The sequence below is a fragment of the Plectropomus leopardus genome, chromosome 1 (assembly GCF_026936395.1).
Source record: "Plectropomus leopardus strain MGB_pleo_1.0 chromosome 1, ASM2693639v1, whole genome shotgun sequence".
In the NCBI taxonomy this organism is placed as follows: Eukaryota; Metazoa; Chordata; class Actinopteri; order Perciformes; family Serranidae; genus Plectropomus; species Plectropomus leopardus.
Genome location: NC_142176.1, coordinates 29,963,077 through 30,076,960, shown reverse-complemented (window position 1 = coordinate 30,076,960; position 113,884 = coordinate 29,963,077). Strand labels below are relative to the sequence as shown.

General features: G+C 39.8%; 2 protein-coding genes across 3 annotated transcripts; one reads left to right on the top strand and one right to left on the bottom strand.

Annotated features, from left to right (window-relative positions):
- Window positions 1–18,913: 18,913 nt before the first annotated feature.
- serf2b (small EDRK-rich factor 2b) lies at window positions 18,914–20,878 on the top strand. The gene is made up of 3 exons (XM_088079740.1): window positions 18,914–19,071; window positions 19,912–20,020; window positions 20,448–20,878. Exons 1-3 carry the CDS (start codon window positions 19,065–19,067, stop codon window positions 20,515–20,517), a joined length of 186 nt encoding a protein of 61 aa, XP_087935866.1. The 5' UTR covers window positions 18,914–19,064; the 3' UTR covers window positions 20,518–20,878.
- Window positions 20,879–32,918: 12,040 nt separating this feature from the next.
- Window positions 32,919–102,686, bottom strand: sema4bb (sema domain, immunoglobulin domain (Ig), transmembrane domain (TM) and short cytoplasmic domain, (semaphorin) 4Bb). Of its 2 annotated transcripts, none has more exons than XM_088079732.1 (15): window positions 102,468–102,686; window positions 74,245–74,687; window positions 57,982–58,142; window positions 56,773–56,835; window positions 56,009–56,107; window positions 52,730–52,841; window positions 52,168–52,284; window positions 51,658–51,815; window positions 45,002–45,183; window positions 44,402–44,552; window positions 42,881–43,091; window positions 42,584–42,699; window positions 41,544–41,701; window positions 41,057–41,148; window positions 32,919–40,014 (listed from the first exon to the last, which is right to left on the bottom strand). In XM_088079732.1, exons 2-15 carry the CDS (start codon window positions 74,363–74,365, stop codon window positions 39,242–39,244), a joined length of 2,514 nt encoding a protein of 837 aa, XP_087935858.1. In that variant the 5' UTR covers window positions 74,366–74,687; window positions 102,468–102,686; the 3' UTR covers window positions 32,919–39,241. The 2 variants fall into 2 exon arrangements, with proteins under 2 accessions (XP_087935858.1, XP_042368180.1); XM_042512246.2 differs by lacking the exon at window positions 102,468–102,686 and adding an exon at window positions 91,628–91,834.
- Window positions 102,687–113,884: the final 11,198 nt, after the last annotated feature.

Here is a 113,884-nt window from a genome sequence, read left to right as displayed (position 1 = left end):
TTAAAGTGCTAACCACTAATTACAAACCATGCAGTTTTACTACACTGTGGATTTACAAACAGTGGTTTAATTGGTTAGATTTACTTTTTACCACTCAATGTTAAATAGAACATTAAGTAGTAAAAATCAATTCTGCAATTATAATTAAGACAGTGTGGCCAAATATGTGGGCTATGCCAACACATCCATCCAATTTATAAAAGTAGAATTTAGCTTATTTTCAGACACCACAGAGTAAAAAGTTCTTATATTTCTATGACCATTTTCACGTAACCTTTCTCTCAAAGCAGAGACATCTATCGGCCATAACTTTATTCGGATGTTGGCGAGGTTTGTTTGTAGCTTTAAAGGTGTCGAGTTCATTACCTTTAGTTGTCATGCACGTGCTTTACAACAATGTGCATCAATCACAAAGTGAAAGACATTTACTGCCATAGGCCACACTGCCTGTAAACCTTATCAAATACTGGATCCCAGGGAAAAAAAGAGACATTATTTAAACCTAGTATGATGAGTGTTAGAAGTCTTACTGAGTTAACAGTGATCACCAAATGTAAAAGGTGAACTGATTTTACAGAGGAGCTTATGGGAGCAGCCATGAAATAATAATATTAAATAATATTTTTAAGAGATGCATTATTGCAGCAAATATACATTGTGAAAAAAAATAAAATTAAAAGGAGAGAAAAGCAAACCAAGTGTCAATCACAATGTGGGTCAGTTTGCAAATAATCCTTGACAGGAAAGAAGCTTATCCTGATGAGTTAATGGGCTTAGTTATCGTCATTTTTGGCAGTGTCCAACTTTCATTTCTCTTGTTGGCTTAAAGCCCAACAGTGAACCAACAGAAACAGTAAAACTGAAACTGAATCAAATGCAGGGCTGGACCTGTTATCTGTTAAGAAAATCCACATGTTGAATTTATGTGTCTAACAGCTCAGCCAGCATGACTGAGCTGAATGGCGGCAAATCTAAGCAACTTAAGTGTTTGCATAACTGTGAAAGAGCGCACAAGTGATGGTGGAGGTTGGCAAAGCAGATGAGTCTGACATGTAAGCCTATTTAGTTAAATTGCTTAGCCTCTCCCTGAATGAAAGTACATAACAGGAGGGGGAGGGTTACTGGAGGTCAACAGACAACAGGTGGTGCTGAATCAGAGATTTGGAAAATCTCTGTATTTTCTGAACACATAGTTCTATACAATCCAATAAACCCTTTGTAATAACTATTATGAAACTAAATATGAAAATCTGGCTCCATAAGTCACTGCATACCTAAAACAACAGTCCTGTCCCCCACCCATGCCTGTAGGTTTGAAGTCGCTTCTTCAGCAGCCAAGCAGTGCGAGATTAACCCCTGTCAGCCCCTCCCTCTTCTTTACCTGCCTCATCTGTCTCATCCACTCATTGTCTGTGACTTGCCATCTGCTGCATGTGAGACCGCTAATGCACAGCGATCCCCTGGGAGTGACGTTTCACACCTGAGGTCAGTGACTCCCAGGACACCTGCACCTGTAGGATGCAGCTTGTTGATATTGTGCTATTGTCCCTCATGTTTCCTCTCTTTTAGTTCAGAGCTGCGTGGGTCAAACTGCAACCGTTCCATAACATCAGGGTGAAATACATAAAGGTTACATCACAGTCTCAGGAGGAGAATATAATGGTCTATGAAACATGATATGTACGTACACGTCTACATGTAGCTCTGTTTTGAGTGGGAGAGAGAACAGATGTAAAATAAAACATTGAGATCTACCAAGACATTTTGTATGCATTAGGCTTTGTATGGGAAAGATAAAACACCTTTGTGAAGAAAATGTGAGGTCCATTATTAGTTTTATGACATGCAGAGTCAGCGTAAATGCAATTAGTGTGCATACAGAACTCCTTATTTATTACTCAATATGTTACATCCATTAATTTTGGGTTTAGTTTGGAACAGAGAACGTGCGGTATTTTATAGTGTATCTCTGAATCACAGACACAATGGAGTTTATTCAAGGGAGTTCCAAGTGAGGTTCATCTACTCAGGTGTTCTTAATAAACAAAAACTGGATAAAACAAGCGGCAGTTTTTTGTAACTGTAAAGCCCTTATGTGTAGGATGAGTAGATTAATTTTTGTCAGTAGTAAAATAAAACAATTCCAGTGAAAGCTGCTGTAGTCTATGTTATAGTTTCAGCCCATCACCATGTCCAGGTCACATCTGGAGATGGTTGTTAGCAGCATGCTTTGCTTTGCAAATTGGCTTGATTTCTTTCAAAGACGGGAAGAGGAGGTTAAGCAACTTAACAAGCAATGGCAAAAAAATTGCAAGAAATTAGTGAGAAAAAAAGAAAAGAAAGAAAGACAAGTAAAAAAAACCAAAGGAAAATAGCCTCAAGAAAGTACGAAAAATATATTTATTTATGCAACATCATTTTAAATATATAATTAATTCTGTAATTTTTTTTCCTAGTTTTTTGATAACTAATAACCTCCCAGCTAATTTTCAGACCTTTTCCTTCTCACCTTTTACTATTTTTGCAAGGCATTTGCAGGATATTTCTTGTCAAGTTGCTTGTTTTGTTTTTTTCCTGTGTTTTTGAAAGAAGTCAAACCAATTTTCTCATGTTTTAGAGGTCTGCATGCTAGTAAGGGTGTCTGAGTGCAGCACAAGAAAACTGATTTTAATCCAGGCCTTAAAAGATTAAGACACTGAACATCACCAAGTTTTTGCACAATTAATATGTTGTATTAAAAGTTGTCCAAAGTTTAACAGACGGCTGTAACACATCGGCAGCTTTATCTAAGGTACACATATTCCGTGATGACTGGTACAGATTGAACTGAAGCAAAAGCACAGAGTAAAAAAGTATGTAAAGTGTGTGCAAATGTATCATTTCATGAAGTGATAAATTAAAAGGCATTGTCTGCCAGATAGGTTTGACCTGAAAAACCTGATCAGCAATCCTTATTAGCTGACAGTGTGGAGCGCAAAGTAAATGTGCGGTCCCCATCGCTCACCTCCAAATGCACAGAGGTGTACTGTATTCACTAGAAATGTCACAGATTTCAGCTCAAGAACTTTATATCTGAAGTGTACATTTATATTATAAAATAGGCTGAATTCACACACATACTAATGTAAAAACAGATGACGTGTTTTTCTGAATTAAATGATACACATAAAAAACACACATGCACACACAGGATGCTTGAAATATGCAGCACTGCAAATTTTACTGTGAAAACAGTTCGATTTTCACAAAGTTGGTGCAAATGACTCAAAGGCTGAGGCTTTGAGTGGATGTGTCATGTGCACATTTATATTCCAGTGTGTGTGTACACACACACACACACACACACACACACACACACACACACACACACACACACACACACACACACACACACACACACACACACACACACACACACACACACACTGTTATTTCAGCTGGAGATGGTGTATCTGGCAGAGTGAGGAAGTGCTTATGAATTTGGGAAAGGTATCGGGTTAGACACACTAACGCCTTTTGTGTGAGACTAACGCTAACACTTTCACAGGCTGAAAATTTAGATTTTGGGGTGGGGTGGGGGTGGTGAGAATTAACCATTGTTTTGAGTTGTGCATCATGAGGGCCAACATAAAAAAGTCCAGGAAACATGCATAAAGTCAATATATTGTTCAATTTATAAAATCCTATAGAGCAATCATTTATTTTTATGACTTCTTGAATATTGATGTATAGAGGCAGCAGAGTTAGCATGTTCTTTCAGTGAATTAGATTTCAGTTCAGACACTTTCTGAAATGTTGACGTGCTTTTGCTTCTCCCTGCTTAAAACACAAACACTATGGGAGATGTAGGTGCTGACTGAGCTGTAATAGAAAGGTCATTGTGTACTCTGAAACTTGACATTTGAGACATTTAAATGTGTCCTGCGGACACACTCGATTTCTTTTCACTATCTGAATATAAACATGAAGCACTAAGATGCGGGCAAAAAAGCTGACAAACATTATCAAATGTGTCAAGACATGTGACACACCCATTTGTGTACTGTGTATTTAACACCACATTTTAGTCAGAATTTTGTAATGGGGGACAGGGTAATAAGCCATTGCCTCTGATGCGTTTAAAACTACTACTATCCTTTGAGTTTACTGATTTGCTGATTACTACTTTTTCCAGAATGTATGTGCACTAAATTTTATATAAAAAAATACATTTTCAACATTAGAAAAGAAAAAATATATCACAGGTCTCATCCAATGTTTTAGGGTGAGTTGCAATTCCACAATAAGAAAAATATGTTAAAATATCAGCAAAAAACAAAAATAAAATATATATTTAATTTTCACTGAGCAAGTAAAAAAAGGTGACTGGTAACTGTGCTATATGTAACATTGTAACACTTGTCCATACAGTGGAAAATTCTTACAGTGATCAAGGATACAGTGATAAACTGCTTATAAGGATCAAAAAGTTTGGGACAGAATCTTTTCGATAGAAATGCTATTTAAATAATTTGTTTATCTTGATCAAGTAGTCCACTAACATATTTACTTTGGCTCTTCTCATATATGACAACACACAGCAATTCTTTGTTTTTTTAACCTTTGAAACAATACTTTGCCTTTTGGTAGCCTGTCTGCTTCCAGGTGGCTGAGCTGCATTAAAATCATGACGAGAGAAAAAAAAAAAATTTTCTCTCAATGAAAAAATTAAGTATTTGACAAACTGCCAAAAATTGACCAACAAAATGTAGTGGCAAAACTAAATGTTCCTCAGGCTATCTTGTGGTCTAGTGATGGAGACAGAAAACAAATGTCACGTATGTAACAAATGGCACCTGTGGTGACACTGCCCCTTTCAAGTAGGCTGACTGTAGGAAAAAAAAAATTAGTTATAATAAACTGCATAGTGATCGATTTGACCTGAACAGGCTGTGTTAGCAAAGCCCGAGAGTAAATAAAAAGAGTTAGGAATCCTAACATTGTTGCATAAAGCCAAACTGAAGGCGTCTGTGTGTCAGAGGTGGAGGAATTTCAAGACTGTGTGTTACTTGCAAGGCATGTTGGCAACAGACTCACCCTGGACGTCTTCATGTCTCACTGAGGCAGCTGTTAGTAGTCAGGGTGCCTTCCTATGCAATCTGTAAACAGAACAAAATGAAAAAAAAAACTTAATCAATAGTCAATCTGTTGTCTTAAAAAATAGTTTTGCATTCTGGAATGTACTTGAAAGTACTTTTTCAAAGAGCTTTATGGAAAAACTGATTGGATTTGTAAAGTAAATATGAAGCTGGAGCTAGCAGCCGGTTAGCTTAGCTTAGAAAAAAGACAAGAAACAGGGAAAAGCAGCTAGACTTGCTTTAAAACCTATCACTCATTTTTTCAATTACTTTTTGTTTGTTTAGTGTTCACATGAACCAAAGTGTAAAAATATTTCTACCAGGGGCTATTTGCTATCTTTTTCTCTGTTTCCCACCTTTTTATGCTAAGCTAAGCTAACTAGCTTCTTTCTCTGGCTTTATATTTAAGGTGCATTTGTAAATCCAATCAGACAACCTGCACAAAAATTAGAGCACTGTTGCTGAAAGAAACAGAGCATACTATTTCTACATGAATTAATAAGCTTTTAAGTTAATTAAACATTAATCCGCTTGGTGCTCAGCTGAGAGGGTGGTGTTCTCATTAATGGAACGGTATATTCCAACAGCGCTACGAATTTATGAACAGTCAAGTTTGTGCCAAAATGCGCTCTGACGCTCTGAGTATTTCAGAACCAAATATCTCTCTCAGGCTACCGTTTAGTCATAAAAATCCTATGTTTTCTCACAAAATCTCGCAAAGCAAATATAAAATTAAGTACCTCCCAGAATTTTCCAACTATTCTTTTTTTGCTTCATATTTACCATACAGAAAGTGGTATTGATCCTCTAATCTATCTAAGACAGAGAATAAGCCTTCTTCCCAAAATTTCAAACTACTTTTTAAAGGAATGTGATGAGACTTTATCTTTTGCTTGGTTAAGCATAACAAAATTGTGTTTTCATGCTTTCTTCAACTTGGGTCCAAGGACAAAGACCGAGGTTTGTTCAGCAAAGTCTGTGGATTATGTTCACATCTGAGATTTGCATATTTGTTTTCACTGTCTTCAAAGTGAAGGTGGGCGCAAACTTTCCCACAAAGAAACACAGTCACAAAGACTGGATCCAGCTTTTCATTCCCTCTGAATGGAGTGTGTGTGTGTGTGTGTGTGTGTGTGTGTGTGTGTGTGTGTGTGTGTGTGTGTGTGTGTGTGTGTGTGTGTGCGTGCATGCGTGTGTGTGTGTGCCATCACTAACACACATGCATGTACACACTCGTTGCTAAGCAGACCCAGGTGTTTGGTGTTTTTATTGAGATCACAGGACCTTTACAGCCACCACTTTTACTGTGACTGTACAGGTGTGACTGATCAATCCACGCACGAACAGACAGCAGTCAAACAAGAGCTGCTCTGTGGTGGAAAACATCCCTACAACATCAACGTTCTGAAGAGCTCTTTGTGTCTCTGTGTAGTCAGTGCTTTTAAGTATTCACAGAGTTGTTGGCATAAAGCTGTTAATTGTTTGGGTTTGAACAACTGCCACGAAACAGACGTCTACCTGTCGATTGCCTTCCTTCAACTTCTCATCCATATCCCTTGTTTTTCTTTGCTTCCCTGTCTTCAAATAGTTTTGTGCAAATGCTCCAGCAGGAAATACCATCCACACTTTGCTTACAGCAAAATCTCAGAAGTGGCGGGACGTTTGATGTCTATGTCTTTACAGCATAATTGGCATAATTGGACAATTTCTGATAAAAATATCAGTCTGGTCTGGCATAACCAGCTCTGCTACTACACAAGAGACAACAATGAATGGCGTCTACCACTGCAACAGGATTGGGTAATTGGGAGTAGGAGCCAATTTCCCATGACCACAGGGGCACAGTGACAGAGCAATCCAATAAAAATCAGACTACACCAGACTACTGAGGCATTTATATCAAGGGACCAGGAAGGGGCTTTGTCTTTGAAACCATGTTTTGACAGAGCAAGGTAATAAAGTGACCCGACTATACACTCTGATGAATCTAATGCCTTAAAAATCCAACAGGATCTAGGTCGTAACCTGAAAATACATCTGCAATATCATTATTGGGATTTTATTGTCTCAAATGCAGGGTTTTTCCACTCTTTTCTGGAGATCCTTTTACAGGACATTTTCAGTAATGATCTAGCTGGTATGACAGACAGAGATCCTGCCATACACTAATATGGTCCTCTCATGGATGGATTATTGAATGGGCCTACTGGGCACAAGCCCAGGGACCCAAAGTTTCATGGGCCCACCTGGCCCTTTCCTGCACAGTGTCACTCAATTTAACATGAATTAACCAGTAAGAGGCTCAAAACAACTACAAAGAAATGCAAAGGAATTGCAAAGAGACACAAAATCACTACAAAAACAGGAAAAAATTACAACATGACAACAATATACCACCACAAAGTCTGTCTTGCTCCTATGGAGAGGTGGTGGAGCCTTTTACGTATCTGTGCCCAGGGGCCCATGGCTCCTCTCTGTAAGAAAATTAAAATTGCTATTGCTATATCTTCCCTATCATTTCTTACGTGTTTAAAAATTGTGACCAATTGAGACATAACGGGGAGCAGCCTTTAAGGAGCTCTGATCGATAGCCTTGTAGTTTTCTCTCATCTGAAGGAAAATGTTGAAATAATAATGATGTAATTGATGTTGAAATAACTGTCCGGAACAACAAAAGATTTTCCAGTGAATTTTATTTTTTCTCTCAGTTTTCATGTTTTCCATGAATGGAAAATTGGTCCTGTTTTTCAGGACACATTGGAACCCAGAAATAAGTTATCAACTGGTTGAATCTTTACGCAAGCTCTGAGCTAAAATTCAGTCTTATTTGCCTTGTGTGAGGCGTGTACACAGCTCTGCTCTGCTGGCAATCGGAAAATAGCCTATAGCCTGTCTTTAGCAGGTGTATTAATGTTTTAAAAACCTGCATACATTCACTAATTTTGGTGGAAAAGGAGTATAAGCAGTTAACCATGACAAAGCTCAAATGTGGATTCTTAGTAGGTAATTTGTTCAATGGTCCTCATCTTAGGTAACTGTGTTAGCATGCTGCCAATATGTTAAACTTCTTAGCAAAGCCTTCTGGCAGACTCACACATTTCTGTTTTTAAGAACAAGAAGAAAGAGATCAGCGTGATCTTGTGCGTGTCTGTGTATGTATGTGCGTGTGTGTGTGTGTGTGTGTGTGTGTGTGAGACGCTGTTCCCTCTGAGGCTTGATTAAAGTCGTCGCCTTGTCAAAAGCTGTAATATGTATTTCGACCAGGTAATCATTCTTGAAAGAGAAAGGACTAGAAACATACAAAAGAGTTGCACAGTGTCTTATCTCTGAATTTAATACGACTCATCCTGTGACTCTTTTTCCAGTGGATGATCTCAGCTGCCTCATCCTGAGCTTTTGGGGGGGGGGGTACATTCACTCAGGCCACAGACATCATCTTATTTGTATTGCCACAGCCGCACAACACTATCATAAAGGAGTGAGAGAGAGGAAAGTGATGAAGGATAGATTGCATGTGCGAAAAAGGGACATTTCATCCTTACATTATGAGCCTTATGTACTTAGCAGCCGGGCCACTACTGAGCAGAGGTGCTCATGCCGGTGTGGCTAATCTACTCTGTCAAAAAGGGTGCAGAAATAAAAAAAACAGAAACAATAGGTTCCGCAATGCACACTCAATGCTCACACAGGCAGTGTGGCTCAGACGTCAAAGTGCGCAAAAACTCATACTTTGCTCATGGATCAGAACTACAGTGCTCACGTGTAACAAAATGGTCGACAGCATGACCCAGCCCTCACAGTATATTTCACCTTGGTGTATGAAATGTGGGATTAACATGTAACAACCACAGACTTAAAAAAAGCTTCTTGGCGCCATAACCTAAACCCTACATAATAACCCTACAGGAAGTCAGCCATTTTGAAGTCACTGGGCAACTTTTTAGCTTTCCAGGCGGTGTATTTTAACGGCGCCCTCCTGGAAATTCAGCCAGGTTGACTTCAAATTTTGGCAATACAATTTAAAGACCTTGACGATACAAAAATATGAGGCTTTTGAGTTTTCGTCTGTCAGCATGGCCATGGCAAGATGTTGCATTTCTATTTCACCATATATTTTGCCAATAATGAGTTGCGGCCAAGTGAGTGATGGTTTTGAGTTCACCATATTAATGTAAAGCATACTTGCTAACCTTTAGACCTCAAAATAAAGGAAGATTCTTAACAACATGCAGAAAAAATATAACAAGATACTTCCATTTTATATATATATATATATATATATATATATATATATATATATATATATATATATATATATATATATATATATATAGAGAGAGAGAGAGAGAGAGAGAGAGAGAGCGAGAGAGAACAGCATAAATGCCAACAGCCCACCACCATTCCCAGTTAGAGAATGGGTGAAATCAAAGCAAGGCAGTTGGGCTGGGGCACCAGGCCCCCAAATCACTAAATGTAGTTAAATGTGGAGTAGGACATTCTGTCAGGGGGAGTAAAGGTCAGTGTTGTTTTCTCAGGTTATTTATAGTTCAGTTAAAGATACATGCAGTTTTTAAGTTATTCAACATTTTCATCAAAATGTACTTTGTGAAATGTACTCAGTTTACTATTAGCTTTGTCATGTTTAACATCTGCATTGTAGAATTCAAATGAGATGGTTAAAAAGGCATACATTAATCCAAACTCCCATATAATACAGACTGTGTTAAGTGTTCATCATTATCGCCATTACACACTCTTTTATAGCTGAGGAGCCCTGGGAGCCAGAGCAGGACTAAAGGAGCTATCTGCATCTAATACCACCCTTCATAATATTTGTCTCCATGTGTCCTCTAAGGGAAAAGGCACTGTGGATATTTGTTACCCCTCAGACCAACAATAATGGGCTTTACTGTACAGAACCAGTCTGCTGCACTCATTTCCCTCTGCTCTGGTCTCGGGAGCCCTTTCTCGAGATGGGTAAGGGGTTCCCATGTGTCCTGCGACTCAGCTAATTGAGGCCTAGTAAAGGCAAGTTGCCATGGAGGAGACTCCCACGTGTAGGATGCTACTTTTAGTCCTGCTCTTTTGGGAACACTGATAAGTTCATTTTTATTTATATTATGTGCATAAAGGAACAGTATAAACTTTAGATTTGTTGTCTGAATGATTTCTTTTACTTCTTCTTCTTCTTCAATATTTACAGACATGCTTTTAAGTTAGGAAAAATATGGACTTAAGTAGCCAACAATCATTTGTTTAAAGACAGGATAGAGCTCTTTTTTTATTCTTTATACAATTACTGTGACTTTTCTTATTAAATATGAAAAAAACAGCACTTCCAGGATAGAGAGGTCTGAATATATGCTTTATCCACAATCAAAGCATGCCACCTTTAAAGTTTTCCTTAAAAAAATGTCTAATCATACAAGAGTCAAGTCAAGTCAAGTCAGTTTTATTTATATAGCCCATTATCACAAAACATGGTTTGCCTCAGAGGGCTTTACAGTGTACGACATCCCTCTGCCCTTAGACCCTCACATCACCCAAGGAAAAACTCCCCAAAAAGAACCCCTGTAACGGGGGGAAAAAAAAGAGGAAGAAACCTCAGGAAGAGCGGTAGAGGATAGTGAGGGATCCCTCTTCCAGGACGGACAGACGAGCAATAGATGAAAGAGTAACCCCTTTCAACTTTCACTTATGAACCACTTGAAGTGCAGGCAGTGTATTTAGGCAGCGTCATTGGACTTTCCCAATATGCATCTGATTGGCTAGTACTTGTTCCCTGTTAGTTGATTTGTTTGGGTTTAGGCATGAGGAGTGAGAGTAGTCAGTGTTAGGGTATGAATATCAGCGTAAACCAATCAGAGGCAGAGCAAGAGGGTTCATGTCTTCGAAGCAATGCACGTTTGTTTTTAGGATACCGGGCTGATGGAGCACTTCTTGGACTATCGAGGCTTTGGAATTTAGAGCAGTTGAAACAATAGCATGGAACCACAATAGTGATTTCTCTAATGGTTTTCTTTGTCTTAAATTAAGCTGCCTAGCACAGCCATTTCCACTGTGCACAGGCTGTTGTGTACTGCTTTGATAGCAACATGTGTCGCACTGCACATTAAACACATTTTGTTCTCTTTTATAAGTGACATATTGCCACATCAGGTCATCCTAGTCTGTGTTGAACAGTATGTACTGAACACTGTGTCGGCCATAAAAACTTGTTGTGAGAGACGCACTGATGAGCTCAGTGGAATCAACAGCATCTCATGCATACAGAGTATTTTCAGTGAGTTGTCACGGCTCCTCCTCTATATTTCACAGAGATGGGTAATTCTCTGCACTTTACATGCAGAGTGGGGAGCCGTCAGTCAGATCGTCTGTCGCTGGAACCAACCAAGATGAGTCAGTCAGGAGACAGTGGTGAGCTCAGGCACAGCAGGAGAATGAAGAGATGGATATGACAACAGAGACATCTTAAGCAAAAAATGCAAGCAAATATGGTTGTACAAATTAAAGCGGACGTGATCCATATTTGGACAGTTGAGGATGTCTGCGTGTGTATACATTTTTGTTTTGGTGCAGTTATCCCATTTCCCAAATCAATCTGATATTGGACCAAGCAACCTTGTCAGAGGCACTTGGTATGATCCAGCACACCAGCCATGGTTATCAAGTCATCCCTACATTCTGGCATTAGCACAGAAATGGCTGTTACCTTGGCAACAATTTGAAAACACATCATCTGGACAATGTCATGATTTGATTTTATTATTGTAATGAGACCAATTTTGACATTACATGGGCAATGAAAATCCAAAAAACAGCATTATGAAATCGGCTTTTTTCTTTTTGGTCAAATGCTTTAAATGTTGTACAGAATCAATGTACATTTTAACAACAGTCTGATGTCTTTACAGTTGATTTTGCCCACTCATTCATTTGCTGCTATTAAAGGGAGGTTTCAAGTCTCTTACACCAGGATACAAACACACAAGACATGATGTTTGTCAAGTCATCATTTTCTCTCCAGATGACTGCTATTGTTCCACGTCAAGTGAAGGAACGTTCAATTCGTCTGTATCAGAGGACAGGTTGTCTCGTTTAGCTGCACACTGCAACATAGCTGTGTAAAATCTGATGTTTGCATGAGAAAAAAAATGGTGTTTTTACCTCACAATGTTCACTTGGGGTCACAGCTCATTTCATTGGCACTATGTTTGTGATTCACAGATAGCAGTAATAAAGTAAGGTGCCGTCTCATTGGGACACCCCAAAAATCTGAATCTTCACTCAAAATATTGATGATTCTTCTGTTGCAGCTTGGTCAGACACTACCAAGCTGACAGATAGTCTTGTGTAAGACTCTTTTACTTTTTGCCGCAGGTTTTGTTTTTCTGCATATTTCCTTTGGTCTCGTTCACCTGACTGAAATTTTCTGTGTGCTTTCAGAAGGTTACATCCATAGTCCTGCCAGTGAAATTCAACCCAATCTCCACCCCTGTTGGCTTGTGCTTAGTGTTTCCACAGCAAAGGGTCAACGAGTGCAACATCTGCACTCCAGGAGAAATTACCTTGACACTCACGTGTCTTTCTTTTGTCCCCAAATAACTTTTGATCATCTTGACTAGCTCCCCCAAGGCAAAGCTGTTAGACCTCAGATAAAAGGTGAAACAAGGGGTATTCTGAAATTGCCACCAAATAAGGTGAGAGAGGGAGCGAAAAGACAAAAGAAAAATGGGAGGTCATTTTGTCTGGCTCCATCACAAGAAACAGGTGGACTCTAAAGTGTCTTTGTGGTTCTGACTCACAAAACTTCAGATGAATATTGCTTAGTTATTGATACAGTGCTTTTTCCATTATGTCTATGCCATAAAAAAATGGAAAGGCCATAGTACTAGCTTAAGTGCAAGTACATCACATTATAAACTTAAACTTAAGTATAAGAAGGGTAAAGACTTTATTCTATAAAAGCAATAATTCCTTTCGATCCAGGCCATGCACACGTATACCTAAGTACATTTGCCTCATTTTAGCAGAGAAGCCAACAACACACATGCAATCATGCTCTATTTCCCCCAACAATGTAACACATTAACCCCCTTCAGTGTTCTTTTCCATTATGTATACTTTGTTTACATCCTTGAAAGCTTTATCTTCGGTGCAAAGAGGACAATAGCACAGGTGAAATGAATCCTGCTATTGCATAACAGAGGATGGTGATACCCATGAGAGCTCAATAGAACTACTTTTTTTGACCTAAAGAGACAGCAGGTTTAAAAAAAAATCATTGCAGTGATTTAACTCAGAATATGTTGTATGGTAATTTCCTTTTATTTCATCTTGTCATGAGGTCATATGTGTGGGTATTAACTGAAGGAGCAGTAACTAGCCAACTAGAAAATTTCCCAAGAAATGTTGAAAGGTGCCTGCTCCTGCGGCGAGGACCAACAAGGTATTAACAGCAGTAGCTATTAGAATAAGTACATGTACACCGGCTTACAATCAGATCTTTGCCCTGAATTTAGGCTACAGACCTATATTTATGAAAAAACATATTTTCTTATTGCCTCTTAAGAGATCTGAATCAGCACATTAACCAGAAAACGAGGGGATGTTTTAAGACAACTGATGTTTTCAATTCATCATGTTTGAAAAGTAAGAATGATCATATCTACAACAGTGGATCTAACACATCATAGATATTTTCCTATTTATTATTTTCACAAAATCATATAAGGTTTCATGACGATTGATTTAAGAAAATAAAAAATTCCCAAAGCTGAAAGTGAACCCAGACCAGCTGGGTATAAATCAGGAGTCCTGACCACCAGACCATCTCAGACATGACCACCATCATCAAAGTAATTCTAACTTCTAAGTCACATCCAACTCAACTTTCTTGAGTTTGTGAAGTTGTTTCACCTCCCGTGCCAGAGGCTTCGTCAGTTCTGCAGTTTTTTTCACCTGGTCTAAAGAGAGAAAACAAATTAAATCAGACTTGGATCATGGATGATTAGATTTCTTTTCCTCATTTACCTCTCAGGGTTTTGAGATTAAAGTCAGTATTAAAAAAGCTATTTCAATTTGATAAAGGCACAAATTAGCTTGGTTAAAAATAGTCTGTAAATAATGCTTATCAAAACCAAATACAGCTATAAATTTAAAAACCATATGCTGTTTTAAGCCCACAGCGGGTAGGACTGGGCAAGCAGTTTGCTTTTTACTTCCTCTTTTCCAACATGACAGGTTAATTTATGTTGCTTGTTGAAAATCTGTTATATACATTCATCGTTATTTTGGTTTTGTTTTTTTTTAATTTGTAGTATTTTATCTTGTTGTTTTTAAATTGTTTGAAATAAAATATATTTAATTCAATTCAATACCCTTCAGTTTGCATGAATACAAAAAAGTTTAATTTTTCTTCTTGAGAATAAAAATACATGTACAGTAGTTTGCGGTACAGAATGGACAACATAATTTCACAGGCTCATGTCAAAATTAGCTCCAACAATCAGGACACGAGGGACATTAAGGCAATGCAGAAGACGGGATCAGCAAGTCCCATCAATCATTCATGACAGAAGGCAGGACTCTGGCAGCGTGATGGATGACAGCGGTGAAATGAGACAGAGAGGAATGCACCATACGTCCAGCATGTCACACTAAGTTTATACTGCCACACATCAGTGCCTCCACCACTTCATGATCGGCGTCAGCAAAGGCTGCTCCAAGCAGCGTAGCTTATGCATGAAGATGTTGCAATCAAATGCTGGAGAAGGAATTAATGGTGGTTGTCCTTTTCTCACATCATATGCAACCCACAACTCCATGATTTCACGAATCATCTATCACCTGTTTGGACTGAATAAAAAAAATCAGCAGTCCAAACACAAAACATTAAAAAAAAAATCCCTAAAACAACAAACCCACTTGTCTCAATAATTCCACACAATTATCCAACAATACGTACTTAATATTTAAACATGCACACACATGTTGTTGGCCCAAGCTTAACAGTTTACTTGAATGCGGTAATGTAAAAGGCTGTCTGTAGTTAGTATGGAAAAGTGCTGGAGTTAATGAGAGGACAAAATCTCTTACTGGGAATATAAAATCCCTGTGTTAAATTTAATATGAAATTAATGGAAAACAAAGTTTTTCCTCCCCATCATCTTCATTTGATTAAATTGCAGACACGACTGGCAACTGAGCTGCAGCTGCAGCAGCAGTCACACAAGGACAGCATTAACATTTGGAGGCTTTTTAAAAGCAGAGGCAGTCGACATTGTCAAAATTACCAGGTGGTGATAATTGCACTGGGAGACAAAAATAGTTTTACTTTAAGCAGGATGCTGTCACTGAAAGCAGCTGTGGGGAAAACAAGTCAGAGGCAGACATCCTGGGCTGTCCCGTGTCGCCAGCAGCCCAATAAACTGACCACAGTGTTTGACATGCTGTTCTACACACTGTTAAAGTCTTCATGCTCCAGCACGCAAGTGGCATGAAAAAGCCATTGCTCCGTATCCACTCTCTGTAGGGCTTCTTTTTCTGTTAGATTCACACTTTTTTTCAGGCTTTTTAATGGGTCCATCCATAAACAGTCTCATAAACAATTTCAGTCCCAGGATACAAAACTACATATTTCCTTTGTGTCTAGTGGTAAAAACATTTCAAATCTGGTGGAAGACAATTCAATATCATGAGTGAAAAACTGCAATTAAGTCAGGATCTAGTGGAGCCTCTTATGAGGGACTGAAAACTACAGAAATGAAAAATGTAATTTCTATGTTATCTGTCCATATGGAAACAGATGCTTGGTAAGGATGGGTAAGGAAACATCATGACAGCATTGGCATGGTGAGCATGTTTGCTGATGTTAGCATGTAGCTCAAGCACAGCTGTGTACAATCTCAGAGTCGCTAGCATGGCTTCAGACTCTTAATCTTGTTTTTACATACTGAATCATTGAGCTGAAGATATTTCCAACAACTCCTCCAAGTTAACAACAAAGCACGTCATTTGTAACTGCTGTTTAGAAACAACACATAAAGGAGTGTTAGTCTCGATTGGGTTTATTCCTTCAAATACTTTTGGGATCATGATGATTATTATTGTGTACATCCCTCATACAAGAACCCTGTGGCTGCTAGTACACAACTGCATTCCTTACTTTTTACTGCAGTTTGAGCTGCATTCTCTTCGTTAGGTTAAATTTGTACAGCACTTGCAGGCTTCTGTAAAAGTTAGCACACAAAAAGACATTTCTATGAATTGAGAATGATTTTAAAGCATACATAGGTTAATAATGCGTGACCACCTGTCATGAGGACATTTCTTAATAGACGGGCGATAATCTTGGAGGAGATTACACATGATTTTGACTTTAAGGCTTTGATGAGAAACATGAGAAAAAGTGTTACAGCGGGCAGGTGACCAGAACAAACTTACAGCATATAATTATACTAAAAGAAGACCTTATTCTTCACCCAAATAGACTGTTAGCTAGACAATCACAGCAGTAGTTTGATGGCTCATTGTATTCAAACAGTAATTATATCCTTAAAATACAGTATTCAGCTTTCAGCAAGAAACCCAGCCCTGTCTTCATTCTCCTCCTACTGCTCACTATAAACATGTTTTCAGATTTCTTTTCCAGATGTAATATGTAGACTGTAGTTTTTCATTTTGACCACTGTGAGCTTACTTTTTCAGTTCTTTAAAACACAAAGTTTCTGACATTTTTTGCTGATTCAAATGATGTTTCGAAAACGTTTTGTTTTTTAAAAGGTGTCATATTACTAAACTTGATGTAGTTGCGGACAATCAGAAATTTCCCTTGAGATGACACTAATGGGCTAACTTGGAAAATACTCCTGATGCAGTTGTTTGACTGTTTTGGCACGACCTATAGGCATATGCAGGTTCAGCTGCTTACAGTAAGTTGTCTTATATTTATGGTTTTGGTGTCTGGGTAAAAGTTCTGTTTTGGGCAAACATGACTCAGTCATTCAGCTTATTTAATTACCAAACAGTTAATAAAATCACCCTACTAAAACTGCAAGGAAAACATCATCTGGTTCTTATAGCAGAAAAGAAATAAAACAATTAAGAAAATTCCATTTCACACTTTAACCTGGGGCAAGGCAATAATCGAGTTCTAACTCAGTTTGTATTTTTGGTCTGATTATTAATTTCATGCAATTTGCATTTTACAGTGACAAAATCAGTTACTCTGGTTTTTGTTTTACATATATTTTTTAATGGTGAAATGCGCAACTCTGGAATACACTTCATTCCACTATTTTTAATTAAAGAAATCTATGAATTTAATGTATTTTATTTAAATAATCTATTTAAGTATTTGATATTTTTATCATCTCACTCACTCTGTACATGCTTAGTGCCCTCTGTGACAAGAATGGCAATGAAGATAGTCTGAGTGCCATCTTACACATTTACTTTAGCGTAGTCTGCCACCTGCTGGCTCTTTTGTAGAACCAGTTCAACAAGATCGCTGTGAATTTGTAGTTATGGTAATGTCTCATTAAATTGAGCTTATTGAGTCTACAATACAAATGTAAGCAGGCTTAACATTTTTCAGTAACTAGAAAAACACCCATAGAAATCTAAGGTACACAAAGTGCAATAAATTGAATATCCATCAAATTCATCTGAGATAAGTTTTTACACATGATACACGCATCTGTGTAAAAAGACATGCAAGCCTCTGTGTGTCTTTTAAGTGTCCCCCATCCCAGCATTGGTAAGAAAAGAAGTCACTGCAACAGGACAGTGCAAGGCTCCTTGTCCCTCATTCAAAGCTTTGGGCTTTGTAGGCTTTATAACAGGCATCTCTGCATGATCGCTGGAGCCACTTAAATTACCAGACGCAAAACAAATGAAGAACACATCCACACTGTAATTATGACAGCGTTTACTGTCATGATGTCATTCCTCTGCATAATAATGTTTTATTGCAAAAATAGCTGAGTTTATTCCTTCTTTAATTCTTGATTTTGGATACCACAGCTTGAAAAACGAAAAGTTGTCTGTTAAAAGGTTTAGTTCTAAAGTATGTAAAATGTGTTAATTCTTATAATACCCACTTGGACAAAAATAAATTACATTATTATAGCAGTGGTTCCCAACTGGTGGGCCATGGTCCAAAAGTGGGTCACAGGTTCATTCTGAATGGACCCCACCTGACTCCAGAACATGTCAAATTTGTAAGAAACACACTTTATTTTGAGTTTATGGCATAGGGCTTTTATTTTGAAGTGCTGCTTCCTGCTCTTCAGCTACAAATGTATTGCCTTGTTTGTATTATTTGGCCTATTAACATGCTATGCCTTTGCAGTGTTTTTATGTCACTGATCTAGAAGCAATAATATGCTTTTTTTAGGATGCAGTGATTTTTTTTTTTTACAAAATTTGAAGTAACAGCACTTTATTCTTGCAATGTGTTTTATTTCATTGTGTCCTCAGCCCACATGTTGCATATATTGTGAAATATAATTGTATAGGTGGTAATTTATCTTATGTGTGGACCTTAAATTAGAGATTTAGGACAAAATCTAAACCAAATAGATTTTAATAGAATTAGATATTTGAACACATGCCTTTTTACGTAAAAACTTTTACAAAGAACATGGTGTTTAAATGATCTGATCGCCTCCCTGGTCTTTGTTTGTCTTCTGTAATCGTGGTTTGATCTTTTTCACGTTTTGTAATCTTAATTCCTAAACTGGCTATTGCTTGGCGCATGCGCAGTGCAATATGGGTGCGAGATGGAATGTTCTGGTTCTCGCACGGAAGTCTCGCGCATATTTGGCAGCCAGAGGCGCAACGAAAGCAGAAACGCTGCGACTGGAGCGACAAGAAGGGAACCGACGGCCCTTTGGCTGAGCTGAACTATTTGGATTTGGGGTGAAAGAAGCGGCGATTACTAAAATGACCAGTGGGTATCGACATATATTTTGACTGTAAGGCATTTGTGTAACTTATTGGATTGCATGTTAGTCTGTGCTCATTGTTTTTACCACTCGTTAGCCTCGGCCACCGCCGACCTGGGTTCCGTCTATTTGCTGACATGGACGGAACAGTGTTTCATATTTGTGTGGTCACCTTGGATTATAAATCATACACAACAATAAATGTGCCGTCCTTGTAGGCTAAAATGGCGTAGATGGGTTTATGCAACAACATGTGTTCAACGACTATTTTAGGGTAATGATTTTCGTTGAACGATTGTCAACATCGCTATGCTAATGGCGTCGTTGGTCCAGCTGTTAGTCGGAACCTCGGCCTGTTGTACAGCCATTGATAGCAGTGACAGAAAGCGGGTATTTAACCCAGATATTGACGCGGCTGGTAGCAGCGGCTGGTGTCAGACATAATGGAATCATTTTCTTTTTCCTCTCTGTAATTACTCGACTGGCTGGACAATAACACGATGGAGGACGCTTTGCTGCCCTCTGTGCTGTTGTTCTGGCATGAAGCTGCTCTGGAGCGCCCCTCTGCCACGTCGGCTGCTTTCACATTTTGCACCACTTTTCTTTTTTTCTCCAACATAACAATCCGTGCTTAATGTGAACGGGGCGTTTGTTATTTAAAATGATGGCCTGTGTGCACTTAGAAAATGCCTTTTATATTGTTAGTGCTTCCTGTTTTTTCTTCTTTTGTGTGCGAGAGCAACGGAGATGTTTTTAAGGGTGTAGCTCGCATGCCTGTTGTGTTCGTCATTAATGTTACATTTTTTTAAGCATTGGTGTTTTTTTCCCTTTTGTCTGACATGCAGGAGGAAACCAGCGTGAGCTTGCACGTGCGAAGAACGCCAAAAAACAGAATGAACATGGCAAAGGGAAGAGGGTTGATGATGGGCTGTCTGCTGCTGCTCGGAAGCAAAGGTAGGTCTGTAGAGATTTAACAAACTGGATGCACACAAATACAATGAATGTTTGCAGCACCATAATAAGTCTGTTTTTTTACCCAAGTCTGTCTTGGCTTGAATATAGGACTCTGTACCATTTCACTCCTAGCTGATCATACATTTATATATTTTTCATCACATAAATAAATTCCTGAAATCTCACTTAGACAGTTACTGAGCTTTTAGCTTACGATTTTACTAGTGTTGCAAAAAAAAAAAACAGTCCAAAAGTTTTTCTTTTGTTTCAAAATCTATTATATTCTAAATGTATTCTGTTAAATAATAATTGATGTCACAAGTGTGCAAATGTTGGGTGCACCTAATGTGTGCTCCACATGTGTGTAACAATAGAGTTTTCCCTAACCAAGTCTATTTTTCTCTATAAATGTCCCCCTCTCCCAAAGGGATGCCGAGATAATGCAACAGAAGCAGAAAAAGTCAGATGGGACAAAAGAAGACACGAAGTCCAAGTAAAGGATGAAGTCGGAGACAAATTCAACTCAGTGCTTCAATAACATCCCATGTTCAGCATTCTTCCTGATATTTATGAAATTGGATCTGTCATTTTTGTCTAGCCTCGAGAATCTAGGACCCTACATTCTTCCCTATGGCAAATGACATTACTTGTTGGATTTGTTATTTTTACTTGGTGAAATTATGTCTGAGCAAGTTATAGGTTGTCCCACATTGGTGCTGCATGCAGAGGAGCATCAGTGGTGTAAGCAGCGGGAGAGAGATGAACAATTCTTGACACAAAGCATCTGCGTAACAGTTGTGTATTTTTGTACAAAAATGTCCCCTGCTGGTTTCAAATAAAGTGTATCTTTTTAGTTCATGCTTGCTTGAGTTATTCTGATTGCTGGTGTTGAAAATAGTTTGTGTAATACTTCCACAAGATATGTAAATTCGTTGTAGAAGGGCTGATGTTTACTTGTTCATTCTTGTTGCATCTTTTTTAATGACAACACATTGAGATGCAGTTTATAGACAAATGTAATATAGCGGGCAGGAGGAAGAACCATCAGTAAATAAACTCTGAATTATGTCTGTGTATTCCCGTATATGGAGAATTTTACTTTATGTTCTGATTCTGTTTCTAACAGAAATCTGTTTAACTAAAAATGCATTATTTCTAACTTGAAAAAGTATACAAATAAAGGGTGAATAACAGACAATATAATTTCTCTCAGGCCCTTGAGACCAGGTAAACCTCTGGTGTGTAAAGAGTTCAATCTAAAAATAGCATTTGCTGAACAGACAGCCTAGATAACAAAAGACTGCCTTTGTAATGTCAAACAAGTTAAAATGCTAAAAGACTGCTACTACTCCACTAATAGTACCTCCTATTATTACTGAAAAATTAAAATTTTCCTAAAGTTACTTTGAAGAATCCACATATTTAGACAAATTAGGCAACGAATAATCATAATGATAGTTATAGCTACTGCACTTTCTCTCAGCAAACCTGTGACAGGATACTGTCAACATGATGACCTCGGAGAATAAAAAGTCTTCATGTGTGTGCAGCAGGTACAGTACAGTGTGCGTGTGACGTCTTTCTATCAATAGTGTTTCAGGCTCTGCAATGTGCAACCAGCCTAATAAAGTTTAGTCTCCTGAGAGGAAACTCAGGTACAGTGAGAACATGCCAAACTTTAACGTGCAGCAGCATCAGTGTCTTGTCACAGGCGTTTTTCCCTCTTCAGTGTACCCTGATTTTTTTTTCGAAATTACTGTTGTGCTGTTGCTTATTGGTTGCTTGATTTATGATCATTATGCAACTTTCACAAACTCTGATATGCCTCATGCTACATGGCCACGTTCAGCAGTATTCCCCTCACTACTGGTCCCCAACTTGGGGACCTAGACCTCCATTAGGGGTCGCCAAAACTTCATGATTTTAAGGAGTGTAAGAAAACGTTTTTAATAAATACAGTAGGCCTTTATCTAAGGATTTAATTAATTTCTGAGTAGAAAACTAAACGAAATTGTTATTTTTAAAGTTTAAATTTTTATTCAAGATAAAAACTTTAACTTTTAAACTTTAAAATTTTTTTTTACAGAATAATTGGTAAAGACCTGAACACAATCTATATTCACAGAGCTGTTACTCACTAATAAACGGCCTTGTCTTTCATTTGTAACATATGCAGTTAAAACAACTAAAGAGCTAATAAAACAATGGTCAAAGCTCAGGGAGAAAAAGACACAGAATTTGTCAAAAAGAAGCCTATTAAGTGTGTACTCTTGGGAAAAACGTACCCATATCAATACTTAGGTTAGGGGAAGTTTTATTTTATTTCCCAAGTAGTTATTGTAACATAAAACATGACTCTTTGGTGATGTTAGTGCAAGAGACATTAGGGTTTTTTTTTGTTTTTTTAAAGTTACCCATTATTTTGAGCCTTTGCAATGCAATGTCAGCAAAAAAAATTCATCAAAGTACCACCTTCCATGTTTGGGCATTTTTAAGACTTCTGAAAGATTAATTTGGGGGTTTTAATGCCAGTCAAAGCCTTTTAGATTAATCGATTCAATGCCTTTTGAGACTTTTTAAGGTTCTGCGGGGATCCCGCCATTATATATCAGTTGGTCTTTACTGTTGTTGTTATGTTGTTAAATTGTTATACATTCAGTCTAATAGGAAATACCCATAAAATATTTCATTTAGTCAGGGACTGTAAGTTCACTCAGTGACAAAAAAGGGGGTCCCTCAAGAAAGAAGGTTAGGATCCACAGTAAATGGTTACACATCATTGTTAGTGTTACAGAAAATCTCTCTATAGAAGTCCTATTTTCCATAAATATCTCAAAATATAACATCCTGCCCACTCAACTTGTGGTTAAGGAAAGGATACATATGTGTTCTGTCTCTTTCCTTCGTGTTGCGTAACACTGGAGTCTGCCAAATTTACTGTAATTAAACCAAGCGTGCCAAGCAGACAGAATTATACTGTGCTTAAGTCCGACCACTAGGTGGAAGCACAGACCCAGGTATGTTTTTTCTAGTAAGCACACAGCTTACTAGTGCACATTGGATTTATCAGATTGGTAAAGCCGATAAATTGGCTATGGTCTATTATATCCTGTCTTTGCTTAATTAAGTGCTATGTGTCAGTTTGGGATTTAAGGGTATTGAACAAAAAGGCTTTTGATTGACATGTTTTTCATTCTACTGAAATGAAACAAACACATGTCCTGCTTGTACTATGACTGTCATTTTCCAATATAAGCACAAAAAGCATATTGCTGATATTTTATAGTGTTCACTAAGCTACAGCTCAGCCTATTTATAGTCAATAAGCTGTGCCTACTTACTGAAATCCAGAGAGTTTATATCTTCTGTTCTCAAATTACAGGGCATATAATTAAGTCACCAGTTTAGCTTTTTTCCATCTCAGATAGCAGGGAAAATAGCTGAAGAGCTGAATAGTGATGAGGAACAAATGCAGAATCAGCAAGCTGCTTAAATTCCAGACAATTCAAACCTTATTCGCTATCATTCATGATAGTCTGCCTACAGCTTTGGGGAGATCTCACTTAAATTCAAGCATAAGGCCCAACAGACTGACTGTGGGTTTTGGCAAGTTCTCTTAAAACAGACCAAGAGGAGCTCGGTGGTAATGAGAGATGCAGAATGCAAAAAAAAAGACAGGAGTCAGCTCGTCTAATTAAATTCATACCAGAGGCCTCATCTTTATGCTTTCTCATCTGAATTTATTGAGATAGGGGGATTTGGGTGAAAAGCATTGTTGCAGCAGAGCTGTTGCTCTGCTATTTATGATGTTAAATAGTCGGATGTCAAAGTACAAATTGGGGAGAGAATGGACAACAATGTACTACAGCTGCGTGTTTTTAGATATGTTAAATGTGTGTCAAATTACCCGCAGAAAAGACAACACCATCATTTAATCCAAAAACAGGTAATGATACATTTTTTATATACGGTATTAACAGAAGACGTCCATGTCTATCCACAATAAGGGCCAAAGAAGCATCAGAGAAATGTGTGGGACTGATGGAACGTGCTAAATACTAATGGTTACTGATTTAGTCCAGTCTCATTCATACACTACACTTACAGGTCCAGTGTGTAGGATTTAGAGGGATATGTTGGCAGAAATGAAATATAATATAAAGAGTATGTTGCTTTCAGTGTATAATCACCTGAAAATGAGGATGGTAGTGTTTTTATAGCCTTAGAACCAGCTGTTAACAGAGGGAGTGTGTCCGGTCCGTGTCCACGGAGTCTGCCATGTTTCACCGCTATGTTTGTGCAGTAGGCCAGAACTAACAAACCAACAACAGCCAAACTGTTTTTTCCAGGCATGGAGATGTTTTGAAATTAACAGAAAGTTCTGAATATATATTATTTTGGGTACTGTTTAAAATATGTTTGTAAAAACCCTAAAACATGTCTGACATTACCTAAAATACGTTGCATTTAAAACTTGTTGCTGCATTGTGCGACAGTCGATTGGATCTTCGGTTATCTATTGAAAATGCATTGGTGAAAATGTGTACACATCCACAGGTTAGATGTCCCACTGGCAGGCTTTCAGTGCTCCTGCCTCGTCTTGCTCTGATGTAGTGATGGTGAAACACACAGTGCTCAGAGCTTAGTGAGCCAGAAAAACTGACTAATCTCACTGTTCTCTCCACGATCCACCACTTCACAGCACAAGATCTGGTCCAGACATGCTACCCCCTCATTACAAAGTCTGCAGTCAACAGCGTACAGCGCCATGGTCGCATGCAAGACCTCAGGAGTTAGTTTCTGGATGTCTAGTGTTATGAAACCTAACTTTTGTCACCTGGGCTAACCAAATACTCTGTGAGAGTGGCCAAAACCCCATTTCTCCACATTATACCTCCTCCAGATTGTTGCTGTGAGAAGGACTTGTTATTTAGAGGGGTAAATATGGCTCAGCAAACCGGTCAAGTTGTAGTTACAATTTACATCCATGTCTGCACATGAGCTACACAACAGGTACAGTTTCAAGGTGGACAATCAAGATTAGAGTCACCACTTCAATGTCTGACCAAATGTTTCTCCTTCTGATCCTGAGTTATGCACAATGGCCAGAAAAGGGGTTTTGCTAAAAATAATGATGTCACAGTGAAATTGACCTTTTGGATATAAATTGTGATCCCACCATCATTTTATCCTGTTTAGACATTTGCATGGGATTTTGTAATATAATCAACATTTGACTTACTGACAAAACATGTTTTGTGAGTTCACAGCAAAGTTAACCTTTGTTGAGTCTAAGTTGACGCTTGTGCCAATTTGAAGCAATTCCCTATAGGCGTTTTCGACATATCGCGTTCACAAAAATGGGACAGACAACGAAAAAACATAATTCCTCTGGCCACGGCTGTCGCTGGCACAGAAGCATGAAAACACTCGGTTTTGTTGTCAAATAACGGTCTGTTTTTTGCTTGGCAGCCATCTCGCCTAGCTGCCAAACTAATCACCATCTCCTCCACATCCCGATGTCAGTCAGCTCACATACATGTGATCAGAACTATATCGCCTTTGAAATGTTGATATGATACATATGAAAAGTGCAATGCATACATGGTTTGCACAAACACACAATGTCAACATTTTCTTCTGCTGACAGGCCTGAAAACTACACAATCACATTTCATCCCAATTTATCACCATCTCAATGAAATTTAGCCTATACTTTAAAATATCTAATAAAGCCAGACTTACCTATCATGTTCATCATGGGGTAGATAAATACAGCCACTGGCAGGTACTCTTCTTGATTCATTATGCTGAGGGTGAGGGCAGTACAGTGTTTTAATAACACTTGTTTTCTGAAAAGAATAAATCTTTGACACTGCTGCAACCGCTTAGACAATGACTGCATAATGAATGATGGATGTTATAAAATGGAAGTGGCTGATGGCTGCAGTGTGTACGCAATGTCTTATCACAGAAACTCTCTTTGTAGTCATACTACCACTATAAATAATGATGGGGAGGAGGTACATACATCAGCTATAAACTATTAGATTGCTGCAGTTCTCCTAAGGCATGTCTCACGCTGCTGTACTTTGACTAAGCTTCACCCAGTGCTAATTAAATTTATAATGCCTGTAAATATTTAATAATATGATTGTAATTTTATTATCATATGTCTATATAAATCTATATTGACACTAAAAGTTTAATAGAACAGTAGAGAAAATTCATAAAATGCTTTGAAGGACATAATGACTGAAGTAACCTACAATAGTGTTTGTGGAGGAATGGACAAAATGGACTTTTCCTGCTTTGCTTTGCTATTTTTAACGCTCTTGCACCTCTTAACCCTTGCACACATGACTACATGGTTCTTATGATGGTAATCCATCATTACCATCAGACGGCTGTATGTAATTTTCTGAACTGGAGAGTCAGCTAAGCTTTTGGACAGCACATACAAAAAAGTTCTGCATGCATGCACACATGCAAGTGTATGTGTGCATGCATGTAAAGAATGCATGCATTTTCACATGTGCAGTTTGATGCATGCATGTATTTGTCCTCGTGAAAAGTGAAATTGATTGCTGATCTTTGGAGCTTAATGATTCCCCCATTAATAAACATGGGGGAAATTAGTAATCGAAAATGAAAATACAATCCAAAACCACATAAATCATGATTAGTGTAAGGCCCAACCAGACTGAATAAGACAAGAGGAAAATATGTCAAATCTATTTCTGGATGAAGTTCAGGAGATGTTTTGGGTTGTTACCAGAAGAGTTAAAAATCATCATCCATTCAACAATATTAACGATCATGTGAATACCCAATTCTGATGAGAGATGAGATGGTGTGTGACCTAGGAAGTTGTGTTTGGACTGATTTAAAAGATCTTCTAGCTCCCTTCATTGACTGTGAAAACTAAATCTGCTTTTCAATTTCACCATCAACGAAGCGTTGCCATGAAATATGCAATGCAATCACAGCTGAAATGCAAGCTGGCTGTAATTGTTTTCAAGGCTGAGGCAAACAAAAGGCACTTTTCACAGCACAGTGATTTGTTAATAATGAATAGCAAATTACCGTCTTTGCTCTTCATCAAATGGCCGGTGACAGCAGATGAGCGGCTGGTGTTGAAAGTAAATGGATCTGTCACAGAGCATCAAAAGAGAGAGAATACGTTAAGATTTAGCTGGATTCGGAAGAATAGAAGACGGACATGGGCTGAAAGTGTGAGGAAAAAAGATCTTTTTGTTTTTATTAACCCCGAGTTATTGTGAGGAAAGATGTTGGATGAGAGTCTGCTGCACAGTCAGCTCAGAGCTTTCACACACAAGGGCAGTCTGTGAGGGAAGAGAACTATTATTCCTGCTGGCGGCTGATCTCTCTCAGCAAGGGTGTTAGGACTTCAATAAGGTGAAATTTATTCACAGTGCACTGTCATGTCTCAGAACAGTTTCTTGCATTTGGTCCATGCTGAGGCTGGTTTTGGGTCTGAGGCTTAGCAGATACTGACTGTGGGGTCTATGTTGGCATGGACCATGAACAGGCACTTTCTCATATGGTGAAATAAGATGTGATTACATGTCCTGATGCAAACACATCCAGCAGATTCCAGTGGATGTGCTTTTTGTTGTAATTTCACATTTCCTCAGGCTTGAGTTGCGAATAAGGGCTATATAGTTGTACACTGGTAATCAAAAACAAGATAGAAACTAACCTTGATGTACAATTTGACAGTGTTTTTGGATATGCTCACAAGGATTCAACACTACTTTGGTAAATGGGAAATGTGGATGGGCGTTTCACATTTAAAACTGGATAAACAGACTTTCATTAAGTGTCTTTATGAGACATAATTAAACCCAGGTGATGCATGGCCTTATCTGCTTTAACTTCTATGTGTGCCCATTTATATTTAATGTTATCAGTGTGACTTGGTTTTGTAGATTTTGATAAACAGCCCAATCTCAAAGCAGTTCATATCAAATTCATATCTATGTGTCTACTTATTTATATTAGTATTATTACTTCTGGCTGGTGTTTCAAACAAGCTCCTATCAAAAAAAAAAAAATCACTAACCTCTGGAAAAGACATTTATTATCAGCATATTGTTAACTAAAGACACTGAATAAATTGCCTATTTAACTTGGAAGATAAGACATGTCCCCATCTTGTAGGCTACAACACATCTCCTCATTTGATCTGTGTATACTGGCATACAGCATGAAAAATGTGTACTGACTGTGTCGTCAGACTCATGACGTCCCATTAAAATTTGGCCATTACTGAAATTACGGTTAATGATGTCACACAGGCTCAATCTGATGCAATATCACACCAGAGGAAGTACTGTTGTACCGGAGATAATCACAGCCGTTATGATATACAGTACAACAGCATGACCTCGAGTGTGATGTTGCTTTTATACAACAATTCAACAAGCGTCATATTTTAGTTTTCAGTAATAATAGACAACACATTATGATGTGTTTGTTCATCCAATTTTTTTTTTTCACTCCGCCGACACAAGTAGTTCCGCAACCTGGAAGTAACAGCTGTTGCCTAGCAACACAAAGTTTCTCAATTACAATTACAATAATTATAATTATTTGTGTGTTTCCAGTAAAATAAGAGTCTGTTAACTGTAGCAGACTGTTGTATACTGTGTGTCTCTCTTGAGTTGCCGGGGTGAGTAGGAAGGACCCTCACCTGCACGGAGCTGCAGTGTCAGCCGCCTCCAGGTGCCTCCCTGTCTCCAGAGAAGGAAGAGGACAGGTCAACCTCGGAGTCCCTGCCGGGCGAGCGTCTGTTTAACATCCCGTGCCAGGTTTAAAAGGGTCTTCGTCTCCGCGCCACATCTGCGTCACGTAGTTGTACACAGTCTTGAAGCACCCCGCCGAGGTTAGCTAGCTAGCTAGCCATACTGAGGCAGCTAAGCTAAAAACAGCAACGCGGCTACTGGCTCCACTCTCACTGTTAATGTCTTGCATCGCCATCATATTTCTTCAAAATGAATCACACATGCTAGCTAAGTCTGTCAAGGCTAACTGCCATGTCCTACCACTAGTTTGCTAACTTGCAAACTAATCAAACTTATATGGTAAACAATGCAGTGATGCTAAAGTAATGCATAAACATTATCCTCGTACACTGCAACCTACAAATATTACCAGCTTATCTGAAAAAAATGCGAAAAGTGTCGCTTTATAGGGTCGACAAAGCCACAGTGTTTTCAGCTTTGTTTCTAAATCGAGTTTACTCCCGCGAGACTGTGACTCAACCTGTACGTGCGTTCAAGTAGCGATGCTGACACCTGCTGGCAATGTACTGGTATTACTAACAAAGGTAATGAATTAAATTATGCCCTATATTTTAACAATAGGACATGAATTGTGACTTTACATAAACCCGTGTGGACACAAAGAAAATATATAGAAAACCTAATATACCTAAATTTACTTACTTTGTTCAGTTACAAGCACATTAACCTAATTATATTGGCAAAGACAAAGAGTTACATCATGCCTTTAGAAATGATTGTGTAATCTTTTTTAAGCAATGCTATGATTATTTGTCTAGACAGTCTGCGCTTTATTGGGGGTTATCTTGGTAACGCTGTTCAAGAATTTAAAAGGACCAAAAACATGTCTTTCATTCTTTCTTTAAGAACAGGAAAACTTTACTTTCCGAATAAAGGCAGCAAAATGTGATTGAAATCTCAAAAAAAGCTGGATCAAAAATTAATTTATTGTCCAGTTGTATGCTAATGGCATGACACATTTTGCTTTTACACATTTTCAGTGTTTTTTTTTTTTTCAAATTTATTGATCTCCTGTTAGTCAGGCATGTCCCACTGTTATCCTAGTAAGATACATCATTTGCCAATTTTTACATGTGATAAATATTTTTCTTTGGTACACAAGCAAGGAAAGAAGTCAAGAAGAAAGATATTGCAAGCAGAAAATGACCACTCTGAATGTCGATGATTAAATTTTTGCTTTGGGGAAACAGATCTGAAAAAAGGGGGGAATAAATAAAAATAATATTGCTCACTCTCTGTGTAGCTTCTGGTCTAGCCTGCCCTTTTCAACGGCAGAAATGAATGCTAACCACATTCGCCAAGAAGTCACAATTCATCTTTATTTAAACAGTCCCAAACAAATTCAGAAAATCAGGAGTTGCTCTCATTAAGATTGCTTATCACAAAAAAATATGCAATATCATGCCAAGGCCAAGCGAGCTACGCTGAGGAGAGCTACTGAGTGACGGTGTTATCAACTCCATCTCCTCCGTCCTCTTCTGTCTCTGCTCTCCATTGTATTTGTCTTGTGTGTGGATCTCTTGTGTGCACTCAATGGCTCTCATTCGTGAAACGTGAGCAGAAGGACTTTGTGTTTGAAATGTTAGTAGAAGGAAATTTACATGTATGCTGGCACTCATCAGTATCTTAGTATCTCTGATCTGTTCATAGGTACCATAGACGGTCTATGATAGGTACTAACAGAATCTACATCTGCCTCTGAACACTCGGAGTGCTTGTGTAAATAAGGACGGCACATTAATAGCCTTGTCAGTTTATGATTGATTAGCATTCATGAAGAAACACGTGGTTACAATCAAATCCAAGTTTTCCACAGTGTTCATGAATCCGGTGTAGGTTTTTAGCACCAAAGTGTTTTATCTTCAAATCTGGGAATCATCAATTTACTAATGATTCATGAATGAGACTCATTGTGTAGCAGGTTCAGAACCTGTCATTATTCCACACCTGCACTCTCAATGTCCATCATGTCCTGGGACTTTAAATCACCTGACCTACAGTTCAGCCAGACCAAATGAGCCGAGATGAGGCAGATCTGGATCCACTCATCCACTGTCTCGTCAGTATAATATGGGTGACTATTGGTGTAAACTGAGAAGAGAATTGGGAAGTTAGGAAACACGTAGGGTGCCTGAAGCAACAGATTTTGATAGAAGCTTTTTAAATGTAATAATTTGCATGTAAGAATGAAGGTTTTATGAGAAGACAGTGATGTTGATTTTACAAAGAAGAATGCCCCAGGACGCAGTATGGGAGGCTAATTTGTTACATTCAACGGCCTGTGTAAAATCTGTGAACAATGAGTGATAAACCTGGTTTTGATATTCTCGTGCACTGAGAATGAAATTGGTGTTTGGTGTCTGGTATTTGTTTATGAAGCCAGATGGTCAAAATTTACATTCAAAAACTGCATTCACTCTGGATACTTCACGTTACCATTGCCTGTAGATCATCAGGTGGTCAGATAACATCTGTTATTACACAACATCGAGAGATGACACATTTTTCCTTCTCTCAGAGGAGAGCATCTGTAATGAGTCCTTAGTATAATACGGTAAATTGTGAATCATTCAAAACAGGCGCGGCATTTGCAGATGTCTTGTGCAAATGATACACATGTGGTGGAGGAGGTGAAGACTTACTTCATGTTTGCAGGAGTGGTCAATGTGAATGTTTTTTAGTGTTCCAGAAAAAATAGTCTATAAAGCTGTACTGATGAACTATGAGAAAAGGCATGGACAGATGTTGTAACCTCTTTTCTGGCCAGGTCATATTCAAGTAATTATGATGTTGATTTTACCCAAGAATGAGATGAAGTCTGGTTTGAGATGAGGACACAGCTTGTGGAGGGCCCAGGGAGAAACTGGAAAGAAAAACAAAATTACTATTTTGTTAACATGTATAAGAAAGTACAAGTATGAATGACTAGTTTGTAACCAGTAGAATACAGATATACTATATAGCACATAAAACTTGGTTTACTGAATTTGCTTAAACTTAGAATTATTTAATTACACTTGGCATTTTTCAGCTGCAGGAACTTCACAAAATTAAGTAAATATGACAAAATTTTAAGTTAATTTAACAACTATATATAAAGTAAATTAAGACTGATAGTAATATTTATTTACATTTTTCAAGGCAATTGGTTTGCTACATTTTTTTTAAATGTAAATAAAATCAACTTGTCAGATTTTACAGTGTGTGATCAAACAGAGCAGCATTGTGACAGAGTCCGTGTGTCATCATCTCTCTGTACCGCCTGAGTAAACATCATTCATCACTGTGTTGGCAGCTACACACACTGTCCAAAAATAACTGTATGTATTGATTTACACAGCTGATGTTTATGGCAGAGCTGCCCTCCGAAACTTTGTGTATCCACGACCAGTGTGCAGCAAAATGTATTTACTGTTCCTGCGTGTGAGGAGCTCGAGCGTCGCTCACAGCCACCATTGTCAGTGCTGCGAGGAAGAGGCTCTCTCATCAGCTGGAGACAGAGCTGGCACACTCGCTGTGAGTTAAATCCCCCGAATAAACACAAACGGAAACATTAAATCGACAATACAACAAAGTGGTGTAGGTAGTGACAAGTGTCAGGTGATAATAACCACACAACACACCTGCATGAATATGGTGGGATGTTTGCATGCTTGATGCAAGCATGACATCAGTGCTGGAAAAAAGAAAGAGAAATAATATGAACTGCCAAATTAAATGGTTTCGTTATATTTTTTGCAAACTTTTTGTTAAAATAGCCTAATTTCAATGTAAATGTACTCAATCAGTTTATTTGAATTTTAAAAGTAGCAATTACTTTATTCACTATAAGAACCACTAAAATTCGCAGTTACTGAGGCAATTATTTAGCTTGATAACGACACTCCAAAGAAGAGGGCAGAAGTAATTTTGAAGGCATTTTAAGTGTAAGTAAAAAAAAAAAAAAGACTTAAAAGAAGTAAGTTTGGTGTGTGAGCCATTTTGACTTTGTCTTTTAAAACCTTGCCTTCTATGCAAAAGTCCAGGACTTAACAGCAACATGCAGCATGAAACAGACTCACACATGCATGTGTCAAAACATGTATTTTATTCATTTATCTTAAAAAATTAAAATAAAGTGCTTTTTATGTACAATATAATAAAAACAACAGTCACAATCTCAATGATACAAAAAATACAGTTCACAATGTTATTTATACACAACAAATAAAAAAGGAAATCATGCAGGCAAGACCACATTTGTCTAATAGTTATTGAGTCAACTAAGCTTATGGTGTTCAGTATGCTGAGGCAAAGCTGTTGCTGTGTCTCATGGCGGAGCCAGTACGGAGGATTTGGAGCTGTGCTTGCATCTTACTGCAGTACTACATCGTGCAGCACAAATGATTAATTACTTCTATTGTGCCATTTCTTTGTAGTATGACTGTTTGAACAAAATTCTAAAAAGATGTTGCGATGGATTGCCTACTTAAGCCATTTTAGGAAAATAGACTGCTGTAGATGTTCTACAAAATGTTATAGTTGGCTACATTCATGTCCAGTACAGTATGTTGCATTACTGAGGAGCCACTCAAAATTAAGCATCAATCACCATGGTATTATTTGCTTTTTAATGAAAAGCACATTATTAATAAATATGCATTTATGACAGAGTATTTACCTTTTTTTTTTCCATTTTTGACTTTTAGGTCAAATGGTATTGTAACTTAAGCTTTAGTATTATTACTCTTAAATATTGATCTCTGCACAAAGATGTTTCCTATGTGCACAGTATCACTTCGGACACAAGCAAAGACTGCAGAATGGTACAAGATTTTGAGCAGCTCCTAGTCTTATTGTTTGCAGGTTAAGTTAACAGTGGCTTGGGTGAATCTGTAAAACTACTGTTGACCCGTGTTGTGGAGTTAAGTGCGCCCACGGAGGGCTACAATCACGCCATTCACCACATCTCTGTTGGTGAGGTCACTGCTGGGTAGTGTACACTGTGGCACGTGGCTAAAGGCAGAACAACTTGACATCTAAAGGCATTTTGAAAAATATGTTGTGAGGTTTGGCACCAAGCATCTGAAAGCAGGGTATTCAGCCTCTAGAGAGAAATCTTGTAGTTTAGAAACTCTGTTGTCATTGTTTGTGGTGACAAACAACGCTCTGCACTGCGGCTTTTCCAGTCGGATTTATTCTTGTTATTCATCTATTGGCAAATGTTATGCTCTTGTTTATTTGGTCAGTCTCAGCAAACACGATTAAAGAAATAGGTAGACCTTTTGGGAAATATACTTTTTGTTTTCCTGGCAAGAGTTAGATGAGAAGATCAACAACAATCATGTCTGTCACAGTGAAGAACAACCACTTAGCTTAGCGCAAAGGCTAGAAACATTAGGGAAACAGCTAGTCTCTTCTATCCAAAGGTATCAAAATCTGCCTACCAGCACTCTAAAGTTCACTAATAACTATGTACTTTTTTTTTCTTTTTTCTTTTTTTTAAACTACGTACAAAAACCACAGTGTAAAAATGACACATTGTGACCTAATGTGGAGTTATGTGCCAGACTACTTCTTAGTGCGGGAGCAAAGACTTCCTGACAATTGTAAGATCATGACAAGATACTAAGGCGTTATTTTTGTTGTTGGTTTTTCTAACTTTTGGAAAGAGCCAGGCTAGCCATTGCCCTGTTTTCTGTCTTTATGTTAAGCTAAGATAATTGGCTGCTGTTGTTAGCTTCATATTTAGCATGCAGACAATCAGCAACCTTCAAGGCTAAAAAAATGAAGCCAATGTGGAAGTGCCCGAAACTGCAGTTCTGCTAATGGCCACTAGAGGCTGGCTCTAGAAGTGAGTCAATCGCCATAGACCCCCATGTTAAATGCAGAAAGCGATACGTTTTCAACTTTTCAATTCTACCCCAACCTTGTGTCTCCAAGTGGTATTACTGTTGACTCCACTGTTGGGAAGACAGCGGGATAGGTGTCCATTTTCGTCAGCGTATTAGCTTAGGGAGTATCCACAAAAGAGGGGTCGACACTATACAACATCATCAACACTCACAACACTGCAGAGAGAAGGACAATCATGTTCACCAAAGAGGTGAAATAATTTTGTAATCATTTTGGATACTTATATTTTATTTGAAGAATAAAATAATTATTTAATAAATAATAAATAATAATTTAAAGAAAGTGATAGTTCCTGTAACCTAGCCATACTTGATTTTGAGCGTTGCTATGGATTCCTGTTATCACAGATCACCTACATTTAATTACTTTGAGAAAAAACTCATCCACAATATAAGTTTGAATTGCAGGGTAGGGGTTTTACTCGAGATGGTTGCAAGATTTTAGCTTTTTACCCCTTTTTTGCTCACTCCATCAACATTAAATTCAGAATTAAATTGTTGCACAAAAGAAGTTATTTCTGGCTTTAAAATGCCGGCCTTAACAGCAAAATTAAACAGTCTGGTGTAAAAAATAATTTTGGTCTTCATAGCTAATTTTCCCTTTCATAACACCCGTGCTGGGGGTAAATGTTTATACAACTCACGCATTTCATGAAGGCTTAAATTTACACATAATTGAGGGCATGACACGTTTCCCCACGCTTGGCCAAAATGCTAAACTCAAGACTTCAAAACAAAGGTCAACAAACCAATGAGTAACGTCACGGCAGCTATGTCAATTATTTTATACTGTATAAGGTGCAGACATGAATCCTCTCATCTAACTCTCATTAAGGAAGTGAATAAGCATATGTCCTGCAACATCAAACTACCCCTCCAATTCAGTTTGGCATGACAATAAACACAGATACACTCCTGCTTTGACATGCTTGACAAAAACAAGCCCAGGTGCTTAACTAACAGCATGGTGAGAAATGTTCAGTATTCTGTGCAAGATCTAAAATGTACACTGAAGTAGGCAGTAAAGCACTATGAGAACAAAATATCAGCAGTGTTCACTCTCTAGTTTCAAGACTATCTCTACAACACATCTTGCACAAGGTCCCTTGAAAAACACACAATATTAAACACAGATACTGTATATACACAACAAAAACGAAAGAAAACATAGGAAACACTGACCACTGTTGCGCAGTATGCTGTGCAATTACTTTGACAACTTGTAGCAGTTACATAGCATTTTGTCATCTGCTCAGTGTTGGAAATAGCAAAATGTTTACTCTGTATGATACTAGAATATATACTGTAGGCTTACTTGATCAATACAGTGAATTGGTGATGTATTCTAAGACATGTGGTGCCATAATGTCCCTATGGCCGTGTAAATGTTTCTCATTCAGATTTACACAACACCATCATTTTCCTACATCTTTGGGAAGTTCTGCTTGTTAAGTCTCAAAGGTCTAAGTAATGTGGGTGCAAGAGTGTTTGTAATGACTGCACTGGTCCCTGTAATAACGGATTTCTTAAAAATCTTTTTTTTTCTCAGCAGCCACACCCTCTGCCTGTCAGTAGTTGCATTTCTTAAGAGTACACTCTGATTTTTACTGACGTGCAAACCTGTGAGTATTCAAGACCCTGATTACTTGTGCTTTCACATAAACGTCGCAATGGCATCTGACTGAGTGTGGGGATCGCCATGTATGTTTAAATGTAACTTGCTGGATGGGGAAGGTTATACTGAGCTAATACAGCGCTCTGTGCAACTACATGGCTACAAAGTGCAGCTGCAGTCTGGACAAGATAACATGAAGCATTATATCTTCACTACAGCGACAGTTATCATAAGTTGCTCTGTTTTTGTTTTTCTATTTTGAGTTATCAGCAACTGTCTGTGTTGTCAGCGCCCGTCAAGCTAAATAATCTCAAACTAGTTGTACCTGCATGTTTCAGTGTATACTAAGAAGGCAGATTACCCCTTAAAAGCTTCAAGATGAAACTTTTTGTAGTATTTTCTGAAAGTGTCACTATATTGTGACAGCAGTACACAAGGAAGATAATCTATAAAAAATATTCATGGTCCTCTAGCTCCTTATAGTGCTCCTAATGGCATTTTCATGAATCCAACCCGCCTGAACTGAAATTATGCCAACTATAAAAGTTTTTTAATCAACACAGAATTGCATGTTCAGAGAATTTCGACCACAAATAAATTGGTTCATAAACAAAAAAGTGCAGGTTTACATTGATCTGTGCAAACCGTGACGACATCAATGGGTGTGTCATATTCTGCAGGTATGAGAGGATGCAGAAACCAGCAACAGTGATGCTAAGCGAGAAATTGTCAAGCAAAAAAAGAGCAGGCAGTTAATTCATGCTTGTTTTTTTTTTTTGGTTAAAAACAAATATCTGTAATAACAGAGCAGAAGTTGTAAAGCAATCACTGTAATCTGTGATTTTGCTACTACTGAATACTTTTGTTGTGCACTGTGCAAAGCCCTCTGTTGATTACAAATCCTTGATAACAATGATTCTGTGTAAAACTAGTGAAAACATGGGCTGGTTTGTTAGATAGCTACACAGTGAATGGAACTGTTTCAAGAACCAGAGCTTATCTGGTGGAAAAGGGATACCAGAGAGGATGTCAGTCTTATTCTGTGAAAGTGAGTGCAAGTTTTTGGGTGTCTATCTTCTTCTGTTTATGTGTCTTTGCTGTGTGTGTTGCTGTTGGCAGTGCAGCGTGTACACAAGCAGTAATTTACATGCATTAGAGACTCCTGGCTCTGATTGGCGGTTTTCATTCAGGCACAATTGATTCTTGCAAATACCATTGGGAGCACTAGGACAAGTAAGAGGAACTTGATTTTTTCGCAGGTTATCTGTCTCATGTACTACTTGTAGGATATGGTAACAGTTTCAGCAAAAATGAGAGTAAGTTGGGGGCGGGGGGTTAAATAAAAGTTACCTACTGAACCTCTAAGGGCAGCTGAAGGAAAACTGGAAAATTTTCTAACCTGGCAACCACAAGACAAGCTTTCACACAAAGTCATCTCCATGCCATATCCTTTGGCCCCAGTTCAGATTTCACACGAATGTTTTGCCCAACACAGTCCTAAAAGTCCGCTATGAGCTAACAGTCTTAAGAGAAATTTCCAACGTTGCACTTCACATTTGTTTATTATTAGTGCCACTTTGTGAAACCCACCTCTGGATCCGTCACCATGTGCTTTTCGACAGTGATCAATGCTAACACAAAGCATGGGAGTGGTCATAACAGGATGGCACTATTGCATTTAGATAAGACAACAGAGTTCTTTGTTTTTTTTTGGCACAGTGCACATGATGATTTTGGTGCTGCCCTGAAGATGGGAAAGGTGTGGATGTCCCCTATTTTTTTCCTTGGCTCTCTGTGCTTGAAATGTCTGTGCTGACTGACATAATGTCAGGTCTTTTTTCTCCATATTCGCCTCACAAACAGGTTCATCTGTGTCTGCCGTCGATTTATGAGCCCATCATGATACCTGCAGGTCAATACAGAAGAACAGGGCTGTCTCACATGAGCAGAGATGTAGAGCAACAGGTTCCCTAGATTGTCCATGGTGCTGTGATGTGTGAATGTAATCTTTTAACAACAACATACATTCAGGAGGTAAATGTCAGTATTTAGGCCCTGGAACATAATTTATGATCACATCTTTTCATCATCTTTCATTATAGTCCTTTTAATTGTTGTTCCAACAGCGTGTGGCGTCTTCTCCCCACATCTTTCATCCTCTTTATCCTCATACAGTCATGACATTTATTCAGCAAAAGGGAACAAATGTGCTTGCTTTCATAATGAGTGGATCATAACGAATATGCAATAAATGTATAATATTCTCCGAAACCTGAACTCTTGGTCACCACCTAGCTGTAGCTTGGTTCTAGCGTGCATAATAACAGTGTGGCCTCTGTGGCAGCCATCTTCTGCAGAGCATGTGGAGGGTAACACATACTCTGATAGGGCTGGGAAATCAATCAATATTCATTATTTATTTATATCTATTATTTCACGTGATGGACATCACTAGACATTTTAATGTTGGATCTTGCATACCGAAAGAGATGCTGTGATAAATACTGATATCCGAAGAAGAAGATCTGTTTTTCCTTCCTCGTATTGCCCAGCCCTACACTCACACATTAATGGCCATGAGAATGACTAACAAAGACTATGTTATAATTTTTCGCAGCAGCTGCCATGCTTGTTGATCCTGGCCAATACCGAAGTTTTGCGCTGCTTCCTCTTCCCGCCCTATGCAGCACACCAGACCAACCTGTGGCGTCGGAGTGGAAATGGTTAAACGAAATGCCCTCCGCACTGATCACAGAACAAAAGATGACTAAAATAAAAGGTGTGCTGTGATGTAGAGGGATGTCAGGGTCTCCTCTCCTTTGCTCGGTGGCCTGTATCCGTCATGGAGATACAGGGTGGCATCTTTTTAGCGAATACTGCGCTCTCATACGATAGAGTCTTTGATCTCGGAGCCGAGCCTCACTCTGGGCCGGGGGCAGGTCGGGGAGTATTCCACGTGGCTCTCCTTCACGTTAAGCGGCCGCCTGTCGGACGCCTCGGAGAAGCTCTTGCTGTTATCTGGTGAGGACTCGTGGGTTGGCGTGCTGCAGATGTAGTTGTCGTTTAACGTCTGGTAGCCCTTGTGATCAGAAGTGGAAACGGGGATGGTGTTTCCGTTTAGGGGCAAGCTCTCGGCAGGTTTTCCCACAATCCTCGGCTTCTTCTGTTGCATGTTAGGGCACTCGCCCTGCTTCAGCATGGACTTCATATGATCTCGGTTCCTGTAGATGACGAACAAGGAGAACACCACCAGGGAGAAGGCCAGCAGGGCGCACACCACAATCAGTTCGTTCCAGTACGTCTTTGTGTGGACCTGCTCAGAGCGAGACTCGCCGGGCAGGATGATGGTCTCCTCTTGCTCTATGTGCGGTGTGCGGGAGTGACCAATCAGAGTGGTGCTTTCCTGGCGGGGCTCAGCCCTCACACAGTAGTTGGCCAAAAGCTGGCGGAAACGCTCCTCTTCTGACCAGCACTCGTAGGTCTCCATCCTGTCGGCCTGTGCCACCACCACCAGGTTTCCCTCTGGAGTAGCGTAGAGGAATTGGCTGGCGCTGTCGCTGTAACGCCACCTCCTCTGTGCCAGGTTGGACCGCAGTTTACAGGGCAGGACTCTGAAGGTGTTGGCTGGGATTGTAATGAGCTGGCATTGGGAGCCACCTATATATTTAAAAAAAAAAAAAAAAATCAAAAGAAAGAACAATATTGTTTTATGGAATAAGCCTAACTTAAAGGAACAACTAAATATTTTGAGGATATTAATGGTATAATCCAATTGTACTGAGAAGTTTGAATTTCTGAGTTCCCCGTTGGAAATGTCAATTGGAACATTCCCTGAAGTCTAACCGACTTGCAAAGACGGTGAGAGAAATCTCACCAACTCTAACCTCAGAATCCAAGATGGCTTCTCTGTGCATCAGCAGTAGTGAAAGCTGTAGTAATACACTGTTCATAAGCACTTCTGTCTCATTTATGCTTCATGAAATCAGCTATATGCACAGTTGAAATGTTGCTACTGTGTTTGTAAGTGCAAAATACAGCATAATGTGTTGTTTTTTTTACTGGTACTGCTTACATCATCTTAGTTTTCAAAGTTGTTGTACTAGAACGTGGTCATCTCATGACTCCTTTCCAAGCTCCGACATCTGAGTTCAGAGGCAAATGGACCGCAGCATCATAAAACTCTCGCATCTGTCCTTTAAATCTGAAGCTAGAGCCAGGAGACTGTTAGCTAAGCTGAGCAAAAACACTGAAAACGGCTGAGGCAGCCAGCTGTGCTCAATCCAGAGGTAAGAAAATCTATTTACAAGCACCTCTCTAAAGCTCACAAATTAATACGTAGTGTCTTGTTTGTTTAATATCTACAAAAACCGAGGTGTAAAAAGACAAGTTTTACAGGGGGGTATATGTGCTGATGAAAAGATGTATGTATGTATTTATTTATTTATTTATTAACAGACGGAGCTAGGCTAGCCCTTTCACTTGCTTCCTGTCTTTATACTAAGCAAACTGTATCCTGACTGAGGCTTCGTAGTGTATTTAAAGTAACTATATCACTGCATATTATAGAATTTCGAATTCAAGTGATAATTTACATTAATTCTTCGCCATCATACAAATCTGCAACAACATTTGACGGCTTCTTGTCTGAGTCCTCTGTGTGCATGTTGTTGTTGTGTCTAAACAAAAAGAACACACTCACGAGAAGCTGCTGGTCTGGCAGATCTGGTGCTGGGAAACGTCCTGTTACAAATCGCTGATGTGTCTGCCTCCTCCACATCCTGCTGCCAGTGACTGTGACAAAACATACCGAGCAAAACACCAGGGTGAGAGACAGCAGCTGTAATAAGAGGAACCTTGATGGATGTGCTCATTTGACTCTCTTGAAGTCTGTCATTGTAACACCTGTAAGTATAGCTTCAACAGAAAACAATCTTCTTTAAAAAGCTTCTAGTTCAGCACATGATTAGGAGCCTTTTATGCTTATTTTATGAGTTTGTTTGGGTGCATGCTCACATCTTACACAGAAAAAAAACACATTGGAAAATTATTAAGTAACATGAATAAAATCCATATTAAAAAGTGAATTAATAAACACATGCATCCTGTGAGCTAAGGTAAAGGTACAAATTAAAAGCGTATGTTGAGCAATAGTGTAGAAATTTGTCTTTGTGTGTGTGATCTTTCACCTGTCAGGTGGAGCCATCCTGACGTCCCGACACAGTCGCCCGGTCCAGGCGCAGTACGGGTCTCTGGACAGCACACACTCTCCACAGCTCAGGTAGTTGGAGCAGTTGGCCACAGGAACCTCCACCAGCCCAGTGTTGGACGACACAAACAACAAGCCCTGCAGGGAAGAAAAAAAAAACCGTTTGATACAAATTTCTCATCAAAAGGGTCAAAGGGCCAAACAGAACTTCTGCTTTTGATAACTTAACTCTGATTTTAAAGAAGAGAAACCATGCCAAAACAATTACTCAAGACAAACAGAAGAATGCAAGTTAAACAAAGGACTAACCCTGGCCAGCTGTTCTCTTATTTGCTGCCAGCCAAGTAATTTGTGGTCAAACACACATGGCAACCATGCTCAAGTGGCTGCTACACAGAACTGTCTTCATATTTATTTCTTCTTCTTCTTTACTTACTTTTGTGTAGAAGCACTATTATACAGAAATGCATTCTCACCATGAATATGACGCTGATTCAGACTTGCAGCGCACCCCTGTGTTCCCAAAAGTACAGTCTATATTTAGGCCATCTTATCTACCAGTGCATTAGATACACATCATGTGGATTGTGTCTGTCTTCCATATCCCTATTTGGAGCTAAGAATATACACACAGAAAGTATCCTCGACTTTATTAGAATTACATAATCTAAGATAAGGTTGCCGTTTGGCCACTTTGGCCCAGGGAGAGGCCATTATGTAATAAAGACAGAAAGGTAATGAAATTTAGCTCTGGGTAAAATGCCAGAGAGGATCAGAAACCCTCTTCCAGACGGCACTATAACTTACAGGAAAACTCAGTGGAACGGCCCCTGCGGAAAGAAAACGTCTGCAGCCAGCTTGTGCTCTGGTAAATTGAGCTCTTACACATTTTTATTTCTTGAAAATGAATTTGGGTATGAAATGAGTAAACATGAAAAAAACGCTAAATTGAAACTGACACAAAATAGCTTGACTATCATGAATATAGATGTGTATCGAGGAGAAAGAGCTGTGGTTTACCCTCTGGGGATCCAGCTCAATGTGTTGCACAGGCTGAGGCTCAGGAAACAGAATCATCTCCTCTATGATGTGCATCTTATCATTGGCGTTGATGGCCTTATGGAGCTTTCCATCATCTGGAAGACACGGGACAAATGGAAGTGACTTATACTGAAGGCAGGAGACACTTTGAGGGGCATAGAAGCAGCTTTTACAGTTTTAAAATCACAAATACATACTTTATTGGACTTTTTTTCCGTTCAAAGATTTATGGAAAAACCCACAAAATAATGTAAACTGTTGTGCAATGATGCATACCTGTTCCGATGAAGAGCACGTCGTAAGCTCTCTCCATGCCTTGGATCTTGTGCACAGCGATCTGTGTGTAGCGCACACTTCGTTTCAGCAGCAGGGGAGCACTGCGGATCACGCTGTCCATGAGGAAATGGTCCTTGACAAAGTTGAGCACTTTATCAGGCATGTGCAAAGACGACTGGATGCCCATTTGCCTGGCATGGTTAGTCACACACTGTGGGAAGTAAATTAGAATTTAAAAAATGAATCACTGCTTGTTCAAGTAGACTTGGAAATACAAACATACAATAAGATCCTTATTTGCATGGAACTAGTGTTACCTGGGGACCTTATGTGATTTAGAAATGACCCCTTCACGTCTGTCCTGTGTGGCACATTTGCACAGGACTAGAAAAGTCTGTATTTTACTCGAATTTACTGACATGTTATCATGATGCGCACAGTCAACACAGTCAACACAGAAACTCTTCACAACAGTCTTTTCTGAGAAGCATAGTTTTAACCTCCTTTTTTCTCGTAAATGTGGGTTAAACAAACATAGTTGATTCTGCCCCACATTGTCAAATGTCATTTATCTCAAGATCTTGCTCTCATGATTGATTTGAGCTTGCTATTTTTGCAAACCTGTCTCCATGCTCTGCAGCGAGATGAATCTACGGCACCAAAAATGCTTATAAATAATTGCCAATGCAGCCTCTATAAGTCTCGACCAAGAGAGAGGCAGGAACGAGGTGCAGAGAAAATAGAAAACCTAAATACAACCCAAAATCATAGAGATGCAGATTTGCACAGGACTTACATTGTCACATGACCTCTGTGTTTGGCAAAACATTGTCAGTAATTTAAATTGGAATTTTTACTTGACTAATAACAGATGTGACAGATTCACACTAAATTACAATCACAGATGACCTTCACAATTAATTTCAAATTACCAGAGGTCCCCAGGTAATACTCACCCTGTACCAATAGGGCTTAAGACAAAGTACTGCATTGACCTGTGTATAGCTTTTTACTTAAGAAGTGCTTGAAGTTTGCGGTGAATTATCATTGACAACACAGACTATATAAAGCAGATAAGTACAGAAGCAGATCTGGCAAATATAGGCATGCCAGGTTTTAACCAGGATTTTTTAAGATATTATCTACTACTTTACAGCTTTGAGGCATTTGTTTTGCTCCAGGGACTTATGAAGAGTTAAGCAGAATATCAGTGAATCAGTCTTTTTGGAAAATGAAAGACCATCTGCTTTACATCAAGCTCGCCTGTTGAACAGCCCAACAAAAATCCATCAACAGTTAAGACTGAAAGTGTGTTGCTGGAGTCTGTAATGCACACTGTTTAAGCATGATAACAAAAACAGATTCTTGAAACGGTCAAAAACTAACATTGCTGGTATTTTGTATCTGTTGTGCGAACAGACTGAATAGTGACTGGTTTTACTTGAATGAACAGATGCAAGGACTGAACCAAGATAATTTATATTGTAAAGTTTGTCACAGGATATTGCCTGCAGCACTCACCGCCCCGGGTCGTGGCTCTGGCACTGGGTGGTTATAGGTGTACCACTGCTGCGTCTCCCTGTTGACCTCTCGGTAGCGCCCGCTGAAAGCTCTTTCCACCTGTGCCATGGTGAATGCACACACTGCTGAGCTGCCTGATGCTCCTTTATACCTGTAAACACATGAAAAATGCATTTGTTACCCCTGTTACCTTTTCTTTTCTCAGTCTATCCTTTCTGCATTTGTTCTCACTCAATAAACTAAGGCAGCAACTACTGACCAGAGAGTAGTTGCAGAGTGGGCACTTGAATTATTTCCATATTAAAACCTTTATTTTGTTGATACATTATTTAGACATTAAGGTTGCATGAGCTTGTGTTAGTGTTTAAGCTCATTACAGCTGCTCTGAATTTGGCAGAGCCAAGTAAAAAAAAGGCAACTCGCCAAGTTTGAGTGAAGATATTAAACAAAAAGTGGCTCAAGATGGTGTGTGTGAGCTGTGTCAAATCAAGTGTCTGTGTGTTTGTCCATAAACAGAAGCTGTAACAGCACCATAAATCAGATACATCAAAGTGTCTGCATGTCTAATGATAAGAAAAAAAACCCTCTGTTGTTTCTTACCACTGGGAGGTGAAGACACCGTAGAATACTGTGCTCTCCCAGCTGTCTCCCATGGGCTTCAGGACAAACATGTCCTGGATGATGTTGAAGGGGAAACCATCATCGGGGAGGGAACACAGGAGCTGGGCCTTCAGGAAGGTCGTCCATTTCTTCTGCAGCACCCGTTCACCGCCTTTGTCCCCCTGCAAAAAATTAAAGAACGTTACAGAAGACTGAATGTCTTATTTAGCCATCATTTGGTAACATCCTGTTTACAGTTATGCCTAGACCAGAACATGTAGAAGGTAGATTTATCAGCCGTTTTTTAAATAAAGTTTAAAAAAACAAAATTGCATTTGTCCTTAATCCTGCTACATCTTTACAGTTAAAGGATAAGTTGATTAAAATCACCAGCTAATATGAAAAATTCCATTCGGTTGCTTAGGCATGTTGCTGCTGGTGGCATCATTAAATTTCTGCACAGCATTTTCTGAATTTGCAGTGGAGTCCCAACAAGGTCCACGCATCCAGTGCAATAGCTTGATCTGGGATGTTAGGGGTTAGCCATGTCTCGGTGAAGTTGTGCGCAGAGCAGTCTCTGATTTCCCGTTGCTGAGTGAGCCTCAACCGCATCTCATTCACTTTATTCTTCTGCGACCGGACATTAGCCAGAAGAAGGTTTGGTAAAGGAACATCTCTCGGTCCAAGTCGGGTCAACCTCGCCCTGATGCCGGCTCTCCCGCGCTTTCAGTTTAGCTTCTCCCCTCTGGTCTGACTGGCTGCTTGGCGTATGCCATCGGTGGGGATCCTCTTGCGGTCTGCTGCATTCAGTCCAAACCGCACACAACTTTTCCCGATGTTCATAAGTGCTTCTCTATTGTAGAAAAGTCATGCTTCAGCAGAGGGGGCCATGGTATCGAAAAAAAAATAGAAAAATATAGCAAAAAAGCAGCAAGGATTTGAGGAGCTACTGGCTGCTGCATCTACATGCGCTGCCATTGTCATGTGGTAATAAATCCCTAATGTGTGGTAAGTAATTCCTCACCCTGTCTGATGAAGATTTTAAATTCAGCCCAAATATGTCTTAGCATTGCAGCTAACTATTATTATAGCAGACATAAACAACAATTCTGTATATGATAGAAGATTGCAACCAATTTAAACCTGAGCTATACTGACTTAATGTTTTAAGTCATTTAAAATGTTCCACAAATAATAAAACAAATAATAATACATTACAAAACAATCTCAGTCTCAATATGCAAATTATTTTACTTTCGAAAGTTTAGCTGCTGGAAAAAAGATTTCTCCTACTTCCACACTCAGTGTGTGCGCACTAGGGGCTTAAAGTTGTATACTGGACCCCAATATGCATCCAAACTGGTTATGATCATGGGCAGCTTAAGAGATAATTGGCCCCTGAGCACACTTATGTTAAAGGCCCCAAACACGTCTCCCATTTAGGAGGATGACACACAGACCTTGTGGTAGTTTTGTATTTCTTTGGAGTAAATATGCATCGTTTGTGGGTTTTTGTGTCTTTGTGAGTCTATGTGGTTAATTTGTGTCCTCTTGTGGTAGTTTTGTGTGTCTCTGAGGTAATTTTGTGTCTTTTTTGGGTTGTTATATGTCACTTTGTAACAATGTTGTGCCTCCTTGTGTCTCTGCTGTGTTCTTTGTGCTTGTTTTGGCTGTTTTCATAGTTATTTTGTGTCTCTTTGGGGTTGTTTGGTGGCTCCTTGGGGTTAATCTGTGTCTTTTTGTTTTTTTCTTTGTAGTCATTTTAATTCTCTTTGTTGGTATTGATACTGATTATTATTTTGATGGGGAAGGCCAGAGTGACCCCCGGACCTGTGCCTGGTAGGCCCGTTCATTAATCCATCCCTGTTTATGTTATTGTAAAATCAGGCTTGTACAAGCATGTCTTAAGCACACAGAAAAATGTTCTTCCTTCCTTTCATAACACTTTCATAACTGTCAAATCCTGCTTTTACTGTACATCATTGTGGAGAGGGAAGCTCATCAATATCCAAGAGAAGTAAGCAAAAATATTTTTCCGTGAAGGGGAATTTATATATGCTGTCTTTTACTAGCTGTTCAAAATATTTGTTAAGATCTGCAGCCCTGCGGGTCTTAACTTTCTATTCAAGTTGCAATCCCTTCTTTTAGCTTTGGAGGGTGCTGCTGAGGTCAAACAAGAGAACCTCAAAGTGGTTACTGTGACAGTTATGACCCTTTTTGAAGGAAATAAACTGAACAAATAATCACAACCAGAATTTCATTGTTCTGCTTCAGTTTCAAGTATTCAAATCTTTTTTCTGTGGCCTCCATCTATATTAAAATACAGAGGATTATTTTGACAATAAAATGTGGGTAACAATAAAGTTCACATAAAAGATGCCTAAGCACAAAGTATCAGTTGATCTTTGAAGGAGAGGAGATGGTGAAATGGAAAATAAGCAATGGTTACTTATTAATTACAGCTTTGAAATCAGCATCCGTGGTTCATGCCTCACTTCTCCGACGAGACACAGAAGAGCAATTCAGTCCTTTTGAGCTGTCACTAAATATTCACATAAACAGTTATCAGACAACTTTGCTAGGACCAGCAATTATCAAAGAGCTTGTAAACACACACCAAAAGAAACTCTCTCCAAATACAGCTAGCAAGCTGGAAAACACAGGAGGAGGAGTAAAATCATGACCAAAACAAGTGGTCTCGCCCAATCTCCAGACAGTTTTCCTGCTTCAGATCCAAACTATCCCATCAGCACGGCCTGGACAACTCCTACATAACAGCACACGGAGTGAATTACCCTTAAGAAGATAATAAAATGCAAAATGGTAACTATCCCTGTTTCCTCCTCTGTATGCTGCTACACACAAACAATCATGTTGCTCGATGGTGAGGTGAAACCTCGTGGGACAGATGCACGGCCTGGGAGCCAATTACTAGGCTGTGGTAGTAGCCTGTCCACATAATGAGGAGACCACATTCCTGCTCTCTCAGCTGTCCACCGCCGTTGTTGCTGTGCTCCGCTGAGCAGCTTGTACTCTCAATCGCATCGACCACACCCCCTGATAGCTGCACTCCAAAAATACTCTCCCTCCTTTGTGCTGTATTACACCGCTCTCACATTTTATCTGAACTTCACATTTCAGATTCCTCACATTTGTCAACCAGAAGTGGATGATCAATTAGTAAAGAAAAACAGTGCCACGCAATGTACATAATCTGCCTGCTTTCCACAGTCCCTCAGTGTGCACACCTGAATAAACAAAAGAAAGAAGGAGTGGAAGAAGGGAGGGGTACAGATAGGAAAGTGGGGGAGAAAAAAAACAACTTCGGAAGCAGAATTACTTGGCAAACCTAAGTAAAACAGTAGTTGAAAGAGCATGAAGAAAACTGACTTTGATTTATCTTATCTTAAGAGAAACATGTTATCTTTAAAAGCAAAACGTCTAACAAGATTAACCAACACATGCAAAATATTTCAGATACCAAAATAAAAGCATATTTAAACATTTGACCTTAGCCAGGTACACAGAGGGAAAAGGGAGTGCATGCTTTCTGTCAGTCTGAAATAGTGTTATAGATACTAAAGCCGCTAACAGAGAGGGGCCTTCATACCTCATTGTTACCTAGCTGATCTGAGTTCAGCACTTCCTGCACATAGAACATGTGTACAGATATGAGACACTATTCTGAGAAAAAAAGAGGTCAGACTGTTAGACTGGATTGTAGCATGAGGCCAGTCCTAATTTTGCTGTAGAGCAGCGATTGCCAACCAGATTTTATTCTTAGTCATTAGTTCAAGATTCACACATAAGATAAATTACTACATATTCATTTTCATTACACAAAATGTATAAAACATGTGAGCTCAAAACACACAAAAAACATTTAAAAAACATAGTGCAAAAATAAAGTGCAATTACTGAAAACGTATCAAATACATAGCAATGCAATCAAAAAAGTGCACATTTTTGCTTGAAGATCTATGACATAAAAGTGCTGTAATAGCACAGCATGTTTATATGCTAAATAATACCGAGAAGAGGGCAATAAAATAGCAGCTGAAAGGGAGATAATGCCCCTTAAAAATAAAAGCTCTAAAGTGGTTGTTTTTTTTTTTTATAAAACTGACATGGTCCTGAGTCACTTACGGTCCATTCAGAATCGACCCGCAACCCACAACTGGACCGCAACCCACCAGTTGGTAACAACTGCTTCAGAAATTTTCAAAATGTGAAGCGTGCCACCCCAGGGGGGTGTGGCAGAGAAGGGAGTAATGTGAGAAAATGACACTGTGAGAGGTTGATAGGTGAACCTGTAAACAAAAAGTCAGGTTACTGTGGTTTGGCCTGCTGATTTGACCCGCTCACCAACAAGATCGGCAGAGACAGCAGCAGTGGCACACAGCTCATGGAGGCAATTATGGTACTTTAAAACCCTTGGAGCCTGATTGCAGCAATTTGCATCACCTTCTCTGAGTCATAACTCAGTCAAATCTAAACGCACGGTCATGACTCACATATTGTTAGATTCTCTGTGACTTAAACTTTCAGAAATTGTTATCACATTGGATATCCATCACACACAATCGTCCATGAACATACAAACTGAAAAAGAAGCCTGTAATGACTCCAGAGCTTGCCTGAGAATAATCAGGTTTTTGAGTTTTCTCCATTATCAAAGTAAACTGGTTATAGTTTTCTGTAAGAGCACATAGTAATTCGGCAAACTTTTGATGGTACCAATTTGCCAAAATGTACAGAAATTTAAGCTTACACACACACAGGGCACACATCGTAACTGTAGAGTGTATCAGATAATGGATGTAACCACTGTGACTTTACCCGCTGATTTGTGGACCATCATGGGTTTTTGAAACCAGAAGTGACTATATTTGGGCAAGAGGCTGAAGCTTTGGGGAGTGAAGGGTAGATCTGACTAACAAGCCAATGACACTGTCTAAAGACAGCTTATCAGTTGAAGTAACTTACTGAATCCATGGCAACATTCCAATTCTGGTCAACATCCCCCAAAGCATTATGGGATCTGTAGTGCTTGGATGGCAATGGAAACAGTTGGCTTAATTTTGTCTGATGGGGGACCCACACTGTCAAACTTTGTAAACTTTTAGTTTAATTCCACTTTCATAAAAATAAAGACTGGCTTATTTTAAGCCCAAAATGTTAGCCACCATACCCCCCAGCCTATCTCTGAACTAAGAGACATGTTCCCATGGTAACAATCAGTGATGCTTAATTTAAAAAAAGTCTTAATTTACCCAGAATGCATGGAAAATGTGTCCTACTTAAGATACTTGAGACCTAGAGAGCAACTACTTAATTCAGACGTCCATCTGAAGTCTGACGATTAGTTAAATCCAAGTTAGAGTCAAGTCCATCGTTATGAAATCTTCCTGCATTAGGTGCTCAAATACTAAGATGAACAACAAAAACACACCAACACTAACAAACTACTAAGGAGCAACACATCATAGGTGTTGTGGAACGTGAGCAGAATTAGTATAAAGGCAGGAGCTGAATACCTTAAGACAATGATTTTTTAATGTACTTCAGCATTCCCCTAGTAAATTGGGAGAATAAACCACCTGCATCACTACTGTACTGCCACAGAAGAGCGTCTGAAAAGATGCCAGTCAGGAAAAAGCAGGCTGCTGCATTCCAGAGAAATAAAGGCGCTTTATAGAGCAGAGAAAGCCATTCTTCAGTCTCTATTGCACAGTTCATCTGCAGCAAGTTGCCACAGTCTGGGGGCCTTTCTGTCAATGATTTCCATATATAGAACCCAGGAGGTGCTCCGCCGGCTGCGAGAGGTGTCGCAGCACCGAGTGCCAGAGCCTAGCAGGACTAAGTCATTAAGCTGTCACTTAAGATTACATGCTGTCCCCACGATTACTCACATTACTGCCTCCATGAACAAGCAGCATCAGTCAGGGAGGGATGCTGAGGGCATGTATATCAAACAGCTTCATGGCCATTTAATTGATCTGATGACAGGTGAAAAGGGATAAAGTCTGCTGTTGATTATTCAAGGTGATCAACCAAACTAAACTCTCGAGGAGGAGGAGAAAGAGGAGGAGGAGAAGGAGGGCAATGACGTCAGCAGTTTAAATGATGCGAGTGAATTTTGCAGTTGCTACAGTTTGCATGCTTTGCCCGCAACAAAAACAGGCCGTATAGTAGAGTAGAAAAAGCATTTCATATTGCTGCGAAGCACCCTTGAATACTAATAATGCCTGCAAAGCTCAAAGCGCTGGTGGAGAAAGGCAAAGAGCTGGAGGGATGGACGAGTGCAGCTGACATTGTGAGGGAGATGGAAGGAGAGGGGGAGATGACATTGCAGAGGAAAAAGGGAGGGAGGGCGGCGTGGCGAGGAGGAGTGGATGATTCAGGCAAGGGGAAACCAAATCTGTTGAAAACATGTTTGCACAGTCAAATAGAAAAGCTTTAATGCACCAGTGACATGTTTCCATTGCACCCACACGGGCATGACATGCAGTTAAATGTGCCTTTGACATGGGAGCGTCCCGCCTTGTCTTGAGGTCATTGTACCGGCATTAAGGAGAGGAAGCTTGAGGCCCTGCTACGCCTCTTATTTTTGGTTGTCTTGTGTAATGACCTCACCCCAACCCCAGGTATCTTACCTTACACACGCGAGCGATCCTCGACACAATGGTGTTGTCAAAGAAGTCAAATTCCTTTCCCGCCTCACTAAAGAAGAAGTAAATCTTGTCGTCGTCTCCCACGGGGTTTCCTATTGGCTGACTCTCCTCGATGTAAGCCGAACCGACAAAGACTGGATCTGTCAAAAACAGAGAAACACAAAGGAAACGTGTGGTTAGAGGGACATGTTATACCTCTATCATCTACGAAAAGGAACAATTTATCTCTTTGTTATCATAGTAAATCTGGAAAGAAGTCAGAGTTCACACAGGAGAGCCGTGTGTACTCTGGCGGTTTTGAAGTGCATGTGCTCTGACTGATAGGACCGGGCTCCGCTCAATCTAAGAAAGCTTGTCTTTGCTCTCGGTCTGCATGCATTAGCGACTGTGCCTCGCTAATGATTGCTACTTTTTGGAGCTTATCTGCTCTGCTGGGTACATAATGGAAGATGAGTAGAGGGGGATAAAAAAAACCAGTCTGATGGAGTTTACCTTGCAGCCATTTTAAAGAGTTTTCCGTCTTCAGAGCAGTTCCCTGACCCAAACTCTTGTAAATGACTGGCTCATTCCCTTGGAAGTTGCTGACAGTACCAGTGTACAATTCACCATCTGGAAGATAACAAAGGAAAAGATTGCAAGATTTTAAATTAAGAACTTGATTTGCTATTAATTAAACATAATAAATTACAGAGAATGGTGCGCTGGGGGCTTTCTTAGCTGCAACAAATGAAGTCAGTAACAGTTTAGAGTGTGAACTGAGAGCAGTCTGAGTGAGGGATTAGAGAAATCATTTCTTCCACTCATATCCAGCTCAATTATTCACTAATTGCTTGTTAAAGAAGTTGAACACAAGCGGCGTCTGTTGGTGTCCGGCTATTTATCAGAAGGGCTGCTGCAGACAAACAACATCAGCAGGCACATCATGACTCATTACTGAATCAAAGTGGTAGTTAACTTCAAAGTCGCTTCGGAAACAGCTCATAATAATACCTTGTTCTTTGTGAGCCAAAGCGACACGAAGAGAGAAAAAAAAAATGAGTGTATTGCTACATACCGACGATGATGGCAGTGGATTTGTACTCTGGATTAAAGGGGCAGCGACTGCGCCCATCTTCCATCACGACCTCGCCCACTTCATCTCTCTCCAGCGTGAATGTTGACGTGTTCTAGAGACAAGACACAAACAGCAAATGTCCCTCAGGCACAGTCCAATTAAATTCTACTTACAGTAAAAAGTGAGCTCAGCGACCTCAAGCTCGTTCTCTCCACTTCTTCATTACAATATACACAGCGCACTGACTTTGAACATACAGTAGCTCTGTCTGCCAAAGCTTTGGGATACAGTGTGTCACAGGCAACTATATGTTTATTCTATAGTGAAAAGATCTAAGGCGAGTTCATTATAATGACAAACTTCTAAACTTTGTTTATTTGATATTAAAAAGACACGTCTGATTATGCTCTTTTTTACTGTCAACAAATCCCATAAGACAAAGACCAACAATGAACTGATGTCACTAACAAGTACTGTCTGTGCAGCCAAAGCCTCATTTCTCCTCTTCATGCACGCTATAGAGCTGCAGTGCAAAAACACATCACTGAGCTTCACTGGATAACATGTTCCTTCATGACCATGAACACAGATACTGCTGTTTATTGGGACTCAACCCCACATACACCATCCTGTTGCCACAAATGCTCACTAATATGTATTAATCCCTCACTCAAAATAGTCCCCAACATGCAATCTTTACTCCTCTTTAACTCCTGTAATGTTTGCTGAAAAACTAAAGGGACCAGCTGTTTCAGGACATCACTTAGCCTTTTAAAGAAAAAAAATACATGAAATTATAAATTTGTGACCTATTTTTTAAGATTTAGGGCATAAATGGGAACAAATAGACTTTGGACTGAGTGAGACAAGCAGGGGAGTACCAAGGGATGGACCTCAGCACCACTGGTTTTGGTATTTTCATTGGATTTATTGAAAAAATCCAGAGAAAACAGCATCTTTATCCTTTAAATATTCCTGTTTCAAAGTACTCTTCAGACTGCCTTCCTTCAGGCAGTTTATATGGTCTACACTGGAAGAAAACCTGATTCATGATTCTCTCTCTCTCTCTCTCCCTCCCTCTTTGTATCATTTTGTCATGGATTGTCTATACATTATTTTTTATTTTGTTGGTCAGTTCTATATACATATCTATTGCACATCTGTCTGTCCTTGAAGAAGAATCCCTCCTCAGTTGCTCTTCTTATTTATTTTTTTCCCATTGTAGGTTTTTTCTTTTTTAGGAGAGTTTTTCCTAATCCGCTGTGAGGGTCCAAGGATTGAGGAGGTTGTATGTTGTAAAACCCTCTGGGGCAAATTGTGATTTGTAATACTGGGCTATATAAATAAAATAAACTTAAATAGGAAATCACTGATAATAAAAACAGAGATTTGGTGTCTGGCAATGCTATTTAACAGCCATGGAGCATAGTTTAGGTAATTCTAGCTGCCTGCGGTTGGTTAATAAACATTTTTTCTCAAATGTGTTTGTGCAGGAAAATTTACAGTCTGTAGGTCAGTATTCAGCCTCTGAAAACAGTTGTATAATGTTTTAGTTTGCTCTGGAGGAGCTTTGTCAAATTTTAGAAAACATTTTCTGTGTCTGGGTTTTTAAAAGACAGTCTGTGTTACAAGCAGTGGGCTGGGAGTTTAAAACATGTTGGCGTTTACTAAGCAGGGTGGGTGACATCTTTAAAATAATGTTTTTGTCAAACCAACAGTCCGAAACCCAAAGTTAACATTATAAAACAGACTAAATTAAGCAGCAAATTCTCAAATTTGAGAAGTTGGAACCAGCAAATGTTTGGCATTTTTGCTACTTTACTTAAACGATTAATGGATAATTAAAATGGGTATTATTTATTTTTATTATTTTTGTTTTTTGTTTGTTTGTTTGACTGATCATTTCAACTTTAAAGTGGAGAATCCAAAAATACAGTATAGGTCAAGTCTATCACACTTTTAAAGGTTTAAAGGACAGATTCACCTTTTTTCAAGTCTACCTTAAACAAAACTGTGATGCCCATGTGTACATTGACACAGCAGAGATTTGATATCAAAAGGTCTGTAACGTCTGATATAGTATATTGCATCTGACTCATATTAGCTTCTGCAGAGATTAATGCATTCTTGCACAGACATGACAGTTGATTTTGTTCCACATCACTTGCATTGAACTTGTGTACAGAATGGACCTCTTTGCAGCCACTATAGAGAAGATGAACAACTATAGTAAGCAATAAGACATTTAATGCACATATGGGGACTTGAGTGTTGCATTAAGACAGACTTGAAAAAAAGCGTACGTGGGCAATTTGCCATAATAGCAATAACTTGTTCCATTTAATCAGATCAAACAGGACAGTGTCAAGTGCCTGGAAAATCTTCCCATGCTTCATCATTATGAGTTGTTATTGTACTCAGGGCTTGTTTTAATCCATGTCTGTCATCTGATTGTTTAGTGTTTCTTTTTGGCTTCAGTGTCCTGTTACTCTGCCCGTAAAACCCCCTGAGACTGTTTTCGGAAGAGCTATAAAAATAAAACATTTATTAATGTTAATATTATGCATCTCGGAGAGCATCAGGCCGATCTTGGTGACACACACACACACACACACACACACACACACACACACACACACACACACACACACACACACACACACACACACACACACACACACACACACACACACACACACACAGACACACACACACAGACAGACAAAGTTCTGGTCTCTGTCATAATGACGAGTGTTCACCCAGACCAACTGGGTTCATAGTTGCTTAGAATCCCAGTTCATGGCCTAAAGTCCTGCCAAGTCATCTACAGTCCGAGACGTCTGTTGTTTATGTTTCAGTCTGACGTCAGAGTGGAGAGTTTAATGCCCGCTTTAAGAGCCGGGCTGTCGCCAAGCTCTATTGCCCCCATATCACTGAAATCAATGTCATCCTGCTGCCGGTTACCATCACTCCAGATTTACTCCTCCACTAGATAAACAGATCTCCTGCTTCCCTCTCGCTGGAAACCACACAGCTCGTGTACCCCCTGCTGACTTGTCTGCCTAAAGTGCCTCAGCAGCATTTGGTTACGCTTGGATAACAGCAGATCCAATACTGACATGGTGGATAAAGGAGCTTGATTCCTACAGAACACCCCAAAAAAATATCAAATTCGAAGCCGTGCTAGTGAGAGAAGTTGAGAGAAATAAAAGAGCAACAACAGAAGAAAAATCAACTCTTGGAGGTGAACAATGGGTAGATTGAGAGCTCATTACTTACTATGTAGGCGCAAATAGGACTGAAGGCATAGGTGCCGCACACATAGAGATGAGTGCTATTCAGCCGCAGGAGGATTTTGATGTAATTGAAGCAATCAGTCTGGATGAGGAACAAATGGAGAGAGTGTGAGGTCCATCAGCGCACAAGATATTCTCACCACTGAGTGTGTTTTTTTTTGAGAGCTTAAAATCTGTGCCTGAAATACTGGAGCTTGTAATCTTAAGAAAATCTTTAAGAGCAACAAAAAAAAAAAAAAAAACACAAATCCTTCAGAAACTGTTGATAGAAATGGTTAGAAACATATAAAAAGTTCCCTTTTTCCTCAAACGCTGTTGGTAAAACCTCACAGCATCATACACAGCAGTTGCCTGGTGGGCTTTCTGTAATACACAGACCAGAGTTGTACACTGCAGTACAAAGATTACCAAGGTTTGTCGCCTAGGGATACAACAGCTGGCATGACAACAAGGTAACAGACAGACAGAGAGAAAGAAGCAGTGCAACAGAAAAGAGCAATTCCCTGGTGAGCGTGCACACTTGATGAATCAATTTGTAACTGGTGGAAAGGTTTGTCAACACAGAACTCAATGTTCATTTTATCTTCTCAGTATGCCAGTGAAACGATTCAGAGAAGACTGCGAGGAAAGAACAAACACCCTGTGCAAGAAAATCCATGCTCTCTATAATGTCACAACACAACTGTCTTCCTGGGGTATATTTTGATTATTTGGCATTGTACCGGAGCAGTAAAAGATGTCTCTCACCTCCAGGTTCTTCCCTTTGAAGCTGCATTCCTCTCGTTTTCCAGCAGGAGTGCCCCACGTCAGCTGAAGATGAAAAAGAAGAAACCCTGAATAAGTCGGGCCAAATCCAGGGAACCATGCTGATTCTGCTGAAGACGGTTCTCGAATATCAATGATTGTGTGTAGAATGGAGATAAACAAAAGCTTTCCCTTTCTGACACAACAAATGACATACAGCATGGAGTCATGAAAGCATATATAAAAAGGGACCGTTAATCCCAAAATCAAAAATACATATGTTTCCTCTTAACTGTACTGCTATGTATACGTCTAGATTTTTTTGGTGACAGGTACTGAGTGTTGGAGATATTGGCCGTAGGGATGTCTGCCTTTTGTCCGATATATTGAAACTAGATGGCACTCTGCTTGAGGTGCACAAATCGGGAAAAAAAACATTTGAAAAACTCAGCAGTCATGTCTCTTCACAGAAATCATGACCTGGTTACTCAAGATAATTCACTGACCTTGTTGTGATTATGTTCATGCCAGAACTATTATCTCTCTACCAAACTAAATCTGCCAACCAAATCACTGTGTACAGGGAAGCATGCATCTGATGCCAGCTCACCTTGCACCTTGGAGCTAGCTAAAGTTACAGCCAAGGAGGACGCCATTAATGTTTTAAATCTCACGCTTTCAATTGCACCAGCCTCTCGTCCTTGAGTAGATATATGCTTCCTCCTGCACAGCGATACAGTGGGTGGATTTAGTTTTGTAGAAAGAAAGTAGCTCCTATAAGAAATTGTGCACAACAAGGTCTGTGGATTATATTGAGTAACCAGAGAGACGTTGCTAAGGAGTTTTTTCATATATATATACATTTTGTTTTGACAGCACTTTGAGCACTGCAAGCAGAGTGCCATCTAGTTCCATTATACTGGGGAGAAGAACATCTCTACTACTGATATCTCCAAACACTCAGCAACTCACACAAAAACAATCTAGATTGATGAAAAGCACTACAAGTAAGAGAAAAATGTTTGGTTTTTTTATTTTGGAATGAACTGTCCCTTTAATTTGCAATATTTTGTATTTACAAACTGCATTATTAGCTCAGATAAAACCGTTACCCAAATTTGTCTTGAATGGTAGTAAGTCAAAAATCTGCCAGCCATTACACTGCATTGCATTTTGACTCTGATAATCCACTCAGCATTTTCACATACTCACATGCTTCTGAAGCTTGGTCTTGCTGATGTCCGAGAGGCTGAGGGCAAACAGCGCCTCCCTGGCTCCGACGTACAACATGTCGTCCTCCTGACTGAGAAGCAAGGAGGTGTAATTGAAGACGCCGTCTGCAGAGAATCTCTTGGCCGATCTCTCTTTAGCATCTGGGAAACAGCAGGAAAAACACACACACTGGAGATTATCATCACATAGCAGGACAGAACAGAGAGAAACAGAGTGGTGCAGAACATATCCTGATGCTGGAAGAACAAGAACACACATAAATAGGTCCCCAATTACAACACTCACAATAATAAGTTGTTTTTGCCTTCTGCAGAGAGAAAACAATCAGTGATTTCCATATCACAGTGCTGGGCTTTAAAATGCATGTTGAGGAGTGTTATAAGGTTTCAGAAAGGGTTCACAGATTTCTTCTTATTATCAGTGGTAAAAAACCAAAACAAAACAAAAACATTTTATTTCTGTTATTAAAAACGAAAAGACTGACATTGTGATGATGCACAAAACCATCCATGTAAGTGTATGATTATTTTTTCATATCAAACCAAAAAGTAAATGTACATGCTAAAAATGGTAACATTAACAACTAATTTCATCTGGTTACTAGCACTAATTCCCAAGTTTTCTCTTGTCTTAAGGACAAACCTAGGAAAAATACCAAACACAAACAATATGACAAAGAAACACAGGATGCACACAGGATGATCTGCACCTATGCATATTCAAGCTCCACAGGAGCAGACTAATAGGTGTCCGCCATAACTTCACAGGGCCTGTAATAACTGAGTGAGTGTTAAAAAATGACAAATGATTATGTAACCATTTCCCATGTAGTATACAGCAACATCAACAGGTCATGACAGTCACAATAATGCAACATCAGGACCAGCACCATGAAGGCTGATGCTGCAGTATAATCTATTCTATTCAAAACTTTATTAAAGACTTAGTTTATAGAGAGGTCCATAGACAATAAAACAAGATAATATCAAAAATTTAATGAAAAAAAACCCTCAGAAGTACAATATGTATTGCTACCGCCTACTTATCATCCTCATCGGTATCATCAATACTAAAAGGACAATATGTACTGTTACTGTACATATTGTGTATATATATATATATATATATATATATATATATATATATATATATATATATATATATATATATATATATATATATATATATATATATATATATATATATATATATATATATATATATACACACACACACAACTAAATAAATATATATATAAATAGATATGACAACCAATTGCAAACTGCTGCATTTATGTAAGTCAATGGATCAGATTTGTTGCCCTAATAAGCCAATTAATGAAATCATAATTTTCAATCAATTGGCTCTGTTTACAGGAAGTGAAACATTATTATCATTGTGAAGAGGAGTCCTGCTCAACAAGTCACAACTGAAACTGAAAACAATGCCATGTTGAATCCTGGCAAAAACAACTTGACTACCAAATCTCATTACAAAATAACTCACAATATGTTGGCCAAAAACAAATGTACAATCGGAGAGGTTACCACATATAAACTTATGTTTTACTATTTCCAGTTCTCCCAAAAAAAAAAAAAAATCAGGGAATCTATGCTAAGGACTCACAGAGAGCCACAAATCTAGCAGGAAACAAGAACAAGTGGACAGACATCACATTACATACAACCACAGCACAACACATAGCAGTAAGCGTCGGTCAAATCGATTAATGATACAAAGGGGAAAACTCTTGTTTCTGTAGCCCTCACTCCTGTCCACTCTGTTTATCCCTCTCACACAGCAGCAGCTACTGTAGCTCCATGAGAACATGTCACATGTACGCCAGTGAGCCACGTCTGCACTTTCCTGTGCTGGCTCTCTCTGTGCTCGGCTCTGCACTGGCAGCAGGGTAAAAAGCCTCTTCCACTCAACACCAATCTAAATCTCCTCCGTTCTGCCGCTCGCCAACCCTCTTCAAATGGATCTCTTAAGCAGTGGGCCACGAGTCAAATGAGTTACTTTTTCCCACGTCGCTCCCTTCCCTGCAGCCTCAAATAGTTCTTGTGATGAAGTAGAGATCCGATGTACACATTGCTCCTTTTATAGCATTTCCCTCGGCATCGCAAACAAGTCAGGATCCTCTACAGTGGCATGAGCTTTTTTTTCCAAAGCTTTCCACTGTGTAAGTGGAATTTCAAGAGGTTCGGATTGATTTTTAGAACAGGCAATGGCTCGAACAATTGGTCACTTTTCAGTTTGACTTACTGTGTGACAACTTGCTCTAACAGCCCAATATAAAAGCCAACAAAAGGATCAGTATTACTGTTTATTCCAGACCTTGAAGCACTGAGATCCTTAGAGAAACAGCAGCTGAGTTTGGGTCCATGTGGGTGGATTTTTTCACTTGACATCCATCAACAAGACTAACAATCTTCTAGAGGTCACCAAAGACACGGGATGTATGCAATCAAATATTTGTGCATCAATTGCTTACATAGTTCTTACCCTTTGCGGTTTTTGACCATCTTTGTAAATGTTTATCCATTGCCTCCCATTCCAGACATATTAAACACACTCAATGTGTTCTCCGAGCCAAAACGCTGGGGGTCACGGACTCCATTTGCTTGTCCAAATAAGATTACTGGCTTGTATCTGGAGTGGTCAACACTAATATTTGCCGCACTTAAACCGTTTACAGTATTTTCATCTTGTAAAACCAGCGAACTGCACTCATATTTAGGCCCTTCTGACAGTAAGAAAAAGACACCAGAGGTACCTTTATCTCCAACACTCCAGGTGGCTCATAATGCAAATGGAGCCAGTAAACAGCCATAAACGTTTACAACCCACGACTTAAACTTTCCAATATGCTCAAAAACAAATGGTTCATCTAACACTCAAGGCACTTTTGGCAGATGATTGCTTTTCCCTTATGGGAGTGAAAGCCAGCTGCATAGGCCCCCATCTTGTCCAAAATCAAATCTTAGGCTCTTTTCAGATCAACAGCGCTCATTCTGTTTAAAACGTTGTGACATCTGGAGTCAATGAAGAGACGGGGCTGTCATTAAAATCCAGGGAGGGGATGCAAGATTGAAAAAAAGATTTCCTATTGTCATTCAGGGCTGGAAAACAGTTTTCCAATGTGGGGAAGGAAAAACTGGTTTCATTTCAAGGTAACTTAAGGCTGTTAAAAATGTCCTAAATGCTCATAAAGAGAGCTATACTCAGTCCCAGTGGACCCTGCTGATGGCAGACAAAGGAGTGCCATCTCTCCTCTCAACAGGGGGACATATCATAGCTTGACTGTCACGGCTCCCCTGAGTTTTGGCCATTCACTGGAACCAAAAACAGCCTTCCCTCAGCATATTAAAACTCTCTGACATAAATCGCAGTGACATCCTCTTAGACAGACAATGGATTAACGAGCAGAGGAGAGCAAACTCATGAAACTTTTACTCAGAGAGCAGTCCGGGGCTACTTAGCGGCAGGGTGTGTGGTAGGGGCGGAGGGACTGAGGTCGGGGTACTGAGTGGGAGTTGTGGTAACCAGGAAGATTGGATTGAGATGTTGACCTATGAAGGAACATGCAGACAAGGGAAGAAAATGTTATTTTCAAAGCACTCTGAGATGGATCTTTGATGAGAGCAGAAGGTCAAGCCAGTAACAAACGTCAGTTGTGTCAAGTTGCGGCGATTTCAAACAGAAACTCAAGGCTCTCTCTCTCTTTTTCATCTTCAGGGGTTGATTCTTTGGGAGATTTTTTACGCTTTCCAATGCAGCAGATCAGTTGTGTGTTTTGACATGCCTGTAGCAGAATGCTGGGCATCTGCAGGCCATTTCACAGCCAGGCACCAGGTCCATTTATCACCTGCCTGTTTAATCAGTTGGCTGTCACCAAGCCGAGGCCCTCAACCTCTGCTAATGCTCATCACATCGCACCTTCCATCAATATGGCTGCTTTTTATTGCCGGTGTTAACATGCTGAATTACTTAGTACCACAGGTTCTTTGAATTTCAGCCTGGAAGTCAAACTCTGTATTTGCCTCTATTCTCTGTGGTTATTAAAGAGCCTACAAGCTGCAAAATAAACTAGTCAATGGTCCAAACTAGAGTGCAGCGGCACAGTTCAAAGGATCCATTGTTCAAGGGCAGTTTCCAGTTGGAAGATCAGGTTCAGCATGCAACATTCAAGAACTGAATGTCTTTTCCCCACCAGCTGATTATAACCTCCCAGAAATTAATGAAGTGAAATTCAATTTTGGCAGTGTATCCATTGTATTCATTCACTGGGATGTTTTTTGGGGGTTTTTTTTCAGTTGAGGTAAAGATGGCAGAAACAAATCATATCACGAAGGATTACAGAGAGCAGCTGCTCCGCGATCAAAGAAATGTTTGCAAGAGAATCTGACTGAATCTGTGCACAAACATGAACAGCTACAAACTCCTTAAATTAAAACGGAGATACACAAAGGAGAAGTCATGCAGTTTGTATGTTATATTCCCTTCCTAGTAACGTAATTGTAAGCTGCCTTAGTGGTAAAACAAATGTTTCTCTATGACTGTTGCATTATGTGCAACATAAATTTTGCTGCTTGCGCAGCCATCTTGACAGTGTTTTCACAGGACACTTGGTTCAAAGTGTGACTCGGAAAAACCTCGGTTTGGAGAGCCGTGTAGCCCCATTACTCTGCCCTACCCATCTAACGTTATCTTAACAAGAACTGGAACATCATACCTCTAGATGAAAATATGCAAAACAGAGGGGTTGGGCTAAATGGGAGGTGCAGGAGCTGCATTGGGAGTGAGCCAAAGAGTTGCTTGTCTGTTGGGAGACGATTGTTTTTGCACAATCGGTTGAAGAAAGCAAGAAATAGACTAGACCTAATTGTTATTTTGCACTTTATCTACATATAACATCTGAATTTGGATGCTTTAGAAGTGTTGGTATCCGAATTGTGTTACCTTTGTGCAGAGCCCGGCTCACTGTTTCCCTCCAGTCTTTATGCTAAGCTAAGCTAACTGGCTGTAGCTTCATATTTCCTGTACATACATGAGTGGTATCAATTTTGTCAGCTAACATTGAGCAGAAAATTAATAAGCAGGCTTCACAAAATCTTGTACTACACCTTTAAGAGACACAAATACTTTGAGACAAATATAAATGGCTGTAATGTAAAGTGAGTGCTCTTGAGGGAAAATGCTTATGAATCGTCAAAATAATTCATGTTCCGGACACATTAATGAAGTATTTCTTTTGGATCTCCAAATATTTCCATATTTTTTTACTGATGAAAGATGAAAATAGATAGATGAAAATAGATTCTGGATAACTCTGTCAGTGTTGAGAGACCTCCAAAATAGCACAGTGACATCAATTAAGACTTCCTCTGAATGTCTCCATTCACATCACAGCTGAGTGTGTTCAGCGTGTGCTTACTCACCATTGAGGTAAGTAAGATATCATCAGAGGGTGCCAGCTTACAGACACAGTGTCGCTGAGAAATAAAATACATGCCAGCACTTTGGCAGGCATCATATTTCAGAGGAAACAGAGCAGGATCAACCTATTTTTCTAAGGTTTAATAGTACTCCAAGGGCGGGGCAATTGATTGGCTGCTTGGAAGGTATACGCCTGCCAAGACACTCCTAAAAGCTCTGACTGTAAACATGCCCCAGATTTACTAAAGCAGCGTGAGCCAAGTCACAAGGCAAGGGGGCAACGGGGACAAAGGGGTTCGTTTGCAGCCGGGCAGAGAAAGCCCAAAGGAGAGCAGAGTGTAGCACAGCTGATATCAATCTCACACCGAGCTCTGCTTATCTTACATGCAAGACACACATTTATCCCTCCCAAAAAAACTATCAATCTCTGCCCTCTGCCAGCCGAAGCCACACAACAATGCACAGCTTCAAGGCTCTGTTTGACGTAATTTGACAATGGACTTGAAAGCGGTGCAGGAGCTCCTGACAGAAGCCGACAGGAGTTGCTTCAAGGTCATCGCAGCACTGATCCTTGTGATATTTGGGCAAAGTGATGGTTATTTCATTGTCTGGGACTACTGGCAACCAAGAACTGCAGCAGCAGGCCAGCCAAGTCAGCACAGAAACACTGTTTGTCTGCACATTTAGAGGACAAGGCCTCTGATGAGAAGGCAGACAGGGTTGCAGGAACTGGGGTGAAACTTTAAACAGACATCACATAATGCCTTTCCATCTGAACGGTTAACTCAGTCTTAACTGAACGGTAAAAACAATGATGACTCAGGCTACATGAGTGGATTTCAATAAATTTAAAAAGGTAAATTAAAGGTTCCACATTGTGCTCATTTTTTGGTTCATACTTGTATTTGGGGTTTCTACTATAACATGTTTACAAACTTTAATGTACAAAAACACACTATTTTCTCCATACTGTCTGCCTTAATATGTCTGTTTTCACCATCTGTCTGAGACACTATTTTAGCACCTGCTCTTTAAGCACCCCCTTCCCAAAATGCCCAGCTGGCTCTGATTGGTCAGTGTCTCTGAGTCTTCTACATCTGCTCTGCTCCGAATTGCAGTCGGGCATGGACTGTAACAGCACTGAGGTGAGACTTTGTACGTTTATAAAGTATAGTTCTGACATCACAACTTTACGGAAGTCCTTATGGCTCATTTGAAGGCACCGTTTCTGAATACGGACTGTGTGCATTTATTTTTGGATTGAGCGTTTTGAAACTTTATAATATTTATATAACACCTAAACCTGCCTTGTATTTTAAAAAAGACATGGAAATCTCATTTTTTAACAATATGGGACCTTTAATGTATAGTGTGTTTTAACTCTACAAAACCTGAAAGAAACCAAGACAGAAAGAAACTGGAGCAGAAAAAAAAAATCACACTTTACTTGCCTGTAAATAAAAGCTGACAGCCCTGGACTAGTTTCAAAAAGAGTGTTACACCTACAGTATCTGTAGGCCAGGAAATGAGGCTCACAGATGTATTGTGTTGTTTGTAATAACTGGAAATGATGATGTGGCTTTGCTGCAATTTCGTGTGTACTGTGGATGATGTGTATTGCGTTTGTACTTGGATGTGAGTGTGTACACATCACACTGTGAGACATCTGCACCTCGCAGATAATAACCACAGCCTAACAGTGTGTAAGTCCAGTGTTTGCTGTGTGTGAGGATTACTGTATGCAGCAAAAAAGGTGTTAATGTGCCGCACGGTTACATGTGCAGGCTCAGAATGAGGGCAACGACAGAAAACCATGAAATGACTGAATAATTGTTGGAAATGCTGAACTGTTGTGTGTACTGTACAAACCCTGTAATACTGGAAAATACCCCCTTCATCCTCTGAGGAAAAAACAACATCTCACCAACAGACCAAAGATGAGGCCAGTGCATAAACCGCTGCATACCTCTAAAAGCAGAAAACAAGGGGCTGACACAGACATGATGCTCTGCTCTGTAATTATTGGCTCTTAGGTGTCATCCTGATGTACTCTGGATTGGCACGCACCCACCCAACACTCAAAGCAGCAGAGCGATGGAGCGCAGTGGTCTATCACGGCTAAAAGCTGAGAAAATCCTGGATATTAGCTCTGTGAGACAGAGAGAGACTCTCTATGTGGTATCTGAGTGGATTTTTCAAACACAGGTTGAAGCACAGAGAGAGGGAGACAGATAGTTGGTATAATTTCCTCACACACACATACACAATTCAAAATAGACGTGCCTGTGCTTGTCATGTGTGGGATGGCTCTTCAACCTCTCTTTCTCTCCATCCTCCTCCTACCCTCTCTCACAGTAGATGTTACTGGAATCTGATTCAGAATTCTAAGAAAAGCTTTTTTTTTTTTACTTAAAAAATGAAAAATAAATCTGCCAAATTCCATCCAGCCCTCATAATACAAAAACTATTATTACTGAGTGTGTTAATACAGTTTAAGTTATAATTAATACATTTAATGAAGGCAAATCTGGTTTTATTTATTTACATCCAGCATTTTTTCAGAAATAACTAATGCATTTAAATTCTATAATAACCTCTCTATATGGTATTTTTTTATTTTTAGTAGCGGGGTCCGCCACTCCCACATGGGATTCCTATTGTTTTCACACACATATGAGGGACTCACCAGCATTATTGCTTACAACGCTGTTGTATCAAAGCTGTATTAAGTAACAACTAATGTCAAGTCAACATTTCCTATATACCGATATAGCACCCGGTAGTAGTAGTTATAAACACTGAACACACTTAGGACAGGAAAAACTGAACTATTGAACTCTATAAGCTCGTGAATTACAGGAGCATCTCAGACTCAGACTTATTCTTTTATTTTTGTTTGTTAGTTCTAAAGTTTTTTTGTTATTTTTCATACAAACTTCAACAGTACTGTGAATGTGTTGCTATAGCTGTGAGGCAATAAAACTGTCAACTGTTCAAAACAATACCAACTCCCTTTGTGAGCCATTTAAGGTATTATTCCTAACAGACCAGTCATATGCAGCCACTTGCATCTGGCTGGTGACTAGAGCTAATCTCCAACCCTGATACACAGTGGCTTTTATTATGAAGCTCAAAAGTCAAGTTTACATGCACATCCAGACCAATGAGGGCAGGTGCTGAGTCAAATGCAACAACTGCGTACCAACTTCAGAAAAGTCTGAGGAGGAGCCTGTGTGTTTGTGATGTCACTATCTTCGTGCATTAAATAATTTGCAATATTGTAGTTCTGCAGTGTGCCTGACGTTTTTTTCTTCTTTTATTACGAAGCAGCCACAGGAGATCGAATCAATGTGTCAATGGGGTTGACAGCAACAACAATTGTTTGTCAAAATACATCTGGGAATTCATGTACATTTACATATACAGACACACAAATAAGACCACACACATGCACCTACTGCAAACATAAACACTTTAAGACAGAGAGAAATGGAGACATAGTCACACAGGCACAGACACACTTCTTATTTATCCACCTATTGTTACTGGTTTTCTTTTTATTTATTCATTTTCCTATCAAAGTATTTTTGTTTGTTTTTTTCATTTTTTCTTTTCATTAATGGTCCTTTTGTCAATATGTATTATTAATATGACTGCAAATATTAATAATGACTCAAACACTTTCTCCATACAGCTGCTTCTATCTTCTCCATGCACATCCACAGTTAATCTTGCAATTTCAATTTTCTGTATTATATTAACCTTTACCCACCACTGTCCTATCTGTTATCCCTGTTTTTGTTATTGTAAAAAAAAATTCTCTGAGGAAATTGTAATTAACTGCATCTTTTTGAGCAGATACACCAGTTGCTCCGCTGTTGTAACTTAAATGACGTATTGGGAAGCTTCTAACTTTCCACATCCTAATCCACCTTCCTTTACTCCAAGTGTTTTCTTTATTTTGTTACTTACTTACGTCCTTACTCACACAAAAAAAGGCACACCAAGAAAGATTGGCTTGATGAATGCCATGGCTTGGCCAAGTGGACTTGAAGAGGAAAAAAAGGCATTTGTATTGGCACTGCAAACATCCAAATCCAGCTGGCTTGCACATGTTTGCAGATGGTTTCTGCTAAAGCTAGAATCCCATCACAGTACACTAAGATACATTTCGCCATTTTCTAGCTAGCTAACACTCCTGTCGATTTTTAGGGCACCAATGGAGCTGTGTGCTGTTTAATGAGTGCACTCACTTTGGACTGGCATGTGTTGAAGGTCTTTAAGTGCTACCACAGCATGCAGACACAACGTGTGTGTGTGTGTGTGTGTGTGTGTGTGTGTGTGTGTGTGTGTGTCTCTGGAGAGGCCCTTGATGAGAAGAGCAGGCAGGAGTCACACAGAGTCTCCTGCTCTCTACTCATCCCACCACGAAGTAAAGTAGGGGGGACGAGAAGTGGTCAAGCACATTGGTTTTACGCTCCTTGCTAATGGCTTTTCTCATTCACACATACACACACACGCACACTCACAGACACACACACCTATTTCCTGTAGAGTCATGCTGCTATCAGGCACCCGGTGAGCTCAGGATATTTTGGTTCATAATGGTCATTTTGCCCTGACACAGTTTGAAAAATATTCAACTATCTCCATCAACAGGTGTCATTCATATTGCTAAGGACGATGCTTCCTGTCACAATTACGTGAGGGCTAAACCTGCACGCACAGCAGACTGTCAGCTTTCGTTTTTGATCAAGTTAAAAGACAGAATCCATGTTTGTTTGAAATCGGACAGATAGGTGTTCTATAAAATCAGACCCTGGAACAGAGTCCTTCAGCTCAGTCTTTATAACATATATTTAGCCAGGCCTCGGAGGGACACACACCTCGCTCCCTCTTTTTACATACACCCACAAGAAGGAATATAAGAGGCATGTGGAGCGTATTAACATACTGGAACTGAATCAGGAAAGTTCTGACTTTAATGAAAGATACATGAGACGACTGCTTTTAACCATTTAAATTCTGCCTGAACTCAGATGTGAAAGCCATAAGTGTTTCCTAAGCACATGCCTATTCTTGAAGTGTGTCACTATTGAAAGATAACAATGGTGCGTGGTAACGATATCATATTAAATCTTCATGGGTGTACAAATATTTTATTTCATTTTTCATAACGTGGATGAATTTGAATTATATGACCATATAACTTTTAATATAAAATACTTTTGTTAAGTCCAGCATTGCTACTTCTGGAATACTATAAAAATGAACATCTTGGACAGAGAAATGCATTTATGCATTTTAAATAGCTGGGGGTGGTTTGAACAATTGGATTTCAATCTGTCTTGATGGCCTCATTTAACTTTTTTGAAATTGTATAGCTACCCGATCCGCCTAAGACAGGGCTCATTTGTACTCCATTTACATATGAAAATAGTTACTGCCCTAATACTTCTATGCACCGTTTGTGATACAGCCCATAAATGGCATATATATATATATATATATATATATATATATTTTTTTTTTTTTTTTTTTTTAATAGAAATATGGATACTTAGGTGTGACAAAAAGGTTTTGTCTATGAGTCAATGAATAAAATGTTATGTTGTGTGACTTGTCCAGTATTTTTTTATAGCCAGCAGCACAGAAACCATATAAATCCAACATGCTTCATTAAACAATAAAAAGTAAATTTCAGTCCATCATAAAAGGTGTCACAGTAACTGTAAAACTATAAAAAAAAAAAATCTCTGCTGCATGATGTTAATAGTGATGAGGCAAACCACATTTTGGTTTTGGACAAATCACTGCATCCTAACAATCTGAAGAAAAAAAGAAAGAAAAACACCTAATGACTCTTTTTAACCTCACATTCCTGTGTGTCCATCTTAATTAACAGCTGCACCGTTATTCCTCCCCGCTTGCCATTGTCTTCAAATCAAATGTTCCTGATTGAGATCTGCAAAGACTGAACTTTTCTGTACATTCCCTGGAGCGTGCAAGTGATGAAGCCATTAAAGCGTCTGAAACAGACGGACTTGATGTGCTGTAATTATGCCCCATTGTTGCGGCTGTTATGGCATTATATGCAGGCACTTGTGAGTGCCACCTCTGCTGGAAGCCACAGACCGCTTTTCTTTCAGGATCAGTGGGCGTGTCCTTGCTGGGTTTTAGGTGGGCATCGGAGCATATCACGAGCATTTGGCCTGACCCCCCCTCTCTCGGCCCCTCCTCTGTTTCTGCACTGCGATCCACGCACTGCCAAGGTCACTGGATTAGCATGCATGAGAGAAAGCGCACAATATTCGGTGAACATAAACCAAACGTAAACGGGAAAGGACACTGAGTACACTGAGTACACACGGCATGTCCAGTAGCTCCGCTTGATTTGAGTTTGCTTCTTTACTAGCAGCCTGTGTGAATGTAGTAAGACCGAAAATGTTCTCTTCCTCCCTGTATGTACAATAGTAACTGACAGAGTGTGTGGTGCCTACTTGAAACTGTGGGTTTGAAATTGTGCTAATGTGAGCCTCGTTGTAGAAAATGTCTTCTCTTTTTAAGGTAACCTGTCACTCTGTCAGTTATTACACAATTATATTAATTAAAAATATGGTCCTTATCAATATAATTTGCAAAAAGAAACAGGATTTACGACAAACCAGAGGGATGGGCAAAGGGGGAAAAGGGCATCCAGCATACAAAAGATCAAAAAGGTTGTGCTAAATTTAATCCCAGCAGTACTGACAGCAGTACAGGTCATAAACCTGAAAAATTACACATCAATACATTTTCCCCAAAGATGTTTTCTGTCATCTAAGGGAGCTCGTATCACGCTCATGTATGTTCCAGTGTTTGTTTTTCTGATAAGTTTGGTTTTAATTGGTAATTTAATGCTACAGAAAGGGGGCTTTAAGGACATGATTGACAGCCGAGTGTGTCATACAGTGTGCTCGTAATTAATGGCGCCATCACGATCGCTGCTGTGCAGACTCTGGATCCAAATGATGTCACTCAAGATGGCAGCAACCTTACTCGAGATATTTTGGCTTCATTTTTGTACAGTGGGAGTGAGTGGAGACACGTTGTCCACCTTTATATACAGTCTATGCTCTGTATGGTAAATATAAAGCTATAGCTGGCAGCCTGTTATCTTAGCATAGCAGAAAGACTGGAATCAGGGTGACAAGAGTCATCCTGTCTTGATCTAAAGGTAACAAAACCCACCTATCAGAACCTGTTATGTTCAATAGTGTTACATCTGCAAAAATACGGAAGTGATAAAATCCCATGCATTGATTTTGTTGCCTTTAGACAGAGTCAGGCTAGCTTTTCCCCCGTTTCAAATCTTTATGCTAAGCTAAGCTAACCAGCTGCTGGTCGTAGTTTCATATTAAGAAGTGAGTGGCATCTATCAACTCATCTAACTCTGAGCAACAAAGCCAATAAGCATATTTCAAAAATATGGAACTGTTGCTTTAGGAGGAACCAGAATCAAAGCAAAATCGGCATGACACACAGTACAGTTTGTGCAGAGCCAGAAAGAAAAAAAAAATCAAGGGGGCTGCCAAATGCCCTAACCAGCTGATTAATGTAAACTGTTGTCATTAAGTACAGAACTTGAATTTCTCCTTATTCTTCTAAGTGAATGAAAAAGAAAGGAGGAAAAATAAATCATCTCCTCAGCAAATTTCTGGAGAAAGACAGTAACATCCTGCCTGAGAAGTTTCTGATAACTAACAGTGATACACGCTGCATGCCTAACCCAAGCTTGCTGCTCCGAGTCCCATGATCCTTTGTGCTGTCTCTCTGCACAAGAGCCGTAATGAAAAACAGACAAGGCTCTCCCACTGCAGCGACCACAAAAACCTCCACTCACTACACATGAGAGATTAGCCTGCTCATTAGGAGAGAAGGAGGGAGTGAGAGGAGAGTGAAGGAGGACAAAAAGAGAAAGGGACCTTTCCAGGAAAAAGGCCATGTTGAGGCAAGGGTCCTCTCTCTAGAAAACAGCCCGGGTCCCCCTTTTCTTCCAGACTACACAAACCAGAATGGAGGTTTAAAACGGTGACCTGCTTTACATGATTTGCATCAATGGTGCGGGTTGAATTGAGGCTTATTTATATACGAAACGTTTGGCACGTCAGTGATGCTGCAGACCCTGTTTATGTAAAGCTGTACTCCTAATGAAAAGGTTACAATCAGTGTCGGTGACGTTTAAATAAGATTTTCTACACCGCATTATCAGCTGAAAAGCATGTTGTCTCACACTACTACTTATGCTCTCCAGTTGAGAGAATTTCAGTCACTAACTGCAGCCGTCAAAATACATGGAATTTAGATTATGAATGCTGAGAGGAGTGAAGCAAAGCGGGGGAGAAAAAAGAAACATCAGTGGTGTGCAAAACACTCAGTTGCTGGGAACCAGCCTTGGGCCAATTTAATCCATTTAGCTCTTTGAGAAACAAGTTAAATGGCTCAAGTATGTGAAAGGTTGTTCTTGGGTATGAGCGATGCCAATTTGAGATGGTGCATGTGAATTACCGCATGACGCCTTGCTGAGTTGGCTGAGGAGTGAAGAAAACAAGCATCAGATTGTTGTTTTCACGGGGAGGAACGTCAAATTCAGACAGGTAGTGTTTACAGGGGCAAACACACCCCGACATCCATATAAGCCTGTACTTTGGTTGCTGCTGGATCGGCACATTTGCCTGTATAAGCAGCGTTGCAAAACAGAGAGCAGGATAAAAATACATCGTAGGAGGTGGGGAGCTCATTTTAAGAATTAAATTGTGAACTGTCCTTTTCCAACAGCTTCAATGCAGGATGTTAAAAAACAAGTGTTTTGCGACACTTCCCTGAAAAGCAGTCAATTTTCTGCGAGCCGCATCCAAACGGCAACCTTATTTCCTTTCATTTGACATAAGCTTTCATAATGCATCAATCAATTTTCCAAAAAGCTATTTGCTGAGCAACTGGAGGAAAACAGTAGCATGTTTTTATATCATAAATATAGAAGCTTAATCCATGTTATTATAATAAGAGGAGTGCTGCAGAGCGTAAAGTAATAAACAACATGCAAAGATAAAGTCAGGTTTTTCATTCAATCACTGGATTCTCCAGGAGGGACATTAAGTTTAGGTTTGTGAGATAAATTGTTGCATCAGTTGTACAATAATAAATGATCATTTAGTAATAAAAGAGAGGAGGAGCCAAGTGCTTATAAAGTACAATGGCAGACTATATGCGCTAAAGAATACTTTCAAGGTCCCGAACTGTTGCACTTTTTTATCCTTCACCTCAGTAACTCTGATGAGTCACTTGTTATGTCATGCATATTTCACCCCATTGTTCTGGCAAGGCTTCGTGTTTGGAAAACAAAACACACGGTGAATTCAGCACAGAGTGACATCTAATCCTAAAGGAAGACCTTCAGGGAAAAAACTTATAATTGCATGTATTTATGAGAATTGGTGTTTGTAGTTCAGGCGTCTTCAAGTTGGCACGTGTGGGCCTACATGTGAGCCTGCAGGCACTTATGGTCTGTTATCACACTGCTGCAAAGGCTGCTTTACTACACAGTTGTTACCAGCCGCGACAGCGAGGCTCTTTTTGTTTTCGCCTTGTGAGTCTGTGTCATCATGGCAAAATGTGGTCCTGCTGACACCTATTATAGCCCAAATATCACAGAAGTGTTTTTTGAGTATTTAAGTGCGTCTGTCTGTTTTGTCACTGTGATCATGCAAGATATAGTCATTAAACTTTACAGGTGTGTAGTTAAAATCACACTAAAGGCCAAGTTTGAAAATGATTGTGGTCGTGTGGATGTGGAAGTAGGAGAGTAGGAAGAAAAGAGGAGGTCACTGCCCTGCTCCTAACTTTACGCCCCTGGCCCACGCATTTGTTTCAAGTCACAGATCGCAGTATTGTGGCTGCTGTTATCTAGTTGCAACTGTATTTGTTGTCTTTGTTCACAATTTGCCAAAATTATGTTATTTTGTGTAGAACAAACAATTCGCAACACTCCACCTCCTCAAGTTACTGGTGAACACAGAGGAAAACAAAAGCAGGCTACTCATTTCTAGCGAGCAATGTTTAGCTTTGTCACCTTAATTTTCAACTGTTTTATTAGATTTCTCAGATGTAGCTAGCAAAGATACATTAGCTCCTGAGTTGATAACCGTACAGGGTAAAAAATGGTACGCCCTCTGACCTATTCATTTATTTATGTGGCTCATTTTAAAACAAAACCCTGCAAAATAGTCTTATATAAGAAGTTATTCGCCACATGCATGATGTTGTGCTAAAAACTAAGGTTACAGTGGTATGTCCCAGCCAAAAAGTTTGCATCCTACACATTGGATGTAGTTGTCATGAATAGGGATGTTTTTTGTTTACCTGTAACCCCACAAAACAAAGCAGCAAAAAATGCTGCTGGCCTCGGACGTAATGCTGCATTATGTCACTGCTGCGGGCATAGCTCGACAGGCTGGTGTTTGCATCTTATATTGGAGGAGATAAACACAATCTTAGATCCATTTCTCACAATTAAACATAATCTAAACTAATTACATACAGCTCTCACAACAGCACCACGCACTTCTCTGCAGCATGTTGAAAAATCAAAAAAGCTTGACAAGTTTGCTGTGGCTAGTTACAGTTACAAAGCTATGAGGCTTTTGAGGAAAGGATTTAGTGAGCAGTCAGTAATAAAAAAAAAGAAGTGAAAACACTGAAATGTCTCTTGCAATGTTTAAAATAGTCATGAGGAAAGTGCATAAGGTAATTATTTCCACTTACTGTACGAGAAACTGATGCGCGGTGTGACGTCGTCCTCAGAGGCCATCACTAATTGGAGGCAGCTAGCCAATAGCAGCGCAGCAGCCAGGAGACAGTGCACAGTCGCAGCTAATGTCCACATGGTTGCCTGATCCTCTCACGCAGACATACACAAATGTACACCGTTTGTTTTAAGATTCCTTGGAACTCATTAAGCTCCCCTTGACTCGGCACAGCTTTATTTTCTCACTCCCATCTTCCTGCAGGCTGAGGGGGAGTGAACGTGTCCTTGACTTGATTCTTGTACTCCCAGTGGTCCTTACACACGGTTAGTAGACTCTTAGCACAGAGACGAGGAATCCTTTCTGGATTAAAGGCTGCTTGTTGTCATCTACTCATAGTGCTCTGCGACGGATCAGCACTAAGCTCCGACCAGTGGCCATTTAGTAAAAGTCATTATGGATCTGTGGAGAGAAAAGAGAGAAGACATTTCTTTATGTTTGATCCAAGAGCGTGTTAAAAAAAAAAGTTAAAACACAAGCTGGAATAACAGATCCATATCCAACTTCTGATGCTCTAATCAAGAACAAAAGCTAAATAACTGATACATTTGGCTGTGGTTCATTCTGGGGGAATGGTGTGGATTTTACTGCAAACAACCAATAAAGAATTCAAGAGTTAAGGTGTTCATCACCTAAAAATCACCCACTCACCTCTCCGAAGACTTTAATATTTAACTGCAAACCCATGGCTTCAGCTTCATGGCAAAAACAAACATTTATGCTTCTACTGTTTAGTCTTTCAGCACAATGCCAAAGAAAAAGTCAGCTGAACAGACCGATCAGACCACCAGCCAGCTAACATGGACACACACATCATGAGGTACTTTCAAGGGTTTTACAAACTTTAAATGTCCAATTTGCACAGCAGCCCACAAAGTGTCTCTGTGAGATAAAAACGCATGTCAGATTCTTTTTTTAATCCCTGTATTTAATTATGCTGTCTGAGAAGATAATATGGCAGTTTGGCTTTAATTTTGTGGCTAAGCGGAGAAATAAATGAAAGAACAGTGACTCCCATGACAACTCTGTAATTTGACTCAAGAGGCGCAATGAACACATCTGCTCTCTGACTTTTATTGGCCTCTGTATGATTGAGCAGATAAAGTGCCAGATATATAGATATATGCTGAGATTGTTTTATTCAGCAGTGGGTCAACTGTCTTGGAAAATACCTGAAATAGGTACTACTTCTGTTTGCTCCATCCCTCTTTGTGAAACAAACAAAGGACACAAGTTGTATCCTTCAATGATGAAAACAAACTGGAAAATTGTGTACTAGTAGCTCTTAAAGGTGCAGTCTGCAAGATTTAGGTGCATCTATTGACAGAAATGAAAAGATAGGCCTTTTCATAACTATGTATTCATTAGTATATAATCACCTGAAAATAAGAATGGTGTTTTTCATTACATTATAATGAGTCCTTTATATCGTCATACAGAGCAGGTTTACTCCCACAGAGTGGGCAATGTTGTTTCTACAGTAGGCCAGAAGGGACAAATCAAAGGTTAGCTCTAGATAGGGAATTTTGCTGGTCCACTTCGCCTACCGTAATCCTTCTACATGCTTGGCACACGGGAGAAAATTGAGTTCAGTGACCTCAATGCTAGATGCCACTAAATCCTATACACTGGACTTTTAAACCAGCTGGAACTCATTTTGGCCAATTGGAAACAAACAAATGAGGAATTAATTACCAAAGAGTTGCTTATTCACACATCCAGCCGACAGGCAGCTAACATTCATTTAGTGCCATGTGTACGGTCGCCTGTAGCAAGTGCAATAGTCACTCTTTTTTAGCTCTAAAGGGAAAAATCTGGCTTTTATGCTATTAAATGATCTCCATTATCACCTAGCCTCTAACTTTTTCCATCTGCTGTTTAGAACTGTGCATTTTCTCTGAAAACAGATCTACTACCCAAAAATGACGCTACTGTATAGGAGAGGTGAGTGAACCTGAACCGTAAAGTTGGGCCAGTAAATGACAATGAGTTAAAGGAGGCCATAAAGCTCCATATACACACAGAAAGATGCAGACTTGGGCCTAAATTATCTTTGGGTTTGCTAAAAGTGGCTATTTTTGCACAAGTCTTTTGATTTAATGCTGATATAAAAATACTGAATATAGCTGCTTTAAAACAGCCATGTAAGCTGTGAGGCTGTACTTTGGCTCAGCATTGCTGTAGATGAACTGATAATGTTAATGCTAAAATGCTGTTTAACGGTGGTAAAGTTCATTATATAAATCATCTTAGTTTAGCATGTTAGCATGTAATAACTGCTAATTAGCACAAAACACTTTGTCCAGTTGGGGCTGATGGAGTGTCATATGTTTTGCTTCTGTTGATAAAATAAAATGGTGACCTGATAAGTTAGTGGATCACAGAAACTATTGAAATTCATCCTGAGGATGTCATGAATGTCTCTACCATATTTCACAGCATTCTGATTTTATATTTCAAAAGCAGTGGATCCACCAACACTGCCATCCCTAGAGCCACCTGTGTGGCTAAAAACACATTATATACATAAAACAGCTGCAGTGAAATACCTGGAAAGGTATTCAAAACCTGAGCATGAGGAGTGCCAACTGAAAACTGATTATCATGAATTTACCAACATCCTATTAGGGCAGACATCTAAGTGAACACAGCAGAGCCCGTTCCTGTGATACAACGTAACTCACTGCTTCTGATTGCCCAACAGCACTGGACGTCTCCCCCCTGAGCTCCCACATAGATGGTGACGTTTATAAAGTAAACACTGAAGAGCACATGGCGTCTCTGTTTGAGTGCTTGCATCACTGCAACAACTCCCACAAGACCTCGTTCAAATATTTACGGTAGCTAATAAATCCAAGACGATGGGGTCAGTTAGTGGCCCCAGGTTGTCTGCTGAGACAGTTCCCTGCTGGGGAGTGCCATTTTAAACTTCTGATCAACGTGGTCACGCAACACCAACAGAAAGCAGAACAAACAACAGATTTACAACCCCGTCTCCCCGCTACCTGCCAGTGTAAAAACTACAGATGGACACTGGCTAACACACAGACTGGCAGCATGCAAAGTTAGCTGCTCACTGACTGAATGGCTTGCTAAGTTGATGGCTGGTAGAAGACAGATTGCAGTTCACTGGCAAGCTGTCTGTCTTGCATAATAACTGGCAGTTTTGTAGTTGCGTGGCAGGTCATCTGTCTCACCTTTGCAATGGCAAGATAGATTACACTAGGTTTACTGAACGAGACCTTCCCCCCTTATCTCTGCATCTGTGCCTCGCTGTCACACCCTTGTCTCTCTGGGTCTCAACCAGAGGACCAATATGTCCGTGTCACTCTTCACTTGACTACCAGTCTGCTTTGGCTCCTGCTGCTACACTGAAGCAAGCTGAGTGGGAGGCTGAAACCCCCGTCCATGAGCCGTGACATCTCCCTCTTCCTCGCCTGGTCCCCCTCATGCCTGCTGAGATTGCAACAACGAACATGGCAGCCCTGCGTGTGTCGCACGCCCCAGGTCCCAGTCTTCCCAGGGCTTATTCTTGTGCAACTCCAGAGGTCTTTTAAATTTTAATGAAAAGAGAGGGGTGCTGTTAGGAGGGTTTCCTGGCACTCTGATAAACTAGGAAAGTTCTTGGCTAATTCTGCGGGGCAGTAATGCATATAAAAATAACTCAACACTCTCGCATTGACCTTTCACTGGCCAGAAGAAGTTGTTGGCAGTTGCCATGCACAGTCACATTCAAAAGAGGTTATAAATGGTAACTATGGACACCAGATTACAGGTGGTAAGTGGTGAGCAACTTCACACAGACTACTAAAGACAAATGAATGGCAAACAGATTCAGGTCTTATTAATTTGGTAAAAAAAAAATCATCATTACACTGAGCACTTTGCTTAATTTGCTTAATCACAGAGCACTTTGCTTAGTTGATGATTTACATCAACTAAGGGGCCTGACACACCAGGCCAGCCCTTGTCAACTTTATTTTTTAAAGCTGATTCAGCATGTTTATTCGGCCTTGGAGATGGTGGAACCGGTCAGTGAATGAAATCTTTCTGGTTCGCAGTTCAGCTCAGTTCACGCAAAGAGAAAGGGAAGTGAGGAAAGTAAACAATATGACTTAAGTCAAGAGGGCGTCAGATTGAAACAAACTTGGTAAGATTGTGTTTTTAGCAATTCTTCTTTAGAAGAAAGGTAATTGCGATATTGTGCACTGGTGCATGGTAAATATGGTTGTGTTGTTAATGTGCTAACTGGCTAACTAGAGTCTTGAATCCTTCCTGTCAGTCTTCCAGTTTTCCTTTTTGAACAACGAAAGCGGACTACCACTGATGGTAAAGAGAGTAATTTCTTCTCACATAGATACACAGCATACATGCTAGCTGACCATTGGCTGTAGTCTGTGCATTGTGTTCAAGTGCAACTTTCTGGCCTACAGGCGCATGAGTTGAGGCAACGGTCGGCCTTCATCATCAGTAGCTCTTGGTTGTCTGAGCCTTGAGTCTTAAAAAAGGTTAATGAATCTTTGTTCCTCTTTCTAATTTCATTCCTTGTAGTCTCTTGTATTTGTATACTTTTTTTCAGGTGCCTCCTCACAGAAACGTACTTTGACACAAAAAGAAAAAGTTGCAGTTCGCTCATGAATGAGCTCTGTCAATATGAAGAGGCCCCTGCAGCACCCTGGAAACTTAAGGTATTTGGAGAATCCAAAATACAGGATGACTCACGGGTGTGAGGCCTATAGTGTTCACATAACTGAGGCCAACACCTGATGAGGAAAAAAATGGATGTTCATTCCTCAGGCAGATCTGCCGAGGCTTACAGTAAACTGTTGTAATGTCTCACTTGCCCTGTTTTTGTGTACATTTTTTTTAACTTGAATACCATGTCACAAGTACATGCATTTTAGTCAAATGAATCATGTAATGTCCTAATCTATTTTGAGGAACAATGACACATGGATCTGAAGAGAGAGTATTAAGTATTAATAAGTATAAAATCATATTTGACAGCAAGGACTCGTCCCAAGAAAGTGATCTTATTAGAAGCAACAATTATAGGACTTATAGGATTAGAGCTCTGCTCAAGTGGAGCTGTTATAGTGCAGGCGACCCACTACGCTTGGTGCCACAGGACCCATCTGCTCATCTAGGAGAGGGTCTGCTGCTCTGTGTATCTATGAAGGGTGAATCTGGTGCCATATTGCTTAAGGCTACAGATTCATTAACCTTTCGCACCTCCCTCGGGGCTCCCTATTAATACCTGCATCTGTTGAGAGAGAGAAAGGATGTGACAGACACATTGGACGATAAACTTGGCCAGGTCATGGCAAGTTCACTGGATAGGGAGCAGCATGAATGCTAACCATTTGGCTACCTTTGTGTAAACAACTGGGCTTTGTACTCAGCAACCGGATCCCAATAACTCATCCCCGCAAAGTGACTTGTCTCTCATTTAGTCTTTGGCACAGACAGAGGCACTTATGGAGATAATCAGCAGCTGGTCAGGACCCTGTGATGAGAGCGCTATCACAGAGCTCGACATGAGGCTAGATTAGGCCGACGTCCAATCCATTAACAGTATCATGAGTACATCAAAGTCCAAAGTGAAATAGAACTATAAAAGCATTTGCATTTAATTGCACAGCTGCAATCAAATTTGAAACTTTAGCATCTCAGTTTTTTGGGTTTTTTTTGCCAGGATTAAGGGTGACTTTGTAAAACTGCAAATACATCAGTAACTGCTCCCAACAAATATCAAAAAAGAGAAAACAGGTTTAATCGTTTCTGTAGGGTCAAATATTTGTCCTTGTCTGACAAAAATATCAAAGTCTGACCCTCAAAACAACATGCTTGCAGGTCACTATTCAGGAAGATTTATGGAGCCATTATGTTGGGCATAAAAGACCTCAGTAGGTGACTGACAAGGCAGAGATTCCTTGCTGTGTCTGCCATTATAACTCTCACTTATAGCGGTGCATGACTGGTTTAAAGTCAACCAAGGAAAGGCAGAGGGAAAGGCAACACCCCCACCCCACCAAAATCAATGGTTGGCTATTCAATAACTTTAAGATGTTTGTTCATATTGAGAACACGCTGTTAAGCCATTAACTTTTATCTTAAGTGTCATTTCAGTATCAGTTGCTTGTACATTCAAATGTCCAAAAGTTCAGCTCTTTCTTTTTTTGGGATTCACTAAATAATGAAAAGCTGTGTTGGCTTATCATTTGGAAAATGTAATATGTTACTCAAATTACTAAAAGAAGTATTTCACTGCTGGAAATCTGATCTTTCCATAAAACTAGGCTGTCTCTGCAGTCAGAAGATGCAAAAACTGTAGAAACTACATACCAGAGAAAACACACACATTTAGTCAAGATAAACCAAATGTCTAACTACCAACATGCACTATGCTGTACCACACCAATAAACGCTCCTGCTGGTAGGAGACACTTCTATATTCTTTGTGTCTGCAGTGGCGGACAATATGAAAATGCCGAAGTACATCCTGTAGTTTCAGCGACAGCCAGAGTCCCAGCGAAACTCCGCCGTATGACGCAACGCTGGATGGGGAGATGGAGGGAAGTTTAACACAGTTCATTTACACATTCTACCCACATTGTTATGATACAAAGCTGGTTTAAATTGTTGAAGTAGCCCTTTAAACTTCCCCAACTACTCAAGAACATTAGAAGTAAGTTACTTGCTACATTAATTTTGTTACTCAGCCCATTCCAGCATTACAATTTGGAGGTATCCCGTCTTACTGATCACAGTCCATCTGATAAATAACTAATGAACAGATGACTTATAGGACAAAACTGGCGCTCTTACTTTAAAAACTTATTTTTAACTTTTTTTTTATCCTAAACCTTTGAAGTGGATTCCTCAGTCAGGGGTAAAAGGCGAAGTACGGGTATATTCATACTGTCTTTAAGATACAGCACTATGTATGGTACTTTGAGCATGGGGTACCACATTTCCTCTCATCCAGCCCACCTGGGAATAGGAACGGACTGAGTAAAGAGGAGGGTTTCAGCGGAGCAGACTGCTCCGTGCACCAAAAAAAGCAGACTCCTAAATAAATCACGACTGGGTTAAAAATAAACCATAACTGTAAAATCTTGAGTATGTCTACACCGGTGCTAAAATGTCTCTTTGCTTTCTCAGGAATGTACAGCAGCTTACGGGTAATACTTGTCTATCAGAGACAAATCTCCAGGATATCCTCTCACAGAGGCTTTGCAGTAGTTTTTAATATGGGCAACCTTGTCATAACAAGCTGAACACAAAACAGGCCTTACTAAAACATCTTTCCACCCAGATATTGTTTTGATTTTGTTGTTTAAAGGAAATTCATACAGAGCAGGAAATTAAATGCTACAAGTAAACATTTAAGAGATTTTTTTTTATGTCAACAGGAGGAATCAATAGGACATCAACTATAAGCACTGAGGAAAAGCAGCTTGCTTTCTGCTTTCACTTTTTCTCCTACGTTAGGACACGCACACACGTACACACACACAAACACACACACGCAAAATACAACCACAGAGAGAAACATTTTCTTATATTGTCTCTCCAATATCATTTCTACCCTGCAGGTAGAAAGCAGCTGAGGCCTCTGTGTCAGTACACACTAGAGGAGGCTTTAACCCGGAATAAAATGAAAACCTTTTTGCACGCTCCAACTTTTAGGTCTATAATATGGGACAGCTGCATGCCAAAGATTCAGGATTCTGATGCCTGAAGGCAAACTTCTTGTGAAAAGAGACATATTTTTATAAATGCCACAAAAAAGGAGAAAAAAGAAAACAGATCTGACTGCTAATCAAGAGCCACTGATTTATCGTACCCCTCTCCATTTCCTCTAAGCAAATGTGTTTCTCTTAACGATAGCAAGCAGCTGATAATGTATACATTGCATCAAGGGACTGATTTGGCACTTTTTCAGTCCTTTACAATAAGGATGTTACAAAAAAGATAAGGAAAAAAAATTACTCAGATTTCAGACTTGCTATGCATTTTGATGCAAATAAAAATGACAAATTCCAGAATCTTTTATTTTGTTAAAATGACTAACTGAATTAACTCCTAAAAACCTTTAAGTTGTAATATGTTGTCCAGAAAGTTTAAATATTATTTTCCTGGACACATTATGAGTCATCCTAAGATTCTTTGACAAAGTCTCTGAGAATTGTAACCGCTAGCATTTACTGAATTATTAATTCACATGTGATCCCAGAGTGATAAAATGAAGAAACTCACGTTTCCTGCATGTGTTATTAATAATTCATTGAATTATCTTTCTATTGATGACTGGCTGTAATGCATCCTGCTGTGGTCCCTGCTGCATTCAAATACACAATGATGGTGACTTTCAAACAACAAATAACAAAAAAATACTGTGTAACGACATCAGATTATAGTCAAGCGGCATCAAACTTCCTACAAAACTAAAGGGAATTCACATCATAAGCCACTTACTTCCCATGACCCCAACATGACTCACTCACTGGTGAAACAAACTGCCATTGGGTAAAAGTGAACATGGATCAAAGTTTACTTTTAGCATAACTCACAAAGCTATGACTCACTCAGTGATGGCATGTCCAATGTGCTGTTTTAGTTTGGTTTTTGTTTTCATCTGCTTCTGGATCCAGATCTGCATCAATGCGGGGTCTCTAGGCTAACAGGGAATACAAAGCTATTTTCTCATATGAACTCAGAACAATGTGCAAAGATTCAGCTCTGGACATTGTCTGGAGTTTCCCTCTCACGCATGTGGCATACAACAGGAGACGGTCAGTGTCATCCGTATGTTGTGGTCCTGTAGCCGCCTCATAATTCAGTCAGAAACAATAGAGCTGTTCATTAAATACGTCTGATGATTTTGACCGACAGAAGTTCCCACATGTCGTCATCTCTCCAGATACACATCTTTGTTGCCATCTGAGTGAAAATGACCCTTCCTCTTCACTGTCGGATGTTTGCTTTCTTCAGGTTTTACATAAGCCACGTCATCAACTTGCTCGCTGTGAATTCTCTGACCTGCTCTATTCAGACATGAGCTCAATCAAACATTACAAAGACTTTGTACTAGGGAGCTGGTGGGAATAAGTCTGTTTAATGTCTGATCCCACTGATTCGGACATTTGCGTCCTCTTATACAGCTCCTCTGGGTAATGTCTAGATAAATTCAGGTTTGCAATGCACGTGTGTTAGGGGTTTAAGAATAAAAGAATACTGGTTTAAAGAATAATGGGTTCAAGGAATACTTCACCCACAGAATGATCATCTGCATATCAATTACTCACCCTGTTACCTTGAATTTATAAAGATCATGTTCTTGCATGCCTCCACAGTGAAAGAAGAATCCAAAAAGTGAGAAGATTCTTCATGAAACGCAGTAATGGGGGCCCGCATATAACAACAGCAAGTAGCAGGAATGGGCAAATTGACCAGGTGTGCTACTTGTCCGTATGTGAAACTGTTGATGCAGAAGGGTATCATTAAGGTTTTAGCAAAAATGCATGTTTGGGAGGTACTGAAGATATGACTGGATGAATGAAAATGGGATTATACTGCACATGTTGTGTGAAAGTTTGTTAACTGATGCTTTTATCTAGTTTTGCTTTGTTTTGTTCTAGTTTTGGATTCTTCTTTCAAGAAGTTTTTCCTTACAAATTCACCATAACTCAGGGTGAGTAATTCATGTACAAATGATCATTGTGAACTATTCCTTTAATCGAGATAGACATCAAGCTCATTGTGAGTAAGACGACCTGATTTCGGTGTGACGTGACAATGATCAGAGAATTCCGCAATCTGCTCATAATCAAGTTATCTGAATGCATATTAACACACTGACTGACTGTTCCACCTCTTTTCACATGATAATCAGGTACAGAGCTGGACACAGAATATGCTCTGATCGGCTTTGCATGACCCTGAGCTAACGGACAGGTCTGTGTTAATTGCTTAACGACACTACATGCACTGTTTCCGTGACTCCGCCACGCCTGTGTCAAAGACATTCATTAAAATGCTGTGATAAACTCTGCATCCGTCTCTGTAGCCTAACGTTAGCAACGGGACTTGTCTTCCTGTGGCATCTATCCCAACATGCTATACACACACACATTGTTTAAATGAGGAGCGAAGAGCACGATGTGACACCACTTTAAGAGTGATCCAAAGCTCTGAGGAATATTCAAACTCCCCTTTTACATCTGTGCACATACTGCTCAGCTTTGCCACGCGGGAAGGAGCAATTATTATTTCAAACGACGAGTGAAACAGAACTGGCAGAAGAGATAAGTGCTTAAAGGAGAGTTGGGGTCACCTTATTCCCTCTGATACAGAGTTGCCCTTGCCTCAAATTATTCAAGCCTGACGGGGGAACAGTGGGAGATCGGTTCTTGAAAAACTTGCAAAGTGTCAATAATGAGCTGTGCGTGTCAGTCAGAATGCAGTGTGATAGGAGGCATAATTTCCCCGAGTCCCACTTGATCCCAGCCCTGTTACAGAAACTATGAGGACCTTTAGAGATGTGCATGCCACTAATACGGAAATCACTTCACTGCGTTTAAAAATGATTGCTGTTAGAGTACAAACTCACCAGAAAACAGATTATACTAATCTCTATTCGTTTATTATGAGCTTCTGGGTTGAAAAGCGTTCTGCACTTTTAACCTGATGACCCATTTAGACTAATGAAGTCCACTGACCAATCAGGAAATCCTCATGATTAGAGTCGAACATTTTGCTCCTGGTGAGAACGCAACAAAATATGAGACAGAAGAATTCAAATTTCCACTTGCTAAACCCTTCAAAACCTGAGCAAATTGGCTTGAATTATTTCAAAAACATGGGAGGAAGGCAATGAGCGACATAATAAGAAATGACCAAAAAATTAACGAGAAATTAGTAAAAAAGTACCAAAAAAATATCTGGAATTAATTTTTTAAAAAGTTTTAAAAAATGCATTTGTGCTTAAAATATTTAATAATTTTGTGATAATTATAAACAGTTTTTCCCTAGACATTTCTTCCTAGCTTTTTAAAAAATTATCTAAATCTACTAATTTCTTGCAATTTTTGGAACATTTCTAACCAAGTTTCTAATTGCATTTTTTCCCCTATGTTTTTGAAAGAAATCACCAACATTTGCAGTTAAATACTTGTGTAAGGCATCTGAAAGCAGCACAAGAAAAGTGACGTTGCTCCAGGTTTCAGAGGGTTAAAGCTCTACAGCTTGACAGAATGCTATTTAATGATTGTCTAAAGACATCAGCAGTATGAGAGAAAAAAATCATTTATTTCCCCTCTTTTCTTCATGTGTTTTTACCTGCCAAGATGGAAAGGGAACAACTGTTGCTATCAAAGCTGCAATTGACCACAACAACACCAGACAACAAGTCATTCATAAGCTGAGTTGATGATGATGTCAGTCAACTCTGTGAACAAACTCTGTGGCGTGACAAAGGAGAGCTGAAGATTTACAGTCATGTAATCACACAATAGAGGCCATTGTGAGGTCTGGACCACGCTGTGTTAGCATCACAGTTCATCTGCTAATTACACCATCAAATCCAAAGACTTGGCGATCCATAGTCGGCTATTCATCTCATGACTTAAACATTGAGTTGGGGGGGCACGATTAATCCCTGCAGTTAAACCGGCGTGAGGACTCATTTCTTTACTTGATTTGACAAGCAGGGCAATAGGATTTAAAAGCGTATCAGATGACGATATTCTGTCTCTGGCCCCTGCTTCACCTTGTCAGACCCCCAATGCGATCATCCTGCCCAGGTACGAGTGCCAATGATCGTAACGACAAGCCTTGACCACAAAACTGTTCACATTACTCATTCCCAAGTGGGAACATGACACCGTTTGTCTGGTTCGGTGCCTCAAGGCTGTGGGTTGTTTACTCTCTGCAAACATGTCGACATCAAAAAAGAAACAGCTGAAGCGCCTCTGCTTTGTTTACTGTCAGGGGTTTCCGTCTCTGTCTTTGTGAGCAGTCATCGCCAATAAAGGAAGTAATAAGTCAACAGTTTGGTCCCCCCTGGCAACAGTCCCACTGATAATAGCTGATACATGGGGAAGATAAGTAATGGTATCTTAATGAATTTATTCACCTAGAACAGTTAATCGTGTAAAGAAAATAATTAGAAATGATAAAAAGGAAAATTAACGTTATGATGAATTGATCTCCAATGAAGATGTAAAAAGTAAGGGACTGTATGAAAAGTATCTGGGTGGGGAGGGGGGCTGAAACTTATGTATCCCTCCCCAGCAACAACATTTCCTTCGGATCGTTCTGTGGAATTAGAAAAAACCTGCAATATTCCCCCTCTCCAAATATGTCATTTATTCATATTTAAGCAGTGAACTGCCACATTTAAAGGTATACTATGCAGGAATTGTCAGTTACTGTTTGTAAACAGTGTCGCAGACGAAAGTGAAAGCCAACCTTAGATTCACTCAGCTTGGTGTTACACCTTTTGTTTTCTGTACTGTGTCAGCATTTTTTATTGCTTCCGCTTGGATCCATGCTGCTTACAGTCTGGCACCTGGCTGCTACTTTTTTATACAGTCCTGACCTCACCTGCACACTGTTATTGGCTGGGGATGCATGGCCATAAACATCCCAACCACGTCAAACACATAACATTTCGTCCAAACGTCACATCCGTCCTGTCGGCTCTCCCGTTTTTACAGAAATCATTTCGGCACTGTTACTACCTCCTGTGGCGACGTAAGGGTGAGACAACTCTGTACCCCCCCGTTCCTTGATTGTACCTTTTGTACAGAGCAGCTGCTGGAACTCTGTGCTATTTTTCCACCTTCAACGGTCAGTATAAAAGGGGCCATTGTTTATGAGAAAAATCCTGCACAGTGTACCTAAGGATGAACTGGAAACTGCAAAATATATTAACAATACAAATTAGTGATAAGGTAAAGTGCTTTTTACATGAAATCTGTAACTAAGTATGACGTAATTATTAGCTATTTTGCAAGGCAAGGCAGAAATAAAACTTTATCCAAAAACACTTGATACCCAACAGGTGGGACATCAAAGTGGACACATGGACGAAGCGCTGCAGTAGGAACTGATGAGGGCTGTTAATGTGTTCGAATAGACGCTTTAAGAGGGATGTTTAACGAGAAATAAAATTCCAGTATTCTCTTCAGTAAACTGCTTGCTTATGTCTTATAAGCAATAAAGGCCAATTTTTCCTTTAACTGCAACTTGCCTGTAGCTTTCACGTAAGAATATAAGCTCTTTGTTTGCATAGCAAAATAATATGGTTTTATTCTGTAATTTCCCATGTAAATACTGAATCTCAAGACTATCTTGGGGGCAAAATAAAAACACAATAACTGTATCCGTATCACACCATTTGAAAAATAAGATATAGTTATCCACAAGTTCACAAGGAAAAACATTCCAGGCGCAAAGAAAGTCTGTTTTCCATTACAAACGTCACAGTTTATCTTTTTCTCTACATTTCTTTCAAAACAAGGGGAGGAAAATGGGGAAGACATTCATTTCTCTCAGGAGAGGAACACGTTACATAACACATTTCCATCCAAAGACAGCCACCCTAGTGAAGGCCTCATCCAAGTCGATGAAGAGGGTACTTTAGACAAACCTGTCAGATGGACTAAGGGAAGTGAAATAAACCTGCCTTTATAATGAATCTGAATGTGTTGACCAACCCGGTTTTGCAGGTTGCTCCAAACAACAGTTAAATACACGTCAACCATGCAAGTGTCAACACGCTTTCCAATGACAACTTAAGGAACACTGAAGGCTGAGAATAACACTTATCTAAGTTTATAGATGATATTTTGGTCCTCTCTACTATGTCCTCTCTGCTTCAGCGCCTTGAGCATTATTAGACTGTAGAATGTTACATTAACCTTTTATAAGGAGCCCAAATATTGAACAGAAATGCAATTAAGGTACATGACACGCTGAGTCTCCAATATAAACACAGCAGAAACCACATCTAAAGAATGAAAGTGTACCCTTTATAGATAGACTCTGTTAATTTGCTTAACAGCGTTAATCAAATATGCAGTATGTCTATTAGGACTGGTTTAGTTCTGTGGTTGAGCAGTGACATCTGTGGACTGACTCAGGTCCTCTGTGAGCAGAATGACCAGGCAGGACAGTGGTCACAAATATATGAGAGAAAATATAAAAAGTCTATGGCAGGGATACTCAACTTGCTTTGCTTTGGGCCCACTTTTACAAAATGACAGGAGGCCAGGGGCCATTGACAGCAGACCCATACATGTTTCTAGTATTTTAGGACATTTCTAGGATTTCAGGATGTTTCTAGGATTTTGGGACATTTCTTGGATTTTAAGATGTTTCTGAGATTTTAGGATGTTTCTAGGATTTTAGGACATTTCTGGGAATTTAGGACACAACGGCTTACCTTTATCAAGGGGTTGGGGGATCGTACACTTTAACCTCTTTTTGACAAACAAGCTCTATTTTGATGCCGTTTTTTATACATTCTGGCAACTTATTTATACTAAAAGTACACAACTCTCAGTGTAAATAACTTTGTTTTTATTGTGAATTAAAAAATAGTTAAGCATCACTGGTCTAGGGAAATAATAAGGTGCAAATCCAAAACATATACAATATTTACAATGTCGAGCTTTGTTTGTTAAAGTACTGCCAGAGAGGGCAATAAGCACAAGCAACTAGGGAAGGTAGAAATGTCAAATTAAGGAAATGTATTTCAGGTTCAGCTGCTCGACCCCAGAGGGAGATCACCTGCATTTGGCCCCAACATCTAAACCCCTGCAGGGCCTGGCCAGCCTTTCCACAGGACCTGCAGGTCATACTGAATATGAATGGCCCTGCAACTGGCAGACAAAGCTTTGTGTAGACACAGCAGCCAGTCAGCAAACGGAGCTAACAGCCAGGTTTTCCTGAATGCAAATGTAAACCATTAAGTCTTATCGCCTATGTGTAAAAGCACAGCGTAACATTTCACAGTTTAGGCTGCATTAACGCTACAAGAATTCTTGCAGATTCCTCAAACTGTCATGCCCTTTCCTGCCAAATGTTAAAGCTGCAGGAAAACAAAACCTAAGTGGAATGTTTTCACACATTGCTCTTTTTCATTTGGGATGAACAACAAACCTTTATAAACGCATCTGCACTAACTCAACTCAGCTGATGGAGAGGCAGCGTGGCCGGCTTCATGCCTCAACTGTTCTGGGTGCAATCTGGCTTCAGCCCAGTGAAATGACTCTTTTCCCACATCTCCGCACAGAATGGGAGGCTGCACTGGGACCCTGAACACGCAAGTTCCCATCAGTATGTACTGAGCACTTGCAACCCCTCTGGACACTACATAGGATATTGCTAACCTTTTGGGGGTTAAAAGCATCCAGAGTGTACTCCCCTCCCCTGCTTCCACTTCCCGTCCAACTCTTTCACCACAACCTCTCCACATGCTGACCATTCCTCTGAAGTTGTTACAGTGGGTGGAGTGTAGGGTGGAGTCTGTGTGTTTGTTTTGAGTGTCTGAATGTGTGCGTGACTGCGTGGGCGGGGGTCTGTGTGTGCATATGTGTGTGTTTTACAGAGAATAAGAGGGAGACAAGATGCTTTTGCAAGTGCTCCCAGAATGAAAAAGGTTTGTTTACAGGAGGAGAGCCAGAGACTATCGGTGTTATTAGTGTTACTGATACTGTCTCACACTGTGGTAAGGGGAGCAAAAGAACAGCAGAGGCCCACAGGGAAAAAAAGACTGCTCCACCGGTCATTTACAGTCAGATTCCAACAAAGCCTATCAGCACCATCTAAACACTGAACCCGGCTTCATCTCTCTCACGCATCATAACTTCTAGATTTGGTCCATCAGGTCGGGATAAAGCACAAATTTTAGGGCCTCACAGCAAGATTAAAAAAGGATGCTTTATCCAAAGTGAAACAGTGTTTGTTTCATAGAAACACAGAGTATCGTGGAGGGTATGTCAACACATTTTACAACATGCCAGTAGAGATAAGAGGAGGCGGCTATTTGGAGGAGAATAGCAGGAAACAAGCGAGGTGTCATTAAGCAAGTGTTAAGTTGGACAGTATCAATTCCAAAAGGCTCCACATGGCGTTCACAGACTGGTACCATTAAACAGGCCTCAGCAGCAGCAATTTTGCCAACGTTTCTTTAAGACTGGCGAAAATAAAGCAGAGCCAATGCAACAACAGAGGTGTTTGTTGTTTCTTGGTTCCGAATGCGAACAACAGCTGTTTACCCACATGGGGAGACAGAAAACAGAGGGTCCAGTCCATCAGACTATCTCCCCTACCTACATTCTGCTTTTAAAACAGCGCTGCAAATCACTGCTAGTGCATGCCATTTAACCCCTTGAACTCTGAGCAAATTGGTTTGATTTCTGGGAAGAAGGCAATGAGGAATTAAAGAAGAAATGACCCAGAAAATAGCAAGAAGATGGTGAAAAGTAAAGAAAATTACCTAAAATTTGTAAAAAAAAAAAAAATTAATACATTTAAAAAAATAACAAAGAGTAAAAAAAACAGAACAATGAAATGACCTCAAAATAGTGTTTTAAGTTTGTAAAAATGCTTGACATAATTATTTTAAATATGTAATTACGATCATTAAAAATGATGTTTTCCTGAAGATTTTGTTTTTTCTTCCACATTTTTTACCTTACCTTTTTTTTTTTTTTTTAAACCTCCAAATCTATGTATTTCTTTCAATTTGTGGCACATTTCTTACCAAGTTGCCTTTTTTCCTATGTTTTTTTAAAAATATAAATGTAATTTGCTCAGAGTCCTAAAGTACTTGTGAAAGGCGTCTGTAAGCAGCACAAGAACAGTTATGTGGCTCCAGGTTTGAAAAAACCTAGACGTTTTTATTGACATTTATGAATTACATTTTAGGGCTTTTGCTCAGGAGTTAGCAGGCAATGTGTGCACGAGACCCTCAACGCGCACATCCCTGATGACGTTAAAGTAGCTCCGAGTGAGTAACACCACAAACTGCATGTGGGAATACATCCAAAGTCTGGGTTAACAACTAACACGAGTAAAGACGCCACCAATAAAAGCACATTTTCAAAAGAAACCTCAACTTTAGCTTTAAAGCTCCGATTTTAGAATAAACCGCCTCAGCTGAATATTTCAAATGTCCATTTATGTCAGACTATAAGACATCCGTGAAGTATCCTTCAGCCTCTAAAAAAGCAGAAATGCAACTAGCTTCACTCCGTTTCATCTCTCCTCTTTGTAAAGGTGTTCAACCTGAAAACCGAAGAACACCGAGCAGGCACATAAAACCTTACCATGCACCAGCAGAAAAAAAACCCTCGGTCACAGCTAAAGTCTTCACAGTCGTTGAAAAAACTGTCGAAAAATGGACCGTCACACCATTTAAATCCGCAAAGTGCGCTCGAGCTTGAGCACGTTAGAGTCCCTCAGTGTGTCCTCGAGCTCGGGTCCACCATCCCCGGTGCGTTTGGAGACGAGCCTCTTCTACTACAGACTGAAGAGGCTGGTCGCTTTCAAGCTGCTAAACTTTGGCTCCTCCCACAGCACACGCTGCCTGCCCGCAGACACAGACGGTGTATGGAGAGCCTGCAGCACACAGGCCCACCGCTCATTTCCACAAAAAAATCACCGCATGGTAACTAAAGCAAGAAAATATAACCTAAAATTTCAGGTTATACATGTAGTTTTCCCTTCTGTGTCAAGGGGAAGGTCTAAAGTAGTCTACAAATGTTGTGAATTCTACAAAAGCAGGACAAAATACAAAAATGAAAAAAAAAAAACACAAGAAAAAAAGATGTATATGCTATATTATATAGCTCCTATGCAAAGGGCGGATTATGAGATAATGGGGCCCTGAGGCCCTGGGCACAGATATGTAAAAGGCCCCACCACCTCTCCTTTATAGAAGACATACCCACTGATTTTGTGGTTTTGCCTCTGTTTTTGATGTTGTTTTGCACCTCCCTTGTAGTCAATGTGCATTGTTTTGTGGTTTAGTGTTTTTTATTGAGGTCATTTTGTGTCTTTTTTGGTTGTTTTGTGTCTCTTTGTAGTTCCTTTGCATCTCATTGTTGTCATCTTTAGACTTTTTCTGGTCTGTACCATAGACTATAAATAAAGATGGATGACGCCTTCCAATTTAGCCTTGCTATGCTTAAGTGAAGCTAAAATATTTATTTTGTGGCCTGTGTCCCATTCACTAACATGCAGGGATGAGCTTTATGACCTATACTGCAGCCAGCCAGCAGGGGGTGATTGAGATGTGTTGGCCTCACTTGGGGAGCTGTCAAGTCGTCCATTTTTACATACTGTCTATGGTCCTTACATGTTACATGTAATTTGAGTAATATTTTGCCATAGACTGTATGACTAATGGACGTAGTTATCGTGGCGTTATCCATTGGTTTGTGGACAGTCATTTTGAAGCCTAGAGTTCAGCATTTCGGCTGTTGCCATCTTGGGTTTTTTGGAGTCAGTGGTGGCCAAATTCGGACAAGAGGTTGGAGCTATGGAGGAAGGTGGGGTGGATCTGACTCACAAACTGCACCAATACCTTACCCACACTTTGGGCCCCTGGACCTGATAGGCCCGTTCAGTAATTCATCCATGCTCCTATTAATATAGGACTGTTTCTTGTTTGAAACACAATGTTGCAAGTATTTATGGAAGGATTTTGCAAAGGTGCCTTTCGCAATTTATACCACTTGTGGGAAATGGGGAAGAGAGTCTGCGATAATTAAAATCGTATTTTTTTTCTTTCATAAAATCACATCATATGAGTTTTTATACTTTATGAAATAGTGTAAAAACAATAAAAGCCTAAAGGAACCTACAAGTGTTCATGAACTATGCAAAGTTTGAGCAAAATGTAAAAAATCAATTTTCCTTGACAAAAAAAAATATGCACACACATAATCTGTACAAATATACAGTAAGTATACGAGTAGTGGCTCAAGCATTTCCTCTTTTAAACATATGTATTTGAAAGTATACATTAAATGTGTTTTGCAGCATAGGGCCTAAGAGAAGAGAACAGCATCTGCTCTCAGAATGTGACACTGACAGATTTCTTTGCTAAAAGAAAGTTTACTCTTGTTTTGGGTATCAGTGTTCCTCTTTCGCTCTCTTCTCCAGGCTACCCTGCAGCCATCAAACAATGAATGACAACCGAGAGCGTCCAGCACAAAGAGAATTACAGGGGATTATATACGAAGGCAGAGACCTGAACACAAGCAGACTCAGCCATTCATGTAATCTCTTTTTTTTTTGCCCCCAAACGACTAAAAAGAACTGTGGACCCGAGTCATGCAGCTTTCCTTTGAAAGCTCAAAGCAACAGACAGCGGGGCTGCACCTTCTGCTCTGCTCAGGACGTCCAATCTAAATTATCATTATCTTTTCTTGACAAGGAGGGACACAAAACAAATTCAATTCACATCCGCAGGGGAAAAGATAACATTAATAATCAGTCTCCAGCTCCTTGCTTTCAGTGACGTGCGACAATGCAACAAGAATTTGTCAGATATTTTGACTGTTAACACCAAGAAATGTGATGACAGTAACCAAGACAGGCGCAGAGTGCTTGAGGCTGCATCCTGATAGCCCGGTCTGACAGAAACCTGACACTTTATTCTGGAAATGTTGTCACTCTACATGTTGGTTTTATGTAAGTGCGCCACAGATAAAGCAACGTTGAACCTCCCCACCGAACTGGAAAAATATGTGACGGTTGGGGGTTCAATTTAAGACACTTCTTTTTCTTTGACTATACAGACATGTCTCTCTTTCTCTATTATATATTCTCTGATGGACAGAAATCAAAATTGCTCTCCTTTATCTGCCAGGCCCTCAGTAATCCCCAAAATTCAATCAAGGATTACTTCTGAGAAGATTAAAATCATCCAACTTGTGCAAAAGTGCAACAACAGGGAGGTGGATGGACTACTCAGCATATGAATTCCTCTAAAAATGGGTTGAATTTTCTTTATCGCTTTTCTATTTGTTCTGCAGCGATATATGGTGCAATAATATATTAATACATTAAGCTAATCCGGTCACCCAAACTGTGATTAAATTCTTCAGAAACAAATGGATTAAAAAATTATGAGTGAAAATTAGCCTTTACCTCACACTAAAAAAAAGGAGATAAGCATTCAGGTGTTGGCAGTCCCAAAATGAAGATGCAATAGCAAGATGCCGCTCTGCAGCTTTGGGAGAAACATTCTGATAAGAATTAAGTGGCCTCCTGGTAATGAGCATTTTGGGGTTTATTTGGAGCATTTTACACAAAGAAGAAATTATTTCATGACTTAGAAAAAGAAAAAAAATCATCAATTAGAGGCTTTTTTTTCAAATTCCTGAGGGTTGCATTTTACAAACGCTCAGCAGTTGTTGATCATATCACTCTTAATCTGCTGCTGGACTCAAATAATATCCTCTTGTCATGGCATGTGAACACAATGGGGACCATACACCATTCATATTAAGGTCACGGCCACCCGTGGAGCTTTTATTGGGGTTAAGTATATGACAGACTCTTTGAGTAACACACAATGCCAGATTGGGAGACAGCCTAAATGTTTTGTGAATTTATTTAATTTATCCATTAAATAAGCTTATTTTTTTTTAAAAGATGAGTTTTTTCTGGCTTTTTGCCATTATTGACAGAGCAGTATTAAGTGTGAAGGGGGGGGATAACATGCAGCAAAGGGCCGAGGCCAGAATCTAAACCTGTAGCCGCTGCAGCAAGACACAGCCTCTGTACATGGGGCCCCCGCCCCACCAAATGAGCTACTGGGTGCCCCATTAAATAAGCTTTTGTGAATAAGATAATCATTACTTTTTATTTTGTTTCATTTTATTTTGTTTTGTTTTGTTCAGATAACCTCATATTTTGTGTATTAATAAGTGTTGTAAAAGCTTTTATGTGTCTTGAATAAGGTGGTTGCTATCGAGTAGTTAGTAAATAAGACTACAGAACGTCCATTGCTGAACACGGCTTTACAGCCCTGTTGTGGGTGGGACATTAAGTCATGTGACGTTAGCTTGTTTATAACCTAAAGTGAGCGCTAACTAATTTCTGGCGATTGCATTTACTCTTCAAAAATCATAATTTGTAAAGATTATCTTGCTGAAAAAATATGTAACAGATCTGATTTGCTGCAATAATCCAAAATCCCATGTTAAATTCTATCTGACTTTTTCATGAGGGAACAAGGGAAAACATCCTCCCTGCACCACTTTACAGGGAACAAAATGAGGAAAAAAGGAAAAAATAATAAAAAGATTAAGAGCTTGTAAAATTAGCTGACTCATTAAAATGATCATTATGTGTCATTTTTAGCAATGCTATAGCGACGTGGCTTTATGGATGGCAATGCCGGTTGGCTGGATGTCCCACTAGTTTAAGTCATACTGAAATGTCTTAAAAATTATTGGATGAATTGTCATGAAATCTATGAATTGCCATTCGTGGTCCCACGAGCTTAAATTCTAATAATTTTGATGATCCTTTTGCTTTTCATTAAGAGCCATCTGTACTTTGTGTTGGGTAACAATTAGCCAATGTTAGCATGCTAACACGCAAACTAAGATGGGGATATCAGTACACATTACACTAAACATCAGCATGTTTGTACGCCAAAAGCATGGCCGCTGACTCTGTCTTTATCATTGATTACAGGCTTCGTGATAAACATATTTCATGCCTTTATACCTACAATAAAGTTATTGCACAAAACTTTTACTGATATATTTTGTGTTTTTATGAGTATTATCTGTTAGAAGGTGAGAATTATTGACATACAACAAGGTCAAGCTCATGATAAACCCCTGACCAGTAAGCTCCGCCCCTGCAGGCTGTGATGATGTCAGAGCAGCCCCGTACAGGTGTCTCCTGCAGAGCTAACAGCGCTATGACTCATCCCTGTGTCCTCACCTTGTCCTGCTCTGACAGTCCCAAAATGTCCCCACATCTCATTCACTCTCTCTCTCTCTCTCCCTCTGTCTCTCCCTAAGCAAGAGACCTCCTCTCTCACACTGATGATTCATAACTATTCAACTGATGCAGCACCGCGGCCTGAAAGTGTCCCATTTGCTTCAGCTATAAATGATCCTGAGTCGAGTTGTTTTGACAGGTCGGTCATAAATCATGGTCAGGAATGACTTGCTGTTTTGATATCTTTAAATCAAACTGCAAGTGTAGTTGGGTGTGGCCATATGTTTTATGCACATTTGGGGAACCTACAGAAACTAATGTTTCTTGGACCAGAGGAGAATCAATATAAATATGTTTGTCCTTTAGCTTTTTGTACATGTGAAATTTTGATCACGTTTGGATTTCTCTTAAATGGTGACTCATCATAACTGCGCCAATGAACTGCTTTGGACACTGATACAGTTTCAGTCAAAATAGCAGGTTCTCTGAGTGGTATCTGGTCATACAGATGGTCCTATCAAAGATGACAAGAAGACGATGATGACATTTCAGTAAGACAAGTCTACAGTCATGCTAGCAGCTCGGTGAGGCAGCGATGCTTTGAGCTAAATACTAATGCTGACATATGACAGTGCTAACATGAAGATATGAAGTTGATGTAATGTTTACCACGTTCACCATTTTAGTTCTCTTCAACAAGTCCTCCTAATCTTACCACAACATAAGATGTTTGTTCCTTCCCTTAAAATGACCCAACGGAGCGTTTTCTAAATGAGTTCACTCACCAGTGGACGACAGAATAGGCCGTGTATGACTGTTAATGGTAGCAGTTTTTAATACTTTATTAATATTGTATATCAGTTGCTGTTGCACCAAAACTACATGGTTAGATTTAGAAAAAGGTTTGGCTTTAAATAAGTATGTTTATTATTAACGTCATAAGGTAATGTGATGTATCACACGAAATATGTCACGGCGTCACAACATGCTACATTAACGTTTTTAAAATAATCAGCATTGGCTTTTTGTTGCAAACTGAACACAAACACTGATCACCTAGATGGAAGTCATGTGTTTGTTTGACCTATCCACATCCCCTCCATCCCACCCTAAGCAAACTTTGTCACTGTTAATACTACATTACCTGAGTCCCTCCATTGCTCATACTATGACCACTGGAGGTTGCCACCTTAACAATAAACTGAAATATGGGTCATAATTGCTGCTTGTACAAACAACCTATGTGGTCATATTTAGCATGGTAACGCTCGCTCAGTACAAAACAAAAACACTAAGTCCTAAAATCTATACAACACAATTCTTAGCACGTTTTTAGTATGTATCGAGTTCTCACTGGAAAAGTGACAATATATACTCAAAGTAGACAGCGTGCTGTCAAAATTTGAATTCCTTAGTGTTAGTGTCCTGTTGATACATAGTATTTTTCCATAATGTAATTCACAAAGAAAATGGAGGAGCAAAAACTAAAATAAATTGTGGATGGTACTGAAAAAGTTTGAAATCTGAATTCTCAAGGCTGAAATTTCAGGACCAGATACCCCAAAATCTGCGCACATTTTTTTGTAGTTTGGGTGAACTGACCCTTTGAGAAACCAGGGAATGCACTTGTGTCCTGTCAGAGTTGTTAGTAAGAGCTAGTGTGACCAAGCAGCACCAGTGAGACAGAGAGTAAACCACTGCCTAAGATGACAGCCCATGTCCATATCAGAGACAAGAGCTGTGGCTTTATCTGTTATACCACTTCCATCTTTCCTTGTAGCCTCTCAGCCACCTCTTACTCTCTCTGTCTCTCTGTCTGATGCACACATGTCAGAAGAGGGCCTTTGTTTATAGTGACAGGGTAAATAATTAAACAGGAGATGCAAATCATGTCATCCATTTTAATTGGCTCTTGCTTTTATTCCTGACATGTTCAATCATCTCAGAATGAGTTTTTAAGACTTTTTGGTTTCCCCATATAATTAAAGCATAGAGGTTTACCAGCTAACTTGTCAACACAGCTCATCATAGAAAATAGTAACAGCTGAATACTGAATGAAACTATCAATAAAAAGTCTGGAATTTACCTTCAAGGTTCTGCAGTGCATTATATTTTAATGGTGCAAACATTTTTTTAATTTAATTTAAATTTCTTCAGGGTTAGTTTTTTGGAAAAGAAAAACTTAAAATAATATTAAAATGTGGTGGTAAAGAAGGATGCATGCAGCCTATCTTTTGGATTGGCTTCAGGGCATTTCTGCTCCATGCACTAGTAAACAGTAAAGTCACATAAAATAATACGCACAAACAAAAAAAGGCAGATAGAAAAACAGATAAAGAGAGAGTCTGACATGTGGGAAAGATTAGGGAATGAACTCCAAACTTGATGCCACAAACACACAGTAGAGCTAGCTGAAATGTTTGGATCCCTCTTTATCTTCTATAATGAATAAGGACCAATATCTGCTGTCAGATAGCTTCTGTGCACACACCAGGGAAAAGGATGACATGTGGCAGTAATATGAATTGTATAGGAAGTTATGAGAATACTGCACATTAATGTGGTCCGGATTTCCCCTGAGAGCTCAAGGGAAGTGACGTCAGTGATGGCTAGTGCAGTTAAATCAAGTTGTGTGTATATTTGCTCAACACATGGATTTTCTTTGTCTGGCTCTTTCTTGGTGGTTTTGAAGCTGGGAGGCTGTGGATGCTGCAGTAGGAGGGCATAGGTGAAGGTCCTACACAGCTGCACAGCGGGAAGGGGGAGGGCTGTGGAAGAAAGCCTCCAGGCACTGGGAGTGAATTAATGAGTTTCTGATTTTTTATGAATTTATCAGCCCAAAGAGTTGTATTAATCTAGACATTAAATATACTACAAGAGGAATATCATTAAATGCAAGAAATTACTTGGGTGTTTCTGAGGTCCAATGGCAGGTTTATCCATTAAGTCTTTTTTTCCCCTGAAATTAAAAGCAAGGCAGTCAAAACTTGGAGCTGCTGCACTTTCAGTGAAGCTCTGTTAAGGTTTATGAAATATTTTTTTAAAAATGAAAATCCCATCAACTGCTTGGACATATATTATTAATCCTGCACATTTGTAAGCAAACTGCATTTTCAGCTGTTAAACAAGTATTATTTTTCTTTGCTATCAACCCTTTGATCTGTGTTTAGTCTCTGTTAACCCACTGTACAGAAACATGCATCCTCATAACATGTATTGCAGACACAGTTTTGAAGTGGTCATTGTTTTTGTTTTTCCAGTGAAATCACAAATTAAACGGAATACAAAATGTTGGAATTTGAAATAAGTTTTTGAAGTTGAAAATCTTTATGCATGACATTTGGCGGAGAGTTTGGCAAGAAGAGTATTTAAGTGTTTTCAGGATTGAAGAACCAACGCAACCAGGTCCTGTTTTGTTTTTGTTTTTTTCCCACAAGTAAACCTCACATTAACCCCCCTCACACTACCTTTTCAAGGGGGAAATATCGAGCAATATATTTGAAGAAGAAGAATTTGTTGCCATAAATGTCCACTGGCCTTGTCCACGGCCATAAATGTTCACAAATCGGGAAAACAATGAGATTCAGGAGCTCCTTATCCTCCAAGCAGAGGGCGAGATCGGCGGCCATATAACAGGGATAATAAATAATTGTTATTGCCATATTCTGCCATTGTTTGTAAAGCACTGCTGACATGTATGTTATATGTCACACAAGAGGCCGACAGTGTTGTGTTAAACATCATGCCCAACACGCATTTTCTGTTTCCGCAACGCCGACATGCTGTCTAAATTCACACACTTGAGCGGCATTATGCCACCATGTTTGGCTCTATGCAAAAATGTAAAAGCAGCAAAATTAAGGGACTTCGTAACTCTCCTATAGCAAAATCTCAGTGTAAAAAGAGCTTCTGTCCCATGTTTTATTCTCAGGAATACTTGTGGTGTTTCTTTTTAGGAAAAAAAGGTAAAAAAAAACACTCATGATCTTAGGACCAAATGCTACATACACATGCATGCAGCTAGTAAGTCCTCAAGAATGTGAAAGGTATGAGAATTCCTTTCTGTGTTGCTTTCAGGATCCAAATTGGATATACAGTTAGCAGAGTTGATGAAATATTGAGTGAATTGACCCTTTTACTTTTCTAGTCTTTCACTATTCTACCTTGAGCGAGTTCAAATATTCATATTCAATCAATTGGTTTGACGTCAGCACACCCAGTGTGGGTAGATGCGAAATTAACAGGTTCAGTCAGCATGAAATTGTAGCACATCTAATGCACCAACAGCACGAGATCTGCATCTTGGCTTCACAGGAAGTCAGAATTGGTGACGAAACAGATGAGAGAAGAGACCCCTTATAACCACAGGATGATCTAGGAACAGATGAACAGCTGCAGGGTGGATATTAACATTAACATTTTCTGCCAGGGTCACAAAGTACAGTGTATGAAAGCAATATTAGCCCCGGTCTTACTATTAAAGGTCTTTGGGGCAGTGGGAAGACACAATGTCTGTAGTCGGCTGTAACAGAATTGAAACAGCAAGAAATCAATAAACTATCTCAGTATGACCACACACTAACCTTTGAAGAACCCAAATAATAGTTCAACAACCAATGGGAGCTGAGTATGCACTTCACTTCCTCAATGCCTGTTGGTTTATTAGTTTGCTGTTGGATCACCATCGTAATTACTTTCCATTCATGCCTACAGAGAGTATGTCAGAGTTAAACAGCCTTGAGGAAGAGCTGCTTCATGTGCTAATCATTGATTAAAAAACACATTTGCACACACTGTTCAATGTGAGATTTGAACCAGGCCAGCTGACTTCCAAAATATCTTTGTGGCTTTTGTCCTTAAATGTGGTTACAGCTGCAATTATTGATAATAATGAGTGAGTTGAAAAGCATAGCAAAGCTAATTTGTTTGTTGGTTAATTGAAGAACGCCATGCAGATTATCTAGCGTAGAAAATATATTGCTTGGTTTGCTGCCAGTGAGCTGGTGGCATTTGATGGATTACACCTCCTTCCAGATTTACTAGATATTTGTTTGAATTATGGATCCCCGTGATGCGCTAATCAACTAAACAGGATGGAAATACTTTAAAAATGAACCAAAATTAGACGTTTATATTGAAAGGGAAAAGCAGTGAATCATGTTTGGCTTCTTCTCAGCTTCATGTACTACAGAAAAGGAAAAACATCTGGATGAATTAGTTATGAGAGTGTCCACATGTGGAGTAGACCAAGCATTATAAAATATTAACATTTCAACACACTGGATAAAAAGGTTAGGTTGCAGTACATCGCTACACAAAATGCTATTTGGTCAACGTCAAGCCCAGAAAGTAAAATCGCACCAGTGACTTCACTCACCCGCTTCCATTATCATTAATGTGTCATTTAGCAGTCAAAAGCTGTGGCAATAATAGAATTACTTTTTCTATTAGACTCAATGTCACAGAGCCTTACAGTGAAAGAGCCCAGTGCACACAATGGGAAAGGAGAAGACAGAGAGAGCATTGCCAAGTGTCCAAATGTCACAGGCTCTCGAGTTCACACCACATGCACACACCCTGTTTTGTCAGTGACACAACAGGCACAATCTATATGTACATAATGAGACTGTCAGTGCTTTATAGTAGCCAATATATCCTCCCTGTCCAGAAGGAAGGAACAAACTAAACCATCACAGGAAGTTAATGCAGCAGCAGCTTTAGTTCATGCAATTCTTTCCCTGTTTTATCTCAAAGCAAGGTGCCTGACATTTTTTCAAAGAGGAAACCAGTTAACACACAACACCCTGGAGCATGTTTAGGCTTTATAATTCAGGCTACACACATGCAAACCTCATCTCACTGAAAGCACACACACACACGTGCACCCCACCACAGCTTCCAGCACCTTACTAGGACACAGACGCACAATAACCCAAGACCCTAACTGAATACAATCTATTGCCATGGCACCCAGCGCCTTGATGACCGGTATCTGTAGTAACTGAGCAACCTCACACCACTTCATTACTCCAAGCACAAACTCAGCTGCAAGCCTCTCCTCCCAGGCTGCAGTGGCAGCAGTGCCTGCCGGCGTTTGTCCACCACTCTCTGCGGGAAAAAGAAACAACGTCCTCTCATCCTTTTGTCTTATTGTGAACCACTAACGCCTGCTGTCATGAGAGAAAGAAGGGACTCACCGTGCATTCCCCCCACAGCGAAAGACAGGAGCCAGGTGGAGCGAGCAGAGGGGCTGCAGTGGCGGAGGAATCCCCCTGGTAGTGTATGTGTAAGAGTGTGTGAGACGGAGCATGGAAGTGTGTGTGTGTATGAGAATATGTGTGTGTGTGTGTGTGTGTGCGTGTGTGTGTGTGTGTGTATGTATGTGTGTAAGGAGTCAGAGCTGATCCAGCAGATGCAGGCGGGAGCCACCAATAGAATGAGGAGAAGGAGAGAGAGAGGAGTGTGTGAGAGATGGAGGGAGGGAGAGACAGCAGAGGAGGGGTCTGATAGCATTACATCATGGACTAGGGAACGGTAGGTTTGCAGGGGGGTGGGCTACGGGTGGGGGAAGGTGTGTGTCTGTGTGTGTGTGTGTTTCCTTGTGTTTGTGTTTGCATCACCATCACTGTATATTTTCTCTCTGCAGCGGACCACAGGATGATTAAAGATTGTGTCCATGCTGCATACTGTGCAGTGTCGTCATGGTGGCTGCACCTGTGTGTGTGTGTGTGTGTGTGTGTGTGTGTGTGTGTGTGTGTGTGTATGTGTATGAGTGTGTCAATGGTGTGTGTTTGTGGTTGTGTACATATGAGCAGGACATAAACAACAGCTATAATCAAGGAGGTTTAATAATCACACCATATTCCATAGATCATGTATCCAATGATTCCTCCTGGTGACTATAAATAAGTATCTCACAGCTTTCATGTCCAGATTTGTTACAGATGTCTCTTTTTTTATTACATGAATGCCATAAAGGCTAACAAACAGTTTACTACAGATGGACATTAAAAAGAAAAGAAAAAAAAAATCTCAATCCCGCCCTTTTCCACCTCACATTCAGAGCCGCTAGCTAATGGCTCCCTTGTCAGTTTGAAAAAGCACTGATAGACACCCTGTTAGGAAGTCACTGACATTTCAGGTGAGTGATTCCAAACACTTTCTGCTGGCTTTGACATAGCACATCTCTAAATGGAAGCGAAAACACACACACACACACACTTTTTTTTTTTTTTACCCTATAGCGGCAGCATTCACCTGTCTTTGTGCAGCCTGCCATCCCTAAAAAGTAACAGAGAGGCAGAGGGAAGGAGAGAAAGAGGGAGTGAGAAGAAAGGGCGTTAGTCGGAAAACAATGACAGCTCAGGGTCATCCTTGCACCTCTGCTCTGTCTGTACCAATCTGGCACCAGACAGGCAGAAAACGAGATAGGAGGGATGCAGGTGGCAGAAACACGTAGATAAGGAAGGCTTTCCTCCCAGCTGTCCTCATTAATTTTCATAAGTTGGGTCTGTGTTTAGCCCCGCAGGCTTTGTGTTGACTTATTTCATGTTTTTATGTCGCACTCTCAGTCGGGATGCAGCTAAATCCACGTCATCTTTGCTCTCTTAAGCAACGGTCACATTGCAAAGTGGCATTTGCTCATCCTCACAATAGTGGTGGAGCCGGAAGCTTGGTGACGTAGTGACCAGGCCCCCAGGAATGCAGCCCAGTCTTGCTTCCAATTTTTCCCACGTGGCCACTTGCGTTATTGCAGCAAGAAAATCTCATACTGCCCAGACAGCGTTGTCTCCACAGATCACCATTAAAAACTTTCCTCCAGCCAAGAAAAGAGGTTTAAACATGGATGTATTAAGAAAACCATGATAGAGCATGGAGGCAGAGCCCTGTTTATTCCTATAAATTGGTGCAAGAAGCAAAGAACACTCTATTTCCTCTGTCTGAAAGTACCCAGATCTTCCACATTATGGGGCCCATAGAGCATGCTCAATAGATACTACTGCTGGCAGAGCAAATGACTTCCGGTTTTGCGCTCTACTATTTTGAATGACGATCAAACAATTTAATTTTGCCACGCTTTTAGACTTTGCAAATATTATCAAATTGAACTGATTGAATCTTGATTCTGAAATGAGTCATTTTGTGGAGGTTTTGATGCTCACAAAAATTTGTACACTGATACAGATGTCTCTTTAACAATGTAAGTCAATGGGAAAACGTCCTTCTGGGCCCCATGGCATCACGTGACAGACACGCATAATCGATTCCACTTTTGGCCACTTTGCTTCAGACCCCAGCACAACTAATGGGTTTTGGGTTTAAAACTTTCTGACATCATCACAAGGATCTATAAGCTATGATCTATGAGCTGAGTGAACTCGTGATCGGGGCCAACGGGAGGAAAAATACAGCGGCTATTTAATAGGCAACATACTGAGTAAGTAGCCCTGGAAGCTAGAAACTTTTTGGTGTATGTGCCAGGAGAGCAGTTTCTATTGGCCTGAATAGGCGCTATCTTGGGGTCCAGTATCTACTGAGTATTATACATCTATCTATGATCATACTGAGAGCCAGTTCACTGCTGTAGCTGTCAAGCTAACTTGTTCAGGAATTTTTGTGCTAGTCAGTCACAAACGTTCCTGAAGCTTCTTTCAATTTTCTTTCTATTATTTTCTTTACTTCGCCCCTTCAATTTTGTTCACCATTGCACACATTAAAATGTAAAGGTATTGAGAAAAATTAGCTCTTCCAGCCAACAACCTTGCTTATGATTAGTTAGCAAATTTGTAGGGATGTACCCTACTCAGGATTATGTCAGTCAAATTAGATTTGGTTTGTTCATACGGATATTTGACCATTAATTTTTATTCCACATAAAGTTTTTAAGTTTGAACAGGGCCAGTGGGTAACTCAGTCTGACAGCTGCATTCATGTAATCAAGCTAATGGCTCGAATAGGATATGTGCAACAAAATTCTTTGCTGATATTAGAGACTGCCAGAGACTGTGTCGTATTAAGTTGCTGTAAGCTTTAAATTCACCACTTCTAAGCAGAGGAAAGGAGATAATGTTATCTCGGAGCCCAAAGTCTCTTCCTCCTCTGTGCTACTGCATCATGCATGTAGCTGCTTGTAACAAAGAGTAGCATGAAAGTCAGGAGCGCTCACTTTGCAGCACAAAGCTGATGACCAAAACTTACCCAGAAGCACATTGCACAACATACTAACTAGCGAAAGTGATAACTTCCTCTGTTTTGGATTCTCCTGCTTTCTATCCCCTAAAAGGTCAGCATTGTCAAGATGGCTCAAATTTCACCAAACTTGAACTCTATCGGATCCTCTTATCTGAGGAATTCCACTGGAAAAAACAGATTTCTGACCAAATGCAAGTTCAGTAGTGTGATACTACAGGAGTGACAGCAGGCCTTTGCTTGAAAGATAACAAGCACAATGATTCAGCAGTGCAATGGGTTAATGCAACACTAATGCAGTTGCCATACTTTAAAGTGCAGGAAAAATCTCAGTTGGGAAAACAAACAAAAAAGGTGAGTTAGAATGATTGATGATTGTTCTCTATTTATCATATTTCTGGCACCTTTGCTGTTATACCAGCTTTTAGAAGTGCTGCCACTCATGCTTCTCCTGCCAATATCATTTTATGAGGTATTGGATATTTTCACACACGTACGTACCTTCACCTAATGATTCACGCTGCCGTTTCAAGTTAGGGTAGATTTTGGCCATAGCCAGCAACTGGCTAAAGAATGGCCTCTTTTATGTCTGTGTCCTCTCATCTCGCATATAGGAAATGCTGACTGGGAAAGCTCCATCCATCTTTTGTGAGGTGGGCTGTCAAAGATCAGAAAGTGCCTCATTTGAACTAATTTCAAGGTATTTGTTGGGCAATGCAGCTGGAATGCTACATTTTTTTTTTTTACAGCAGTCATCATTATCAAAGTTAACCATTATGTGGCTATTCAGAAATAATGTGGCAGATTTTTTAAATTCAGTTTAGCCAAACGCAGTTCTTTTTGAAGATAAAGCAATAGTGCAACAAGAATTTCAGCACTTTCTTGTTCTTTTTTTTTTTACATTGGTTACGTCGACATGCGTGGTTGTTCTAAATAGGTTTGACCTTTTATTTGTCACAAGCCATTAGAGATCTTCCTGACTCACTAAATGAAATGTGACAAAGGCTAATGGACCTGTGCCCACATGTGAGTGGATGTGACTCATTTAGGCTGCATGTTGCTCATAACATCTACACTTTCTATACCGGTGTCTGCTTGTTGTAGAACCACTGTGAAAGACTGAAAGTGACATTAATATATTATATATTTGTTAACATGTCCATTCAATGCAGAATGCAGTGTGAAATCTGTCAGAGTGTGAGGATAACTGTGCCAGGATATTGGATTAAACACTCAGCATCCATGGTTTTTCAGTGACTGGTATGATCTCCGAAAGTGTGTCACATTTTCACTTAAATTTCAGGATAAAACAGCCCCCTGAAGCTGTTTACATTGCTTTATAGTGCAGTCATATCTTGCCCGTTCTGGCCTGTTGTGTGTAATTTCCAGTGAAGCTGTATCTTCCGAGTCTTACAAAAACAAAACCATGCCCGGTTGGGAAGGGGCCACATCTAAAGTCAACATGGTGGCAGGGTTCCCAGGCTCTGGAAACTAAGCACTAATTACGCCCGCTGACATGAGAATGACAGGCCAAACTGCAATGGATGGTCTATCAGTATGGCGTGAGCACACTCAATGTTCCCCTGGCACTTTTACACAGCACAGATTTGTCGCTTAACTTGTGATTTAATTAGCATTTATGGAAAAATTTTGCTGTGGTGATTCAGCCGAACAAAACAGTTAATGTAAAAGGAGTTGATTTCTTGCAGATATGAAATTACAATATGTGCAGATAATTACTGTGTTGATAGGTCTTTTTCACAGTAAAAACCACCTAGAAAAAGTACAGGTGTTACTAATAACATAACAATAGCTCTGTGAGCCAGCATTCACAAAACTGTTACATTTTTGGTGGATGTTAAAATGTCTGTGGACAGAACATGATAACCAACCAGTCGCCCCTTTTACACAGCCTGTCGTACCATTTTTTTTTAAAAGGTACGACCATGAATAGGGCAGACAGAGTTGTCTCTCTCTGTCTCTTAAGTCAGCAGTTGAAGTAGTAATAGCTGCTGCCCCTCTCACCCAGCCCCAGATGAATGATTTACCTTGTGAGGATGCTTGGCACAGAAAAGACCCCAGATAAAAGCAAAGTGAAGGGTCATATGTGGAATTTAGTATGGAACATACCATGCATAAGTATTTTAATGGACATGGACTAGTTTTCTGGAATTTAAGTTTATTTGAAGGGATACTTTGATTTTTATTTAAAATATTACAATGAATAGAGACAGGAGTTGTGGGAAGTAAATGTAAAGACATGCAACACAGATACCCAGCTGGGATTTAACCAGGGATGTTGCAATTACACGATACAGAAATCTGTAGACCAGCTTAAACAGCTGAACAGAACCTGTTGTTAGAAAAATGTTACTCAAAATGGTTTAGCCCTCTGAAATTCACCAACAGGTCTTTATCAGACAGTGGCATATCTATACTTTATAATCAATGGCATTCAATAACCATGTTCAGATTTGTATTTTAGAGTAAGCATCACCAAAAATCTCAAAGGCTGGAGTTTTACTTTTCTTACGAATAACCGCATAAAATTTCAAGTGTGCTCATTTTCAGTGCGCTGGAAACCATGTATTTAATAAAGCAGACATGAGAAATAGATCAAAGTACCCATTCACCCTGGTCTGGATACCGGAAAATGCTCTGTGTCCGCCTGTGAGGTACATTCCCAGATATTGGGCTCTTCAATTTCAGACACTGCCTAAGCAGCACTATTTATGGTTTAATTTAGTTTGGTTTGAAAAAAAAGGAAGGAACTTCTCTTTCCCTCTCTAAAGGGAGTGTGGAGTATCTTAATGCACAAAGGTGTCCCCTGGCGTTTCCAGCTATCCCTATCAGTCCAGACCCCCTCTTCTTTCACCACCATGCCTGCACTGTTCCCTGTTGCCTTGGCAACCCTACGGCCAGGCCGCTCTCTCTCTGGATACACAGGGACTTCTGTTCGTGCCCCCAAGCAGCTGAAGAAGGACTCACTAAGGTTGTGCAGAGAAAAAAGGTACATGCTTGTCCTTTTCTTCTCTCCCCAATGAGACACGTGCATGATCTCAAACAGGCAAATAGCTCCACTCAAACTGAATAAAGCCTTAACAACGACTAAAGGTAGTGCTGAAAACTGCACAGCACATATATTATAAAAACCAGAACGTAAAGGTCAAACGTTGTTGAGGCTCATCAGTCATGACTTTTGGGTCAAAAAGGTGCAATGTGTTACTGAACTGGTCCTAGACAGGAATACAGTGTTGTGTCACATTAACGTCCCTCATGATAAAGCATGAGCACAGACATTGTGTTTCTGATGCTTTTGTCCAATTTGTCATAAAGCTCATGTACAGGACAAAAGAGTCCAGCTTCAAATGGTTAGACATTACGGGGAATAAGATTATTTGCTTTCTTTCAGAGCATTAGATATGATTGATAGCACTCGTTTTTTTCAGCTTCTCAGAACAGAATGGGAAACCCAGTCAATGGATTAAATGTTAGCACTGTATGTCTCTGCAAACCCTGGATATGTAATATTTGTACATTATTACATTTAGGCACAAAAACCACTTGGATGTGGGGAGGAAAAGATCATGTTTTGGCTTAAAACACCCACTTGGCACAATCCCCCGTTGGAAACGCTGCAGATGTCCCGCTGAAAACACACTTTTGTTGTTTTTTGGACTTGAACAGTGGTCTGCAGCTTGGCAGCAGTGTAGCCGAGGTGTGAAAAGTTGAAATGATACGTATGAAACATATAAATGTGACATTTCTGCAGTTTCTAGAGGCGTACAATGCCATCATTTCATTCTGGTGACTGGCATGAGTGTGCCTCCCAAAATGATGAAGGATAACTCTAAAATAATAATAATAATAATAATAATAATAATAAACAATAATTCTGCTACTTTGAGTAATTTTGCATGACTTTTAGAGATTCCTTTCAGGTGTAACCATTGGTCATTGCGTTGACAGCACATAAATGCTACATTATCAGCCTCCCTGTGTGTCTCTGTGTGTAGACACTGATGGCCGCTCTTCTTATGTTTTTGGCTAATGCTTTATTACTTTTCAACGCAGGTTTTTGAGCACCATAAACCCTCAACGCTTAATCTAGAGCAGACGAGATGTAAGGTTGACAAGAGGAGGGCACTTGTTGTCGTTTAGAGTCCCATGTCCCATTACACCCTAAGATCAGCACAATACAGTGCAATATGTCCAAACCGGGGGGCCTTTTCCCATGCTCTGATTCAAGTGATTTAATGAAGTGTCAAGAGAATGGTTATCACTTTGTCTCCTCAGCTGTAACTCATCAGCCTTAATTGCCTGGTTTTGTCTTGAAGGAACTTTTATTCGTTGGTGTGTGTATGTTTTGTCTCCCCTTTGGCGGAACAAATTGTTCTGCTTTTAACAAGATCTTCCAGTTTCATAGACTGTCTGGTCAACGGCCTCTCAGAGCTTTAGGGTACAAAGAGTCAGAGAGGCAGGTGCAGCCTGAAGTTCATCCGGTATACTACCTTTTCAGGAACAATACACAAACAATGAAGGATTTATTTTGGCATGTTACTGGCTATTAAACCTGTTCTGAGTTGGACTAAGCAAATACTTTGTACAAATAGTGTGAGTTCATCAGCTTCCAGATACAGAGAGTTGAAACAGATGCGCCTTTTAATGATTGAGTGTGTGCAAGAGAGTGAAAGAGATAGAAAGAAACAGGATGTCTCTCGGCCTTAAACCATCACTTAACCCTGTTTCACGAGGCATCTGAGGAGGAAAAGAAAAGGGACAAATATGGAGTTTTCTTGCAGAGATCCCTGACTGTGACCGCCTGGGGTGACAGACAGATAGATCTTCTGGAACAGCTTGTTTTGTTGACACTGGCAATGAAAGACACAAATCACTGGAATAACCTAATGAGATAATTACTCAATCACAAACACAAACAATGACTGAAGTAAAAGCTTTAAGGGAACACACTAATCTGTCCCCTCCTGACCTCTTTCATCCGCTTCCATCAGCCTGACAGATCTTCCACAACAACTGAGAACTCCCAAGCTCTCAAACCTTATAAGGGATTCTGAGATCTGATCCTTGCATTATCTTATCTAGTTGATTGCCTTTAGCCCAGAGATGCACCGATTTTTCCTTTTGTGCAGCACAAAAGAAAATTTCATGTCAGGGGTGTCATACTTATTTGAACTTTTTAGCCCAGTTTGATTACAGGTTGAACCGACCAGTGAAACCATTCACAACAAAACCCATAACAACACTTCCCAATCTGTCCCTTTTCTTTCAGTGTACAGAAGTACATTCTGAAAACATTCATCCATTTACAGAACTGATGATGAACAGCCTGAGATCTCTTGAGAAAAAAAGGTGCAATTTCAACAATATGTTTCCACATTCAGCCTGTCACTTCTCACTGTCATTACATGTGCATTTTTCAGTACAGTATTATATGTCAGAAAGTACTAAGAGACACATACTGTTGCTGTTATTGTTGTTGTTTTCATGAGGCACATAAAACTGTAGAATGACACCAGCCTTAACCTGCAACTCAGCTGGCAATTTATGATTTTTTTTTTAAGTCACGTGCGAAAGCAGCTGATGAGAGTTGGCCAGTAAACCAGCCAGTTGGTCACCTTGGCGGTCAGTCAGCAAAAGAGCAAACTAATTGTACAGTTAGTCTATCATTCATTTTGTGTGTCTGCCAGTCAGTCAGTCACACAATCACAGTCGGATTGCAAAGCAGCCAGCCGGCCAATTAATCAGCTCGGCAGCCAGTCATCCACGAGACTGATGACATAGTGGGAACATAGGGGAAATGGGAAAAAGCTGACGGAAGATTTTCCGCCAACAAGGACAAATATTGTTATACATCTGAAGCACTTTACACAGGGAGAGGAGAGGAAGAAATATGTTGGCTGTAAATGACTGAATGAACAAATTAAATAATGTGTAAATTAATTTTTGCATGAGTTATGTGTGACATTCAGAGCATACCTATGATTCAGCCTCTGAGCCGGATTGAATGCACACGACTGTTAACATGGAGGTGGCTGAGCCGGCGGCTAGCAGCTAACAGCGCTAACTCAATTAAGCAATATCACACGAGAGAGAGTGATGTACTGTATATCGTCATGACTGTGATTCGGTCAAAGCCATGATGATATATACAGTCCAACATCACGACCTCGAGTGTGATATTGCTTTTATACAACAGTGTCTTTTATTAGTTAACAGTAATAAGTGACAACAGATTATGATTTGCTTTTGAATTACTGATTTTTTGGGTCCGCCGACACAAACTGTTCCGCAACTGCTGGAAGTGACAGCTGTTGCCTAGCAACACATAAACATTTTCCTGCATGCTGCTTGCTAATCTGTGGAAACTCAGTATTCATGTTATGCACAGACCAACTGCTTAGTATCATGAACATTTATCTCTGTGTTTTCAGTGAAAAAAGAAGAGTCTGACCTATAAGTGTAGCTCAACTAAACTGCATTTAAACATACTGACACTGAAATAGGCCATTTAGTTGGATTACTGTCTTTGTCCCAGTATACACGCACCGAGACATACATATTGACGTAAGTATTTCTGACTCCCTCACCGCAGGTGGAGATATGCCCCCTTTAAGCTAGTTGCATAAACCTACATAACATTTTATGATGTAGACCGCATCACAATCACAACTGTAGGAAACTGCTGCGTCATAGTTGTTTGCTGCTCTGAATGTTGCATACATCTCCTTTAAGTTATGTGTCAGGTAAAAATTTGCTAGACAACCTGAAGTCGTATCCTATTGGTACCCCCACACCCCACACCCCCACACCCCCACCCCCCACACTTACCACCAATAACAAGAGAGATCATATACAGTATATCTTCCAGTCTATTGGAAAGGCGCCATAAAAACCTTGTTGTTACCCCTCTGTGATTGGCTGTATGTAATGTGTAAAAATGTCAGCTTGGCCACATTGGGCCTAGTTAAATGTTAAGGGCATTAAACTCCCAAGAACCAAGAGGACCTGTCAACTAGTGGCAGACGTCCATTCACAGCATGGCAGGGGAAGGCCCAGCAATTGATTGTCTTATTGTGACTAATGTGACATCAAGGGGAGCCTGAGGCGGACACCCCTGATGTGTCTCAATAGTGTTTTGTGCAAGGGCCAGTCCAGGAATGAATACACACATATATTCTATACAAAACACACCAATCAGAGGGATAGGAAACTCTTTGAGCTGTTACAGGGGGACTATTAGTGCCGTGGATAGGTTCCCCATGATGTCAGCCATCTGACGATTCTCATGTTGATGAGGTCAACTTCCTCCTGGCTAAATGGGAACAGACTCTGGCTGCTCTTGGCTCCATTTGCCTTTTCAGACAATCTTTTGACTTTGTACCAAGGGTGGAGAGTATTTTTACTCTGGTGTTAGGAGTTGAGTTTTGTGGCAGTTTAACTTTTTCCTCAATTTAATATGTTGACATGTGATGGAATAAATTCACATCAAATGTTTAATGTAATGTCAACAATCTGAGGTCCATTTATAACTCATTTAATATAGCAGCTTGGAACTCATGTTTGACTGAAATCCCTTCTTTTTTTTCTCAGTGACATAGCCGTATAATGCACAGTGTTTCATTTTTCTGTCCGTGAGTTAAAAATGTGAATCCAAAAGAACTGTGATGTGATGCAGCACATGAAAAATTCTGTCAGCATCTATTAGATTATTTTGGTTTGGCTCTATTCCCTGTCTACTGTCAGAGCATGTTGGAGCGTGAGAAAAGAACGTTATTTAAGTTGTATTTGGCACACAAGGCTGGATGCTTTAATAATTAGAGACAGTGCCATTATATTTGAACAGTACAAGTACAAAAAAACTCACTCTAAATATCTAAATCTAAAAGCAGCAACCTAAACAAGCAACTTGTAGGATGTGGTGATCAGAAAACATGCCTATGTCATGTGTGTATAAAAAAAAAATTGTGTCCCAACAGGGATGATGAACAATGCCCAAATACCTGCTCACTGACTATATAAGCAATCACAACACAGGGTTACATTTGTCCTCATGACAGAAACGATGCTTAAAGCGTGGTAGCATAACAACTTTTTCACACAGATCGTGCTATCAGGCCACTCCAAAGTCCCATTTTCATGTCGTTTTTACACTTTTACACTGAACTAAACAATAGCAGCCTCTGCGCGGTGGGAAAGGAGCTCCTGACATTTTCAGATGCTGTTCTTCTTCTTTGAGTTAACTGCTAAAGGGCCTTCCACACGAAGCACTATTATTAACAATAACTGTAATGATAACAATGTTAGAATCCACACTGATGAACAATAACATTGTATAAACAGCGGTGTAGAGTACGCATTATGCATCCCATAAAAATGGATGTTGATGAGCAACTACTGCATGTAT

Coding starts and splice junctions, on each gene's coding strand:
- sema4bb (XM_088079732.1), bottom strand. CDS start 74,365: ATGTGGACATTAGCTGCGACTGTGCACTGTCTCCTGGCTGCTGCGCTG. Junction 58,143..74,244: donor GCGCATCAGTTTCTCGTACA/GTAAGTGGAAAT, acceptor GCTGTTTCCCAG/ATGCTAAAGAGAGATCGGCC. Junction 41,702..42,583: donor TTGAGCTGGATCCCCAGAGG/GTAAACCACAGC, acceptor TCTTCCCTGCAG/GGCTTGTTGTTTGTGTCGTC.
- serf2b (XM_088079740.1), top strand. Junction 20,021..20,447: donor GCTGCTGCTCGGAAGCAAAG/GTAGGTCTGTAG, acceptor CCTCTCCCAAAG/GGATGCCGAGATAATGCAAC.